This window comes from Scomber scombrus, chromosome 14, assembly GCF_963691925.1.
Source record: "Scomber scombrus chromosome 14, fScoSco1.1, whole genome shotgun sequence".
NCBI classification, from domain to species: domain Eukaryota; kingdom Metazoa; phylum Chordata; class Actinopteri; order Scombriformes; family Scombridae; genus Scomber; species Scomber scombrus.
The window spans coordinates 8,673,985-8,818,163 of NC_084983.1; the positions used below are offsets into that span (position 1 = coordinate 8,673,985).

A 144,179-nucleotide genomic window follows, 5' to 3' on the forward strand; every position below is an offset into this window, starting at 1 on the left:
GATGTGCTGTTGAGTTTGTACTCCTCTTGTAATGTGCTAACATCCCACTTAAAACCCTATCAGATACAAATTAGTATTTAAAGCAGAATATTTTTATGTGTTCAAACATGTCTGGAGGGAACCTTTAAATGCTACTTTTTGTTCACATTTTTTGAACGCCTGCTGAGTCATTGGCAGCTCCTGCACATTCAGTGCTGTGTTCGACCCACATCAAAGACAGACAAGGTTCTAACTAGTGTTGGCTGTCTCTCTTTCTTAGGTCCAGTTGTAGTGATGGCAAATAGCCTCTCTGTCATAATTAACAAGTAGTCATGTGACCTCAGCACTGCTTACATTATACTATGATTTGAATCACACAGGGAGTGCTCAAATCATAGATGGGACTAAGCAGTCCGCCTCCTAGCTAGTTCACTGCCTGTGTGGCCAGTGGAATTAAAATTATATTAAGGAACTATTTTAGTTCCTGCCTACATATTGCACCAGTTTGTGAGTCACAACCAAATATGCACCCCCGGAGAACAGAATCCCTACAGAAAACAAAATAAAACATATATTTCCTTTTTTGTTTTTAATTATGACCGAATACACAAGTCAAAACAGACACCAAGGATACACTATCATTTTCTATAAGTTATAAAAGTTTGGCCCATTAAAGCACAGGACAACTTTAATACAGTTATGATTCACAGTCCTGATAACTGCTTTTAAAAAAACTTATTGCTTCAAGTGTTTATCAGACTGTGCCAGGTACAGGGGCGCATTGATAATGAGTTTTTTTGAAACCACATGTACAAGCTTAAGTCAGCAGAAAAAAAACTTACAGGACTTGGCCTGCAAATTTTATCCCAAGTAACGATAAAGCTTGCCAAGTATTCCCCTTTTTAAAGCTATGCCCTCCTGTGCTTGAGTTTACAAGGGCAGTGCTGGTCAGTCTTGCAATACAATGTACAGTGGTGACTGAGAGGCTACACAAAGAATGCTTGGAGAAAGATTAATGCTTCAAACTTTAAACCCATTTAGAGCAGTGAAGCAGCAGTTTTCCTCCCTTTGCGATATAAACTCACTCTAGGGTGTTTTCTATAGATAAGAGTACATTTTCTGCTTCAGTGCTAGTTGCACTTCAGTTGAACTAGACTAATTTAGGCATATAAGTCTCAAATCAAACAAACAACCTGACAAAATAGCTTTGCTTGTTTACAGTGAAGGTCCAAGACATCATGATTATCCCCTCAGTCTAAGTCTTGGGATACATGTGGTTTTGGTGCAAACTAGTAAAGTCAAATCTTTGTAATATCTGTTATTGTAGCATGTGGAGATTTTTAGGATTGATCTCCTAGACAGTCAAATAGGAGTTATAAATGAATGCGGATTTGTAATTCGAATGGCATTCCACTTATATTTTATTTATTTCATGTTGTCAAGTATTCCTTAAGGATGAGAAATATCCCAGTACGTAAAACGGAAGAAATCCCATTGGTAAGTCTAATTAAAATTTGGAGGCCAGATGTTTTGCCTTCTCTCTTTTCCCCAAAGTATTCTATTGGCAGCATTGAGCCTCTGTATTTTTCAAGAAGCTATTTGGATGCACAATAAAGCAAGAAAAATGTCTTTCATTTTCAGCCAGTGGATATTCTTATATAGATGCCATTTGCCGAATGTTTTTCATTCGAAATGCCCTATAAGACCACAAGGGTATGTAATGTTAAAGGCCTGCTCTCATATTATTTCTTTCTGCTTTATTACCAACGCAGTCATCAATAGTGAAAACACTGTATTTCTGTCTCTCGTGTTGGATGTCTGCCATATTGGCTCATATTGAATAGAGAAAAACAATCATTTTTTTAAATGGTTTGAGTCATTAGCGGCATAAGATGGCTCACCAAGGCTCTTGTTCTTGAGCTATGGGATTTAGAAATAGCTGGTGCTATTGTTTCATCTTGTCACAATCATAAATATTTGCTAATGCTTAACACATTTAAGTTGAGGACTTCTCTTTTACACAGGAAAATCTATGAGCATCTGCTCCTACAGATTTGCCCTATATCCTTGAGTAGGAAGGCTTCTATTTTCTTTAAAAAAAAAAGAAAAGAAAATCCATTACCTACAAATTCCACAGGATGTGGACAAAATAATAGAAATGCCTTACAAAAAACAAATCAATACAGCATCACTATGAACAACGATGTCAACTATTCCCACAGAGAGCAATCAACACCTTTCTCACTCAATCTCAACAACAGTCTAAGCTTTACAAAGATGCTGTTTGTTGCAAGCTAATTGGATTGCATTAGATTGTTACTGTAACCTCGCAAATGATCCTTTCTGTTTTGAGGTGAAGCAAAAAGCTGTAAGGTGTACCATAAATCAACCCTGCACAGTTTGTACCGAATCACAATGTGGAACAAATAGAATAATCGTATTAAGTGCAACATTAGACCACATTGATCTTATTTTCCTGCAGGGATTACAATCAAAATGAATTTTAAATTACACTTGAAAATTCAGCGGGACGTTATGCATGACTTGAATATTACTGATGATTACTGTGGATTTGACCCATGTGGCCTCAGTCGAGCTTGTTTAACAGTCTAACCAGGTCTGATAGGTGAAATGTGTAGGTATACTCGTCTTGAACACTTTATTTTATAAGTCTTAGTATTGAGAAGAAGAAAAAAAGTACAAATAATGATTACTTGTTAAAAACATTTTGCACTGTATCCTGTCTAGACACCAAGTGAAGTAGAACAAGCACTGAATTAGCACAAAGAGAGGCACAGAAAGTGAACATGTATCACCAAGGACAAGATTTTTTCAATTTAAAACAGATTGCAAAAGAATGGGGGTGAAAGTGTGGTTATTCATGTAGATGTGCAGTCACAAGAATGAAATACTTATTTAAGACGCTCTTTAAGTGTTAACATAATTCTAAGATTGCTCCTAGTGGAGTAACAAGAGAGATTAAGAATACATAAAATATTGTCTGTGGGTGTGATGTGGGAGATTTAACCATCTTGGTAGCACTTTATTTAAACCTCCCCCTCTTTAGCTTTTAAAACATACTATAATGTAGTAAGACATTTGCAGTATTTAACTATATCTTCTCCTTTTTGATGCATTCTTAAATGAAGCAAAGCTTACAAGACAGTTCACGCAGCCCAACTCAAGCTGCTGCCTCACTCTCATGCCGTACGCCTCTCAGTTTAACATATATCCAACACCCCTTATAATAATGGAGGCGTATATAAGCTGTCAGTGCTCTGCTCACAGTTTGCTTCATACCTGCTCTCCTTGCATGCTTGCTTCCTGCTATGCCGCTACCGCTGTTCATGTAGCAATTCACAAGCCCTGCCTCCACCCCAACATCCACCTGTAGGCTATGAGTCTATCTTCTTATTGGGAGGAAGTTAGTATCGTCACTATCGTCGCTCCCTGCTGTGTGAGATCAATGTTTCCTTGTAGGGAGCGATGAGGTCAGAGCCTAGACACCAAAACACTAATGCTGAGCATATGTTACATTTAAATCATTATCTACACCATGTGAGTTGTCTGAATGGTGTTTAAACAAGTAGTAGTTTTAAACACAAACAGCTTTAAACTTAGAATTTTGACCACACACACCTGATAAGTAATCTACAGTTAACATTTGATCAGCATTGATCAGTACACTCATCCCTAGAACAGACCTTTTTACATGTGAACAGTTTAACAGTGTTATAAAGCATGTATTAACTGTTTTTTACACATGTGCAGCAGATGTGTTTAAAACTACTGAAGCCATATGATTATACAGTAAATAACAACAAATGTGTTATACAGTGTTATTAAGCATCCAATAACTGTTCTTATACCAGTTGTGAATGCCTCATAAAAGGAGTTATAGTTGTTTAATTTGTTTTAAATCTACAACGACCTTATCTACAACAACCATTCATTGATTGAATAGTGCTTATGAATGCTTTAAACATCTATTTTATGTTACAGGCTCTTGAGCTTTAGCTAAATAATACTAAAAGAGATGTAAATGCAAAGCAAACTAAATGACCCGGCTGCACAAAAGATCCACTCTGTTTTGGTTCTGTGCATATGAATTCAAATATTATTAGTTTTGCTGGCAAGGACTACAGTGTTATCAACAACAAGTAATGCATTCAAATGTGGAAACATATTTTTTTGTTATTATCTCATATGTATTATAAATATGGTGTTCATTAAATCGACTTTAATAATTTGAGAATGATAAAGAAAAAAGTGATTTCCTGCTGTAGCCAGTGCCCAAACTTCTTTAAAGGCCTGAATCTGATTTTGAACATTATTAAACTCATGGAAGCAAAATCATATTGTACCAACATCTAATAATGAAAATAACAATGAAGTTAATACAGGGGCTTTTCATCTGTTCACTGCTGCCTTTCTCCTCGAAAACCCATAATATTTCTAAGACATTTTTGGTGTTAAGTTTTATATGCAATACTCATATTGGATTTGGTGCCAGTGCGTGGGGAAATCTTTCATATTAAATGCATATCATTCATATATTTTTTACCTGAATCTAAAATGAAAAGGCATCCTTCTTTTTGCATCTGAAAATGTAAGTTTAAAAAAAAAGAAGAGTAATCTCAGTTACTTCAAACACTGGAGCTGTTTGGAGCTTTATCTACAACTGAACTGTGAAATGTGATAAACCTAGATAATAAGGGGAGTTAATGGCATCACAGAAAAAAGCCAAGCATGTCGTATGATTAACAGAATCATACGAGGGAGAGGAATGATGCAGCATTCTGTGAAAATTACAGTCAACTCTGTATCTCTACCACGTACTGATCAATCCTGTCTCCCTTGATGCGGCTTAAGCTTTTGCCTTGCCAAATATTAATGTCCGATCATTAAAGCCTATCTATATTACTGTAAATAAACATTAATAGTCCAAAAATGCATTAATCAATCAAGAAAATAGCTGAATCTCAACCTGTTTTTCTACTATATTAAATTATTTCATGAGTGCTACCTGGCTCTCAGTCTATTTTTCTCATCTAGATTGGACTGGTATGAGAAAATAGATATCTTAAGCCAGCTGTGTTGTCTGTTAACCCTATTACATCCACATGTGCCTTTTCTTCTCTAGTCAATAATCTTCTGAGGCTCTGCAGTTTTTACCCAGCTAGAATTTTGCCAAGAGGATGTTACTGTACCTATATTAAGGCTCCTAGCTAAGAGCTTGGAGAACACTATTATTTTCCATAAAATCACATCAACTAGAGGATAAAAACTTGAAACATTTCCACTGCTATTAGACTGAAGCTGTAATCAACTGAATGGTTTGGCACAATACATAGTAAATAAGAAAAATACAAGTTTGGAAAATGAGACAAAATGACTTGATCCACAATTCAATTAGTGGAGACCCTAATTCAAACTGTGGAACTAGATGAATGCTGCCATTTGCTAATCTATAGAATGTATATATGACTTTGTACACAATTTAATCATTTTAAAAAGCAAGACCAAATTGCTAAGTAGCTTAATTTGCTCTCCCTCCACCTTCTCTCTCTCTCTCTCTCTCTCTCTCTCTCTCTCTCTCTCTCTCTCTCTCTCTCTCTCTCTCTCTCTCTCTCTCTCTCTCTCTCTCTCTCTCTCTCTCTCTCTCTCTCTCTCTCTCTCTCTCTCTTTGGGGTTAGCAGCTATGCTGTGCAGCAAATGACTGCAGGAGTGTTTAAAGTCTACTGTTTCACTACCAGAATTGTTATTGTTGCTATTATTGCATGCCTAACTGTCAGGATCTTATGGATATAATCCAAACCCGGTGGCAAACATAAACAATGAGCAAAAGAAAGGAAATGCAAACTACTTTAGCTCCTGGCATTGTTAAACACACTGCAACCCTCCCCACCCCCACCTACTGTATACCAGAAACACTGACTTCCAGCACTGCTGCATAGAACCTGGAATAAAGATAATTATGCACAAGTATAAGACACACAGACATGTTTACATGACAGCAACAGGAGTACTAACCCCTGCAGTACAACATATTCATTATGGAATATTCATTTTAAATATGTATTCATAGAGTTCTTGTTTGAAGTCCAGTTTTGTGAAGATGAAGGAGGTATTTGTAAAGCACCTTGTTTCTCCAAATTCAGATATTGCATTTTCGACAAGAAGGAGGAGTGATGCGGATCCTCCCACCTCTTAATACTGTCTGCTTGCTAGAGAGCCCATTATGTTCACGGTGCAGTATGCTCTCCCTATGAATAAGAGCTTGGAGGGGAAGATGCACATTAAACAAATGTGTGCGTATGCATACAGCGATGTGCCGCGAGGGGAGTTCAAGGCAAACGTCAAAGAATAAATGCACTTTGTGAGTATGGCCTTAACCATGACTTTAACCCCACCCTTCCCTCCTGCTCTTTGTTGCCTCAAATGACTGTCCTTTTTGTTTATTCTCCTCCCCCACCTCCTCCTTTTTTTTTTTTTTTTTTACACTTAAGTACCTATCTTCATGCTAAGCTCTCCACCTGTCTCATCTATAATATTGTTTGGAAAAGATAAACAAGTATGCATGAGCTGAAGTGATAACTAAATTGACAGCTGCTGGTGGAAATAGTGGATGAATTGTTCAGCCTTTGTAACTGCCAATCAGAAACACACACGCACACACACACACGCACACACACACACACACACACACACACACACACACACACACACACACACACACACACACACACACACACACACACATCTACATCTACACACGAAGCAAAATCATGACAGGAATGATGATGAGTTGTTCATGTGGCGCTGACAGCTTTATATACACATCTCTTTTAAATCTCTTCAGATGCCAGCGTGCCATTAGGAAATCAGTTGTCCGTTAACACATTTCAGTTGTTCGATCATGTCAACCCTCAGAGAATTTTCTCCTTGAGCTAGATTTCTTATTGACATGGAAAACATCAGATTAAACAGGTTTTAAAGAGAGATTTGTGATAATATCAGTTGTAAAAATTAAAAAAATCTCTTAAACGTGTCACCAAACAAAATAAAACGCACGTGCATTAGATGTTCAGTGTGGCGTCAAAATCGAGATTAGCATCTTTCTTGTTTAAGACTAAATGTAATTAGTATTTTTGGCAACACTTCTACAATGATGCAGCACTGTGTTCATTAAGACTCTTTACAAAGCTAAAACCTGCTTTGCACCCATTATGCTGTAAATAATCCTCACTTCCCACTCTCCTCACCGAGTGGGGTTTAAAGTTGTGCAAATGAATTAGTGATACCCAAATAAAATCAGCTTCTTTGTAATACCGTGAAAGCATTTGCTCAGCTGAAAAAGCAAAAGTTTAGACAGTAACATTTATTAGGTAAGTTTCATAAACTTGTGCAGAATATGGAGCTAAAGCAGATATTAGCTGTATGTAGAGAAGGAAACTGAGGCCAGCACAAAATAGAGTGGGTTTTTATGATCCAGCTGTTACCGCTGATGAAATCTCAACATGTGCTGATACTGTTATATTGAGGAATGTAGGATGAGGATGATGACACGCACATGTTTTTGAGATCTAAATTTGGCACTGTTTGCGAATCAGTAGTGTTTACAGGTATTCTCTGCTATTTTCAGGTGCACTTTGCTTGTCTGTGAATAAATGCCAGCATTGTATCAATGCTTATGTTTGGAAACCATCAATAGTTCAGCTAGTCTGCTGCATAATATCTTTTTATTTTTTATTTTTTTTAAACATGTGGATAGATTCACAAGTAATCTCAGTAGTGATAGAAAGTGTTTGCTTCATAAACTGCTGACTCCTTTTTTTCTCAGGGCTGAACACTTAAGGAATCATGGAGTTCCCTTTTTCACATCACTGCTCCTTCTATCCCTCAGTTGACCCTCTTTTTTTTAACTGCTCTCGCTCTACAAGTGGATGTGCTACAAATCTGAATGCGGCGTATTCCTCAACCCCCTGTCTGCCCGAGAGGAGGAAAGAAAAAACACGAGGAAGGCAAAAGGATGTTCGTCTCTACCGTAGCTGAAATTTCTCAGCCTCTGTTTTTTGTTGCAGTGACATTTGAAGAGTAAACCCATACACCGAATCACATGACAGAAAACTGCTGCTGCACTGATGCCTGTGGGCTTGAATGTTGCTGTACGTCTGGACACACCCCCTGATGTCACAGTGGGTGATTTCCATTAGCTGTCAAAAACACCTGCTGTGACATCACTGACTGGAATGCGACCAGAGCTACAACATCCTTGAACATTTGTACCTATAGAGAGCAGTGCAGTTTGTTTTTTTACCCAATGTCATTCAGTGTAGATTTACTCCCTTAAGTGTAACGCTGACATCTTTTTGTGCAGATTTTTTTCTTTTACCACATTAATTGTATCTTTAGATTTATCCCACCATCAAGTGTTGTATGTGCTGTGTGTGTGTGTGTGTGTGTGTGTGTGTGTGTGTGTGTGTGTGTGTGTGTGTGTGTGTGTGTGTGTGTGTGTGTGTGTGTGTCTGTCTGTCTGTCTGTTTGCATCTGTTTGCATCTGTGTGTTGTACTGTCTGTGTTTGTCTTTACTCTGAATATAAAAGTGTTTGTGGGAAGAGGGGTGAGAGAAGGTGCTCTAGGTGTGGTCTGTTATAAGAGAACAGATGTAAATGTATACGGATCACATTCACACACTGCTGCTGTGTACCTCAATAGCAAACAAACCATGAGCTTAGAGTTATAACATTGCGTCTGCCTTCAGAGCATTCAAGCTCGCTGAGCTTAAAAGTTTTTCAGCAACCAAACGACAAAAATAAAGATGGATCTGAAAAACACATTGTGTTTTGTTTGAAACACTTGCTTACTTAACTGATGCTTGATGATGAATGTGTTGAGATTTGACTAAATCAGATAGAAGCTTAAATTGTACGATGCTTCAGACAATGTGCTGGACAGATATGGTGGGCAGACTGTTTTTGGGTGGGAATTTGGGAGCGTTTTAAGGCCATTTCTCTGCCTTTCTTCTGATGTGCTGATTACCCTTGCCTTGTCCTCATTCGCCGCTCTCATATTCAAATATGGCCACCAGGAAAAGGTGAGTGGGAATCAAACAGACAGGCGACTAATAAAGACATCAAATGAAGCAGTATTTCAGCCCACACTCTGTCATCCCTGAAATAGACAATGCCACAGTGGAATCGTGGCCCTGGTCTGTCGCTGCTGTTTAGTCTAAGAAATGCATGAGTTTCAATGAATTAATTATACGAACGCTACATGCCTGATAAAGATCCTCTAACTGAAACGGTAATAAGTTGATCAAACAGTTAGTCAGTGTAGGTGTAATGAACTTGTAACACACCCCTAAGCTCCTATTTTGATTTATGTCTTAAATAGTTTAATTTGTAGTTACATATACAATCAAATGGAGCGGCTGAGAAAATATTTGATTAAACAGCAAAACACCATGTAACTGAATTTCTGTTAAATGACAAGACATCTGAATTTGAATAGTTTAATGTCATAAAGCTTCATTTTAAATGTGGCTTTTAAAAATGTCAAATGTAATGACTTGAGTCAAATGGTTGATTGTCATCTTTGTAAAAACTGACATGCAATGTCCAAATTATATGATTTTTTTTCTCTTTTATTAGAATCCATGTAAATGGCAAATTCTGTTCCTGTCTTTCTACCTGCTCTCTTATCAGAGAATTTACGGGCCACCTGTGAAAATATTTAAATGTTATTAGTATGGCTGGTGAAGAGTAGCTTAGCAGTGGCAGTGCGTGGGCGGGAGCTCTAATATGATTGGCTCAGGGACACTGTAAGTCTGAGTGGCAGCCCTTAATGGGAGCCCTGGAGAGGTAACCCAACAGCTGTGTGTTTGCAGCTAATGAGAGATGGGGGAGGAGTAAAGGATCACAGACTGGAAACACTGATAAACTCTTGCTGGAGAATGGCTGGGGAAGATAGGAAATCAAGTTTTCTCCGGAGGACATTGCTCAAGGCTTTCCTTTGTGACAAAAGCCTGGGTTTGACTCATTGCTCCTGGTCCATTGCATATGCTTAAGCAGTTATGATCACTGGCATCAGTGTTTTTGGAAGAAAGAAAGAGAGTAACTGTGGCGTGGGATGGGTTTCGCTCCCTGCTGAGCCATGCTGATTTATAGCCCTGAGCAAAAGCATTGTTGTGTTGTTTTTTTTTCCTATTTTTCTTTTCTTTTTTTTTTAAATTACACTGCTGCAGTTTTAACAGATGATGTCAGACATAACTAGTTTATTCCAATGTACCCCAGCAGCGCAGCCTTTCATCCTGTACAATTAATAGTTATTTTCTTCAGTGGTAAGAAACCAACATTATAATGTGCGTTACTTCAACATCAAGCACTGTTAACATTCGATTCCCCCAATTTCCTCAGCTGATGTAGTTTTACATCCCTTCCTCCTTATAATAACCGCCTGAGGGTGGCGCCAAATGAATAAATAGTGGCCGACCAGCCTCCATTTTTAGGCCACTCATTTTGCTACATGGAATGCATATCAACAAGTACACTGTCAGCCCAGGCTACCTGTTACATCAAATTTAAACAAGTTGCACAATCAGTGCATTTTAATATCAAAAGAAGCGCCGGTGGTTTTTGCAGCAGGAATAATTAAAAAAAAAAGAGTGCAGGACGCGCTCTGTGCATGATGTGCTGATTTAATGAGGTGCATTTCTCTATTTGAGGTGACCCAGTTTGATGAGATCTTTTTAAACTGTAGGAATCACACAATTTCCTGGTAGACAGCCGAGGCATAATGTGATGTTGAGTGTGAAGTTGCTGTGTGCTGCGGTGGATGGGAGCCCCACCTCCTCCCACGCTCTGATGAGAAGAGAGAGAAAGGGAGAGAGAGAGAGAGAGAGAGAGGAGCAACTAACCTACCCACAGTATCTCACCACTTGCTCTCTGGAAATGCTTCAGATGGGCTTCTTGTTTTATCGCATATCTATTCCGTTTTAACGGGGGGAAAAAAAAGACATTGATGTTGCTCTCGTTTAGACATCCAGTGCGTCCTTAGAGTGCGCTTTAGGCTAGTTCTATCAGGGGGGAGCACTGGTGAAACTTGGACCAAAGGGATGCACCAACGAGTGCGAATCTTGGCAGGGATCAGTTGTTGAGGATTGAAAATGGCACACTGTGGGTTATCCCTGGTGGAATGAGCCTCCTCGTTTCTCAGCTCTGTCATAAAATAATCAAAGACAACACCGCTCATAACTTCACACATTTCCACGGACAGACATCTATATTCGCTCTACGAAGAGACTACCGGACGACGGTGGATGCAGTATCCTGAATTTTGATGCGGAAAGTTCCACACGCTATGAATGGATTTTGTGGCCACTGAAGTTATTTTGATGTCAGGCACTGTGACGGAGGTTTGAGGGTTAGACACCTGCCTCTGGGAGCACCGGTGGACACATATCAGCTTGCGGACTGGACTGGCAACGCGACAAGCGCTCATAGAGAAGTCTCTGGCTCAGGTATTGAATTTAATGCAACATTTAACCAAGAAAGTTGGTGTGATTGGATTGCTTTGGAGACGTGTGCTCCGATCGGAATGAAGTTGATTTAGGAAACAGTTCTGACTTGTCTGAAGTGATGTCAAATAACAGGCCGTTGCCCAAATAGACTGTTTATACAACAAGTTGCCCGCGTTGCACTTTACAATAAACGATCCAGCAGCTGCTCGGCGTTACAGGTTGACAGGATAGACTACAGTGATAGAAAGGCAACAGTCTAGATCTGTCACTTCCAATAATGACGCGCTGCATGATTGATAAGACGAAGCCTTTGCAAGTAAAACACATCTGAATAGGCTTGAGGTCTAGCCTCCGTGAGTAATGGTATTAAGTCATTAACTCCACATATCATTGCACTTCAGTTATAATATGAGTGCGCTTCAATGTGATCTGTACTGGCGATCGCCTAATTGCATTTTGTTATAGTTATCATTATAATTCTGTGAAGCAGAAAATGTGATCCATTTGTATCACGGCTCTATCGCCATCTCTTTAGACTGGCTGCAAACATCATACTAATTGCCTTTATTAGTGGCTCTTTATTTGGAGCGATTATTTTTTTTTTTTTTTTTGCGCAAACTGTTCTGACGTACAGCCTGCCATGTTAATAACTAATCGGCAGTTTACATATTGAGAGGTTGGTACATTCAGTTGGAGGAGGAGGAGGAGGAGGAGGAGGAGGGGGATCTTCGGTCAGCTCATCCCCACGGGTAATCTCCCCCTGCTCTCTCCAGCGAGAGTCTTGGGTGTTGTTTCTCGCCACTCCACCGACCACCAGGCACATTCTAGTAGTCTGCTTTACATTGTCATGTCGGTCTAAGTTGCCACACATACTGTAGGCTACAGGGTCGTCAAAACAAACCACGTTAAAACAGGCCTGTAACACAGTTCTACCCTAAATATCTGACCAACTGTCCATAAAACATAAACCTGATGAATGTGATGATCTGTCGATTATGAAGCAGTTGCGCACAGATGGCAGAATTAATCGGCCCTGCTGGTTATTCTTGGGTTAGAGTTAAGGATATGATCAAGTGTCTGTCTGGTTATCTGCCTCTCTGTATTCAGGTGAAAATGATAAAGCAGCATCTGTATTGGCTTCCTAATTTGCTATATCATCATCACTTATCTTGAAATGAGGCACTGTAGATTAACATTTTCACTTTACAAGACTTTCTCTGAATATTTAAGTGCTATATTAGACAATAAAATGCAATGTGTCATGAACTGGAGTTGCTGATGTGATGCTAAATGTTTGGCAGTTGGTAAACAGTTAAAATTATGGAAAGGTTGCAAAGGGGTTTTTTTCTGGCAAAACTGCAGGTATTTGAACTCGAGAGTGAACCTTCATAAAATACTGCCATATACAAACTGTAGAATACCTCTGCAAAGAAATCGAACTAAACTCTGGTTCTAGTAACGCACAACGAACAAACAAGGAATATAAAGTGTGAACTGTCAGTATGTCGATAACACCCTCTAACTTTCTGGCAATGTCTGAATGCAGTCTCTTTGATCTTGGTGTATTTAATGGGATTTCTTTTAGTGCTAGGTGTGACCCTCCATCAGGATTTTTTTTTTTATGTGTGTGTGTGTGTGTGTGTGTGTGTGTGTGTGTGTGTGTGTGTGTGTGTGTGTGTGTGTGTGTGTGTGTGGTTGTGGAGTAGCCCACATGAATAACTGATTCTAATACCAGCGCCCTTAGCAAGTTCAAAACAAAGACCCATGGTTTTCTCACCGCCAATGGCCAATGTGTACTTCAGTTGAAGTGCATAAAGTAACATTTTGCTGTAAATTCTATTGGTAGATCAGCTGTGAGGAGACCCATGGCTGTGATACAACCCATCATAAATCATGCTAGTGAGAGAGTAATGGATTTTACCTGTTACACTAGCTAAAGGCACAGAGTCATCCAATATATCAAATCACATCAGTTGAGAAAATCATTAAATCATCCTTTATCTTTCCACACTCTAGCAAAGAAGGGATGAGCACATCCTAGTGTAGAAAGTTTGATTTGTGCAAAGTAACAGGTGAAAAGTCATGTTCTGGTTGTGCTGCTGGATCCTAATCCTTCCTGGAGTTACTTCAAAGCAAACAATTAATACAGTAGAAAGTTATCAATTTTATTTGTTTACTTTAATGACATTTTCCCAACACAACACTCCTTCCTACCCTTTGACATTAGGTAATTTACAATCATGCCTCAGTTGTTTTAACGCTTGAGTCATTTCTGCTGGACCTGTGGACTCAGCCAACTTAAAGAGCAAATGTCACTCAGTCAGTAGATAGTCTGTCTCTATGGTAACCAGAACAGGCGCACATGCTCCGCAACACAATCATTTGGTTTTTTCTTTTTTTTTTCTCCTTTAATACCCTTTTTAATGTATTAGGCAACACTCATATTTATGCAGCCACATACTTTCTTTGTATTTCTCTACTTCTCCCACTTAAAGCCAAAATCCGATACATCTTCCACAAAAAAAGTGACACACAATATCCTTTCTTTCAATACCACTTAAGATAATGGCTGCAAATGATTTTCTTTTACCAAAAACAGTAGAATGTTCAGATCACACTCAGGAAATACTTTAGGTTATGATGATAGATTGTTGATGTTATTTGATGATAAATGTTGTAAATGGTGAAATGCACCCTAAATTATTGTAATAATAATATAATTTTTTAACAGTTTGAAGCACTGCTTTGGCATTTCTACTCATAATTGTTTATTAATTCAAACTCATTCCTTTTTAAATCTTTATTTCAAACTCATATTGCCTTTAAAAATCATTGACGTCAGTGATTTATATGATATTAAACACTATCTACCAGTCCGAACTACAAATATATATATGTATATATATATAGATTTGATAACCACACAGCTATTAAGATATACAGTTGATGCTTTATGCTTGGCATTAGTGTGCCCAATAACTTTTTCATCTCACAGTACACAGTTTAAAATGCACAAGCTAACCTTGTTTTCTTCCCCCCTTTCTGCCAGCCTATAATACCTAATGACAGTTAGACAACTGCCTGTGGTGCAAAAGCTTTTTGGCAAAACACATGCGGAGTAGTTTTGGTATGACTGTGAGTCAGAACAGGATCCTTCCGTAGGGGCCAAGGTGGTACAGATGTTGTTTTGTTTTTTTTTGCATTTACTGTCTATCACTATGCAGACAAACTCGGGTTGGAAGAGTGGTAATATTGTGATTTTTGTAAGCTGGGCTGGTACCAGTTCTTCACAACAAGTCATTGTCATGACCGAGGTCAGCACCCCTGGCCTCATAAAGTCAGGGAACTGTATCCCTCTTGGGAACAAAACCAACTGTGCACAATGTGACACAGGTATGGACGTTGATAATAGACATGAAGAAGTTGAAATGTGCTCTTGAGCAGTGTGGGCAGTTAGGTGGTGCACTGTGTTAGGGCTCCAGGTGAGACTCTATCACACCTTGCAGATTGACTGATGTTTAGCTGCCAGTGAAGTCTCTCACCTTCTCCTCTGTGAGGAGCAGAGCAGCGGCACTGTCGCCAGGCACTGATCCTTTAGGGAGAGGTGCAGGGATTGAGGATTGTCGTCAGTTGCTAGGAGGAATTTTGGGAGTTCACTGTCATTCAAAATGACATTAGAGGAAATGGGTAGAAACATGAGGTAAGGGAGAGATCAGAACAAAGGGGAAGGGAGCTATGGCAAAATGTCAGGAGACATCCCCCTTTGTCTGCAACCGTTGATGAAATTCTAGTCTTGTCTTTTTTTTTTTATATAGAAGTTGTTGCAACAATTCCAACATTATAATTGTGAATGCACAATCTTTTTTTATCCTATTTTGCATATTTTGTTTTCCAACAAAACACATAAAGTTTTCTTAAATGATTAAAAGGCTATATTTTTATATAAAATATTTGCTAATTTGGAGAACTAGGATTTCACACAACATAATTTGATGCTTATGTTAACATATAGATATACAGTATATTCTGCCTCTTTTGTTTCTCATATGGTCTACAAACATTCTTTTTTGGCCCTTAAGAGAAAGAAAGAAAAAAACTGTCATGTTCATATCAATCACAACATTTCTACATATGAGTGAAACTCCAACATAAGTGACAACAGACTCCCCGGTGACACAGTGGGCAGGATTGAGAAGCACTTTCCTTGCTTTCAGAAGCATTCTTATTTATAAAGGTCATTGGCAGTTGAAGGGGTATGCTTGGGTGAGCTTCTCCTGCAGCTTGTTGGTCTGTGGAGTGATGGCCATGCTGAGCATGAGTCATGAAGCATGGACTCACTAGTCCGGTTTTGTACTTGGACTTGGCACCCCTGATGGTCTTAATAATCTGGGTTTTGGCCAGGCAGTGTTATTTCTGTGTGGCAAGCCTACTTTGTGATGTTCCTCAGGGTCCTAAACTCCCTTGATGTGCAACTTTGCTTTGGCTGCATTCTTTGTTGCAAAGTTAAACATTTTTGCATGATATATAGCAAATAGAAGACCAATCAGGCAGTTACAGACCGTGTTTGAAGGTCCACCTCCATACTGTGGTACAGCTTGCCTTCAGTTTTTCTCTATGCTGGAACCATCTGGACCATTGCATGATCACAGCGTGAGTTTATATTCAGAATGCTGCTTTGCTGGTGGAGTTAAAAGTTTTTTTTCCTCCTGTAGACAGTGGGTGCCTTGTGTCTGGAAAGATATTTCCCCTGAATATTTGTTGCTTTGTAGCTCCTGCTTAAGTGTCTGGCTCAGTGTGTTGAATTGTCTATTTGTGCTATAGGCTTTTTGCAGCATACAGTGCTTAAGGGAATTACTTTATGAGCCCTTTAGGCTGCAGAGAGCCCTAATAGCTATTTTAAAGGACGTAGTGTGTACTGCACTCATACAAGTTGTATCACAGTAGGGGCCCCTCAAACACCAGGCAGGTCTAAGTTGTCCTGTGTTGTAGCTACCACAAATTGTAATGGGTAGTCTGTGCAGCAATGGAAACGTTTCTGCAACAGTCCTCAACACTGTGCTGACACAGTGTTTGGGTATTGACAGGTTGGATGTATTTGACTATCTCCTGTTATTCCAATATATTCCCTATTTATTTACATTCTTGTAGAATTCAGTCATTACAGAAGCCAAGACCTTAACTATGGAAATGACAAAGAAAACTATTTGATTTTAGAGTGACTGACCAGGACTGCAATACAACAGACACATTTGAACACACAAATAGAAAACCTCTTGTTCCTCCATTTGATTTTATGCTGAGTTATGTATTGTGATCTGCCTGAATCAGCTTGTAGTCTTGTGGGTCTACTACACCATCTGGGATGGCAGATGATAACCAAGTTTTTCAGAGGAAAAGCGCTGAGATACAGGAAATGTCACTCCTAGTTGTGTTCAGCAGTTTTAATTTATCCATTTTGCTGTTCAGGTAGTGAACTTTGGTGGAGACACGCAGTAGTCCAAGAAGTCCTACATCCTCTAGCACAAGTTCCCTTTCACCACAACCTTAGCTTGCTTTGAAATGGTGGGTAAAATATCCTGTCACACTTTTGATAAAATATCTTTAAAATAGCTGAAGAATGTTAGATAAAAACACAAAGGCATGGTGTCAATATATGTCTGATAAGAGGTTCTCACTGGTTGATGATGATGATGAAACTATATTGATCCCCACAGGGCAAAAACGCATATTTCATGAACAACATGAATTTTAATGTAAATGTAAACAAAGGGAGAAAAAAAAGAGAACACCAATTCACTGTGGCTGCCAGGCACGGTGCCATCTGGAAGACAGGCATGAGGCCAACTGGAAGACATTAAGTCATGAGTGTCATCAACCATAACAATCATGTCACTATCAAAGCACGCCTGTTCATTCTAGAGGTGACTGCCAGGGGAGGGGGACGGTTATAGTTAAACAAAACATTGTGAAATTAATTATGGTTTTCATTTTTAATGGCTGTTTGTTGAAATAATTTTTGCAAACTTAAACTCAACTTTGGGGCGGCTGTAGCTCAGGAGGTTGAGTTGGTGTCGGTGGTTCGATCTCTGGCTCCTCCAGTCCACATGTAATAAGTGCAAGATGGATAGAGATTGTGAGCAAGATAGTGAACCCCAAAATGATGTTGGTGACTGCGTCATTGGTTTGTGACTGTGTGTGTGTATGAATAGGTCAGTGAGCATTAGAAGCACTGTAAAACGCTTTGGATAAAAAACACTATATTGGTCCTGATGAGCAGATTGGCACTTTGCATGGCAGCCCCTGCCATCAGTGTATGAATGTGTATTAATGCTGGCATGTGTTGTAAAGCAATTTGACTTGTCCGTAGACTAGAAAAAGCACTATATAAATGCAGTCTATTTACCATTCAACATTGAATATTGAAAAATAATGTGTCAAATTGGCTAAAGCACAAATATGACTATTACATTCTCAACCTGTGTGTCATCCATGAGTTTACATCACTGTTATATAAGATATGATTTTATAAGAGGAGTATTATCAGATTCTTTGGATGGAAATGCAATTAGTTTCTTTGAATTGATTTTGATTTGGATTTAAATGTCCTTTTTCAGTAAAAGACTTCATATACGCTCGTGAGTTTAATGTCACCAGGGACGGCAAGATGAATTGATATTTACAATAAGTATATTATAAATGTATCACAAATAGTGATGTTTGGATGGTAAATATCAGGTGTAGGTATATGAAATATGTTTTGGAGTGAATCCTCTGATTATGTTTTTACTCCTGCCTTCCTTTTATTCTTGTACACATGAACACACAGAGAGCACACTCTCCATTCACGCTACATTGACTAGAGGCTCCCCCTGCAAATGTAAAAGGGACACATCGATAACTGAGCAATTAGTGCATCAATAACCTGCACTTCCAATTTTAATGTATTCAAAAGGAATTGGATTTCTCATTGGATTCTGTATATTTGTGTTTTGCTGTCTAGCTTAATGCATATTTGCTTTTCTCCTCTCCGGAACATTGTACCATGTGAGGAGATGCAGATTTACTGATATTAAGATTCAAGCTCCAGAATATCGGCCCACGTTCATGTTTATTTCAATCAATCTGTCTCTCACCCTCTATTTTCCTCACAACCAAACAAACTAAGGATGTACTGATCCCTCTTGTTCTTTCCCCAATTCCATCTATACATCACTTTTTAACCAAAATCATAGATGTTACCACACTAATAATCTTTAAAGGCTTGCACACATTTTAGCTATATGATTCAAGAAGGTTCAGGAAACCGTAGTGTTTTCTCTAGACAGTGACTAAGGAACAGTGTTTAGGTCCAGTCTGGTTACGCAGTCCATTTATTAGTACGGAGTGGTGCATCACTGACACATGCAATATATTCTGTACACAACAGGCTGCACTGAAAGCACGCATAGAAATGAACACTGCAGTATTAGTGAGGAGACACTCCAGATGCACCACACACACAAAAATAGTAAAATGTTGCCACCACTAAGTTGTCCAAAGCACTGGACCTTGATACTTAACCTCAATATCTGCTCACATTTCAATTACCAATAGAACTCTACACGTGCACACACATACACAAATACAGACACGCACACACACACACAGGAAATAATTATAGTCTAAAATCATTGCAGCATGAAAAAAGCCAGAATTCTTTAGCTAGAGGGAATACAGATCAAAGAAGACTTAATAATAATGGGTCGTAATTACAGAGTTGAAAGGTTCAAAATCAAACATAATGATTACAGTGTTTGAGCTAGCCAGTAGCAATGGAGCATGGATGAAACTTTCTGAATTGTGCATTGTTGCAAGCTGCATGAGATGATAATGGACAAATTGTGTAATCTGCATGAGAAGAAATGGCCTCACTGTCTGTCTGACCTTTCTGTATGCAATATTTTGTAGTCATAGGCCTCTCTAGTAACTAAATTGATCTAACAGTTTGGTTCTGAAAAAAGACAATATCTTGGTAGGTTCGTGAGGATTTATGTTTTAGGGCATGTTTTACTGTATACGGAAGGTTATTTTCAAGCTGCGGTGCTTAACCGCTCAATGTCTAGTGGTGTAATTCTGAAATAATGAGTCTCTTCGGCTTGGTGGAATCACTGAGATTTTGTATTACATTTTTATTTGATTACGCAGCTGAAGCAATCCACACTGGGCCCCAAATTTTGTGTGTAAGATCACAAGATATAATTTATTTTTCCTGCATCCTACATGTTCTACATTAAATTTGTAAAAACTGAGAGATTTATTGAAGCTATTCAAGCTCTGGCACTGAAAAGAAACTGTGTTGGGATATAGTTATGATTGCATTTTTTTAATGCCTCTTTTCCCTTTGTTGTTGCTGTCTAATTATTATGTTGTGCTTGCAGGCCTGCGGTAGGTTTTGGTACAACGTATTGACAAAAATAATTCATTTTACAGCCTGTAAGTTATAATAGAAAAATACTATTAAGAGAATTTTTTGTTCTTTTTTTCCTGCTGACTTGATATATCACCCTGGTCTTAATGAGTTCTGTGATTTTACTTTATAATTAAAGTTAACTAATTATTGCCTCTGGAGTTTGATACAGATACCAAATGCGTTACAGCTAATTCTTTAAACATGATTTCCTTTAGGAAACAATATTTTGATTTTCTTCGTTTATGTCATTTTACAGGCAGATCTTCTGATGACCTAATGGAACTTAATTTACAAGTTGTGCTGTTTTGGCTCCTGGTGCTGCACTGTGGCTCCACTGAAGGTAGTATCCTGTACCGGGTCCAGGAGGAGCAGCCTCCCAACACTCTTATTGGTAGCCTGGCAGCAGACCAGGGACTGCCAGACTCGGGTCATCTCTACAAGCTAGAGGTTGGTGCCCCTTATCTTCGTGTCGATGGAAAGACGGGAGATATTTTCACCACAGAGATTCCCATAGACAGAGAGACCCTGAGGGACTGTCGGTCCCTTGCTAAGGGTAAACCCTGCTACCTGGAATTTGAAGTATCAGTGACAGATCTGATACAAAATCAGAGCCCACGACTCATTGAAGGACGCATTGAGGTACAGGACATCAATGACAACACCCCGCAATTTCCTTCTTCTGTGCTCACCATCTCTGTCCCTGAGAACACAATCATGGGGGCACTGTTCTCCATACCTCTAGCTACAGACAGGGACTCAGACAGGAATGGTGTGAGTGATTATGCCCTGACTGCAGGGCCCGACGCAGCAACCCTATTTGGTTTACAAGTGGCTGACGACAGGGGTGGGAAGCTCCCACAACTCATTGTCCTTGGCAACCTAGATCGTGAGTTAAAGGATTCCTATGACCTCACCATCAAAGCAGTGGATGGAGGAAACCCACAGCGCTACAGCAGTGCTTTGCTGAGAGTGGTAGTCACCGATGCCAATGATAACTCACCCAAGTTTGAAAAGTCCACGTATGAGGCAGAAGTGTCTGAAAATAGTCCAGTCGGGCACTCTGTGTTGCAGGTGCGTAAACATCTCTTTAAATTAAATTGCAGTCTGGAGTGTAATGTTAAGTTGCAACCAAAATTGTTAGTGTTGCTTGATGTACTGTTTTTAATTTTATATTCATTAGCAGTGCTCAGCCAATTTATCAAGATGTTTTTTGAAAAATTAATCCATGCATCATGTTTGCACAGTAGTTATTCCTCAGAATAGTCTTCATGTGTACATTCTAATCATAGATATACATTTTTATTCTGGTGTTGAGGTTTAAAATGTTTAAAAGTAGAATTTAACCTCTAATATAGAGCTCCTGGGAAACCAGCCACTCACATATATTGCTCTTTATAATATTTAATATTGCTAAAATTAGTTTGTCTCACTCTATTACTCTAATATGCATGTTAAGTACTAGAAGTAGTAGAGTATTAGCATATTATGCTTGTACAGGTAATTAAGCTGCTTATTGCTGTTGTTGGGCTATTATACTTACAGAAATAGAGTTAGAGATACACAATGCCAATGTAGGAGTAAGATGCTCTGTGTAGGATTTTCTCTGCATCCCACTGTGAAATTGCACTGACTGTCATGAAAGAAATAGCAGGCTTTGTATTTTGCCATACGTTTTCATATGAACCTTTCTCTAGCCCATTCTCAGGAATAAAAAAAGGGAAAAAGATGGTAAATAGACTGCATTTTTCTAGTCTTATCGACCACTCATAGCGCCTTACAATACTTGCCAACATTTACCCACTCACACATGCATTCATACATTTATGGCAGAGGCTGCCATGCAAAAGGTGCCCACCTGCTCATCATACAGCTATTCCTGTCTAAAATGCCCCACGGAAGAGGAAAAAAGGCCAGTGACATAACCATTAAAAAGCAGAGAGGAAGGGCAATAATGAAATATATATGGAGCTGTTCATATGCTGTGCTTTGAAATGATCAGGCATGCATTGATTAATTAATTAATTAATTAATTAATTGACAAATAATTAGTAGAGAAAATCCTACTCTGGCTTTCTTTAAATCCAACCTTAAAGTGTTGCATGTAATTCACGGCTTTAACCATACAACTTCTTTCGATTGTAGGTCAAAGCAAATGACTCTGACATGGGCCCTAATGGAGAAATTGAGTACACCCTTCACCAAGCAGTAGACCCAGTGCCGAAACTCTTACGAATCGATCGGTCCACTGGCATTATCTACGTCAAAGGACCACTTGACAGAGAAGAAATCAGCAGCCTGTCCTTCTATGTGGTGGCAAGGGATAAGGGTCCTCAACCCAAAAGCTCTAATACATTTGTAACCATTGAGGTGACTGACCAAAATGACAATGCTCCAGCAGTGGAGATTCGTGGGATTGGTCTTGTGACTCACAGTGAAGGAGTGGCTAACATTTCAGAGGACATGCCAGTGGGAACAGCCGTTGCTTTGGTGCAAGTGTCGGACAAGGATGAGGGAGAGAATGCCGTGGTCACTTGTGTGGTAGCAGGAGATGTGCCCTTCCAACTTCGCCCTGCCAGCGACTCACCCACTGACAACAAGAGGAAATATTTCCTACAGACCACCACTCCTCTCGACTTTGAAAGGGTTAGGGACTACCGAGTAGAAATTGTGGCTGTGGATTCTGGAAATCCAGCACTCTCCAGTACAAACTCTTTGAAGGTGCAGGTGACTGACGTGAACGATAACTCCCCAATATTTTCCCCAACCTTGTTTGAGGTAGAATTTGCCGAAGAAAACCAACCAGGAGAGAAGGTTTTGTATGTTACAGCTTCGGATGCTGACAGTGGCACCAATGCGGAACTTCTCTATAATATTGTAGGAGACTCATCCATCAAAGGTCTTTTTGAGATTGACCCAAATACGGGAGAAGTCAGAGCCCGAAGCCCACTTGATCGTGAGCATAAGGAACGCTATGAGTTCCGGGTCACCGCAGCAGATAAAGGGTCACCTGTTCACAAAGGAACAGCAACTGTTGTAATAAAAGTCATCGACCGCAATGACAATGACCCCAAGTTCATGCTTAGTGGCTACAGTTTTTCAGTTTTGGAAAACATGCCTCCCCTCAGTCCAGTTGGCATGGTGACAGTCGTGGATATGGACAAAGGGGAGAATGCTCGGGTTCACCTGTCTGTAGAGCCTGACGGAGGAAAGTTTGTTGTTCAAAATGGTACAGGCACCATTCTCTCAAGCATCTCATTTGACAGAGAAAAAGAAAGCAGCTACACTTTCCGACTTAAAGCAGTGGATGGAGGGGAGCCACCCAGGTCTTCATATGTGGGTGTTACCATCAATGTATTGGATGAAAATGACAACGATCCTGTGGTCACCAAGCCGTCCAATTCCTCCTTCAGACGCTTGTCACCTCTAGCTTCCCCAGATAGTCATGTGGAGATAGTCGAAGCTGAAGACCTGGACAGTGGGCCTAATGCAGAGCTGGTCTTCAGTATTGCTGGTGGAAACCCTTACCAGTTATTCCGCATCTCCCCCACCAGTGGAGAGATCACTCTGGCAAAGGAAATGACCCGAAAACATGGTGGACTGCATCGCCTAGTGGTACGAGTGAGTGACAGAGGGAAACCTGCACGTCATGCCACTGCCCTGGTCCACATCTATGTGAATGAAACCATTTCAAATGTCAGCTTAGTGGAAGCCCTAGTTGGACACAGTCTTTACACTCCACTGGACAGGGACATTGCAGGTGATCCTGACAATGGTTTTGCTGCACAGCGCAGTAACATTTTGTTTGGAAGCCTTGCTGGTGTGGCAGGTGTTGTCATGCTGATCTTGGTGGTGGTATTTATTCGACACCGCATCCAGAGAGAAACTAAGAGTGGGTATCAGGCTGGCAAAAAGGAAACAAAGGACTTATATGCACCCAAACAGGCACCAAAGAATGCCAAAGGCAAACGAGGAAGGAAGGGAAAACCTCAGAAATCTCCAAAACCACTCGGGGAAGACGAGGAGGTCAGCCTTCAAAAGAGTCTTAAGTTCAACCTTGATGGAGTCCATGATAGCCCCAGGATACATCTGCCCTTAACCTATTCGCCAGGAAGCCCTGATATAAGCAGGCACTACCGCTCCAACTCCCCCTTACCCTCCATTCAGCTGCAGGCCCAATCCCCCTCAGCCTCACAGAAACACCAGGCTGTCCAGGACCTTCCCGCCGCCAACACCTTCGTAGGAACGGGAGGAGATGACAACTCTACTGGCTCAGACCAGTACTCAGATTACAGCTACAAGACCAGCCAGCCGAAGTACAACAAACAGGTAAAGTACCGCCTTACAAAACATAACTACTGTGTAGATGGTCTGTAAGAGAAGGGGATGGTTGGTATGTTACTTTTGCAGAAAATATGTTTGATTGAGGGTATTGCAGGGCTCAATTTTAGATATCAATTTTAAAGCTTATACATTTTATTATTTCTTGAGTGCAACAGTTCTGGAAATTGTCTAACATTTTGAAAAAACACTCATGTAGAACCAGAAACTAGAAAACCCACGATCTGTGTTGTCAGCTACATTAATATGCCACGATCTACTCAAATGGCTTAAACTATTATTTCAAATTTGAATAATTTGAATTTGTTTTATTGTTGTGCTACCAGTCTAGATTGTAAAGCTGACAAATTATACTTTCCCACAGAATTGTTACTGTCATATGTTTTATTCTCAATTTAGTGCTCACTTGAGATTTCACATAATGTATGAGATGATAGGTGAAGGGCACAAAATGCCTACTGTCATCTGAAAGCATATGACTTGCCTAAATAAATAAAATGGCATTTCCCTAAATTGTATTTGTCACTAAAAATGTCTGTTGGTCATATTGATATACTCTGGCAATAAAGATTTACAACTTTGTAGATTCTAGTTATCAGCACAATATAGTATTATTTGTTTCTCATAATATTAACTGTGGCCACATGCTGTCATGTATTTGCGTTGCTCCCATGCAACTTTCTTTGAAGGATATGATTAGACACACAAAGGAAGCTGCTGCAAAAATGATTAATTCCAGGAATGTTGCACTTCAAGAAAACTTACATGGCCCTTCAAATTATGTTTATTCATTTGCCCGGCAGTTGAGTTGAGCAGGGAAGGGAAGGTCCATTTCTCAGTGACTTACTTCTGCTCTTCTGCGTGACCTCTAGTGCTCTGATCTCTGCAGGTCACTTGCTCTTATCTCCCTGCGACTTATGCTCTTATCTCATCTTATCTGTACAACATTTGGCAAGGCTCAAATCACTATGGAAACAGAAATATTAATAGACTCAGAGGGGGATTATGAACGGAAAATTGTAGAGTCTGGGGATATAAAGCTAGTATGTCTCTAGGTTTCTGTGTCATGTACAACTGTGTGAATGTGTGTCCTGGACTAGACAAGTTTATGTTTGTGTGTGTGTGCACGCAGAGGGAAAAGGACAGACTTGCACTATTTTTAAATAGTGTAAGCCAAATGTCCAGATGCTGGCATCCCATCAGTTCATTAAGACAGCTATACTTGAGATATTGAAATGCATCTCCCTTTTCCAATAATTACTTCACTTAATTATTCTTCAACATGAAGGAAAAAACACATATCACAAATATCAGTAGGAGGTAGGAACTGTTTCACACGGGTCCCCAAACCAAAACACAGCCAACTGAAATGGACATTTTTTCTCAAACAAACACAGTATGTCCTTGACGGGCAACCTAAAATGACTGACATTTCTTGCCACCTCTGAACTCTACTGATTCCTGATACAGTTCTGAATGACACAAATAAGCTCCAACCATGCTGTATGTACTGTATCTAATGCAGTAAAACAAACAGTAAATCTCAAAAGATAGCCATCATTCTGTATTGAGAAAAGCTGCCATTGATGTCTACAATTTATTTCCATCCAAAACAAGATGACTTGGGACTTCAAGATGCTTCCATACATCAGATTGCAGTGGCATTACATACAAAAACAATTTGACATTCTCCAAGACTTTGCAGATAACGTTTGCCACATGTAAATTAGCAAAAATAGAAGTGGAAGATGTGCTGCCGAGTTCTGAACATGTGTAGGTGACACATTTTCTGTGGAGACATCTTCAGAGCCAGTCTCACAGTTGGCTGGTTGCTAGTTTCGGCAGATGCTAGCTGACAGCTCAGGTGATCACAAGCCTTTGTGGGTGGAGTCAGTTTTGAGAATAGTCACCAATGTCTCCTTGATGGACAGCATAAGGGACCAAAATGACTGCAAGCCACAGGGTGTGTCTGGGTATGTGTGTGTAGTGCCAATCTTTGTGTTTGTGTGTAGAGTTGCTGCTTGGTGAAAGAGTGTTAATTGTAACTGCAGCACAGATGTAAGCTCTCAGCACTTGACAGTGTTTGTGGTTTCTCAATACGATAACATAAATGCGTATGAGACATGACTCAGTGATTGACAGGCTTTGTAAAAACATGGACAGATGTTGAAGCTCATGTGACATACCTCAGCAGATGTTGTCTCATGTATAGCATCCCCTCTCACATCAGGAAGAACAGATTGACCAAAATATATAATTAAAGTAACTGCCAAGTGATGTGACAGATGTAGAGTTGTGCCCTTGCTTTAATTAACTGTGCTACACTCAACAATGGCTTTTCATTGAGAATGTGATCAGGTGTCTGATATTATGTCTGAAACTTACTGCATGCATGTTCACAGACAATGATCACATGAAACGGAAGCATTTTTTTTTTGTAAAGCAAGGTTTGTTTGTTTTGTTTTTTACAACTATTTCAGTTAGTGTGCCACTAAATTAGTTTAGCTCAATAACTATCTGCTTTTTTATTGTTTATACATTTATTTTTTGCCCAACTCCTTTGGGCTTTAGCTACAAAAAAACATTTTACTGATGAGCACCAATCTATTTTTAGTTCAAATCTAAGTTGATGCTCAACAACCTAAACTGGCCTCATCTGAAAGCTGTAACATGTATGTGTGGCTGCCCTTGTATGTACATGTCTTTTGGAGCACCAATTCGAGTTTAGTGATAAGGTTAGAATCAGGTTTAGGTTGAGAGTTGAGAGTGTTAAGGTTAGGAAGAAAAGCATTATATCAATGAGGGTCTACAAGTCAACATGGCTGACCCCTCATTGATAAATATATTGCAAAGTATGTATGCATGTGCAGAAGCAATTCATTTGGTACTGTATGTAGTAGATTGGGGATGCATCACATCTTACCACAAATATACCTAGACTAATAATAGACACAAGTTATAGACATACTGTATTGTGTATGTGTAACACTGCCCTTATATTCATTTTATAGACATTTCTACTCCTCTAAGTGCTAGCCTTGAGAAGAACCTAGGGCTGGATAGAAGAATATTTAAATCATGTATCCTCAAAAATGGTTTGTTTAGGGTGCTAAATTTTAAACAGATGTTGAAGATGTGTTAATTTGATCATACCATTGTCTAAGTGTTTGCCAGCTATACGTGCAAAATCATATTTGTTTTCTTTTCTCCACTAGGGGCTAGTACTGCTATCAATTCAGAGGCATTTTGATCTTTTCCCAAGACTCTGTAAAGACATTTCCAGCCCTCTAATTGCTTTAGATTAACCCACTTTGGCACAGAATTCCTGAAATGCAGTTTCTGGGATAAAATATATTACAGCAGACATACTGCCTCTAAACACAGTTCAAGGCAGTTGGGCAAAAAAAAAAAAAAAATCCATTGCCTTATAGGAAATTCTAAATAAATCCTTTTTCTAAAATGCTTGTCCAAAAAAACGAACCAGGAAATTCTAGGAATAGACTTAGACATCCAAAACCCTCAACCACATTTGTAACCAATGGTTGTCATGTACTGTATGTGTCTAAAACCAATGAAATTCAGAATCATGGACAGCACTTTTACTGCCAACTGTTCCTAAGCCTACAAATGGAGTACTGTTGCATCATGAGCGGAGAGAAAGACGATAGCCCATGTGAGGCTGACATAGACTCTGTGGTCAACAGTCTTTAGAATTATACCAAACATGAATTAACTATTTAAATTGCTGCATTGAATTGCTAAATAAATAAAACAACACATAAAAAACCCTGAAAGTAAATAAATAAAGCAGTATTTTATTGTAAGTGGCAGAAGCCCACCAACACAAGACCTGAGCCATTTTCTTTATTCCCACCATTTTTATTTTCTTGCAAGAAAAAGCCTTTTCAAAGTGCAAATGTATCATCAAACAAACCTAAAATGGCTGTATGCTATGCTAGATTTGCACAAACAGGATGAGCTCTCTGCATGATGCTGTAGCTTCCCTGTGCTGAAAGGAGGTCCTTACAATTGCTTTCATACTGTTTGCACATGTTTAGGTAATATTGTAATTAAAGTGGGGACATTGGGAATTTTCCTCAGGGTCTTGGCAAGTTAAACCATTCTCAGTTGTATGTCAGAATTTAGTTATTGAGTGAGGGTAGGCATTTACATACAGGAAGGTGTAGATATTTCAAAGGAATAATTACCAATATCATGTACTATGTACTGTAAATGCATATGTGCAGTATGTAATGCGCAAATTATATATTTTCATACAAACATGCATACACATTTACTTACTCACATTTAGTGTGAGGATTGTTTTAGAAAAGTATTTTTGAGTCTGAGTGATTTGCTCAATTCAGTTCATATGATGTTAAATCACATTTACATTCCAGTGCCTCACCAAGGTGCAGCACTGCTGTTGCACAGTTGTATCCACTAATAACAATGGTAAACTCTTCCATTTCTAAAACAATCTCGAGGTCTGTGCACTTCAACAACTACTATCTTTGTAGTTTCTAGTCCTCCCCCCCTTGTCACCTTTTGGATGTGTGATATTACATGATGGTTGCTGGAGAAACCAGTGAGTCACGCTGGCCATTAGAGCTGATAATTAGTCCTGTTGGGTCTAAAAGTTGACACCTTTTTTTTTTTTTTTTTTTTTTTTTTTACACTGCACTTAATGAGAATCCCACATTTGTGGAAAACACATGGTGAGTGTCATGAAACACTGAGAATTCAAGAAGCAGTCACAGTCACAGCTGCTTGAAAAGCTTTAAATTTATCCTTTATACCACGCAATTGAAATGCTTTATTTATCAGAAGTGGATGAGTGTTTTCTCCTTGAGGTTACACATTCATCTCCATTCCCGTCTACAGTTCCTTAAAGCCAATCTAGTAGATTCTTAGAGCAGGAGAGGGGGTAGAGTGAGTCAGTGTGGGTCTTAATTAACCCTCCTCATTGTTAAGCAGGGCCCACACTTTGTGAACTTTAGGCATCCCTTTGAGCTGGGATTAGCCCAATTTAGCCCAATACTGCTGTTTGAACTCAGCAGAGGTGTATTTTACAGAGGAGGCCTGAGGCAAAATTTGCACTTGTTCTACAAGACTGTGACACATTATTCTATCTTACTTGTACTCAAGACCAGTGAAACCTAGAAATCATTGGAAATATGCCATCTGCATTTAAGTGAATAGGGAAAGAAAGGAATGCAGCTGACGTATTTCCTCTATCTTTTCCCATCTCTGTATCCAATCTGCCTTCCAGTATTTTTCAAATGACACACACACACACACACACATACACAACACACAAACACAGAAAGAGACACACACAAACACCCACACACACACAGCTCTTTGTGCACCACATATTTGCCCTGGCTGATTACCCAGAAAAGGAAGGCTAGAAAGAAAGAGAGGTAAAAAGCATTGTACTGTAGATGCTGGAATAATTTACCCTGCCTGTACTGCATGTTTTGCTTACTGTTTTATATCATAATAGTGTGATTCAATACATTGTGTTGTCACTGCATTGTATTGAAAATACTGTATATTGTTTAGCTTCCATTTCACATCTTCACAACACTATTTACAAATATTTGCCCATATAGCAATATGCTTACTGGGTTGCCAAACCTATTCAGCTGAAGACTAGTGACATCAATATAGTGTTTTTTTCATAATGAGAACATATTACCTCTGAGAAATGATGCTAGTCAAGCTGTATAATTGAACTTTCTCAAAAATACCCACCATTTTCCACTGTATGGATACACCAATATAAACCTACACCATCAATCAAATCAACTAGTGACACTAAACTATACGGTTGCTGTTTTCATTGTGCACTATTATCCATTTCTTTAGGTTGTCCAGCATCATTAAAACATTTCATGTATCAATTTATATGAAAATCTGCATATGATATAGTTATGTTATAAAGTAAGTGTATGCAAGGTTGCACAAGTCCAGCTAAAGGAAAGTCATTAAAAACACCAACCAAAAAGCATGTTGAAAGAAAATATATGTATTTTTATGGCTTAGAGAAGGTGACATTTCTGACATGGAAACAAACACAGAGGCCGTTTTAAAAGCAGAAGCCAGTAATGAATATATGGTACTTTGATCCAGACTTGATGGAGCCAAGGCATGGCTGGATCAAACATAGTCATGCTGTTAAGATGACAAGAGCAGATTCTCAGGAGGCAGCTTTGAGTCAATTTTAATTGGGAATCTTGCACTATTGGAGAAAGCAGATAACATGAGGGTACAAATTATGCACACAGTGGACTTGTTTTTTCACAGTGCTTCATCTATCATCCCCTCCTTTACCATCTTTTCAATGATAAAGTAAATCCTGGGTCCATAGTTTGGCCAAATCATACTGTCACCATTCAGGTAACTGACATAAGAAGCTTAACTCAAATGCAGACACCAGTACAGAACAGAGCAGTTGAAGGGAAGTTTACTAGGTGAAGCAATTTCAGGCTTATAACTCTCAACAAGGAGGTTGGTTAAGGCAAAGGCATGCAGGTAATCGGTAAGTCAGGAAGATTTCAGGCTAGTGCAGGTAACAAGTGAAATGGCTAGTCTGCTCAAGATGAAATGTAAAGTAAGCTGGCTATGACCCCTCTCTCTACAATTACTAGGACTAATTGCTGATGTGGAACAGCTTAGAAGACAAGTGACTGAGTCAGGTAGGAAGGAGTAGATGCTACTTCACAGCAGACTTTGACTTGTCCAAGCAGGAAAAGCACACGTGGAGTTAATAACATTAATGATGACCACATTCCATTTACTTGAGGCAGTATTGTGCTTGCTCACTCACTGACATGGCTTACCGGGACATTTAATGGAATGAAGCCATTGTTAATGTTATTATTTACACATGTGCTTTGCCTGCTTTGATAAGTTTGAATGTCTTCTATGAAATGGGTCTATTAGTGGGCGAGAAAGGAACTGGGGATGGGAGGAATTACTGAAATGGTAAAATTCCTGAACACACTGAGACAAGAAAGAGTGCAGTCTGAGCCTGTGTCTGAAAGTGCCTTTCTGTAGCTGAAAGAGACAGAGACAATGCAGAAGGCAACATGTGTCTGTATTTTTCGCTGAGCTGTGATTGCAGTCAGTGTTCGACATATTATACCAACAATACAAATGCGTGAGTGAGACAGAATTGAACTGTATCTGAGATAAATAAAATAAAAAAACCCAACAACAACATATTTTTATGTGTACGATGTTGCAAGTGAAGGACTGTTACAGGTCATGCAACAGAGGAGTCAAACACAAAGTAGAACATAATGCATTTTTGACTTAGCGAGATTTTGGCAAGGTATAATTTTGAGATAATGCTACAGGGGGAACATATAATAAAGGGTTTGCCTGGATTGTCAGAACAACAATAAGCTTAGTGCCGAATGCCATCCACAGCTCAAGAAAACAGCAAATACAATATGCCCTGCATTACCCTGTCGAGTTACACGGGTCTTCTGGATTTTTAGTGTTTGAGCTGATCCCGTCCAGATTTTCTTTCTCTGCCATTACGAAATGAAGCCAAAGACTCCAGAGCCTTTTCATTATTTTCTGCTGAAGCATTGCCTTTAAATACTGTGTGCTTCTAATTTCATTTTGTTTGGGATGGCTGAACACGAAGACTTAACTGGCAACTTCCCCATGGGACAATAATTAAATTAAAGTATAATAAAATATTCCTAACACATCCTGGAATGATTCAGGCTATTCCACATGTAGAAATTGTCACAGAAAGTTTTATACAAAAAAATATAAATAAATAACCACATTTTGATAAATTGTCAAAACTTTAACATTTTATAGGCAACTGCTTCCCCCGTTCACTCTGACTCGCTGACAGACTGTTGCTAAATTTGGGCATTGTAAACAGACTGCAAGCATTCCTCATGTACCAAGTAGAGAAAAAAAAGTCTGCATGCAAGAGTGTACACTATCAAATATGCTCCTTCTTTGGTTTTGTGTGAAATACACAACTCTGCAACAAAAATGGGATCAATGATGTTTAAAGCAATGAATAAATTCAATCCCTTAAAGATTAATAAATAAGCATGACTTTATTTTTACTGGTCTCGTTATAATTTCACTATATGAGTCAAATGGGCTACTAACTCAAATCCTGAAACACTACCCATTCGTATTTTCTTTGGTGTGTTTGCTCTTTGCTATTAAAAACTGCGCTAGGCAGGTGGATAGAGGCCAAAAATATTCACATAACATCCCCAGACATCCTTTGAAGTATCTTGCCAGGATAGAGAGGGTGTGTGTTACCTTGAGTTACAGTAGATGGAGACGGATGTCAGCTGTGCGATCTGGCTCTGCACAATATAAAAGATGGCACACCTCAATAATCAAGGCTTATGCGGAAATGCTGGATGCACAGACCACCTGCTATACTCAGCACATTTACAGTTTCTTGGCACCCTCCTTGTACCCTTCTAATGCTGCCTTGTTTCATGTTCACTTAAAGACTAGAGCACCTAAATACCTGGATACATTCTAATTATTCAGAGGCCAACCAACTGTCAAAACTTGGAGCGACAGAGATTCTTTCAAGATCCCCTCTAGACATGTTTCAAGACATATAAAAATAATCTGCTTGGAGTAATAATATGTGTTGAATGTGGTTTTTCTGCCCACAAAAAAAGTCTAATTACTGAATTAAAATCATTAAAATGATATCTACTTATTATCCCTCATTGAAAAATCTACAATCAATGAATATGCAAATGTTGCTCATTTCAAAAATGTTAACTGCTGACCAGCCTGACCAAAAACTCCATAAATTCAGATTTTCGATGAGCACAGAGAAACTTTCCCCTTTAAGGAGATGAATATAAAAACAGCCTTCTAGTGGCAAACTCTGTACATACGTCATTCTGCACAGTCAAACATAAACATCAAACTGAAGTAAAAATAAGCAAAAAAACACATTTTTGAACGGTGGGGACTAAGGTCTTGTGAATTCACAAGTCATATACTATTTGTTGCATGTGATGTTCATTGGTATGCTGATTTCTGGTTTCACACCAGCAGACCAATAGAAGTGTGCAGGCTTATTGGCAAGTTCCTGGTAATCGAGGAAAAGAAAATTAGAAATTGACTTAACTGAAAACTGGAGGGCCCATCTGGCAGGAGGCTGCTTATCATGGGGCGTAAGTGAAAGGTGTAAATTGGGCCCATATTGAAAGATGCATCTATTTAATTCACACATGTGAAAAACATACAACCAACAAATTAAATAGATTGAAATGACAGTATTTTAATTCCCTATGACTAGCAGTACCAGAGTCATTCTTTTAGCAGCTGTAACACTCTAAAATCGGTAGCAGTAACCATTTATTTATTTTTATACTCTCCACAAAATAAGTTTAATATATATTGTCATTTTGGGATTATTATACATTTGATAAAAGTTACTTCAGACTTCAAGGTAGAAGCCGCTGCCAGTCTCTCCATATACAATACACAGTATAAAAGGGACGTATTCCTTCAGTGCTGTGGTGTACACAATAAGTGACATAGAAAGCGAAGGAAAAAACACATTTTATACTCAATAAAAGAGGTACAAAAAGTTGAACTGAGGAATTATTCTCACACACACTCTGTAAGCAGATAATACTTGGAGGTTTCCCACTACCGGTAACAGCAGGTATTGATTCAGAATCCTCCCGATAAAAAAGCCTTTAACTAGAGGGATGATCAACATCGTGAGGCCAACAGCGGAGAGGCAAATGACTTCAATTAGTTGGCTTGCCCTAATGAGAAAACCATTCTTTGAACTAGGACATAATAATTGATTTCATTTCCATCTCAATCTTACAGCGTGGTTCCACAGGGCACGTCTGCACCACGTTCTGGCTCCGACGCTGGTGCCGGAGCTGATCACAGCTTTTGTGAAAATTGCCTATATAAACACACTGAAATATAACACACAAAGCATTTAAAGCAATGATGTTATTAAAAATGTAATGTACATTGCATTTAAAAGAAATATTTACCTAGTTACAGAGATCAAGAATTAATAACTCAATTCCAACTAAAAATCCAGTCACTCATAGTAATTTACAACAAAGTACATATTATACAGTGATTGGCTGTCACATTTACGGTACACACTGAAAAAACATTATGGTCATTATATAAAACATCAGAAAACAGCATACACCACTAAATCAGGTTTTTTTCACTCACTTCTGGTATTGTTCCAGGTCAATGTCCTCTTTTTCTGCTTACGACTCAGTAGTTCATAAAACCAAAGTTCAGCACGCATGAAGTGATAACTTTATAATAACAAATGATAACTTTATTTTACCACTCTCTTCACTGCTTGTTATTTCACCAGACATGCCACAGTGGCTTTCAGAAGTGTCCCAGAAGCGTCCCTCCACTCTCCTCCGCTAAAAATATGCACCTTGTCTATTTTTGATAGTAGCTGAAACAAGCTGCACAGAGCAGATTGAGCCGGGCAGGAAGTCAGACTCAGGAACAGCACAGAGCATCTGGTCATTTTTTTTAAATAAAACATCCTGGGCAGACTCCCAATTGTATAACACATCACTACATCAACATTACGTCATAAAACGAGTCTTAGAGGATAATTGACACCATGGAATATCACAAGATTCTATATGACATGGTAGAAGCAAAAAAATCAAGGAAAATGACCAAATCAATGTTGGACAGGCGCAGTAACATGTTGTTTGTTTGATGTTCTTCTTAAACATCCATGGTTGTTACACAGATTATCACATGATCTAACTTTTCTCTTTTAATTTTGCAACTGAATGATGAGTGTTGGCCCTCCGAGATAATGGACTAAGATTATGTACAAGATTCGGGTAGTAAATATTGTTTTAGTATTTAACAAAGGCGTATGGTTGGTAGGGATACAACAAAAACAAATCTCGATCCATCTCTCCAACTAAATTACAGACCCATCTCCAACTTGTCTTTTGTAGCCATCATTTTAGAAAAAGTGGTTGCAAGTGCAATAGATCATGATATCTTTGAGAAGTTAAAGTCTAATGTAGAAGAATGTTCAGTGTCGGTGCTGTTGAATCTCAGTCAACTTTTGATACTGTGGATAATTGTATCTTTGTAGATAGACTTGAGCAGTAGGTATTTCTGAGTCAGCACTTAAGTGGTTCTCTTTCACAGTTTCTGTTGGCAGTCTTACCTCCTTTTCTAAAACTCTCTATTATGGTGTGCCCCAAGGTTCAGTCCTTGATCCAATTTTGTTTTCCTTCTATATCAGCTAATAAGACACTCACACACAGCACACACAGATGATATTGAACTATGCTTCATTTAAACTTCAAACCATAGCTATTCATTATACATCATCAGCTTAAATAGATGCCTTATTTCTGTGTCTGTAATAAAAGGGATAGTCTTGAGTCTCTCATCTCATCAGTTAAATCTTTCATAAGAAATCTATGTGCCACTACGACTCTAGACCAACATGTTAAGCGTCAGATTCATTCTTGTTTTTTACAGCTGAGAAACACTGCAAAGCTCAGGCCCATTGTGTTTCAAGCTGAGATGGAAATGTTAATTCATACTTTTATATCATCCCATCTTTACTTGTAACTCTCTTTTCACCTGCCTCGGCAAAATGTGTTTGGATCATTTATAAGTGGTCCAAAATGCTGCTGCTAAAATCTTGGCCAGGTCCTCCAAAAGGTCTCATATGACACAGTTTATTTTTGGCTCGCCATCAAATCAACATTCAGAACCCAATTCAAAGTACTTGTGATCACCTATTGAGTTCTGCATGGAGTCCAGCAGGTCTCTAAGGTCTTCAGAACAGGGTTTGTTGGCTGTTCCTTTAACTAGACTTAGAACTAAAGGAGACTGTTTGAGTTTGTGGCTCCTTAACTTTCCCATTGGATTTAAGATATGTTGACACTGTGGACAGACCCATTTGTTCAGACTTCCCTTTGTGTATTTTTTTCTTGTTTCTATTTATTCTGTTTTTCATTTTGTTATGTCTGTATGTTTATGTTTTATTTCCTCCGCGAAGCACTTTGTGATGTCTCTGTCTTGAAAGGTGCTATACAAATAAAGTTACCGACTTACTTACTTACTTTCTGCTAGCACATTGTGTTATAAGATTTACACATTGTGCACAAAAATGCACATACAAAGTTGTTCTCTCTTCAACACTGCCTGTGTCCCTGAACACTTTCCTACCATATTAGTGGCGCCGTTATATGTCTGACCTCATAAGTCTGATGGAATATTCAGTCTCAAGAGAACATCACTAACTACTTTGGCTATCTGCTCACCAGTTGTCCCTGGCACCTCATACAAACCCACAAATTATTCCTGTGTGACCAGGTCTTGTCCCACAAATCTAAAACATATAGAAATTTGATTTCTCCCCCCAGTATGTCTTGAGTGCGATCCATTTTAACTGAAAACTGAACCACTAGTAACAAAGCAGTGCCTGTGACAATTGTGTTACCAAGCAAGGTTAAGTATTCAATTTGGCACTGTGGACTGACATAATCATGGCAACGGGTGAGCCAATAGGAAAGAACAGGGTCATCATTTGCAAGTAACTTCACAAGGTGGTCCAAATTCCCTTCATTTGCCTCATATACTTGAATTGCTACTCCCTGCCTAGCCAGATACCATAAAGCACCTGTTATTTCCTCCAGACAGTGCCTCACCTTTTACTGTGTTTTAGCCTATGCACTTGATATTTGTGCATGAACTGGAGTTTGGTCCTGTGCATTGATTGTAACTGCATGATGATGTGCTTTGATGACTAGAGCTACCTGTGGCATTTTCTGAAACCATTTGAACAGAAGGCAGGCACATTCTTTTTTTTCCCAAAGTGGTGTGGTGCATGCTTTGACATGCTCAAAACAAAGAAGTGGAGCATTTCAGTGTTAGACTATACTGAAGCCATGGATACTGACTGTACCAGTTCACCTGAAACCACATCATCTTGTTTGGAGATTGCTGTGTACTTCTTTGAATTTTGAATCAGGCTGGTATGACTTACTCCCCATGTCCATGACACTGCTACACTTACCTGTAACCTTTAAAGAGGAAACAAATCAATTATTTTGCATTCTCTGTTATAATAACTTACTACTAAGTTAACATCAAAATGACTTAACAGAAGGCAGAAGCAGCTGCTCTTCCCTCATCCTGCTCTACAGCATCTTTACTTTTTTTTTTCTTAATTTCCTACATTTAATAAAGGTATGCATTGATGAATAAGATGCATCCAAACATATGATTCAACTTGGGGTCCCATTATTTTTGAGGGCAATAAACATTGAGTGAATAGGATCTTATGAAACCAACTTGTAGTGATGCAAGATTTATTTTTCAAAATAAACTCATGACCAAATATGTTGACTTTCAAATATTATATTTGTTGAACATAATAAAACTAACTTTAATGTTGATGCCTCCCTATAATTCCAAACTATAATTCATAATTAGGACCTGAAGATACACCTGTTTCCTCATTAGCATGCTGTACTTCTCTAGCCTGCTGCTGTGTTTCCTGCATACAAAATAATTATTTAAAGACTATACTATAACTCAAATCATATTTTGATATATCCACTTATTTTATGTTGACTCCTGCTAGAAACCTGAGTGGTAGCCTGCAGATGACAGAAGCCGGCTTAGCTTGCTAGCTAATGCTAGCTTGCTAGATAAAGCTAGGTAATATGGTCACTTTGACATTATTTAAAAGAGTGGAACAGCTGGTGATGTTAGGTAGTTAGCAGGTTTTCATTTTTCAATATGGTTACTGGCTAGTTAATTTTCTACTTTTTATTGAAACTCTGGGTTATGATAAAGCTCTTGATGTCCCTTCTCTGTTTTGTTGGCATCTGGTATGATATCTACAAAGTACAAAATGTGTTGGCATGGACAAAATTCCGTTATGTGTGGTGTGCAGTGCAGGCAGTAGAGGAAAGGGAGTAAGGGAGACTACATTTTTCCAATGCTTGAGGTATGGACTGACAGAACTGATAACACACACTGATCAGCTCTCGCCTCCTCCGTGCCTGGCAGTAAGGACGATACTTGCACATGACGTGAGCCTTCAGATAGGCCCCCTCCCTTTCAGCCAATCAAATGCTAGCATGCCCAAATTGGTTGTCTTGGATACGTAGCCTTTGGGAAGGCACATGAAATTATCTAATATGACTTCACCCCAGATAAGATAATATGAACGAGTTTGCTCAAATATTGGTAGGGACAATTCTCTCCCCTCAAAATATTGATAGGGACATGTCCCTACCATCCATATGCAAACCTACACCCTTGGCATTCAACACATTATTGTTGTTTTTGTCTAATGCTATTTGGAGAGCCCTTTCACCAAGTAACCTGTAAAAGCTGAAATGTGGAACGTTCCACACATTGTTCTCTGCAGTGGCAAGAGATGTTTTCTTAGAAAGACATTACAAAACTTGAAAATGTGGCAATAATGTATGATACCAGTGAGCTTAGACTGCTGATTGTGATGCACAAAAATACTCACATAGTATGAGACTTGTTACTTCCATTTAACATGTTTTGAACACATTTTTACAGACATTGTCCACTTGGATTGGTGCAAAATGATGAATTAACACCTCCAAACCAAGATTTTAACAGTTAATGGAACTGGTCATGAATACTGTTTCATGCTTCATGCCTTAATGTAGCAATTATGCATTTAAAAATCTTAGATACGGTAACTATGTATTGATTTAAGGGCAAAAAGACTTGGCAATTGTAACTGGACTTTCTGTGCAGCTAGCCCTGACTGCCAACTATCAGCCTTCTTGATGTCGTCAAAGTGCCCAGCACTGCTGACTTGCTCATTGATGTAGAGGGAAAATAATTAAAGCGATGCTAGTGATACGTATTAAAAAGTGATGGTCTCTCCTTATCGATCACGTCTGATGAAATGTCTGATGAAAAGCCAGTGGTTCACAATAATCTGTTCTCATTTCTCCTCAGGCTCATATGCTTTCTGCGAGTGGCACATGGTCAGATTCGCTCTTTTATGTAAAAAATAAAATAAAATAAAATGAGTAACTCCTTTAGGTAAAGCTGTGTGGAGGCTCAGCTCCCTGATGGCATTGCCTTTAGCTGAGATATTATATCACCACACATCCCAGCCTCCTTACCTTCTGCCAGGCAGATTAGTGCTTTTATCAATAAGCAGCTTAGCACCAAAGTGTCCCTCAATAATATGCCATGGTATTTTTTCTGCCGCTGCTTTAACTCCTGGGCTTCTCTTTTTTTGTGTCTTTTGCTCTAACACATTCTCATAACCTTGCATTTCCCTGTTTTTACCACCCCAATATTCTCCACTTTCTTTAACACTAAGTCTTAACCTCTGACTTGGAGGAACAGAGACACATTATGTATTCTACTCTACAGGTCACATTAGGAACCTAGACAAGGCCCAGGAGGGCCAGAGAGCAGCATCCCATCAGACATAATACCCCATTAGAAGCCTGCAGTACACCATAAAACCCATTAAGGTCCATTAGGGAAGTGCTTTGGCCCACAGACACCTTTAAGGCCAGTTAGCCACAAAGGTGCTCAGTTACAGATGGTGTAAAACTTATTTGATTTGTCATTGGAATACCATGTTTTATCTTTAGTCAGGTCAATGTGTCAGAGATTGTTACACAAAGCGTTGGTTCATGTAACAAATATTCTTGCTACATGGTTGTGACGGTTAGTTTCATAAATGTAATTGTGATATCTAAGTAGCATTGAAATTGTTCCCAAAATCAGTAATATTTGGTGACAGCTGTTTTAATTATACAGTTATCACGTTCATTTTCCTGGTTAGCAAGCCAGCACATAATGCACTTCTTTTTTCTTTTTACAATAAATATAAAATAGCATAAGTTGTATTGAGCTAAAACAGATCCCATTTCACTCAGTCTTTTGTAACAGCCTGAACATGCTCCTCAGCGAATGGCAGTTCTTTCACCCTCCTTCGATTAGAACAATTGCATACAGCTGTGAGGTTTCAGCATACAGCCTCTCATGTGATTAGAGCGCTGCTTATTACGTTTGATGAGCCTGACCCAAATCTTCCAGAGGCAGACACAGTTTTCATAGCGAGTTTGAAATTCTAAATCCTACATCAAGTCAAAGGTGGATCCCTGACTTGACCATAAATTGCTATTTCTGGTACATTTTTGAATGATAAAGGGCCTAAAAAGATTGTTACATCCTATCTACCATCTGGTATTTCGGGAGGTTTTAATGACATTTAATAAACATCGTCAAAATAGCTATGAATGTGGATACCAAGTTTTAAAGCAATACAGTGTGTCACATCCACATACAGTACTCACATCAAACCAAAACTAACCCTAACCCACACACAGCACTGCCTAATGAATGGCTTTTAATTAGCGTTGTGGTGTTATGATTAATTTTCCATGCTCTGTGCTTTTTTTTTCAACTTAAAGTGGGGAACTAATAGATTTGTTTGTTTTTTTCTAAAGCCTCCCTCGCTATTATGTTTTGTTTTTGTTATTTTAATTGTTGTAATGTAAATGTTAAAAAAAAGTCAATCATGGTTGAACTTATGAAAATAAATACTAATAAATATATACTTTACTCACATGTCCAGTGTACTGTAATGTACTTAATATTGATGTAGTTTTAAATTGGGTTATGCTCCATATGCAGGGGGGACCAAAGTATTTTATTTTATTTTTAAGTTTGCCCATAAAGTGTTATAAAGCACATAAAGCTTTCATAATGTTGTGATTAGTGTAAAATAATGAATACATACTGGTATTTATATCACAATATTTAACATTGCAAATTTAAATTAAAGCCAGAAAAATTGAAATCAACTTCCCAAGAAGAAAAAACACTTATATCACGTTGCTTAAAGTGTTCCACAATGCAAATCCCTCTTTTCAAATTACAAGTGGTTATGCACTCTTTACTCTTCACACTCATAATATCGCTTACAGTGTCATTTGCAGACAAACAGCATGACTTGAGAATCTATTTTAATTGAATAAATATTTAACTTAAAATAAATGATGTCAGTTCGAACTATGTCAGCGGCAAGAATAACATAGGCTGTATCTGCAGCCCTGTCCCTCTTCTTATGTCTTGTAGCTTGTAGTACATAATGAACCAAAGAGCTTACTGATGTTAATGTTAGAGAGCAGCAATGATGTCCTGGCCCAAGTGTGTTAGGCCTTGGTGAAGCAAGTAAAAAGTTAGATTCATGTGTAATGGCTTGATGAAAAGGGTGATGACAAATCTAATCCAAAAAAAAGTATTTTAGGGTTTTCAATACGATTTTTAAAATTCATTGTAAGCTAGTGAAAGCCAAATGAATGGGGCCAAGATTACAGCAATGATGCTGTGCCATTTACATTCATGATTAGAGACCTTGTTGCTCTTTTGCCTTTTTAACTGAACGGAGAATAGACAGAGCAAGAAAAGAAAATTGTCAAAAAAGAAAATAATCTCATTAATTTTGATGTGCTCAAAATTTTAAATGGTTACATCAAAAATTCTCAGCAAGATTTTTACTTTATTACTAGAACACAGAAGACATTTGTGACATTGTGAGGCAATTATGATTATGTCAATGTTTTATTCAACTGGAGAATGTTTTGACAGAGCCAACGCATTGTGACAACTATTATGCAATTAGACTCAGTTAATTTTACAGTAGTTCCAATCTCCTTGAGTGCATTATTATCACTTTTTAACATGGAAGAACTGCCAGAGCAGCTGGGAATGTGGTATAACACTACAGCTGCTCACCTGTGAAAGACTCGATACGTAGATGTCTTAGGATGTTTGACAAGCTGTTTTAACACAAGTCACACGAGAAAATTGGAGATGTGTTGATGGGAAGTAGGAAATATAGCTTACTTACCTTTTTTTTTTTCTTCCTTTCATATAACACATGTAGAAACTGATACATAGTTTAGGAGCAGTAAATGTATACTTTGGAACTATGTATTGACCAACAACAAGGGTGTGGTGACTGGACTAACCATCTGACTAGATTGCTAGTTACGTTTGGCAGGAGGTTTCTTTTCTTAATGTTTTTCTCTTTTTTTAAACTTTTGACTGGAGAATATTTTTTGCATTGGGCTATTGGGGGAAAATTTGAAAACACAGTACCTTCCTCCTAACACGTCTGCAACCTGCATGTTGCATTCAAGTGAGAATATTCCTGTTTGTTCCCCTGTGAGTGTGTTGTGTTTCAATGGCCTGGGGGCAGAAGGCATAATGCACCTGTAGCTCCAGGACTACACACGACACGGCATCCTCTTGTGAGTCTGGGGGTTGACGGCTGTCTGACTTGTCGGCTTCTCCTGGCATTGGCCAACCTGCTCTTCTCTTGATGTTGGCAGTTCAGGTTTCATTGTGTGGGTACAAATGATGGCAAAGTTCCCCCCAAACTGTCAAACAGTCCAAAACAAAAAGTCAAACAATTTATATTTTTAGCATCTTAGCGGGGTATAACTCAACACCTCCACTGCTGATCTCCCCACATCCCTCAGGTGGTTAATAACTAGTCAGGTCTCAGTAATAAACACACAGAGAATGAAATAATATTGATCCTCTCATCTAACTCAGCAAATATCTCAAAATGTCACATATCCCTCTAAATCCTTAATATTCTCTCATGGACATTGACTTTGGGATTGTAACATACACTGCAGCAGCAGGGATTTAAACATTGATTTGGTGTATTTAAGAATGATAAAATACACAGTGAAGTGTGGTTTGGGTGGAAAATAAAAGATGAAATGAGATGAATAAATCATCTATGATAGAAATAAATGTCAATAAATGTATGAATGATGAAAATAGTAACAAATAAAGGAAATAAGCAGATAATACTGCAGCGGGGAAGACAGACAAGGATGAATAGTTGTGCCATCAGAAACCAGCAGAACTAGTAAAAGAAAAGAGCCTCCAAAGTAAGAAATAGTATCCTTATGGAGTCATGACCACTCTTATTATTTGGAAACTGAATAGCTTGTCAGATAACTGCATGAGCAGCAGAAACATCGCACAGTTAGATGCAGTAATTACTGACTTACCTTCACACCACAGACAATTCAGGTTAATTACACCTGGTGAAGGATGCGTAGACACATTACCCACTGGGGACTGAACATGCAAAATGATTGCCAACTACAACACACTTCCTGAGCCAAAGAAAGTGTTTTTTAACCTCCAACTGAGAGATTTTTACTGAAGAAGCACCACCATAATGCTCATTATAGGGCCCAGGTTGGGGTAGACACTAAGCCAATAAAAGTTTGTCAAATTCTGCCCGTGACACATCCAAGAGTGCCATATCAGCATGCTGCCTCTGCTTCATTGCAGGTGGTACACATAGAGAAGAAAGAGGAGCTATGGACTAACTGAGCTCTTAGAAGCTATACTGTGTTAGTGGGATATTCAGTTGTAATCAAAGTTGAGCTTTGTAAAAGAATACAGTTGCATGCGTATGCCTCATTACATATAATTTAGGTTTCCGAAAGAAAATGCTAATATCATTCAGACATGCCTTTGGAAAGATGATTTTACTCCAGGCTATATGTCGCCACTGTTACTGGGACATACATTTGATTAAGCTCAGTGAGCATGTCCACGCAGGCAGACAAAATTGTGTGTGTACAGTGTGCATTGTAGCATGGGTTGCATCCTCATCTCCAGCGATAGGAGAGAGGGCAGGTGCTGGCAGAGGTTGGAGGATAGATGGTGATGGGTGGTTGGCTTAAGAACGGGGAGGATCGGGGGCTGGGTTGTGGGCCAGATCTTGTCCTTGCAGTTATGAAGGAGAAACAAACTGATCTGACAGTGACAAATGAACCATCTCCTCTCTCCCAACTGCCAGTTTTATGCCTCTCAAACTCCTTTCTCACCCTCAGTCTCTTCTCTGTTCCCCCCCCCCCACCATTTTCTTCTTGAGCGCCCTCAACCCTATCTTCCTTATTCTCACCTACAGAGTTCTTTTTCAGCCATGGTTTCCTCTGCCCTACATTTTTTACTTTTCTTTTGTACTCCCCACAATGCTCTTTCACTTCTCTGCCTTCCACTATTACCTCCCCATATTCTCTCTTTCGCTCTGTTGCTTGAGAAGTATTGGAAGTTTTTACATCTGAAGAGGTCCTGCTGCATTCCATTATGTAGTAATTTTTTAGTGGATTATTTAGTCCATTTAATAGATCGACGGATTCTTGCACACAATAATTACCTCCCTGCTTCTGTTTCATGTCACTGATGTGACTAACATGGCATTTAAATACCATAAATTGCCTTCTATGTAACAAAATTTTATTGCTTTTGAGTGGAATTGTCATAGCCGAGTGCCATTAAGCAGGAAACACTGTAGCACGAAGGATGAAGGCATAGCTCAGCAGTGATTATTGTTGAGGTTTAATGACTGTCTTGCTCCTGTAATAGACCTTCTGGGGTGTTGAAATGAGATGCCAAGCAGAGAGGACAATTAATTGCTTGGCTTCCTTTTGTCCCCGCCCCCGTCCCCCTGTGTATTGGACTGAGACCTGATAAGATAAAGGCTTAGGGCCACCCTAATACCTTAAGAGACTTGTCTCACTATCTTGCATTTATTGTGGGTGCATTGTGTGAGTTAAGTTGCCTTGCTGTCTGACATACAGTAGCAGTGTTTTAATGCTCTGCAGGTGTACCTTTCAGTGTTGAAGCCCCAATATACAAACATTAAGAACAATGCATTGGATAGTGAATGCATATTCTTATATGGAGATGTAATTTAGACCATCCAGATTTCTAGAACTATTTTCATATTAAGCTACCGCCACCACCAGCAGGACAATGTATATTTGCATAGTGCTACCACAGTAATACGATTATGGTATGATTCTGTTGTGTAGTATAAATATTCTGTGTTGAATATTGATGTAGGAAGAGGCACCCAGATTGATAGTAGGAGGAATGCACCATGCATGCTTCGTCCATTCTTGTGCTCTCTTTACAAATGCACTTCAGTGACAGGATTTTAATATACGGCAAATCAAATGAAAGGTACAAAACAATTTTTGGGCCAATCAGTCTCCATCTAAAATATTCAAATGCAGCGTCGGTATGCATCATTTCCCTAATTTAAAAAAAAAAATCAGTTGGTGGTATCTGAGATATGGTGTGAAGCTCGGAGGAATGACTGAATGAGTGCTGTAGAGCCCCCCTTGAGCTCATCAGTGTAATTTGAAAATTGCTAAAAAACCCAGCGGTGGCAAGCATAATTCTCTTAAGTTTTGTCGAAAGCTGATCAGTATCAAAACATCAGGTCTCCTACTGTACGATAAGAGACACTATTAATGAGATGTTTCTCTCACAGGCAAGCTTGCATCCGCATCACAGTTGCTCCATAGCTACGACTGGAGTCTGTGTCATTTTAACACAGCAGCTCACCATGGAGGCGCCTTAAATTCAAGCTAAATGTCTGTCTTTGTGTTTCTGCAAAGACATATTTTCATCAGGATTAGCCTCATATAAGCAAGAACAATTTCATACCAAGGAGTTGCTAGAAATGTCACCATACACATAGTTAAATGGTGAAGTAAACATATTCTGTGAGAAAAGCCACAGTACACACACTTGTTTATGAGCATTAAAAATGCATTGGTGTTCTAAATCATTATAATGCAAATTCTTAGTCTGTTAAGCAGCAGTGCACTGCACACATTAGATGAGTGCAAATCCATCAGGCAGAGCTAAAAAATACTGTGTACCGAATGTAATTGGAATAATAAATAGTAGGCTATATTATTCAACATATGGTCAATACCATACAGATTGGAGTCAGAGTAAGAAAAAAAAAAAAAAAAAAGCAAAATGTTCATGTTTGCCACACCATTTCCTTTAGGCAGGCACAATATGCAGTGCCATTAAGAGAACAGCCCGCTACGGGTAATGGAAAGTGTGATGAATAATACAACCCCAAATAAATACTGTCAATCAGTTAGAGGTAAGGATTAATAGCAAACAAGGCCACTCTTAGCACCTTCATACAATTTCAATATTTTGTTGACATATTTATATAATATTTACATATTTCACTCGCATTGATTTCTGTCTCTTCTTCCTTTCTGCTAAGTGTCAGTTCAGACAATGCACTTAGAATGAAGACTAAATGCATTGCAGTGTGGAATTTCAGCCCTCGACATAATGGCTCTCAGAAGCTACAGCGGCTCGCACAAGGAAGGATTGTTTCTGGTTTGCAGTCATATGAAATGTCATCTGGAATTTGACAAGATATGAAGAAGCAATCCCCTTTGAGAGCTCCACTGAACCGCACATTTTCTTATATTGTTCTCTTGTTATAATCAAGCCCTTACGGGTGACCCATGTCATTGTGTGATAAAACTAATTATTTGCCACAAGAATTATTGTGGGCTCTGCTGTCTTGAGGTCAGAATAACTGGCAGCCTTCTTAAACTATTAAACTGATTATATTGTGTCACTGGCCATTTGAAGCTTGTTGTAACAGAGTTGATATCACATCACCAAGCAGATACTATGCTTGTCTTTTATTAGCTCTACATTGACAGGGTAAAATATTAAGGCAAACATTGGTTTGATGCATATTTGTTTAATTCTCTTCTTGTGCTTATTAATGTACTGATCACACAGACCTAACAAGGTTATTATAACACATTTGTAAAATAGCGAAAGGGTAAGATCATTTAAACACTTGATTTGACCTATGATAACATTTTTGCACATACTCTGAATGCTATTACACTTTGTGTAACACATCTACACTCTTTTTCCCCCCCACAGTTATCATGGTTTTGCATGCATCTGACTCATGTTATGGATATGGGTCTTTTTTAAAGTAAACCCTTATAGGCGCTCCAGTGTGAGTGTGGCTCCAAGAAAACTCAAACTAACAAACCTCTTCCATACAGTTAGATAAACTTCCACTATATTCAGTATTTTTGTTAAAGCAGGTTAAAATGGTACAATCTAATTACAGTTAGCTATCAACAAACAAATGTGAAATGCTATTTTTTTCCCCCTTTGAAGTCATGCTCACAGTTGTGCTTTACATTTGAGCGGCATGATCCCTGAGGGAATAAAATATATAGCGGCATGATCAGAACGTTACTCACCTCTTCTCTGATAAATGTGTCAGTAGCATTCTCACAGACCAAAGATCAATAGTTGTCATTGTTCAAACCCTAGCTTTTCTTTGTTTTATCTCTTTTTTTTTGTCTATTTTATATTGTAAGTTATTATCCATGCATTCTCAAACAATCCTGGCTCTCTTTGTACTATACAGCAGCAGATTTGGGAAGAAACAAGCCTGCCAAGGCTCATGTGTGGGGTTCCAGCTGTTGAGAGGTTCGGTGGCACAGCTGGAGTGGGTCTGCATCTAAGGCTTCTTTTGCCTAGCACATTGATATTTCCATGGCTGCACAGTTTGAGCTCCAGGGCATCCTACAGTAGGACGATTGTCCAGCTTCCACTTCAGTTCAAACAATATGCATCCACTGCAGCTGCATTCACTGTTGCATACTGAAAAATAAATGTGTGTGTGTGTTTGTGTGTGTGTGTGTGTGTGTGTGTGTGTGTGTGTGTGTGTGTGTGTGTGTGTGTGTGTGTGTGTTTTCCAGTATAATCATAGAAGTATGCATCTCATATTGTCAAACTGAGATCAGCTTCTTTTCAAGCTTGTTTGCATGTACATTTGTGTCTGTAAAAAGGATTAACACAAAAGCCATACTGTTACAGTTTTTAGCATCGGCACTCCAGCAAAATGTACTCCAAACACAAGCAATCCTACATATCCAAAATTTAAGTTAAATGGAGACTCACCAGCAGGAAGACATTCTACCACAAAACCGGCTGCTTCAATAGCAGTTTTCTGCTTCTTTACTTGTGTGCTGCAAAAAAAAGGTCCCTTTAAGCCCGTGTAATTCATGAGGTGAATTGAGCTGAAACGCTTACCATATTTTAGTGAGTGTTTAAAACCTAATACTGTATAGAGACTCAGTGCAACCCCCCCCCCCCCCCCCCCCCCCAAAAAAAAAAAAAAAAAAACCTACGCAATTAAGGATACATTTGCTAATTACCTTGAACTTGTGACAGCACTTTTAAGTGTTAAGTTATGTTTGACAGATTTCTGTTGACTGACAGCACTTTTAGCACAGGCACATTTGGCCATCAAGTGTCGCATTTAATACAGAATCTGCAAGGGTAAAGATAGCAAATGATGTTATTAGTAAAAACTTATTTTTTTTTCTTTCTCGTTTGCTGCAGAATATTTATGGGAATGTCTTACCTTGAGCTCAGCGTTTCAGGCAGCGCTTAAATTCCCTTTTGCATACCATAGGCTTACAAACTAGGAGTAAGTGCTGCCTGTAAGGCTCACTTTTGAGCAACAAAGTCCCTCTCCACTAAAGAAGCCCCAGAGCTCTCTAAGACAGAGTATCTGCTAAGATGAAGATAGAAACATAGTTCATTTACTTTCTTTGTACCTTTAACTTCAGCAGACCTAATATGTACGTATACTCTATACTCCCTATTGACTAATGTCCTATAAAGGATGCTTCATTGACAAAGTGCTCTGTCATTACTAGAGACATTCCAGGGGCAAGACCACGATACAATTTAATTGCCAAATTTAATTAACTGACCCATTAATCAAAATGAAAAGAAACAGGCATTAGCCTTAAAATGCCATTTCCCCTTTCTGTAGGTGTCACATTAGCATGCAGAAGAGAAAGCAGGATGATATGGCCCCTTGACATCACAGCAGAATTTACCAGTAAACTTCTATATGTACAAGCAGGAGCGATGCCACAGTATACTATTTAAGAAAAGTGAGTAAGGCATCATGTATTAGATTATCTGACATGTCTAGTCTAGAAGAGGCTAACATTTAGATGTTTCTTACCTTGTCAAAACATATTACACTAAACACTTTCCTGGATCATAAATAAAATGCATTTTTAATATCATCCTGGCTTTTTCAAATTTTTAGGTTCAGGATTTGTAGATATTTGGTCAAGTGGAGACCACAGGAGATAACTTTGTGAGTCAAGGTACAGGAAACATAGTGTCAATAATGCAGTATGTGGAGGGAGTGGCAACACAATTTCTGTATTTTTATGGCTTAGAGCATACAGCGCACTTGGGCGCACATAAAAGTGGGTTTGGATTAAGGAGAATCCATTTTCATACATAATAGGTGTGTGTAGGGGTTGTTTAGGGACTGTAACAACTGTGGCCAATCACATCATATCCTTTTTTTAACTCCTTTAAATTCAGTGCTCTTCTGTCATGACGTACTGACAGTTTGGTAATGGAGTGGAGAGTTCGGAGCACCTCTGCCTATTGTTCTCATATAAAACATTCAGAGTTCTATACGCACGTAGGCAGCAGTCAGAATAGGGAAGAAGATGTCTGTCAACTGAATTCACATTTACAGACATACTGACAGGGCAGTCACCATGTGTTTCATGCGTAATGATGCACTTGTACATGGGGGTGATAGTAGCTTCGGAGGTAGAGCAGTCAGCATCTTGCATGGCAGCTTCAGCTCCATGGCCATATGAATGAGTGCATGTGTGGGTGAAGGTAATGCACAGCAAAGCACTTTGAACCATTCTCTGGTTGCAGGAGCTGCATATATACATTCAGCTCATGTGCTGCACCTTATTTATTTGGGGCCACAAAGATAGAACATAGCAGCATATATTGTTTTACATAACAGTATACTGTCGTATACAAGTTTAAATATATATATATAAAAATGTTCAGTTTTATCATTATGAAACGTATCTGATACAAATAAAATAAACAACCACGATTCATGCAATCAAAAAGGTTATGCTAAAGATGCTTTAGTGGATCATTATATTGACATTTTTATTAACTTTTTATTATGTTAATATAATTAATATTGATAAAAAATAATAATGAAAAAAATACATTGAAACATGGCACCAAAATTACAATCCACCTCTGGATGACCTGGTGACACTTCTATATTGTGTCTTTCCTCCTGAAACGACACATAATGGTTCACCAAAATCAAAATGCGCGCAGAAAAGCCAATAACCTCACTGCACCTTTATAAAAATGCCACTTCACCATTGGACCTACACAAAAACATAGCCCCATATCCCCAAAACAGTTGCTGGAAGTTGAGCATTGAGGCAGGCCATGCATAATTTAGGGAAGCAGAAAAGAAAACTGCACCAGGACATCCTTAGCAGAATTGAATATTTGCAGTTTGACATGTAAGACAGCAACCCAGCTCCTCATTTTACCAATTACAGTTCTGTGACCATTCATGTCGGCTGTGTCTGGGCCAAGCTTGAAGGTATCTCCGGTCATCGGAAAGTGTTAAGTATCCCAGCAGGGTTAGTTTCAGCGCTTTGATGATTGCAAAATGTTACTGAAATGTTTCACCACAAAGGAGAAAGCAGAAACAGGTACTGCCATTCTCCCTGTGTGGCTTTTTGGTGCGATGCTGAAATACAAGCGGAGTAATCAGATTTTGAGCTAAAAAGAAAAATAAGAAGTAGAAAAAACTGATAATTGCTGGATTTGCAGAGTTACACGTGTGGGTGATAAACTCAACGTGTAAGAATACGCACTCACCACAGAATAACTGTTATATGACAGGAGCTGCTTATATCCTCTCTCAGCAGTGTTCCTTTGACTTATTTCCAGCTTGTTAACTGGATAGCAGACTCGCTGCATAGATGGATAAGCTCAAATACAATATATCAGAAACCTGAACATTTCAGGGTGTGTTTGTGAAAGCCCCAACCCAAGAATATGTTAAAAAAAGAGTCTATGCATTTAATAGTGTTTCTGTATGTGCTTGATAAGCATATGACTTAAATCAATGTGCTGCAAATGTGTGATAAGGCTTACATTTGATTATAGCCGTCCATAAAGCCCGTTCTTTTGATTTGGTGTTCTCTGTGCATTTAACACTATGCATTTGATCCTAACTCTGTGTAAATTTCTTTAAGTTTATGGATTATTGTCTGTAGCTGAGTACTGGCTGTCTCATATCACGACTTTGCGCTGAGCGAGGACTTGGTTGCATTTCAGACACTACAGTTGTGCTTGTAACTCATGTACATGAGAGAACCTTCCCATGGCATAACATTGCGTCCAACCAAAGATTTAAATGTGAAGCGGGGGGATAATGCCCCTGTACTATATGTACACTGTGTGACACTTCCGATGCCCCAGATTGGATGCAGTAATTGACAAAAGTTTTCCCATGTGAGCTGTGCCCTTGGCTCAGCATTGTAAACTATATATTTTATTCCCTCAGGGAAAAAAGGTTATAATTATTTTTCTGTCTTCGTGTATTTATATGTGGTTAAGTCAAAATGTCAACTTGCTACACAGGGGCACAAGATGTCTGGGAGTGATAATGGGGACCAGATTATTTCATTTGGTTTATGTTTTTGATAAGAATCTATTAGATAAAAGCCCAGAGATAGCTGGAGCTCAGTGTGGTTTTAATACTATCAGGGTATATATTTGATTATAGCCATTTGCAATTTGCTGTATTCTGTGAATTTGTGCATGTATCTCTCCAGCTGGGAGCTTGTTTGTGTCTTTCAGCTTGTCTGCCTCACTGTCGGAAACAGTCATTGACTCAGAAACAATTACCCTTATGACTTGAATATAATTCAATTAATTTCCTTCATTTCACAAGTAATAATGCATAACAGAGTTCGTTTTCTTCATTCGTATGAAAGACATAAGGTATTCACAAGAGAATACAATTGCCGTCGGCTTCTATTTTTCTGCTTTCCTGGAGACACAGTTCCATGAAAGTCCTTAATCTTCTCCACTCATTTGAGATGATTTATGAGTTTGCACTGAAACCTTACTTTGTTTATCAGAATGTCCAGTGAAGAGCAGGACGGCAAAATAAGCAGACTCTGAAGGGAAAATTCAACAAAAAGATTGTGCTGCCTTTGTGATTGCTCAACTTGCGCAAATGAGACAAAAATAAATTGTGTAATTCACAAAGCACCCGCAACGGGTGAAATGCTCCCCAAATAGCGTTTCGGTGCGCCTTTGCTATTTGCACGTATGTAAATCAGTTAATATGCATACATTTGGCACAAAATTGGCCCCTTTCTATGCAAATGAGCCTCATTGCAAAAACAGTCCAATTCACAAAGACCAGAGCTAATAGCCACACGCAGTTAGAGATTAGCATCTTCAGAGAGTTGCTGGTAGCCTAACTGAAACTCACTCACCCACTCACTCTTTCTCTCTCTCACCCTTTCTCTTCAAATCTTCAAGCTTGTGAGGCCTTGAATGATATTGAATTGATATTGAATGATATCAAGGGCGAAAATCTTCAGTCAGACATTGAAGGGGGGATCAAGTGGGTATGGGGGTTTTAGGCTTATCTCGGACTTTCAGCTACTTAAAAATAAAAATGGCCTGACAGCACTGATGGAGCTAAGGATTCATCCAAAAGGGCAGCTTTATTACAAACAATCCCAAGTATAAACCTGAATCTAAGTACAGCAGCTGACCTGTGTTGATGTGAACACAGTACATTGATTAACGTCACATCCTGACCGATCCGGTGTTAATGAAGTTACCGCTGCGGTGTCACGTGCGTAAATTGCACTCAGACTCTTTCTCAGTTTGGAGACACACTTATCGTTTCAGCTGCTGTGTGATGCTACAACCAGCTGTGACACACAGCCATCTGTGAGCATCAGCACTAATGTTTCTGCAAAATCACGAATACATGTAGTAACACCTGAACAACATAATTATAAGATTTAGATATTCATCTAAAATGATTCAGACCTGCCTGAGTCACATAAATAGCTATATTTTGACATTTGATATTTCCAGTGGATGATATTATAGATGTGAAATATTAGAGAAGTAAAAGAAGCTAAATGAAAGAAAGTCTGTGATTGTGTAGGGCTCAGTGTGTGCGGACCTCTGTTAATTAAAGACACACTATTCCAGGCTTTTGTGCTCTCTGCAGTTTTCATGAAAGACCAGTCTGTGTGCAGAAATGTGGAGAAATGCCTGAAACACAGATAAAAAACGCGCCACTCGCACAACCAGACACAAAACAAGAGCGAATCGTACTCCGCTGCAAAACTTTATGGGCATGTTGGCACCACCATATCATTAACACTAAATCTTTTGTGAATCTTGACTTTGAGACCGTGGGGTGAGATAGTGGTTACAAATTATGCACAATTCATGGTGCTATCAACGGTCACAATCCATTCTTTGTGCATTCACCCCTCAATCTTTGTGCGTGCTCGTCTTTTTCCTGCGTCGCCCGCTTGAAAGTGTTATTCTCCTGCCAGTTACAATAGTGATGATAGGAATAGAAAGAGTATGCACCTCACACATTCTGTTTAAATTTGACATGTATTTAATAATATGCCACAACCCCATTGCAGACAACTTGACACCTCTAATCTACGTCTTGATGACATTCGCTGTTATGTCAAGAATCCCATACCAATGGAATATTTAAAAGAGAGAAATTTCAGCCTTCCCTCTTCCAGAATCCAACCGTTTCTTCTTTTCAAGTGGTCCTTTGTGTTACTTTCTGTAGGATAAGATCAGGAGTTAGGTGATGTCAGTATGAAGCCCCCGATTTTTTACTGTTTTGGCAATAAGGGTTTCCTTGTTATAAAGAATCTTGCTAAGGATTCTAGCCTTAATTGTTCCCCTGCCTTGAGCATTACAGGCCTGCTTCCAGTACTTTCTTGGTCTTGGCTTTTTTCTCTGATAATTAAAGGTTTCTCTAATGTTTTCAGAAGTTAGGTCAGGCTTCAAGAGATGTAGAGATCTCACACATTTATATGGATCAAGAAAATATCCTTGAAAGATGATCTGCCACTTTTGGCAATAGAGGAGTTTGTAGCAGTAATATATGCCATGTATAAATATGCTTGACATTTTGAAACACACATGACCAAGTCAGGGCTCATGTGTATGTGATGCTCAATGCGCTGCTGCAGCTGCGGCCACATTTCTTATGAAACTTGTTCATATGCTTTGATTTGCATAAACAAAATGAGTTTTAAGTGAAAGCAGTTCTATTGGGGGAGCAATCTTCTGTCAAAGTTTGAGACAGAAAGTTTTAGTTATTGTACATGTATTTTATATGCAAACAAAATAATAAGTTGTGTGCAAAAGATAATATGATGTTTGCACTTTTATTTGAACAAGTTAAATAACTACAAATAGTGTTATGTGCATGTGGCAACTCAATATGAAATGGGAAAAAAGCAATACTAAATCCTATTTGAAACATGTTTGCGATGGATACACAATACAAGTGTCAACATTGTTGTATAGTGTATAATACAATATATTAATATATAAAACATATTATTTAGAGATCACTGGTGTTGAAAGTAAAGGACTGTTGCCAGCCGGTGAGTGATATTTTACCAATAAGGTTAGCAATCACATAGTTTGCTTTGTGCATGTTAGTTGACTAGCATTTGAGTTGTAAACAAACACAACACATAGAATTAAATAAAGACTTAAGCTATCAAACAACATTGGCTGAAAGCAATGACAATGACATTAGGATCAACAAGCATAGGCAGAGCTCATCTGTTTTTTGTCTATCCTGACTCTGACAGAGAACATTACAAACAACTTTATTGAAGGAAGATTGCTACATGGCTGGCTATTTGTAGGTGAGAAAATAATAAATAATTTAGATTAAACATTTTTGAGCTTAGTTTAAGTATTCAGGCATATGAGCAGCAGATTAGTCTTGATTTTGGTGCAACTACAGAAGGCACTGTGAATAATAAGAACTTTGGATGAAAAGCAAGAAGGGGTTATACCTTCGCCCATTTGTTTTTTAGTTTATTTCAGTGTGTTAGTAATCTATATAATCAAAAGGGAAATTTTCCTATAATCAGTGTTTTTCATGCCCCTTTCATCATCTAATTTAAAGGACTGTTGTGTAGCATTTAGTGGCATCTAGCGTTGAGGTTGCAGATTGCAACCAACTAATAACCCCTCTACTCCCCCTCACCTTCCAAACATGTGAGAACCTACAGTAGCCACCAAAGTTGTGCAACACATTTAATGTCCTCTTTAGAGCCAGTGTTTGGTTTGTCCATTCTGGGCTACTGTAGAAACATGGCAGGCTCCATCGAAGGGGACCTACTTGCTCTGTAGATATAAAGGGCTCATCTTAAGGCAATGAAAACACAACAATTATTATTTTAGACGATTACACAATATTATATTATATTCCATTACGGCTAATATTTCTACCAATATATCCCCCTACATCTTACACACTGGTCCTTTAACCCTTATGCCTCACTTTAAAATGCTATTTTCTTGTACTGTTAGGCACCTCAAAGCTCCCCGTCAAAAACTGCTATAAAAATATTATATATTAATAGTAGAGTTTTTTTTAACCAACAGCAGCAGTGATCATAACTGTCAAATATTTGTTCATTTTCTGAATTTTAACTCTTAAATGTAAGAATTGCTAACTTTCTTGGAAACATGTAAGAAAGTAATGTATTGAGACATTGTGTGTGATAGCAGTGAGTGGTAACTTAACAGCAACCCACCATACTGTACAGAAGGTGTTAAAGTGTGCACAACATATACATACAGTGTAGAAAACAGCTAGAGAAGAGAGAAAATGTGAGGAGGATTAGGTTTTGTGTTTACTTTTTTCTGTATGCGTCTCTGCAGAAAAAAAGACACCACAATGAGTGGGTTGGGGTGAAGGTGAAAAAAAGTCTAGTAAGAGATTGGAGGTAGCTGCTCACCTGGGGATTGGGTCAGGTGCCGAGAGCAGAGACAGAGGGCAGGGAGAAGTATGTGGGCTTGCAGAGTAGGAGGATGTGTGAATGTTACTGTATCGTTTAAAATGGAGGGGGTTGCTAGGATACGAGGGAAGAGATCAGATGCTCTTGGAAAGCACACACAATTTGTCGACTGGATTTTGCATCAAGAAAATTAGAGCCAATGATTATTACTTGTCTAAGAGAAAACTACCAGACGTTAGCAATTTTGAGATCACAAAGCCTAGTGCAAAATCAGCAGTTTATCACACAAAAACATGTACTGTATATTGCAAAGTCTTGCAAATTTCACCATAGCCCAACTTTGCACACAGGAAAAAAAAAATCTGGTGTTGAGTACAACTTTTAGGCTACAACACAGTGGCGTAGAGAGTTAGTGCCCCATTGCAAGATGGTCAAAGCAGGCCTGCCCCTCACAATGCATCATAATGTTCCGCTTGCTATTCAGTCTGTGGCCTGCCTTCCTCCTGCCTCTCCTCATCCCATCTCCCTTCGGTATGAATTGTTCCATTACAATAGCAGCCTCATTCTCGTGTAAGGTTTAGTCAGAATAATTTCGAAAGAATTTCATAAATGTACATTATCATTAATGGCCCACAGTTACAGTCATAGGGCCTGTGTTTCAGATGTCTCTGTGCTTTTACAACTTAAGCACCTTGGACAGCACCTGAGGGCTCCACTCAGGTGGTGCTGAAGGAAAGCAGCGTCCTAACACAAGTCTTCTAGTTTTTGTTAATCAGAACAATTAGACCCAATACTGGATCCTGAGAGACGTTGTTTGGAAGTCTCTTTTCTCTCTGAGTGTGCTGCCTTTCTCATTACACATTCTGATTAAAGCTTAGATTAGCCAGCAGTGGCCCTGTGTGCTCTTCACCAGCAGCTCGCTCAAACTCACAATATCACAATCAGATGTAACATAATGTAATGTCAGTAGCAAATGAAGGAAGTGAAAGCGCACAGCTTTAAAACAACCAGTAGCAGCAAAATGCATTGCACATTAGATGCTTAAATGGAATGATTACTATGAAACAGACCACCATGCTATATTTGACAAAATCTGGTTTTGGCGCACTGTAACAGATGAAAATATAATCAGTGACACTTTGACACATATAAAAAAACATAAGCGGTCAGCGACAGTGCACCTTGACACATATGAAATGATAATTGGTTGTTGACAGCGCACCTTGACACAGATGAAAACAACATCTGTGACAGCGCACCTGCACACTGACCACATTATTTGTCTGCACATAGGCCTTATAAACACAAAACACAAGACTGTAAGTTGATTTTTAGTCAAATAAATAATAAATAAGTTCTACTCACATCTTTGGTGCTTTGGGCTTTTCACTGCGCAGAGTTGTCTATTAAACTCTTTAGATCCAGCTTGCAGATATACAGGTCTGTTTGGAAAAGGATCTGCAAATGCTACAATCACTGGAATTGTTAAGAGAAGCAGTAAAACGGTACAGATTCCCCAAAGCCTGCAGTGATGAACATCTCGGTTGGAGCTTGGATTGTTTTCACGTTTGAGATACATTTTCTTAAACACCCACGGAATGACTGAAGTTGCGTTGTAAGGTGTCCTTGAGTGCTTTGAAAGGCGCCTTTATATAAAATGCATTATTATTATTATTATTATTATTATTATTATTATTATTATTAGTATTATTATTATTATTATTATTATTATTATTATTATTATTATGTCAACTTTTTACAATTTGCTCAAAAGGTTCATCGCCTGTTGCAGTGCACAGTGCTTCTAGGTGTAGAAGTTTGAATGTTTCCACTGTTGTCTTTAAACATTTGAATCTCTGTCAACTGGGAGATCACTATGTAAAGACAGGCATTGAACAGTCCCACAAAAAGTTTTATCAAAATGCCTTTCACCGTCCTCCGCCCAATATTCTTGAAGGTTTTGTTTTCTCCTTTTTTCTTTGACAGGGCATGCACAATCTGTTTGGCGTCCTTGAACTGGTTTCGGCAGGCTTGCAGGTCTGTAATGGTTCTGTCCAGTAACGTAACAGCTGTGGTCAGGTCTGCGTCTTCATTTTGGAGAAGTTTGGAGGCTGTGTTCGTGCAATCCAAAATCTTGACAACAAGGCTTGTTAGTGAAATGTCAATGCCTTCCGCCCATCAGTGTAGCGGTACGTCATTTATGTACTTGACTTGACTCTTACCATACCCTACCTATCCTTACCTCTTGTATCTTTGTAGAATAATTATGGATTAAGGATTAGGTTGTGAGAAGCACACTTTACATATACAGCCATCAGCTCCTTGGCAGCAATTCTTGATTGTACTCCTGTGTATATGCCGCCCATGTTAGTGGCACTGTTGTACTCCTGCACTCCGCACTTTGATAGATCTAATCCATTGTCTTCTATAGAGCCAATTATATCCTTGGCAAGTTTATTGGATGATGAATCTGACACCTCAGTGGAATCCAACAGATGACTCCTTGAGTTTTACATCACTTGCTACACTGTGGGCATCTCTCCCAATGGTCACATATCAGAAGATCTGACTCATTTGATCTACTGTAGCTTTATCTATCTAGGTAGTGTCTTTAATAACAGAAAAAATGGGATTGCTTATCCAGAATTTCTTCTTTATTTTTCAATGAGCAAAATAGGTGACCAATTAAATCTTTGAAGACGGGGTCATATTCTGCCATCAATTCAATAATAGAGGAAATTAACACTTTTCATTCGGCCTAATATTTCCCAGTGTCCTCTGAATGGCATGTTGTTCATAGCTAAAGTAAGTGTGAGATTAATCAGACGGTCCATTACCTGCCTCCAAAAGTTTACTTCTGGAAGAATATCTTTCTCCATACCCTTGTCAATAGTTCCATGGAAGCCCCACTGGTCTTATACCATACATGCAGTATGTACAGAAGAAGTGTCATGCTGCTGGATTTTTGTGGATAAATTGTGCCAGCTGTTTGTTTTCCACATAGTCTTCCCATCTAGCACTGAGCAATCTTCAGAGAACCAACAGGTCTCACCATAGGCCACATCTTGTTTGGTAAAGAAGCATAACTATGTCCGTGGTATCTCCACAATGGTTTTGCTGGTGTTGGAGGCTGTGGAAAAGCAGCAGTTGCCCTGTGTTGGGTCCTGTGGGAAAGGTTCCAGGGATAGATGACATTTGCATTTACCTTCTGGGGAAAATGTCCCCTGTCTGTTGGACACTCATGCAGAGATGCAGTGGTGCCAGTTGTAGAAATTGGCTTCAGCTCCAGCTTGTTCTCTTGCACCTTGTTCTCACCATCTGCAGTGCTGTTGGGTGGCACGGTGTCGATATTAGCAGGTGTCTCATTTGGCTCTTGCTCAGTGGAACAACTAGTTCTTGCTATCTCATCTTTCTTTTCAAAGACACCAACTATTTTGAGAAGTTCTTACCTGCTTCTTTCAATTTTCGCCTCTGAAACATTCTTTTGAATTTGTGCTCCTTTGCTCGTTTCTTACTTACTCACTGTTTTAACTCTTTTGGGTGGATTTTGCTACACAGCAGTATACATGTCCATAATTCCTATATCCGAGAATACACTTGGCACATTTTTGAACATCAAATTACTCATTAATACCTATTCAAATTAAATTTAGAAATGTTTGTTTTTATCTTATCGTATTGTTATTTATTTAGTGAATAAATGACATTAAGTATGTTATACCATGGAGCAGATGACCTGGCTCATTGAATACTATAATTACTTACTTAATTACACTTAACATTAAAATGTATTGGCCGCGTTTCTACCATAGACTCAGTTCTCAAGATCCTCGAGATCTTAGGATACAGGCAAGATAAAGAGAGGCCCCAAACTGTTATTGGCCCCAATGCAGCTGCATGTATGGTAGTTATACCCCTGCTGTAACACCCGTGGATAAAGGCTAAGGATGTTGAACGTGAGGGTAAAATTCAAACTGTGAATTGATGGGTGTGTGAAACAAATATGTAGCTTTTTCCCTCTCTCTTAACAGGCGAGTCTGACACAGCAGAACATACTGCATCATGTCAAAAGGAGAAATCACTACACACAACCTTATCAGCTCTGTGTATGCATAATTTAGAGGGGAGATGTTCAGTAATTGGCAAGGTTTAAATATCTTGAGCTATGGTAATTGAATAGTCTCCCCACTAATGGAAATGTGTCAGACATGCTCTTACACCCAGCAGACCGCAGACAGTGAGTGACGGAGCACCGGGGCAAGAGAGTGAGACATAGAAAGAAGAAGAAAGGAAATTCTGCCTTATTATTTGCTTGGCTGTAGAGAAGAAGATGTCATGATGAGAGAAAGAGTGTTGTTGCCATTGAGCTGCTTGGAATTATTCCATCTCTTTCTTCTAATATTTATCTTATGATAAACCCACTGTTAGCTCCCGGGCTATCCAAGTCCTGTTGGTTTTGTTCTCATCATAACCCTCCTGGCTATTTAGTTAGGTCTGACTGCAGTCTGAGGGAAGCTGATCTATTCTTTCCAGTGGGAGTTACTTGAATGAAAAATCACTTTTAAACATACATGGCTAATGTGACACTCATTTTGGCATAGCTAGAGTGATTACGTTTCAATCGATATCTGAGGCTGTGTGTTGGTAACTGCTACACTGACAAGCTTGATCACAGTGGGACTGATGCCTTCCTTCTCTTCATCATCGACATAGAGTCCAATTTACCACTTCACAAATATGTTCAATGCACGAAACTACTTTGCATGTATGTAAAAAACAAAAAAGCAAAACCCTAAATGTAATTATTGTTACATTGTAGTAATCATTAGGTTCCACCAGCCATAATAATCATATCTAGTCAAAGACAGTACATGTGAGTGCTATTAGTCTCATTGTCTATGAGCAATTTATTTATTTATGCTCTTATTTATCGAGCATAGCATAGGCAAAGATTATTTTTCCAGTGTTATCACAGGAAAAATCGAATCTTTTAAATTTTCTGTGTGGTGAAGAAATAATCACAAGATCAAGTCACAATGCTTCTTTAAAAAAAAAAAAAAAAAGGTTTATATCATGTGAGCAACTACTTTAACACCTCAGGGAAATAGTGATAAGTGATAGGCCGTTTTGAATTCCATTATGACCATGATAACATAGGAAAAGAGGTATCCTAATGTGTTTGTTTGAGGGTTGTTAGTTCCAGCTTGTAATATTAACAGTGCCTGAAAGGTGTACCTAGACACTCTCTTTCCAGAATATGATTTCTGACATTTCAACAATGTCAGAAATGCTATTGTAAAGGTGAACAACCTTAATCTGCTGAATTTCGAGATAGACCGATGATATGTTATGCTCTCGAGTCAAAACAGCAACACTTTACAATGACTGCTGATCTATGAGAGGTCTATTAGAGAATAGATTATACAACAAAATGGGATTACAATGAGAGGGATGTGTACATATATGCATCTGTTTTCTTGTAGATCAAAACCACTCTGTGGCACAAACTGGGGTTTTTGTGGGTGTGCTCAGAGCTTCTCTGCAGTTATTTTGCACAGCCCTTAGTAATTGCTAAGTTCAATACATCTTGTTCTTTATAAATCAAGTTAACACATTGATCAGCCAGGAAGCTGTCCTACAACAACACTGAGTGGGCCAGTAGAAAATAGCGTCATCAGTCTTTTGAAGTTTGCTGCACTTGCTTGTTTTATAGTTAATGCAAATACCATTTTTGTCCCCTTGGAATTAGTTTGCACTGGTAGATCTTATTGGTTAAGTCCAGCATAACACACTGTAGATACTTGTATGCATGAATCTAGCAAAATGCAGACTGAAGGAACCAAAATAGCAAGTTGTACTATGCTACAGATTTACTCATGAATACAATGGATGGACTGGCATTCTGCAGACCCATTGCAATTTCAAAAAAGATTGAAAAGATATATTTGCAGAAGAGATATGCTAACAAAACCCCTGTAGTTTTTGCTTATGAATATCATAAGTAGACAAAGTATGAACCAAAGACAAAGGAGTTCTAACTAGAAGTCTTTGTTGAAGAATTTGTCTTTGCTGAGGTGTAATGCAAAATGTCAGCAATATCTCCTGTCAGACAGCGGGAGTTGCTTCAAAATCAATGTCGTGAAGAACGTTCAAACTATTTCTGTTGTGATTGACTGGCACGTCAGCAGCTGAGCAACCATCAACAGCTGCCGAAATAACCCCACATGGGGTTATAGCTGTTTGTTTTATGGTTTGATTTTTGTGGGTCATGATACAGAAGGAACATTACTTAGAAAGGAATATTTAACAATCTGCCAAAACTGAATATCCGGGGACGTGTGCTATTGAAACCAGGACATATTCATCTATTTCAAAGATTCCTCTGGACACCTACTGTGTCACTGAAACTGGAGACACAGGCTACATTTCTAGTTAACTGTCGAACACTTCCATCTGTGACAGGTTGTGCCTTGATTTCTTGTCATTTAAGCCAATCAAAGAAGTGGGCATTCCTTATTTGATCACAAGGACAATGAAGTTTAGTCACTGAGGAAGAAAATGCCCAGATCCTGCTATACCCAGGACATAATTTAATTTAGCTGCATTAGCGCTGCTAGATATACTGTTTCATTCACTCTTTGAACCCTCAATTACATCACCCTGCAGGATACGAGGCCCCTGCCATGGTGCACTATGCAAGTAATGAAATCCTATATGTGCTTAAGAACAAGCTAGAATTTGACTTGTGGTGTCTAAATCATCACCACCAACAACAAAATATATACTACAGTATATCAGAGGGTTGCTCTATCGTAATATTCAGACCATTTATCAGGCAGTGGACAAATAATTGTGCTTCACACTATTAAACTAAGAAATGGGAAAGTCATTGTAGATAGAGAGCAAGAGAGAGATGGATTTGATGGGGGTTGGGAATAACAGTCTGACACGAATGAAATTAATCCTCAATATCCACTGCTCCCAATGCACCTCCACAATTGCAGGCTCAGGCTGTCTAGTCCATTCATGAATCACTGGGCCTAGGAGACATGCAGGAGAAAACCTCCAGCTCTCATAAATAAAGCAGGAACCTACTACTGTAGTGCCAATGAGTCATCCAGGTCTGTTCTCATTCAGTTTTGGAAAGGGAAAAAGCATGACAAACCATCTCCAACACTCGTGAAAAACCTGCCATGACTGTATTTACTCTAAAACTTAACCTTTCTGCCACTGCTTTTATCAGCCCGAGAGCAGCGTTAGCCGTTAGCCAACGTCACAATGAGAAAACACACTTTGGGTATGAGAGAAACACTATAAAAAATTAGATAAAGAACACACATTTAATTTCCTCTTATTGATTCAGGGTGGTCATCTGGATTTTGGCTTCAGCGATCGATCTAAGATAGATGATAGAAGGTGGTTATCAGGTGCAGATGACTTTTTATTTGAACATATATACCAGATTTCTGCTCAACTCACCGGAGACGCTTCACATCAAAATGTCACTAAAATGCCACCAGGGAAATAGATCTATTTTTTCCCTCATATGCCTCTAATGTTTGAAGGGAGGAGAAAAAAAAAAAAAAGCTGAATTCCTAGAGTGGTTGTTCAAATAACATGGTTATCAAGCCAGGCCTATCTGATGATCCACAGTGTTTGAATTCCAATGGCAGTAAATCAGTTTTGATTTAAAATAAGAAACTTGTAGTTTTATGGTCAATGTAGCTGAAGTATCATGTCGTGTCCCATTATGGCAGCCTTTTGCAATTTATAACAGCAGGATTTGAAAACTCTTCAGTCTTCACACTTGACATCAAGAAAACTATAGATAGATTGTTCAGGTGTTCAGAATAAACAACAAGACTATTTCTGAAATAACAGCCTTAGATTGTTATTTAGAAACATGTAGAGATGCTGAGCAAGACTACAAAAGCTAACTTTATGTATAATTAGAATTGTCATTATTTTATGTCAAATTGAGTTTTATGCATTCAGTTATTATTTTTCTATTTAATTTGGTGTTTATAGTTCATAGTTTTAACCCTTACATACTGTTCATATTTGGACTCATAATTAGCCTCTACACCAATTCACATTCATAAATTCCCCATCAGTCATTAATACATGTTTGATTAATAATATGAAAAAGACATTCACAATCACTATTTTATGATCCAGGAGAACATTTTATAGAATATGATGAATACAATATCATGTCTGAATGTTGATTTTTGATTTTTTTTAATCAACACAGGTAAATTTGTACATGTGCATATATTCAAAAACAAATTTGTTTCAGCTGCACAGACATTTAAAAAAATGTTGCACGTTATTTCTTTATTTTTGTATAAAATATGTAAAAATGGGTCAAATTTGACCCTGAACAGTATGTAAGGGTTAAGCATTTTCTACAATAATCAATTAAGACAATCAATAGTTAACAGGTTGCATGCTATGAAGGCTGTGGACAGCATGCCAATAATCTCATCATTCCCATGTTCATGAGACATTAAGCTTGTTAGGTTCTGACATCTCCATTGACTCTGCAATGTTAAACTTACTGTATCTATAAATGTTTTTTGTAGCTGTGCCGTGTGCTCGGTGACAAAGTGAAACCTCTCAGGGTTTCTGGCTCAATTTTCTCTGTTCAGGGGATCAATATGTGGAACTCCTTATCCCACAGACCTCAAAATGGCTCATACCCGGGACCATTTTAAAGCTAATTTGAAACAGTTTCTGAAGCGTGATCAGGCACCTTTCCTTAGAATTGCATACACTTTTAGTGTCATTCCATTGTTTTTTTTGTATTTATATTTATAGCTTCTGCTCTTTACCATTCTGTATGCATTTTTCATTGCACTGTACAGTATATGCATTTATGCATTTTTTTGTTTTAGTAACGTCCATCTAGGGACAAGAGTCATAAACTGTAGCCTAGTGTCTGACATTACTCTGTTCAGTGAATTTCCTATGCAGTGTGTCTGTCGCATGAAAAAATAAATTAAAAAATGATATGTCACCTCAATGTATGATGTTTTCCCAATCCAATTGAATTATTTAATTCCCCCTTCACAAGTTAATAAAAACCTTTATGATAGGACCTCATAGAGCTGAAGCTGGTAGGGGCTACACTCCACACAGTATATGTTATATGTATGGAAACATTTGGAAAGGCGTGTCCTGAGGGGTGAAAGTTCTCAGGCACTAAGTTGAGTTCAGGCATAGAGCAGTTTTAAATTCATATAATACTTAATTCAATACATTATACACATTTCCTCCTGGACAACTTTCCGGGCTCACAAATCTTTCCTTGTGTCTTGTATTCTAGCCAGTTAATTATATTTTTAAAAATGCTCAAAGCTATGCATTATTTCCTTTTTATGTTTTGTCCAAGTCCTATCAATTAATGTGCACAATGATCTGGTGGGCAGACAGTTAGGAGCCCCATGACGATCTTTCTTCTAGTTAGGATTGTGGGGACAATAAAATGAAAATAAAAGTCCGATCAATGGAACTCCAGGGTTGATGAAACACTACCTAATCCTTAAAAATCACTTACATATCCATTAATTATATTCATTACAGCTTTTGAGAGTGTTTCCTCTCCAGGAAGACAGAAATATTAATAAACAGTTCTACACTTTGAGAAAATCTTCTGCAGGGATGAATATCAATATGAAATATTATTTTCTGCCAACTTTTATTAAACTGCAGGTTATTTGTCTTTTCTACACACTTTCTGTCTCGTTTGTATAATTAACAAAAAAGCCCATTGTGACACATTGGCCCAAATGAAAGGTCACAGGTTTCATATTACCGTACTTACTTATCCAACATATTGTAGGTTATTGGTATCAGCAAAAGCAATATGCCTATGACTAAAGGAGCAGGATCCACGCTCCCGCTGCTATTGAATTCCTGTAATCTTGTGAAGTTAATTCCTTTCAGGTAGCACAGAAAATGTCTACCAGATGGTGATCAGTATTGACATTTAAGGTTGTTGTTGAATGTTATGAAGGAACAAATATGGCATGCTGGCTTTTAGGGAAGCCTATCGATTTGTGTGACATACAATATATTTCACGACAGGCTTTGCATTCTGTCTTTTTCAAACACAAAGTCTGAGAGTTAGAATTAAGATCGTGTTTTCATTTAAAAGATAAAATGAAAGGTCAAATGACTGGGCAAGTTTCTGGAAAATTCAGGAGTCATCGTTGACTTCCCCTCAGTTATTCCCTTGGTCTCACAAACCGCTGCTATTATTTAGAGTTACTGAAGTGTGGCCCCGTGTCTGTTAGTGACAAAGGCTGGTTTGTGACTCTATAGTGTAGAAGCCATGAGCCTTTCAATGTGCTGATGGACAGGGTCAAATACCATGATCTGTATTTATCAGCGGGATGCTGCTCCTGTGCTGTAAATGTGATTTTAAAGCCTCTTTATCCTCTTTTTGAGGATTTGCAGTATAGCAGATCACATGTTAGTCTCCCTGCACTTAAGCTACACTATCAGCAGCCCAGTAGGCTATCCATAACACACACAGCCTTCTTTTCATTTATTTATTTTTTTTTGTATTTATCAGGGTGCTACACTCATTGGATATCATTCAAAATCATGAAGCAATCTGCTAAGTGCCTTAACGTTGAGACTTTTCCTTTACTACTTAAAGCCAGTGAAAGTATTATGGAAAAATAGCAGTGTTGGATCTGTTTAGCTTCATAACGGTACGGGGTAGTTTGTATTGGAATAAGTTAAATATTGAGCTTTAAAATGCAAAGCTTTTATTTCCAGACATTTTCAGGCTTATTTATGTTTGTTATAGTTCCCGGTGAAGTAGATGAATACTGGAGGGAACCACATGTTTATTCACTTGATGTTGAAAGCATGACAGCTTGTCGATAGTATTAGGGGGGAGATATACGACGGCTAATACTTCCCTTTGTGGTCGAGGTTCATTACAGTAAAGTCCAAGATGTCTGTTTACTAATTTATGGAAAGACTACAGCTCATACCTCTAAAAATCAAATTTTAATCAATATCCTGCTGAAAGCACTGTAAAATCAAATGGAGATCATATGCAGAATTGTATTGTATGGATAAAGGCCTCTTATGGTAATTACGGAGCACTTTATGCTGAATGTATACTAATGAATGTCCATTTTATTAGACAATGATCCAATAAGCCACCTGCTCTTATCATTCAGTGTGTATTCATTGATGATGGTACGACTGGTCCAAAAAAAAAAGAAAAAACATATTTGAATTATAAAGGTTAGATTTGAATGCCTTTGATGCTGATCTGGGGCTTCATTTTATTTCCATGAACTGATGGTACAAAAGCAGCTGCTGGATATCCACAGTTATAAATACCTGCTGATGTCAGAAGAATATGGAAATCGTATGAAATAAAATAAAAAAATGTTGATCAGTGCTCTGGAGTTATTATTGTTGCATCTCCCTAGCCTATAAAGCGCCACAGCAGTGTCAGCTTATTGTAGAGATGGCTTTCTAACATGACATTATACAAGCTTACAAAAAGCAAAGGTAATATGTAAGTGAATCTATTTTGGCAGCATGTTCTGTAACCACCCAAACAGACTTCATAGGGAATAAAGAAAGTGGGGAAGCTAGAGGGGGAGGCAGCCACTGAAGAATCATGGGATGTCAGAACCGTGTCTGTCTAAGCTTCAGGAATCCAGGAAGCTAATGCTGTTTGATGTATTAACCATGATGGAGGGGGCAGTGTCTGCGTGTTCATGTGCAGTCCTGTAAGGATTTGGGTACATTGTGTCTGTGCGTGCATGGGGGTGTATGCGTGTGTGAGTCCGCCTGCATTACTGTGAATGCGGGCGTGTATGTATGTGTGTGTTTGTGTGTGTGTGTGTGTGTGTGTGTGTGTGTGTGTGTGTGTGTGTGTGTGTGTGTGTGTGTGTGTGTGTGTGTGTGTGTGTGCTCATTGACAAGTGGAATAGGAAGGAGAATTGATGTTGTTTGATGTATTAATCAGGCATATGTGGGATTGAGAGCCTCTGTGATGGGTTGCTTGGGCACTGATTCTATCTTCAATCAGAGGCTCATTTGGGTCCCTTTGTGTAAATGCTTAACATTGTTTAGCGGGAAAATAAGCAGTCTGTTTATGAAACAGTTGCATTTATTTGTGCGTGTGAGACAGTGAGGAGGAGAGTTTGGGGGGGGGGGGGGGGACAAGAGTGTCTCATAGAGTTCTCATCTTGTTCATACATAAAGCAAATTAGAAGCATTGTTACCGTGAACCCACCTTTTGATGTGATATTTATCAAGTGACTCTTAGAGGCCGAGCGCGAACAGGAAATGTGTTTTCAAACAGAAGCTCTGTGTATGAGTTAATCAATAATTCAGAGGAAAAAGGTATGACACTGATCTATATGCTATCATGATTTATCAGCTTCCTGTCAGCCCCCATGATATATCATAGATTCCAGCTGAAGGCAGGTGAATAACTGCATCCATTAAGACTGTCCATTTTAAAACTACACAGTTAATTAGTTGTGCTTATTTTGTGCTCATTCAACCATCCATATTCAGGTGCGAGTCGGTGCTCTGAAAGTTATTAAGGTACGGCAAATTATTTGCCATTTTCCAATTCACTTCGCCCACCTTAGCTATTGAAATCTTGTCCAAAAGGCACTCCTACTGTCTAAAATTTAATCCATGTTGCCTTTGGATTACAAATGTATTTCGTTTGACACTTTAAATCACTGCAGAGCTCTAGTTCTGTTGCCAGGCAACTCTGTTAAGGTGCACACAAAGGATCATTATAGATTTCTTGGGTGCAACTGTTAACTTGTACTTCTTTAAAAGGATATTGTAGCATTCTATATCCTGATAAGGTGTCTGTTGTATTTTCCTATGCTTCCTATATCTCTATTCCTCATGTTTTCTATTCAATATGAATAAGTGCATTTTTTGCATTCAACTAAATAGGCTTCCTTGCAAAATCATCCCTGTAAATTCACCAACTCAGGACTCAAGCTCTTCCGCAGCACTGAAAAAAAGAATCAAGTTGAGTGCCTCTTCTTATGCGTCTATCAGACATATGTTACTAACAGGAGATGACAGCATGGCCCACAGTATTTAAATGGTTCATGGTGCCTGTACTCTGATGGCTACGATATGACGTGATGAGCCATAAATATGTCAGATATGACTCAAATGAGCTCTGAAAGGATATGGCAATCGAGTATTCATACTAGATATTCTGCTTTGGGGCTCTGTCTAAAGCCCATTGTGGAACACTCTGACGAAATTTCATCAGAAGATTAATCAAATCTGTCATCAATATCATACCATATCTATATCAACTATGTCTTGTGTATCCCCCCACAGTATTACCCAAGCTGCAGAGGGACTGTGATGAGCACAAATCTGCTCATATTTTTTTTTGAGATTTCAAAATGAGAATTCCCTACGTTGTTACACTCTAGGCAGTTTGCTTAGATATCTTAATATCTATCTTTTTAGTGATACACATGGCACTAATAACTGTGTAAACTTTATTGAGCATCTTTGGCGATATGCGCTGCTGTATGTGTAAATTGAAAATTTGTGAGCAGCCATTCCCCTCTGACTTGAAATGACAGTCTGGCTTCATCGACAGGGCATCTTTTTTTTTTCCTGGATGGAAGTTGTAAGTCATCTTTTGTTTGAAGCCTGCAGGAAGATCATTGCTCAGTTGCAGACGGTTGCTGCAGAAAAGCAGAATGGTGGGATGCAAAAGGGTGAATGATTGGAGGTAGGCTCAGGGAATGAGAAATGCAGCAGGATTACATTTGCATGTCTGGCAAATGGGTGATGAAACACAGCGCAGGACTTTATACTGGAGTTTGTTTGCGCTATGATTGAGATGCAGTAGGTGGATTACAGAGCTCTCCTCACAAAAAAACACCCAAACTCCTAAAGGCCTCAACACACGGAGCCACTCACTCAAACAGAGTAATCTCTTCATCTGATGATTTTTGATATGTTGTTTTTCTGCCTCGTTTCACTGCACCGGGGCTCTTCTCAATTCCCGGGTCTGCAGAAAGATCAATATTGAGAACACATCCTGCTTCGGCAGTGGCTGGACGCTTGCAGCCAGAGATGAAAAAGGTCACTGAATCTAATTAAGCATGATTTTTAAGTTCCTTGATAAGATGGAGGAGCATGAGGGCTCCCCATCCAGTTGCATCAAAAGGATTACTTTGAGTGGAAGAATGAGATGCAGACACACTTCCGAAATCGTCCAGCTCTCGGAATCTATTGCCAATTGGGACATCTTGGATGCAGGGTAACAAATCAAGACAAGCGAGACCATAAGAGATGCTATTAATAGCAAAGGCATATATGTGCATGCACACGCACGGCGGAGCACCCAATCGCACGCTCTCACGCACAGACAATATTAGAGCATGGCCAGAAAAGAAAAAAAAAAGTTTTAAGTATGGTTGAAGGCTTTTTCATCCCTCTACCCAATCCAATTATGTTCCAGTTCAAACAAATGGAACTGTATGCATGCTTCTCAGTCATATGCTGTAGCAATAGAGATATTAACTCTGAAGATGGGAACTATGAGAGGCAATAAGGTACCCAGCAGGGAGTGGATATTGAGGATTAATTTCTCTCATGTCTGATTCTTTACTTCCCCCCATCAGCCCATCTTCTTCTCTGTCTATCTTTCCCTTCTGGCGTTATTAACTTCTGATATGTCTTTCACAGTGGCAGTTTGGAAGATGCTTATTTTACAGTATCTTATAGGGAACGGAAGAACATGTGGGGGAAAAAAGCTAAATGGCAATCCATAATCTGCAATGAGTGCATACTCCAAGAAGTAGCAGAACATTTAAGTAGGTACTTGAAGTAAACCTTGTTCAATTGAGCTTACCACTCCTTGCTGACATGAATACACTGACAAAGTGTATACAGGCCCACAGACAGCTATTAGGATATGGTGACTGTGCAACATCTGCTCTGGGCTTAAAAACAGTAAATATTGATTGCTTTCACTGAACTTAAAGCCACTGTGTGCAAGTTTAAACAATACAGAATGTAAACTGCAGGTATCAGCTATAATCCATGTCAGACAAGATAGGGAATTGTGACCAAAGAAAGCCCCTACTTTTAAGTAAAAATGTATATATTTATGTAGTATGCATCCAAACAGTCCAAATGGGTTATTTATTTCAGTGTTCTTATCATCAGCATGGTAGGAAATTGTTCCATTGACTTTACTCCTATTCATGTCTTTCTGTTGAGGTATTGCCTTTAAATTCTGTCTGCCTTTAATTCAGTTTTGTTTAGGACCACAGCGTTCGGAGATTGAATTGGAACCTTGCCCTTGGGACATTATTTAGATAAAAAATATAGCTGCAATTGACCATCTGAGGGCTGTGAACCCATAGGCCAAACACACACAGATATCACAATTTGCAAAGCTGCCAAAGCGCCTGCTCAGCAACATTATAGAGCATGACCAGATGTGATCCGACAAACTTTGGGGCCAATTCCAGACATTTATGTAAAATTTGATTTCTCTCTGTTTTTTTGGCATAGAAAATTAGGGATTTTACTTTGAGCTGCAATTCCAGACGCTGGCTAAAGTTAGCAGTGTTTGATCATTTGGGTTTGACCAAAAAGAATTCTACCTGCAGTACGAGTAATTGAGGCCAGATAAGAATAAATTACATATCATAGTCGTGATAAGGGCTGGTTTCTATCAAAGCCCATGAAATCAGCTGCTCTCACACTCCACCAGTGCAACACTTCACAGTGTATCACCAAAGGAACTTCACAGAAGAGGGGGGTGATGTTCTTGCTTGTGAAGCGCAGACTCGCGAGGTGAAAATATGCAACCTAAAATATCCGGCTGAGGTCACTCGGTGTCAGTTTTTAAGTTGAAGTCCAATTTCTGGAAGAATTTAAATCACTGTCACCATGTTTTCCATGTGCGGTGATGTGAATCTACCATCACATAATGTAACAGACGTAACTATTATTCTTGTTTAGTGTTTCTACTGCGTAGGTTGTTGGCAGTTTCTTTTACTTACTTGGTCATCCATGAAGGTCATGTACTGTTGTAGTGCAGTATACTGTATATGTATAGCAAAGTGAAACAAGCAACCATAACAACGAAGCCAACAAAGGAAATGGAAAAAGAAATGTCTGCACAGAACTCCAGTCCGTGGAGAAAAATTAGTTTGTCTACAATACATAGATTGGGCTTCTAATCATACTGTAGGTTCTTTCTTCTTAGAGCCTTTTCTGCTTCTTACCCTCCCTGCATCCTGCTGGCCTGCCTCCAAGGTACAATGTAGCCGGTCTAATTCACTGCAGTTTTCTTATAAATGCTACTGTTACAAATATACTGTGTCCTTCAAAGTAGTGTTAATGTCTGGGTCTGAGAGGAAAATGAAAAGGACAGAGCTCTATAGAGTTAGACACTCACCGTCTATAATTCAACATAACTCAAAAGAGAAACTAATTCACCTTGAACCTGCACTTGAACCCTTTGCACCGGTGAAGCAAAAATGATAACACAGTGCTGTATACTGTATATTTAACAATATCTCATGACTGGCAATGGTATATTTTGATTACACCCCAGCTAATGGTCGCTGTTAGCTGACAACCTCCTTCACTGTCATAATATCACAATGTAGCACTGCCAGTCTTGAGATATTACTTTTATAAAACAGTAATCAAATAATACAATATAGAAATTAGAGACACAATCTAATAAAAAACTGTTTTATTAAATAACAATTACATTACAAGAGTCATTTAGTAGTTCCCAGCTGCCTGCGGTTGCTATGCAACATTAGTAAATTGCTAAACTAACCACAGTTTATTTATTCATATTAATTGGAACATTCCCGTTAATTGTACACTTATGGAAAAAATTGTCCAATATCACTGGGGTCATGTGGGGTCTTGTAAGGAGATGCATTGCTTGGTGTGGCGAGGATGCTGCTCCATCGTCTCTGGTGCCTGAGCTTTGGTCACCATGGTGCTGCACAGACAGTGGTTGGGGGAGTTCTGTGTCATATCTGCTTGCTTGCAGAGTTTTGGCAACATTATAATGGTAGCCACTAAGTAATGATTAAAAAGTAGAACAGTAAAAAGACATTAAACATCGTAGCTGTAGCATATGCTCATGATCTCACAGCTATCAACCGATCAAGATTGCAAGATTCCAAGTTTTTAACTACCCGTTTTATAATGAACATTAAAAACACAAGGACAGTTGTATAAGTTTTATATGGCATATGGCATAGTGTTGTGACTCATCAAATAGTTATGATTTTATTTTTATTTTTTGAAAAATGCAACAATATTTCAACAAATGCCAGAAAGACACTTAAAACAATTTAACGCCTGATGGAGATGGGATAAACATGGTCAGATATAACAGTCATTCAGTATTTAAAACCCAGTGTTGATGTAATAAAACCAAAGCATTAATAAAAAGAATAATGCAAGAGTCAAAAGGTCAGACATTAAAAGAAATATTTTCAATTTGAGCAAGGTGGCCAGAAGAGTAGCCATCATCAAAGCTCCTCTTCTGTCACGTAAGGGTTAGAGTTTTTTTCTTTGCAGTTATTTATTTTTCCTGCTTCAGATCACCATCTTTTCTTCCAAACAGCCTTGGCAGCTTGTACTTTTTCTCTCTTTCAGTTCTTCTTCTGCTACATGGTGGCAGAGAATAGCTTCAGCGGTTCCTCTCCTCTCAAACTTTATTTTCCTCTGACTCTCTTTGCTTTGTATTTCTCTACATTGTGTCCTCCGTTTCTCCTGTCTTCTTACTTTTTGTTTCTCTGTTCAGAACATTGATTCTTTCCCAGAGTGTCTAGTAGCACATCGCTTGCAAACCCCCAACTAAGTCTTGTTCACTCTGTACTATTTGGCCCTTTGAGCTCATATTAGCATATTTAGTCCCTACAGTTTAAGACAATGACAGTGTCTCGGAGAAAAAAAAGACCAAAAAAAAGACATCACCATCTAAACCCTAAACCAATCAAAAATGTTAATCCTGTGCCCTTCCCAGTTAAGTTTTAGCACTGATCCTTTCCCTTGCTCCCCAAAAGCGCCCCCACACCCCCCACTCCTGAAATCTCTCTTGCCACCAAAGAATATTTCATTTATGTTTCCTCAGTTCATCATCTTATTTCATTATGTCAGAAAAATACCAATCACCAAAATGATATTGTGTATTATTAATCAGCGTTCACACAGTACGCAAGTATTTTAACTTTAACTTGAGCACAGGCTCAAAGAAACAACTGTTGCCGATGAATCAATTACAATTCATCTTTGGCACACACAGAATGACTATTGGATCATCAGATAATGAGTCAAAGCTTTGTATATACAGTGTTAAATATAACAGTCTGCCATACAGTTGCTATACTTAGAATCTACGTATTTAGTTGTATTCTCTTCTCTGATATCTCTATCATGTGTTATTAATATTCACACACAGCCTCTTGCCTTTATTAAGCTAATTGTGGCTTGGAAACCGGAGTCAAGATTCCATATTTTGACTATATTAATGCGGTTTATGTCTATGTTCATGTACATGCAGCCCCTTATTAACTGATGCCATCAAAACAGCACACAACATATTTAACACATGCAGTTCCCTTAACAACTGCAATCCTCTTTGTGTGTCAGTGCAAACAATACCAAATCACTTGTAAAATTAGCAAATAATCAGGTTTGGGAAGGTTGCTTTGGAAATATTACTAGTTACCCTGTTTAAATGTAATAAGTAATGTAACTTATTAAATTGATTACTTTTGTAATTGTCTAACCAATGTTTTCAGCTGTTAGGGTAAGTGTACCCATTAAGCACCAACATCTAAGTTCAGGTGTTTTTCATGGATACTGACATGATTTATAAGGGAGATCATTTATTAAGAAGCAAGATTTATCTCTCATTTGAAAATGTATTAATTAGTTCATGAAGATTTTGGAATATAAAATAAAGATATTTTAAGAAAAAAGTCAAAAGTCTGGCATGGGCTTAATTTGTACTGTGACACCATTTAAGCCCATGTTGTTTCAGTAAAGCCCACGTCATGATTTATTTACAAAATATTAAAAACTATATAGTTTTCAAAGAATTAAAAACAGCAATGTATGTATTCAATAACATGCTAAATATTAAAACATACTTTTAAAAAACCCTCCTGAGCAAAATCTTAAAGGTATAACTTCAGATGGAACCCCCTTGTATTCAGCAACATTTTCATCAGTAACTGTAATTTAATTACACATTTTTTCTCAGTAACTGTAACGGTTTACAGTTACCCTTTATATTGTAATTAAACTATATAATGCTGTTACATGTAACTAGTTACTCCCCAACACTGCAAAAGGAAGAAGACTTTGTCCACATAAGAACTACATTTTTTCAAGAAGACATGTACAGAGAAAATGTCTTTTTGCACTTTGTTTTTGACATTGTGTGCTTTCAGCGCTTTCATCAGACAACAAATACGCCTAATTTCGTTCAAACCAGGTCAGTGAAGGTGGGAGGTTTATGTGTGCTAGCTGTGGCAGTGACACAGGATCATTGCTGGATGATGCCCTGCAGCTGACAGCAGTGAACCGACCAGAATCCGTTTCATACACTCACTTGAAATGTGTTCTATAGTGAGAAGTGCTCTTGTAATGGGGGGAAAAAAAGACATCCATAGCTCATTGTGGGACAGAGAGGCTGACGGAGAGCTTTTTGTCGAAGGGTGATGCATTCACACCAGCACTCCCACATCCTGTCATATGGAATGGCGTGAACAGTCAGATTTGTCATTAGATGTGGCAGCTATATTCACACTTGGTGGATCCTACTGCAGTAATACTTGGTTTTACTGTGACAACATTATGGTATTTCAAGGCCAGTGCTCCCATTGAAATGAAATTCTCTGTGTAGGAGAAGAAAAAAAATTACTCAAGAATAGGCGGTGGCACAGACAGTGAAGAATGTGAATTCAGTCTTGCCTATCAAGACCATTAAGGTCTATGTGATTGTTTTTTAATGCATTCACTTCAGCCTTTTTTTCTCTCCATTTACAGTACAGTACGTGAACAAAGGGACTTTTGGTCTTTATCCACCCCCCTCCTCCCCTGTCTGATCACTTCATCCACCACCCAAATCCATGCTGACTCCTCTGCACTCTTCCCCCCTCCCCGCCTCTCACTTATGTTCTTCCCTCCCCCTCTCCAGCGTGTCCCCTAGTTTTCTGGTAGCTGTGTCTCTTTGATAATCCAAGACTCTTTGAAGACTCCAATTCCACGCTGCTTGCCTTGGAGCTATTGCACCTACAAAAACAACTGTGTGTGTGTGGGTGTGTGTGTATGTGTGTGTGTGTGTGTGTGTGTGTGTGTGTGTGTGTGTGTGTGTGTGCGTGCGTGCGTGCGTGCGTGCGTGCGTGCGTGCGTGCGTGCATATGTGTGTGTGTGTGTGTGAGAGAGTGCATGCAGAGAAAAAGAGAGAGAGAGAAGAGAGCAGTAGATGGGATGAGAATGGAAGACATAATGGGAGAATGGAAAATAAAACAGTTCCATATGCATTTCCTTTTCAACTGCTTCAGTCTGTATGGTTTTACGCTTGCTGCATACACTGAGAGGTGCACTTCTTCATTGTCATATTTGTTGGTGCAGCTCATTTTTTCTGCGCCTTCAGAGGCAGCAGCTCATTGATTCCTGCATACACGCCCAAAATGCCAGAGCCAGGATGTACTCACAAACGCTGGAACTAAATGGAAATTCTAGGTATCACACTCGGGGAAACTCTCCCAGGCTATATCAAAGAGTTTACATGCACATTCTGCAACAGTTCCTAACATTCACAATAAGAGAATATGATGTATACACCACAGGGTTTCATATAAACAAGTAAAACAGCTTGAACACTAACAAAAAAAATTAGCTAAAGTGGCTTGACCTGTTAGATCTTAACAAAAAATGATTTTCTCTGCTAGCTGTCAGATGCTGCAGAGAGGTAATTAGAGAAAATTAGTTGGCTATACTTAAAATGCCACGGTGATCAAAATTAATCATTGCTAAAACATTTTTCTTCTATCCACTTCCCCTCCGCTTTTATATGACCACCTCTTTCCCCCCCTTACCTTTCAGCAAGTTTGCCTACTCCCTCCTTCTCCATTGTTTTAGTCTCAATCTTCAGTCCGTCTCCTTCCATCTTAGTCTCTAGCCCTCCCTTTTTGTCTCTGTCGCTCTGCCTCTCTTTGGCAGAGGAGCTTGCCATTGGGATTTAGAAGAAATTGAATTGAATTATGAAGGAATTTCGCTGCAGTACGATTGGCATCATTTCCTCCACACAATAGAACATCATTCTCATATCTCTCAGTGTGGGGGAATGAAAATAGGCCGTGCACCATTCTTTCTCTCATCCTTTTAAATTGAATTTTTCATATCACAGGGGCACTGAGACATCAGCCGTTTCCTTTAACATGGGCAGAAAACCCATTTCATAATATCTGAGAGACACAGAACTGTGATTCAATAGGAAAAGTCTGGCTTCCAGCTCCAGTACACATACAATATACCCCAACTCAGGATTTATAAACAAGGCCACATAGGTTTCCTGCAGCTTGAAAAGTTGAGAGTTTTCCAGACGAGTATACTATAGCTGTTTCACAAGCGGTTAAAAGCACTTCATTGAAAAGTAAATGAAATCCAGCATCGTGCTCATACCCTCGTTCTTTTCTTTTCACCTGTTAGTGTTTATGTTTGTGTGTATGTGTGTGTATGTGTGTGTGTGTGTGTGTGTGTGTGTGTGTGTGTGTGTGTGTGTGTGTGTGTGTGTGTGTGTGTGTGTGTGTGTGTGTGTGTGTGTGTGTGTGAAACGTATAGACTGCATTATTCACTTTCTGAAGCCTCCCATTTCACCATTTACCTTTTTAAAGGAAAAGATAGCGCTCTGTAACTCTTTGCAGAAGCTGTATTTTCCACTAAAAAATACCACCCATGTTGCTATACAACAGAGCAATGACTGCTTTTGGTTATTATTCCCATTCATACATCTGCTTCAAAGTTATGAAAGGCAGATGGTGGTTGTGCTTTGCTCCTCCGACCAGAATTCTGGGTGTTCAGCATGTTTCCCTGACCTCGGTGACTCAGCTTGAACAATACCTCTGTGTAATAAAACATTTAAATAAAAACATTTGGCAACAAACTAACTGTGACAAATACATTTCTATCCAATGGACAAAGAAAGCAACACAATATTTTTATTCAAATACAGTGTTTGGTGCCTTCTCTGTTGAAAAATCTTTCAGCTTTTCAAAAAAGTAGGTAGATAGATAGATAGATAAATAGATAGATAGATAGATAGATAGATAGATAGATAGATAGATAGATAGATAGATAGATAGATAGATAGATAGATAGATAGATAGATAGATAGATAGATAGATAGATAGATAGATACATGAAAATATAGAGCAGAATTAAATTAGTGTTACAACCAATAGCATCTCATCTATCTAGCACATGATGCTATGATAACTGGATTGATTAAAAAGGATTATTTTTTATGATTAATTCATCAAAATTATGCACTATTTGACTTTGATCTTGAAATGTTTTAGCAATCAACCAGACTAGCATAAATGAAGATGCAATCAGAATGGCGTAAATGGGGTATCAACCATTTTAGATTAAAAATCAGAGGTTAATGCCTTAAGGATTAGATGCTTCCTCAAGCTTTCAATCTCAGGTTAGATATTAATGAATGTACTTTCATTAATATGAATATCAAATGGGGATACTTAGAAGATGCACCTTAGTACCATTCTAAAATAATAATCACAATAATAATATCATCTTCTGTTATATTATTAAATATTCTTTATGATTATTTTTATGTTGTGTTATGCCACAATATCTAGTCCAACCATACAATCAACCAGTCAACTGTTGCGTGCTGAGAACTGCAGTACACCAGGGAATTATTTCTACAAGGTAGTTAAAGTACAGACAATGCAGCTTGATCACCAAATGTTCACATATAGATCTGTCAAAACACAAAGGGAAATTGAAAGCATGAGAGAGAGATTCAAACAGTAAATCTAACTCGTCTGCAACTCTGCTGAAAGTCTGCTCAAAAAGTTGTGAAGTGGATGGAAAAGCTTTCCCATCTGCATAAGTACCAGCAGGCCTGTGCACTGACAATCAGTGAAGCTTGGCTGGATGACAGGGCACCTTACGGCAGAGTGGTGTCAGGTAGCTCGAGGGCATTCACACTGAGAACTCTGTTCTATGGGAAAGCACAACAGCAGTGGGTTCTGCTGTCCCATCAGGGATCACTGGTGCAAATCAGTAATGGCAAAAAGCTATCCTTGTTGCTTGGGCAAAGCTATTTGCCCCAAGAATCCCTTTTTATTCCTTCATTCAAGCTGCAGGCAAATCCTTTTTTTTTTTTTAAATCCGATCTTTAGGGCAGTCTGTCCAGGCTGTTATTTGACAGTGATTAGATATAACTGTTAATGATAACCCATCTGCATCAGCTGCTGTGAAAATGACATAGGCACAGGTGCATTCACAAAGTGGTGGTGCTTTTTTCCAATACTAACACAAAACAGTAAGCTGCAGGCTCAGTGAATAATGGAGATATATCCTCTCACACCATAGCAATATCCAGTCTCAGCACAGAAGTCCTCCATCAAACCAGACAGCATTAGTGACAGAGGTGTTTCATATAGATATATATATATAGCTCTTGGGATGTGACGTCACTGTTATATGTCAAACTGAAAGTGATGTAAAGGACAGTTTGAAAACTACATCAGATATGATCCACCTATTGAGGTTTGAATCTGATAATTGATAAATGAAATATTTATTGTGTATCATAAATCTAATATGTGCTGCCAGTCTCATTATAGCCTAAAATGCTAAATTCAGACTAGCAGGCTTCTCTTACCATAAAAATAGAGCCTCAAGCTCATGATTTAACTCACTTAGATCATCACTTATGATCTGCGTCAGACTGTTTTCACTCCACATCAGTTTAACCACGACCAGTTGTTGTTTCAAGCTAAGTCATGTCACATTGCGTTGTGGTACTGTGGTATCCCATTGTTTTAATATATGATGTGTAGTCACCAGCAGACACAACACTACAGTTGGCATGTTTGCATGTGTAAATTAATTATACAAGGACAGGGAGAGGAGGTGTAGTGCTTCTGAATTCACAGGTTTTTTGGTGTTTTTTTCTGTATTCCATCAATAGTTTTTTTAAGAATACCTTCAACCGACATAACAACTTGAAATGGTAAATGGCCTGAATTTATATACCTTTGTAGTCTTCCAACCACTCAAAGTGCTTTTAAACTACATACCACCATTCACCCATTCACACACACACACTCACACACACACACACTCACACACTGATGGCAAAGCCTTCAGGAGCAATTTGGGGTTCAGTATCTTACCCAAGGACACTTCGACATGCAGACTGGAGGAGCCGGAGATTGAACCACTGATCTTATGTTTAGTGGGTGACACGCTGTACCTCTTGAGCCACAGCCATAAGAACATCTAACGCTTGTAATGTATCTTTACTTATTGCACTGCATGCCTAAATTTTGGTTTTTCAGAAAGAAAAAAAAGAATTTGATTTCATTTTTGTTTTGTGACTAATTTGACATTTTAGCACCTAAAAAAACACATCTTTAAAGGTTCCCCTTAGCTGGATAACAGTTTTTAAGGTATTATACTGTATGTTGTAATGTCCAAAACAAGAAGGTGATATCAAACTTTGCCTTTGTTATTAGGCCTACACCATATTTCCCAGAAATTGCCAAAACTTTTTATTTTATTTTATATAAAATAATGCAATTTTATTTTGTCTGTGAAGAAAGTAATCTCCCATCTTTATTCTGTGAGCTACAATTTCAGTATTGAGAGGCAACAATGTGCAAACCATTCCTATAAATGTTATTCATAACAAATGGCTTATTTGTTCATTCAAAGTTGACTAGTTCAGGTACTGAGCCATGTTTGAAAGTACAAATTATGTACGTGTGAGGTTGCAGATGGGAAAGTAAAGGCACAGGCTGTCATACTACGTAGGTGTACAGACTGCTCATTTGATTTTTTCAAGCGTAGTATGTTTAAGGCAATAAAGCAACACAATATCATGTAGGGGTTGAGCTAGTTCTTGTGTAGATACATGTTAGATCTATGACATTGAAAGGCTTAATGCTAAAAGGTGGATACAGCAGTGATTCACTTATTTATTTTAACTATTTTTGTTAACTGAACACAGTAGAAGACATCTGGTTAAAAGGGAAATCAACTAAATTTACAGTACATAATAAACTGTGACCACTTTTAATCTTGCACTTGACCATGTGATACCTTTTCATACCATGCATTCAGTAATGAATCAAAGAAATCACTACATAGTTAATTTACTGCCAGCATCTGTTTTGACTTTTCAGCATATCAGTGTATCAACAGAAACATTCAGGGGCAACTGTGTGTGGCTTGAGATTATTCTGAGGCAGTAGGTTGTAGATAATATTTCTGGCAGCCTGACAGAAAAAAAGGGGGCTCCAAATGCTTGGGGAGCTCCAGGTACAGTATGATGATTGCTGTTTATTATGCCGTTAAAATGTGTCTTGGTCCCCTCGTAAAGGCAGAATCCTGCAGAATCTTTCCATCTGCTTTGGGATTGTACTATTACACGTATAAATGAGGCCATTTTAGCCCAATCTAAATGGGGTTATGAATTCAGATGTCATCATAAATGTCCCCTCTTTCATTCTTAGCCCTGTAGCTTCTTACTCCTACCCACAATGCCCAAACAATCCCCCTCTCCCGCCTCCAGTCTCCCAGAATCTAATCCTTCTGCCTGTCCCCTCCAGCCAAAGCGCCGTCCGTGTCTGCCTGACCAACTCCCCACTCCTGCTCAGCCTCTCCTTCCCATCCTTCCGTCTTGCCGCATCCCTGCAGCCCCCAAGGCCTGGCAAAGGATTTGTGCTACGACTAAAAGGAGAATCTATTTCCCATCTCTGTAGCCGTAGCTAGTTATCATAACCAGGAAACATGCTGACTCTCTGGAGTGATGCCTTGAGGAGAAGTTTAAGCAAGAATCCATATTTGAACAACTACTGTAAACGCCGCCTCACATTTTAAATACTCGCTGTGACGTCCAACATTTTAAGGACACACAATTGAAATATGTAATTAATCTAATCCAAACACATGAGGCGAAAGTGGGTTTATTTAAATATCACAATAACATATATAGCTGAAGAATAACTGAGGAATTTCTGTTAAGTTTGGTTTCTTATCACAGTGCATTCTTTCTGTGATAGATAACATATTTCCAGCTGAACACACACACTTTTTGAGTTGGAAAATGTCACTGTGCAAAGCTGCACCAATCAAAAAGCATGTTTAATAGGAAGAAACAACAACATGTTCTTACCCCTTTCTTATATTTGCACTATAGGCAAACAAATCACTATCAATGACAAATACAGTGTTTTGTGCCTCCCAAATCTTTCAGTTTTGTTTGACAATTTAGTGTAATTTCCACTGAGTGTTACCGGTAGCTCATAGGGCTGAGATAAATATTTGGTATATAGGTGTTATTGCACTGTTGAGAGAGAGAGAAAAAAATGATGCATCCCAGAACTCAATCATAATTTAGATGAAAGACTAAGAGATGCAGCTGTGCAGTGAGAAAAAAAACATGTCTGGTTGAAATGATGGGAGATGAGCAGGTTTCTAGAAACATTTTGAAGCCCAATAACAGTATTAAGAACACAGTGTTGATAGCACTTACCTAAGCTCTAAAAGCATTTCTCAGTGGCTGCTGTGTATGTACTAAAAGGATGATGGTTCGAATGATTTCTAGCATGGATTTGTTTGCCAGAAAAGTGGTTGAATGGTAGAAAGCACAGACCCGTGGTATTGATCCAGGATGACTCGGGCAGCGGAGGCAGGCCTGTTCTGCTGTATCAGTGCTTTCCTGACTTTTACGAGGGGTGCTCATGTGTGGGGGTGGGAGGGGAAGAGGATGATTGCATGTGCACTGTAAGGAGTCATCTTTCTGGTGTGGATCGGTGGTAAGTCGCCATTAGTAAACTGATCTTTGGGAGAGGAAATTTAATGGTCTCCTAACTGTATTTACAAGCCATTCAATTTGATAAAGGGTGTGATCCTGAATGATTTATAATATGCCATTGTGCTCCTCTTCAAGCTATCAAATTCAAGATTTCATCTATATTTTCATTCATTCATTTACTCTTTTTATTCTTTCATCAGATCTTATCAATATATAACAGTGAAAGCAGATCTAATGGTGTATTCTAATGCTGGCAAAGTAGTGAATGTCACAAACTATTTTTCCAATGCTCAGTTTTGATCTTTTTCTTTTTTCTTTTTTAGCCTTATTTAGATCTTCTAGGGATTCCTTTTCAGTTAAATTGCAGAAATATTGTCTAGCTTTCCGCTCGGTTAAACATCAAAAGCTGTGGAAAGGGGAAATATTAAAATATGGAGATATGAAGTAGCTCGCTGGGGCTACTGATTAGTGTACCAATCATTGTCATCAGAATTCATCTGGCAGTGGCTGATTTATAAAATGAAACTGTTGCCTGACTAATAATAATAATAGCAACAATGATTCTACTTTTCATGTTTTCAATCCCTGTCGCACCCTATGACAATTGTTTTCTGCATAGTATGTACATATTGTCTCCACAGGAAGTACTTTAACTGTATACAAAGTCTATATGTCTACATGCAATAGCATTTTCGGAGTGTAATTGCATAAATCCCGAACAATAATGCAGAAGGAACATAAACATTATTGGTATTTCGTACATACTGAACACCGCTCCATCTGATAGCATAAAAGTCCTCATTCTGTACCCTGTATGTATCTGCTATTTCATCATCATAGATAAGCTGTGTAGAGCTTTATCATCATAAACATTATCAACATGTCAGGATTTGTGTCATTTTTTAATCTAACGTTCTTGAACATACAGTACATCTGCTCATTTATTATATACTGCATACAAATATACAGAACAGTATCATAATGAATATTTAAACACACGGCCCTAATTTAGATATTTAAATTCTGATTTTAATAGTGTGTGTGTGTTTTTTTAGTCTCATTTTATCAAATTTATGCTGCTTCTAATATGCACACTCTTATTATCGAAGTCTGTGACCTCACTCTATTCATAGATTTCTACCTTATATAATCTTCAGAATAATAATAGTGCAAAAGACTATTTAATATTTAAGCCTGTTTAATATTTAATTCTATTTTCTGACTTTTGAAGAGTGAATTTATAAGGCCGGCAAAATTCAGACAGTTGTCTTAAATGGAGTTTTGAGCTGGAACTGCTCACACGCAACCTACTTGGTGTCTCTGTGGATGCAAAAAACAACAACAACAAAAAAAGAAAAAAGAAACTCATTTGCTGCCTCTCTGTTTTTTTAGCATCCCCATCGGCGAGTGACCTTCTCCACCACCAACCCTGTGCAAGACCTGCAGGATGCCTCTCAGCACAGCTACTATGACAGCGGCTTGGAGGAATCAGAGACCCCCAGCAGCAAGTCATCTTCTGGTCCTCGCATCGGACCCCTGACCCTGCCTGAGGACCACTATGAGAGAACCACTCCAGATGGCAGCATTGGAGAGACTGAACACCCTGAAAATGGTATGACAGTCCCTCTCCATTCTGTTCTGTATGAATATGTATTTAAATGTAAATGGATCTACTATTAGGCTTTTTGTGTGTGTGTGTGTGTGTGTGTGTGTGTGTGTGTGTGTGTGTGTGTGTGTGTGTGTGTGTGTGTGTGTGTGTGTGTGTGTTGGCAATGGAGACATTTAGGGAGATTAGTTTGTGCTCTGTGGCCATTTTAGAGAGGAAATGTTGTGGCACCCGTGACGTTGAGTTGCTGTGTTTGTCGATGACTGTTTAAAATGTTATTGGTTTTTAAGCAGATCTGTGAGTGTGTTTGTGAGTGTGTGTGTGTGTGTGTGTGTGTGTGTGTGTGTGTGTGTGTGTGTGTGTGTGTGTGCGTGTGTGTGCGTGCGGGTGCATGTGTTTCTCAGCCGGTGTTAGAGTGTCTCCATCCTCCTCATCAGCAGGTCCGCTGTCAGACATCCTTAATGACCCTCCCTCACAAGTGTGCTAATTAAAAAAGCCCAACTAATGGAGCATTTGCCCTCTAAATAAATGTGAACCATGACATCTATGCAGACAACACAGTGTTTACTCTAAGCATTTCCTCTACTCTAGTTTGAATGTAGTTAAACTGCAGCTTAGGTGTGCAGGAGCCATATTTTTTCGAGGCACAGTAATCAATCCAGAGGCTGAACACTGATGATCTCAGCATTGGACCATATTGGAGAAAAAAAAAAAAAGAGTCGTAGCCAAAGCTGTAACTGCCATTCTATGAACTGAGTATCATAATAACAATTTTGCTGCCTTAAGCTGTCAAACATAATCCATTACCTGTCTTGTAACACGCTATGATAAGTGATTCACATGGTGCATTTCCACTTACAGTATTTTGCATTGCACTGCTCTCTGGATTAGACACTTTTATATAGTGATATTTCTCTGCTCACACGTAAAACTTTATTTCAAAAGCAAGCATAGTTCTGCTGATTAGCATAACATGGATTTTAGGGGATATTAATAAAGCTTTTAGTGACTTATACAAAACGGTGGATATGTATCAGCAAGGGCTTGATAGAGCTGCTGATCAACATTCACATTTGCTTTGTCACGCTGTCAGTGAAAAAGACACAAATGTACACGTTGTCAATGGGCCTGCACATCACAGATATCTTTCTTTTTTTAAGTTAGGGGGGAGAAAAAAAGTACTATTTCAATATCAGGTGTCCCAAGTTGCAAAGCGTTGCAGGATCAAAGGCTAAAATGTGTCACCCTCACACCAAAATAGCACATGACAAAGTTATATCAGTAGTATCATTTTGCATTGTGACAATGATGACATTTTACAATTCCAGACAGTGGATTTCAATAGGTAACTTAATCATCTCCATTGTAAATGTGTGAAATGAGTGAAATAATTTAAGGATAGGAAGGGATGATAATGTTGCAGCATCCTCTGGCCCTACAGAGGTCAAAGATTATGTAATATCCCATTTTAATGGATAGATTTAGTCATCACATACACATGCTTGATCTTTAAGGCCCATGAGCCAACAGCTGATTATTTCCATCTGCTCTCTGCACTTAAATTGTGTAATATATGCATTCTCCCTTTTTTTCCCTCTATTGTTGTGGCTGTTTATTTTGTTGTTGTTTTTTTTATTTTCCCCATCTGCAGAACACAGGTTTTTCTCAAGCAGGGTGCTTTTTGTTGTCAGCAGCAGGAGAGCAAGATTGTGAGTGGAGATGGAGCAGTTAAAGAATGAAAAGATGGCACAAGATGGGGGAGATGTTAGATTGTGACATGGAGCGGGGACTAAGAGTCTCTGACAAGGAGGCAAAGCCCATAGGATGAACACATAGGAGAGGGAGATGCGAAGATGAACTGCTAACCAAGGATAGACCTAATTAAAATGTGATTCCCACTTCAGGGAGATAACAGAGAGCCCAGATAAAATGAAAGATTAGACAGGAAAATCAAACGAGACAGAGGAATTCCTCCCCAGCTCCACCTGAATAGTGACGTGAAGTCTTTTTTCAAGCATTTGAGTGACAGAGTGACAGGTTGTACTGGTGCGGAGCTTTATTCAATGCAGTAGAGATGACTGACGGGCAAAAAATAGGAAGGTGAGCATGATGTGTCACTCCATTTAAGTAGGATAAAAAGCAATATATGAACCCCCAACTCTCAGCCTTTGCATCTCTGGGCCCCCAGAAATATCGACATGGATGTGCATTTTTGTTGTATGAGTTGAACTTTGACAGTGTCCAATCTACATTTTGAGAGTGTGCCGATGCCCTACAGTGGAGATTGATGTAGTTCATGATCCATTTGGGATCCACTTTTGGCTGTTGGTGGAAATGATGTGAACAGTCAGACTCAAACTCTATTAGACTGGGATCAGGTCAGCTTCCACAGTCTGAGCTCTCAGCGGCTAAAGTTTTTTATCCTTAAAAGCAGCTGAAGATTTCCTGAAGTGCACCTAAATACAAGTCGGTTCACTGATATAGGGTCTGTCGACTGGCCAGTATTAAGGAAATTAAGAGTTTATGGTAACTAGCAAAGACACATTTACAGTTATTTTTATATAAGTTGGCAAATTTTGAATCAAATTTTATGTTTGTTGGCAAATTTTGAATCAAATTTTATGTTTGTTGTCAAATATAATTAATAAGAGTGTTCTTGGACTGGTTGTAGAGACGAAAGTCTTTCTGTGAGTCAGTGAAGTAGACATCAGCCTATTCCCTTATGGTGCTAGGCTTTGATATTAAGAGTAGATTCAAACGACAGTAATAAAATTCCTGATATAAGGCATGCATGCTGCCTGATCTGCAGCAATTAATTTCTAGAGTTCCTCTTTTCCTATGCCTGAGCAGCTGCTTCCTCCTCCTACTTTTTTCTAATTCTTGTCTTCAGGCTGTGTTAGCGTGCACTCCATTTCAGTTTTCCCATGTGTATCTTTCACTCTTATGTTCGCGCATGTGTCGCTTGCACGTTGCTCAGCTGTTGGATAGTCTCATCAGAAACTGTTTATCCCTCGGATGTGCGTGCGTGAGTGTGTCCGTGAGTGTGTCCGTGTGTGTGTGTGTGTGTGCACCTGCATGCATGTATTTGCATTGTTTTTTTTTTGTTTTTTTTTAACATCACACACCCAAATCACTAAATCATTTTGATTACAGTGCTGTTTTACTTTAATAGACTCTCATCATAATCACTGAGCTCTGTAATTCTTTTTAAATTGATTGCTTTAGAAAGCATGAAAATTGCTTATCGTGTATGTATGTATGGTTCCTGTTAAGATGCATGATTTGTCAGATTCAGATTTAGATTTTATTCACTCTAGACCACACATTGTAGTATGGAGCACAAACATAAAACAAAACAGCAGCACAATGGTAAACAACAAGAATAGATCTTTAGCTCTGACTAAGTCATTTAAAGAGAAGCAGATCATTACTCAAAAATGCACCTAGTTTACATCCTATCCTGGGTTTATCTGTCTCTTATAATAATATAAATTTAACCACAGACAGATGGTTTACAAAGTATTTTGGCAGGCACTTCTTTCTATTCTCAACAATGCATGAATTTTTATATTCAAACAAAACATGATTTTTGTCCCCCAGACATTTGTCAGTACATAAATTACCAAAAATAAATAAATAAATATTTCCATCCACTCAGACACTGCTGATCAGATTTTAATTAAAGATCAAAATGATTTATAGTATTGTATTTGTTATTGATCAGTTCACAGGGAGAACGCATTGCTTTGGTGATTTGTTGTTTACATTACACGCTGTCTGACATTTCAAGTCCTCTGAAAAATGACACGAGTACCAAAAAAAAGTTATTTTTATATCAGTAACACAAGATGACATAAGTAAACATTATTTATCTTTAATCCTTGAATTCACTTGGTTTGATTTTGTTCCACCTTGTTTCTCGGTTGCTTTCAGCTCTTACATTTGATACCAAAGAAAACCGATGACAGCCCTCGCTGGTTAGCATATTTTGAGTCCTTGCACACACTAGAAGTCACATAACATAAAGTGTTTAACCTCGTGTCACTCGGAACACTCAGGCATGACTTATTTGGGTCCCTTGATAGGCTTCTGCTCTCTTCTTGGGACACAAGTTTGATCAGCAATCCCGTCATGTCCAGTCCAACCAAGACAATAATCACTCTTCTGGGGATCAGTTGTTAGACGTTTTTGGCTGTGATATGAGGGCTAACACCGACAGGACACAGGTGGATTGAAGACAGGTACCGGGGGGCACAGACACGCACACACACACTTTCACACACAAACTCAATTGACCACAGATGGAGGAATTTTGATGTGGCCGGTTGCCCAGCGTGAGGTCTCGCTGTGTCTTCCTCTGTGTGGACTCACTGCCATATGGGCTATTGAGAGGGGTGAGATAAAATGGAATAAATGGCATTTGCATGATAATGAGGTTCTTTAGTAATGCTGTCTGATTTCCCTGCCTTAGATCTCTCAGATGATGCATGTAGTGTCATATATTTGTTCTTTTTGAACTCCTGTCAGGGATTTCTTTCTTCTGCTTTCATTCATTATGCTTCAGCATCACGGGTTCCATGTGAATACTTGTTTTGGGTGTGCACTAATAATAAAATAATGTGCACAGCATGAGGAACATTTTTAAAGAAAGAGATATCTGGAGGAAGACGAGCAGTTTGAGAGGCAGAACGTCAGTGTAATGGGGCTTGTTTGTCGTATGAGTGCCAGCTTGGGTCCCTGCACAGGTGCCAGTATAACATGCTGATGCAGGGGTGTGGGTTTCCTCAAACAGATGTCATTGTGCCTTGTCAGAGTTCCTGCCTGTTTTTTACTATTAAGTGGAATAGACCAGTGGTTCTCAACCTTTTTTGGGTACTGGGCCTTTGCATATTTTAAAACCTGCATTATTTCTCCACTAGCTCCAAAAAGAAGTCCAATTCTATAGTAGTCTATAAGAAAATGACCCTACTTCTCACTGGATTTATTACCTCAATAAACACTTTCCTAATGAGTTTATGGTCTCAATCACTAGTTTCAAGTCTTTGTCAATACATCATTATGTTCATTTTATAAATCACGGTTCCATTTAATTTAGATTTGAGTACAAAGCAGGGTATGGTGTTCCATTTTTTTCTAGTAAGTATATTTTGTTTTAATGGTTCTAAACCCATTTTTTTGCTAACGGTCAAAATGCCAAACTCAAAGCTTCAAACCAACGGGTGACATCACGGTGGCCACTTCCATTATTTGTATGCAGTTTATGTAAGAAACGATTGGTTTCTGTCATGGGTTCATGTGTTTGGACTCTTTGTGTTCAGCCCTTTGGTTTTGCTCATTTATTTTGGGGTTTTGTAAGGGTGATTTCCAGGTTTTGACTATCAGTTTGCTCCGTGTTTTTACTTGTGTGCTCCTCATCCACACCAGTCCTGCATTTTCTTCATTAGCCCTGCCATGCTCCTTGTGTCTTCCCTAGCCAATCAGCTCCCAGCCTGCCCTTGCATTGTGCCACCTGTTCCCCATTGATTGATTAGTCTGGTTTATATTGAAGTCTTGGATTTTCTGTTCAGTCTCTGTTGGATTCTTTGTCTAGTTCTCATTAGTCCTTCTAGTTTTGTGTTCGCCTGAAAAACAACCAGACCATTTTTCTGCAGCCCTGTTTGTGGTCTTGTGCATTTGGGTTAATTTGCCCTGCTTTCCATGACAGTTTCTGTCCACTGAAACACTAGAGCACACCAGATCAGATCAAAATGAGTCTTCAGCTACTAAAATATGACCAATTATACTCATCACAGATGGAATTAGAAATAAAGGCCTGCGTCTAGTACAAGCCTTTTTCAAATAAAGGCTTGTTAGCTTCTGCAGTTAAATAGGTAAATAAAAGTCCAGATCACTGTTTATGGAAATACAGAACATCTGTAAAGGCCAAAGGGTCTTTTTAAAATATGCATTTTATTAATTCACGGACAGCCTGCCATTACACATTGGACCAGTAGTCGCCTGCAGACCCCTGGTTGAGAAACAATAGAGCACTATGTGGACTGCCAGCCTCTACCAGCAGTGTGGCCTACACCGGCCACTGCTGGAGCTGCCACCACCCGGGAAGGGACAGGTCATGAAACTGGCAGTTTTGTGGAGGCTTTTGTGGAAAAAAAAGTCCTTACAAGTGGTCCCCTGAGGCAAGTTGTCATGAGTAATATGCCTATAATCCCGCGCTCATTCTAGCACACGCATTGTGCTCTGCTCACATCAGCTGCTGCTGTTTGTTACCCCCCAATTGTTTGTAATTTTATTCCAGAGCAAATAGGTCACTGGAAGATCCTAACTGGAGCAGAATTAAACTCTCTAACCTGGATTGGGCTTTGACACTATGGACAATGGCTTACTATCACCCTTTTACCAATAACTTTATGGGACAATGCATCTGAATTCAGAATGGAACTGATGATGTGTCAAGTCGTCATAGTTCTGAACATGTCTAGATTTTCCTTGCCCAATTTGAATCTGAAAATGTGCTTTCGCTTGTTTGATCACTAACAATGCGATCCGCATGCTCTTCCCAAACTTTGGCCCCGCGCATAACAGTGTATGTCAAATGACTGCAGACAGGCCAAACCTTTGAATAGGGTGGCTGTCTGAGAGAAAAGAGACGGCATCACAGCTCAGACCATTAACTGTAGCAAAGTCTGGAATTGGCTTATTGTGTCTTAGTGTGAACTGACATATTGTTGTGTGGTAAAGATTGCAGCCACAAGTGAAATCTAGATTGAACCAGAATAGAAGCCCCATTATCCCAATAAATCTACCCCTTGCATTCAATTTCATACTACCTTCTTTTACACATAAAAGCGATTTCTCTGCAGTTTCATCATTGTGTCCAGCTGACTGGAAGACTATGATGATAACATCACTTGCTTTTGTTAGAACCTGAAATGTATTTCAGGTTTAGTTTGTACAGTCTGAATACTGTAGCTTTTATGTTGGAAATTATATTTTTTCTGTATTCCTTTTTTAGTATCAGTCTTTGTATCTATTCTATGAAAATGCTGAGAAATGATTGAAAATGTTATATGAATAATAAAACATGTTTATTTGAATGTTTAAATTATAAAGAAGAAGAAAGCAAAAAACATAAGTGATTTAGCAGAAGTTTTCTGGAACATTTTTCTAGGGACATATCTTGTCATTTTAATCAAGATCTACACAAGCTACTCGGCTCTTATCCACATGTATATAACATGGATGAAAACCCAGATGAGTGTTCTGAATTATGAGCAGAAAGAAAAGTACATGCATATAAGCACACATTAGGTTCCATAAATAGTGCTTTTAACACCATGCTGCCACCGAAAATGTCCGGTTTTAGCACTAAGCCTGTAAAGTGAATGAGTGAGCCAGTATGCCTAAGCCAGTATCCCTAAGCTTTAGATGTGCTCATGTATTACTCTAACAAAAGTGGATGGCTCTCTGTACTTAGGCAAAAAATGGGATAGCACGCTTGCTGCTCTTGCCACACCAGTGAGTCTGGGCAACAGCCTGCTGAAGCAGCAGGTTTGGAGGTGGTAATGTATGTGTAAACGTGGGTTTGAAAGAACAAGTTTATAAAGACACATGGAGAAAGATTTCTTAATTAGCCTGGTGTCGCTCCTGGCTATAGGAGATGTTCCTTTTAGCTTGAGTGTCCACTGGCAGGTACATGAGATCCTAAGTTGGAACTTTAAGGATAATTATGGAGGCAGACATAGAAAGTGGTGGTAGTGCTCCATTGCTCTCACAGGGTCTTACCTAGTCTCACCCCAGATGTGATTCGTAGAGCAGGTAGAGCACTGTGCATCAGGGAGGGAATGCTGGCAAGGGGCCAGATCCACTTCAACCTCAGTTGGTCGGGCAGCTCAAGCCGGCATCAGAGAAAGGCCCTGGGGGTCATCTCTCCATCATAGTGTGATGGGGACCGAGAGCCGCTGAACCTCCCTCTAACTAGTGTTCTGCCCTTCAATGATGGATGGCACTTGAGGGACTGGAATAGTACTGTATGGGTCTGACATGCATTTCCTTATTTCCAGTGAGTCACAGAGGAATGGAGACGCTATTGCTTTAAGGCTTTCTCACAGTCAGTTGAGGATATCTCTGAATTCACTGCAGTTCAAGGACCCTACAAACTCAATGAGGACTACATCCAGTGAAAATGAAAAAGCCCTCTAAACACTAAATGGAAGAAAACGGTACATTTCATTACAAATGGACATATCCGCCTTGTGAATGGATCAATTCTTAATTTGCAGTTCTGTTTTAACATGGTATATCATGCAGTCAATATTCTAAATGCCTTTAAGCTAAATATAAATGACTTGAATGTGTATTGCTTATCCTCGTGGACAAGTATATTACATTGGTATCCATTTAAGGTGCCATAACTTTACTTTACTGCCCTATTACAAAAAAAACATATTTTTACAGGGGTTTCATATGGTTTTTGATCACTTCAGTGATCACTTCACCAGTACTAAAGATTTCTGGCTTTCCAAACACATTTTAAAACTCACTTCCTGGCTCGAGCCCTCCCCAAAGAGCCCTTGTTCTCAACCCAGAAGTGGAGTAATTCTGACAGAATTTTGCATGATGAAGCTTGTTTTCACCCTGCCTTTCTGCTGGATATCTGCTTTAATTAGAGAGTGTACTTCACTCCATTGTAAAATTGTGACTAATTCATGCTGGTTCCAATCTGAAGCACATAGGCCTTTTTTTCAAGTCACTGGTCACCACTTTCCCATTGGGTAACTTCCTCCTAAGATGGGCCTGTTTTTGAAGGTCCCAACAGTTGTCACTCATCTTGATGAGCTGTCTACTTTGAAACTGTATCTACCCTGGAGTTGAGGTACCCATCATACACACAGCCACTACAGGCACTGCAAAACAAAACAGATGGTGGGTGAAGCCACTTTAATAAAAACATTTTTTTTTAAACAACAACATTGATGTTTACTCTCATTGTGGCTTCCACACACTTGATAGCCCCAGTCTACTTCATCACTAGCCACATTCACATGACACAAAAGCAATATACCCAACATTAAAAGTGAAAAACATCATTGATAAGCCTCCACATTTCAGCCAACCGCTAAGATTTAGCCGTGCACACCCAGGGTCACAGACAAATCCAGACTCCTGCACTGACCTATTTTTTTTCATCAGTTCATTAAAGTTTCATTTTATTATCTCATAATGTATGTAGTGTAGTGTCCTGTCCATTTATATTATTCTAATGTGATAAAACATTTATATTGCTATTTTAATGCCCTTTTAATACTCAAGAGAGTACTAACGTGCAGATGTGGTCTTCATTCAATTAACTAAAATACTCGGCCTCCCAGAAATTCCCAAGTGTTCTTGCCTCTCCCCCACATTTACTCCCATATCTCACTTAATAGTAGGTCACCTTTGTTGTTGTGGTGATGATGATTTCTGTTAGAGGGTTTCAACATCAAAGGACGTGAATGTTGACACTTGTTCTCCATGCCAGAGCTTATAAAAGTCAATCACGAACAAGCAGCTGAATGCTATGGATTGGTAAGGAAGTACAGGGTAGGGGGGGGGGGAATCATGCTCGTCTCATAAGCAGACATGATGACCCCCTGCTGCCTCTTGTGTTTTGCGTTTCACTTCAAGTCCACATTTAAAGACTGAAATTTGCAGTTTCCCTTAATAATTATATATTCAATCATGCTCTTGATTCCATGTGATGTATTTTTTCCCGTTCTTTTAATCAAAGCCTTGTCAAAAAAGCTGAGGCCTGGCAGCACAGCATTGCGAGATTGCTGCTATTCTCTCCTGTTGCATCTCTGCTGCACAAAAAGGCAATTTTCATATTTCATCATGTTATAAATTTGAATTGTCCTGCTCCAAACACATAGCTGTATTGTTCAAAGCATTGTGGGAACAGAGCTTTCCATCTCACTGCGTTAGTGTGCTGACTTTCCCGGTAAATTGTCAGTCACGCAGCAACTCTCTAGCTACAGTAAGCGGTCAAATAAAGCTCTGCCTCTCCAGGGTCATCATTTAGCCGCTACATGGGCTGCTTATATGATTCTGAAGATCGGATTTTGTGAGATTATGTTGATGTTTGTCCATACTCGGACTGAAAATGATTCATCTCCTGTGGCTGCATTATTTAAATCTGTGTGTATTCATTTATATCGCGGTTAAATCTTTATATCACTCATGCTTGTGCGTGTTGCCTAGGATGCATCCAGACTGCAAAGTTCTCAGATCACATTCTTAGCATGACCTCATGGTTTCTGGTTTAAGGATATGATGAAATGATCAAAATTGACCTGGAATAACTCTGGCCATAGACAAGGCATGACATGGCAAAAAGTTGAGAATACATAACTACTGCGAGGCAAAACTTTTATCGCTCTCCGTGGTTTGACGTTTCTATTTTCTATTCCGCCTTGTATGCAGGTGTAGGCATAATTAGCAGCTAATGTTAGCCCCAAGTTAATGACGTCTCCCACTGTAGACCGTGGAGATCAAAGGTAGAATTAGCAGAGAGATAACATCTTGATCGAAAGGGGAGGAAAAACAACAAATGGATCATGGAAGACATCCGTTTTACATGTCAATAAGATCAATCGGTGAAAGATAGTGAGCATGAAAGTGGTGCATAGGAATTAATTCCAGGGGAAAATCCTGAGAGGAAAAATAATTCCTTCTTTGATGATTAGAGCTGTAGATCACATATAGAGAAGACTTTGATTTTCTTACTGATGAAAATAAAAGTTGTACCCATTTTATTTGGTGTGATTTGAACATAGGCTTATAACTGTTCCTAACCATCAAAACAATCTAGAGCCATTTAAATCCAGTCACAATATTCAGTATACTTAAAGGACATTTTTACCACCCCCTTGGTGTAATTATGAAAGGAAAAAAAAATGTCCTACTGAATTCAAGAAAGTGAGTCTTGTAATGGGTTAAATGGAGGCTCTTAGAGACAGGTTAGTATGTGGGCGACAAACAAAGATAAAAGCCAGACTGTAATGTTTTGCGCTGAATGCCATGAACATTAACAGTGAGGCTTGAATGATAGGTTTCCTTTTTCTGCCGCTGCAAGACGAAACATCTTGTACGTGCTCGGATGAGGCCACAGAGCGCTGCCACTGTGGTAGAAAGAGCCACAGAGTGCAAATTTGAAAGCCTTAAAGGAGGAAGAAAGCTTCAAAGGCAGCGACCAAGAAAGAGACATTCAGACAAGAGACAAGAAAAAAGGAGAAAAAAAACGTTTGGGTGAGAGACAGGAATAGACAAGTGACTCTTCAAGCAAATGTCACACAGCAATCAGAGAAGGGTCGGGTGATAAAACAGTCTGTCTAATTATCATGACAATATTTCCCATTAAATCAGTCATAAACGTCTCAAAACGTATTTTTGGTGGTTAGTTTTTTCTCGACTCTATTGTCACTTCCAACCTCAGTGCTATCACCAATTATGAAATGCCAAATAAAATCCCACATGTTTTTCTAATAGCTAATCTGCACCAGAAATACAGGTCTGCACGCGCTCACAGCGGCACCGAGAACAATCAGGTTGCTCAGCGGTGAGAAGCGGAAAATGTTTTCAACAAACTTTGATTCAAACTGTTAAGAGCCGAGTTCTTCTTCTTGCTTGACCTGTGCAGAATTTGTTATGAAGTTACAGTAGTCTTTGTGGGTGGGTGGGAGGGTGGTTGTTGGGGGGGGATAAAGAAAAAAAATCACCAGCCTATTGAACATCCAGTCACAACCCTGCACCACAGGGATTTAGTCTACGTTTCTTTGAGCTTTTCTAATTAAATTACACAGAAAACTGAATGGGAAATGCAAGGTTTCCTATTTCAGGAGTGAGAAAAAGAAGAAGAAGAAGAAGCAGAGTGGGTCGAAATGTAATTATGCAGGCAGGTTATCACAAGGCCAGTATAAATATATATTATGATTACAAAAAAACCTCTTTAAAACACCAATGACTATAGCTACTTCTATTAGTCATTGGGAATGAAAGTCATAGTAATTTGTAAAATAACACTATGAAAAAAAAAGGTTGAGTAATGACACCCATGCATATCATTATATTATTTTAATTTACATCATGCTGGCCCCTGTGTTTACAGCCAATACAAATTTAAATGAACAGCATTAATAGAATACCTATAAATGGCCTAAAGACTAATTTCTAAATTTAGAGGAAGGCAGTGATGTCTAACTAATGCCTTTCAAACTCAACATGCACATACAACTCTGAGCCCCTTAAGTCCTCTCTGCATGAATATGAGATTGAATACAGCATATAGAGTAATGCTGTGTATTATCCAAGCTGACTGCCCAAATGAAAGATTAAGGTAAAATGATGTAGGCATCATTTCTTCTCACGGCAAAGTTAAGTTGAATTACTTTCCATGACCAAGACATACTGTTCTGTACGATGTTTTAATGTATAATACAAATGGATGGATAGGTTGTCTGCAGACCTACTGTATCATTTATTTGTTATTTGTACGGTTACTTTGCAGTCACAAACACATAACTGGTACTATTTGAAGTAAGTCAATCGAGGTACAGTCTTGAAAGTGCTGATGATAATCATAAACCTAAATCACTAGGTTCATGATAAATAATTTGTTTTCTTTGGGGGTTTTTTGTTTGTTTGGGTTTCTTTTTTTTTTCTTTGCATTGGCAGCCGCTACGGATCAATATTCTGTTGTCAAGGTTCAGAATGCAATTTCCTGTCAGTAATTGGCCCGCGAGCCATACAGATTGTTGTGGGCAGAGGCATGAAGCTGTTCTCCACACAACCATTTCACCAACACCTCTGCTCGCAAAGAGAGAAACGATTATATTACTTACCAAAGCAACTGAATCATCATTTATCACTGTTTCCTCGCGGTCCCCCGCCAATGTTTTGAATTTTTTTTATCTGAAGATGCTTTTTTGTATGTCACAGTTTGACAAAGCCTTAGTGTTGGTTGACATATCACACTGCATATCAACTTCTCAATTGGAGGAACTGGTGCATAGCGTGATCTGTCAGCAGGTGCTAAGGCTTTGTCAAATGCAGTGATACAAAAGGCAGTCTTCAAATAAAAGGAACTCCGAGACAAAATGGAAGACGGTGAGAGAGCTGACAGGAGGTGTACCATCACCCACTGAACCATCCACAGCCCGCTTTTTCCTGACGTGCCGCTGGCCGACATGTCCACTCATCAGACTTTGTCAGCAAGAGGCTCGCCTGCTCAGGAAACCAAACATTTCAGACCTTACATCTGCGGAAGACTTTGACACATGCGCCTTTAACTTCAATAGCAATTCTTATCCGGGGGATCACCTTGCTTCGACAGTTCGACTGAGAAATTGATTAGCTTGTTTCAACAAAACATTGAACTGTTTAACACTTAGAGACCAAACAGAGAGGGAGAGGTTTCTCCAAGGCGGTGTTAAGTGGTTTGTTCACAGGTTATCTTGTTTTCATAAGACAAAAAAACAGCTGTAAGTTAAGAGGGATATGTGTTGATGTGCATTTATAACAAAATGTCAGTGGTTCTGTGCTGTGTGTGTGTATTTTAGTGTATGTGTGTGTGTGAACATTTGTACACAAAGCCTGTAGACACATACCAATTATCTATAGCATAACATAGCAGTATTGTAACTGCAGCTTTATCTCACATTTTACTTTCTGTACAGATAAGGTGACAAAGCCTTCCAGCCTACACATACTAATTTTGCTTTGAGATGTGCGAGTGCACGTCTAAAGTTACAAACTCCAAAACATTGTTCTTTTGTATTCCATTACAATAAGTAAGGAGAATGTGTGTGTCGACACTATGTTTGTGTGCTTGTCGCAAGTTTCCTTCTCTTTTAAATGCACCCCTCTGGAGAAAAGGGGAAGAAGAGAAAAAAAAGTGTTTTTGGTTGCCTCCGCTTACTGTGAGAAACAGTTCTGAGCACTTGAATAACAAGACTTGACATGTCATAGCTAAAGAAATACAAAATCCTGGTTTCTTGTTTTTTTCCTCACAGAGTGTGACAACTACAATATACATTCACACCCAGTTATTACACTGATAGCCAGCACCAGACACTAATGTCTGCTCTGATGTGGAATATTTCTTTTTGCTCCTTTTTGTTTCTTAGAACTTTTTTTTTTTTTTTTTTTTTTTTTTTTTTTAAAGTCATTTGCCATATAAACTATTTGCAGGGGCTACAAATACACCATTAATATCACTCATACACTCCCAAACGATAGTAGCTGCCCCCCCCCAGTTATCCCTCCATGAGCTGTGGGTCTCTCATATTTGTTCGCCATCGATCATAGCGGTGTGGCACACACGCTGGAAAGCAGCCGGTGGGGAGAGGCAGCATTTGCAATCAAACAGAGAGGAGCTGTGTGAAATCTCAGGAAGAGGCAGCTTCCCCCATGCCTGTGGGCAGGGGATCAGACGATGAGGAAGCCTGCCTCAGACACTCAACACCTCCCACTGGCACCCTGATGCAAGCAGCATGCAAACCCACCCCTCACATGTATCTGTCAGCCAGGGGGTTAAGCTCTGTGTGTACCCCCACTCTGTAACTGCACTGTGGAGTGCATGTTATGCTACTGCAGTTGGAGGTGCTTTTAGCAGCTTTGCTAAGGTTGACTATGAGTAGCTGATGTGTTACTGAGGGCGGCGGAAGGTGGAAATTGTTTTCTCTTTTTTTCCCACAATATTGCTTTAAGCAGGCTGACCCAATATAAAAAAGGAGAAAGCTACAGGTGCAATCTATCTCCAAGTGTAGAGGACAAGAATTCTGGTGTGCAGAGAGGAAAAAAATGTCATTGAGTCACTACTCTTCAAAACCAAATCACAAGCTCAGTAAATCCAGTCAGCCTGTTCCAGCCAATAGCATAACTGCTGTGGTTTGCCCCTCTGTTCTCCATTGTCCACCTTGGCTCTCCATCCATGACATACAAGACTATAAACTCTAAAGGGTTTGTTCCAGCCTGTGAGCAGATTTATTTCAGGTATAAGAACAGGAGAAAACAGGTTTGAGTGGGTGAGAAAATACCAATTTTTCCCGCTGTGCCTTTGGCTGCCTCCTTCACCCCATGGTTGACTAATTTGCTTCATCATGTCCACCAAATATTCAAACAATGATCATTTCAGCAACGTGTGGGAGTGTGTTTTGATGTGCAGAGCAGACAGTATTCTGCCACGCTGTAAGAGGGTACTACAGCTACAGATGGCTAATGGCCACAGCAAAAGGCAGACACAAAAGTATAATTATCAGTATTGATTTTTTTTCCGCAGAGATGGATTTGAGTGTGACAGAAAGGTCAGTACAAGCAAATGTAAAAACTTGTGCTTTTACAAATGATACACCCTATCATGCCATTTTGTGATAACTACATGATGGCCAATTTATTATCATTGCATGTTGAAAACCTGTTGCGAGTCGACATGAAAATAATATGAACTATAGTACACTAATGACAGCGTGTAGCTACAATTACTCCGACACGATGGGTTGCAGTTCCTGAATTCAGACCTCCCATTTGTTAAATTGTCTGTTAAGAACAGATGATATGTCAAAGCCACCTTATAAATAAAACCATATAAAATGCAGATGAAACGTTGACAGACAAGGTAGTAGCCTACAAAAATAGCTGGCATTTGAGCATCAGTGTTCTCCTTTGATGACGTGCGATATGTGCTTTGGCACCTTTGGAAGAAAATGGCAGACTTTGGCAAGCCAGGCAGTGTATTTAGCTGTCATTGCTCATTTTATGGACCTTGATGATGATGAGCACGGATTCAAAATGGGCTTTAATTCCTGTCACTGGTGCATGGCATCATTTTGCATTACATGTTTTCTTTTAGTTGGCATTTCATTAAATAAGTCCAAATTATATTTTCTAAAAACACAGTCGAGCAAAAGTCAATTATCGACCTGACAGTCAGTGAAGATGTGGCAATTGGGTTAACCATTTGTCTTTATCTCTTCTTTTGTGCGACTGAATGAGTAAAAAGAGAAAACATACAAATATGGAACCTTTATGTACCTTTGTTTGGCCTTAAAATTGTATTCATAGCAAGCTCTTTCACATCCACACATGCAATGGCAATTTCTAATTCATAAAGATAGTAGCGAGAACGATTGTGGCATGGGAAGTGTTTTAGAAAACTTGTGTAAATGTACCTTTTTTCCCGTACACTGATCTTTAGTCGCCGAGCTGCGCAGAATTTTACACGAAGCCGCTTGGTGTGGCGTAAACCTCCTGGAAGCTGTGGAGAGGTTTTAATCAAGTGTGAAATCCTTTTGGAGTAGATGCCTACACAACTGGGCTTGTGCTTAGAAGCGTACTCCTCAACACCCCCCCCCCCCCCCAAACTCTCTTCCCATGAACATCTTTTGTAGCAAGAGTCCATTTCACTGCAGTGATGCATACAGACAACGCTCTTAGCAAGCTGAGAAAATGAAACTCTGATCATCATGCATGAGGCAGTACACACACACGCACACTCTTGCCTCGGTAGACTCTTTTCTTAAAGCTCCAAACTCTGTTTCTTCTCTTTTAATCAGGCATAAAAGTGTACTTTATTCATTTGAAAAGAATCCTAGTTCATTGACATAGGCCTAGTAAACAGACAGAAGAATTTGCCACTTAGGCATAATGATATAATTAAGCATGGATAAGGCAGAACATTGCTCAATTGTGAAGTAAATGTATTTCAAAGCCTAAACATCTAGCAATTTAGGATTACAGGAACAATGAGATTAAGGGCAACAATAGATGGAGCTATGCATTCTCTTTTGTCCAATAATTATTATTTACCAAACAATGGCATAATTGTATATGGATTACCCATGAGAAATTGATGTTTTTGACATAAATATAGAACGTGAAATGAGAATAAATACCCGCCATTCATTTTCATTACGCAGTTTAAAATTTTAAGTCATGCCTGGTCAACACACAAGCTGCCTCTCCTTGGCTTTTGATGGATTGGAGCTTTGGTGGACCAGATGCACTTTTTCCAGCCTTAGAAGTCTGACATTTTGTGGGATAATTATCTTGCCATTGTTCATGAGTACAATACTGATGGTGCATCTCATAGGCTTACTGTCAAACTTGCATTTTCTCTAACTCTCACCACTGCTTCTAATACGTCATCTCTTGCGGTTGCATCATTCACATGCAGCAACATCCGTTGTGTGCGAAACGCTGAGCTCTTTACTGTGAATACATTTTCTCTCTTTTACACACTATCCCGTAGCCACAAAACAAGACAGGGCAACAGTGATGGACATGCTCTTTCATGGTGTGGACAACACTGTGGCGTTACATAATGCATTTATCACAGCAATCAAAACTTAACATGTGGCTGACATCACAGACTCACAGATCTTAATTGTCTGTTTCTTTCTCCACAGACATTGATTTGGCTGCCCTAGTCTGAGTCTGAAGGGATAACAAAGATCCATTGAAGGGTATTTCCATTTAATCTCAGCTGTAAGTTTAGCTTGTCAACAGGTGAGCTGTTTAACAAGCCTATTGGCTGCCAGCTGCACATTTCTGGTAAACAAATACATGGGTTCTTCCGTGGATTTTGACTTGCCTAGAACATTGCATTGTTCTGTGAAGCGTTCCTTTTTATGTGACACTCTCGAGTGATGGCTGAAGCAAGCGTATTTTGGAGCTATCACAGTTTGCACATTAAAATGAGGTCACTGGGTCATGGACCCATTTATTTAATTAGGAGCACTGAATAAAAAATGGATGATAATCAAGGGCAGGGAACTCATTTCAGCACTGTCAATCAATAACTCGTTCAACAATGTTTTTGCCCAAAGGAATCCATTTCCTCCATTTGTTACCAGACACTGTACTCTGTCTATTTTTTCTTCTTTTTTTGTGTAAATTGTTCATGCTTGTCTTGTTTATGTTGACACAAATGTGGGGGTATTTACAGCAATACATTTCTGTTTAAATGTAAACAATACAGTGATATATTTCAGACATGCCAGACAAACTGCTTCTGGATACTTCTAAATGACACAGACACAGCACACCATCTCCTGAATGCATCACATCAGCTAGTGGACTACACACAGAGTAGCGCTCATTACACAGTGCATAGCAACAGCTACATAGCAACTGCTGCTGACTGCTTAGCAACAGCTGCAAAGACCTCAAGGAAGGAGGGGGGGGCGGCAGGTTTCATGGGGTGTTTCAGATGACACCATTTCTGTTCACAAATGCTTTTTATGACATTTTTTATGTATTTCTTTTATTTTTTATGAATGTTGTTCAGAATGTTTATCACTACGAAGCTCACTCATGATGCTGTTTTCTCTCTGCTGCCCACAGACATCCGTTCTCTCCCTGATGTGGCAATGACCGGAAATTGTACAACCGAGTGCAGCGAATTGGGCCACTCAGACGCCTGCTGGATGCCCGGGCATCCCTCCCCTGTACGCAAGACCAGGAACCCCCCGAAACTCTCCACCTTCGTGCCTTACCAGGAGAGAGGGAGTCTGGGACGCCTGGCCAACGGGAGCGCCAGGCTGGGTGGCGAGGAGCACCGGTCGCGCCTTCCACCCTCCCGCAGTGCCTATTCCAACAGTGGTCATGATGCCAATCAGGACTGCCCCTTAGAGGAGATGCCCCTGAGCGTTGCCTCTGAGTATCCATCCACCTCCCCTTCTGGCCACACTCCCAAAAGGGAAATTTATCTGTGAGGAATATCATCAACCGATCGGTGCACAAAATGAAGAAAAAATACACCCACTACGGAAGGAGAAACATGCTAAACATGCTAAAGCCAATGCCCGTTTTTGTAGGTAACAATAGGCTGTGACTCATTCAATCACTGGCATGAACACTTGTTTTTTTTGTCATTTCCTCCTTAAATTATTAATTTATTAGCATATTTATTAAGAATTTCACAAAGTTAATTGATGCACTCACTCATTTATTTATACAAAATCTTGAAGGATACAAAAGGAAGTGCAGATGGTAATTGCTACTTTAGTAGTAACTAATTATTGTTGTAGTTAGCCAAGTCCCATTCTGTGAAGTGATCTCTTGAATTTGAAAGTTGTGATCAGTGCTCTTGTGCCATTATTAGACAATTTAATAGACAGCTGTTGAAAGCCCTATCAGAAGGCGTAACACTTTTGACTAACAATCAAATGAAATGGTCTCTCTTAATGTACAGTGCTGTAAATACATTTGAATGGTGTGTTCTACATATATTTTTCGTCTGGCATAAGCTGAACAAAAAACAAAAAAACAAAAAAAAAAAACTTGCCTCAGAATTTTAGCATATTTAAGCTTTTCTTTGCTGCTGCTGTTAAAACTTGATTGAAATCATCTCCAGGAGTAGAGTTTGAAATTGTGGTAAGCATTTATCCGCTTCACACAATCACACATACACATACACATACACACACCTTCGACCCATAATCATAGTAGAATGGCCTTTACCTCTGCTCCCCGTAGAGCTCTGCCACTGGTGGAGAAAGCTGTGTGGCAACATTTAAACTGACATTATGTTCCACTGACTCTCAGCACTGTGACCTATCGTTCATCATGATTTGGCCACAGTACACCCTCCCCACCCCCTCCGTAGTCACAATGACCAAATGCAGACTGCTCACTCGATACATTCTGATTGGCTTTCTCATTCAAAAGCTTGCCACTCGCTCGGTTTGGCGAAATCATACCGGCGTGTCAGTTTTAAAAAGCTCTTCTCTTATCGTGACAATCAGATGGGGCTCTAAATGCAACTCATAATCCTTTCCCCTCACGACCCATAAGAACTCCTGTAGATTTAATGAATGCATGAGGAGTTATTTACATGAGCGTTCAGGAAAGAAGGCACTTGAGTCTTGAGAGCCACACGAGAGATCCAGTACTTACAGAAGTTAATATTACGCTGTGGTTAAACTAGACCGGTGCTCTACATTCCGAGCACTTTCCTTTCTTTCCCAAAGTATCCCGCTGTATTCTCACTCGATACGTACTTCTTCAGAGGTGAATTTGGTATTCAGCGCACCCGCTGAATGGAAAGAATCCACAGTCAGTGTGGTCCTGGAGGTGTAATGAATAGATTTCAGATTAAATATTTGATTTTATGCCAATAATTATGTCCACAAATACAGGGAAAAGTTGAGCTTAAATGTAGGATTAGACGGTGGGAGTGAGGCTCGATTTACTGCAACTCTTAATTATGATTTTCCTTGTATTGAGGACAACATGCTTAATAAGTTATTAGGTATTTTTCCTCCTTTGGCTATTGAGCAAAGAACAAAAATAGGGCATGCCTGTGGGCTTCATTTATCTTTACAAAGATTTTCCAAGTGAATCTGAAGGATATGTCTGAAGGACACTATGTATTAGTCAGTAATTGGATGTTAATGATGACTACATAGCCTGCCTTACAACATTGTAGAGCTTGCCGGTGTCTTTGATTTAAACATTGATTTGATTAGATTTGTAGATACCTTTCACCTCTGCAGAGTATTTCCATAGTGAGATTGTGTCTCTGAGTAAGGGTGGAAGAGCCTAGAATGGACATTTCCTAATTAGGGTGAGTAATGAGTCCTGAGCTAGGGCATGTGTGAGCACACCCCCCAGGACAAGACACCCACCAGATAATGCAAATCCACCCGCAGAGCTACAATCAGTTAAAAGGGGTATTTTTATCAGCACTTACCTCATCACGCTGCCATTGAAAACTGTGTTTAGAATAATTAAAGTGAAAACATATGGAAATTACCGGACATGGCCATGATTAAATAAGGTGGGCGATTATCCTGCCTTGAGGGGTAGACAGCACATTATGCCGTTTTCAAAGCCATTTAGTGACTGAAATAAAATTCAAACAACAGCCATGATACACTGTGATAAACCCCCACGGCTCCCCCCCATGCGCCCCCTCTCAGAGCTGTGCCTTCACGAATTGAAGGCAGCGGGTAAGATCACTGACCTGGAATTGATGACAAGTGAGAAAGATAGCAATGAGTGATAAAGCCAATGTCACATAGCCTCAGTCACAACTTTATCTATTTAAATGCTTTGGCTCAGTTCAGATTCACAACTGCTTTGCATCAGGATTTATCTCTGGGGGTTAAATCCTAACCTGATTCCAGCTTAAGTACACTTATCGCTTTAGTGAGTCTGGAATGTATCTTCAGATTTTGTCTCTTTGATCACCAATACATGAAATAATTGCGGCTAACTCTTAACAGATAAGTCGTGATCATCAGCAGTTGCTCTGAATGGAATGACAGGAGTTTGATTAAAGTCCTCTACAAAATAACAACAACAAGCTCTGCCCCCCCCCCCCCCCCCCCCCTCTCTCTTGATGAGTTGGACTCTTTCACTCCAGCTGATAATGACCTGCTACTCACCCCTGGAACAATATATCACCAGGTTCGACCTTTCTTTTGAACTCATGCTGAATGAACTGTGTTCTCTCTCAAACCCAGAATGGTTCTCCGTGATGAAAGTGAGAAGACATCATGAAGCACCTAAATACACGCAAAAGTATGTTGGATAATGTTTAATTTGTACTGTAACATTGATTTAATGTTGAATTCACTTGAGTATCTTTTGCCTCTCTGTAGTGTGTATTGTATGGTGATCATTTCTCTGGACAGATGGACAAATTACTTTATTGAAATTGGCAAGGGGGGATTTTTTTTTCTTACTGATCAAAGACTCTTATCAAACTGGTTGTGTGAAAAAATAAAGAAATGTTGGTGGTGTAGTGTACATAGATCTCCACAACCCCGTGTCTGCTGTCAAGCAGGCGGTGATTTTAGCATGAATTCCAAAGATAATTGGTAGAAACAGTTTACTCGCTTTATTTTATTTTACTTTCTGAAATGTCAGTGCTGATTCATATTCAAAAGGCCCTCTCCCAAACAGACTGAAATAAACTGCGCATTTCATCTTTTTCACAGTTCATCTAGAACAAAGACAATTGCCTTGAAAATATGTCTTTGCGAGAGAGAATCTAGTCGTTATCCTAATTGTTGGTATATTTATATAGGATAAAATGCTTGTGATGCCATGTTTTTGTACAGTTTTATGTACATACAAGTGAAGCTTTCTAAAAGTTCTGAGAAAAGCCGATGGCATATAAAAATTGTAACATGTTTTCTTGAGATGTGCACATCTTGCCTTGGTTGGATTGACCTTTGCTGAGTCAGTGTGAATGTGGCCGTTCTATGCCTGCACTGTAGTCATTCACCGGCTCCCACCTCCTGAGGACTTAATCAGTTTTTATGTTTATTGTGAACAGTGGATTGTCTTATCTTACCAGTTTGTTAAACTCCTGTGTTCTGCTTTGTTCTGTTTTCGCATGTTGACAAAATTCTCTTGTAATACTGTAGGTCCTCATGAACTTTGTAATAAAATCACTTCAGGGAAAAAATGAATGCTGTCAGTGTTGTCTTTGTTTTCTATTATTATTCATCGCTTTTGAGTGTTAAACAAGCGTTTGGTTGTTACATTTTTATAAGCGGTTCTGCAGCCTTGGAGCTACATTGTGTAAAATGTGTCTCACTCTAGGACCGTGGCTCATTAAGAAGAACTAGTATTCTTGTCATGTGGGGACCAGCGCCTCATTTCTAAGTCAGGAAGCCCCAGAATGTTGAGAGGGATAAATTCCAGTGCTTGAAGTAGGAGAGTCCCAGGACCTGTGTTCACTACTTCAACTAAGTAAAACAAAGTGGCTCAAGTACACAGTCCTCATCACGCGCTCCGCATAATACAGAACATTTCTTTAAAGCATTGATGAGCTGGCCATGGCTACACATTTAGGCCAAAGCTTACTAGACCGCTGTCTTGTGATGTTAATTTTGAGATGTCTCTGTGCCCTTGCTTTAAGTCAGAGAGATTTTTTTTTTTTTTTTTTTTTCGCGGACAATGAGCTACGGTTGAAAGCATTCAGTGAAAGGCGAACTCTTCTGCCTGGATGTTCACACTCAACGCATTTCTACTGTGTTTGATCATTAGCACATTAGTTGTGAACTTAATTGACTTAATCATTGTTGCACAGATACCATATTATTTAATCATGTGTGAACTACAGTAATGTAAGATGAGTGATTAAGCAATTTCAGGCCTGTTTCACAAGCAGTATCCAAGACTTCAGTCACTTTGGTAATGTAGTTCTAGTGTATATTCTTCTCAAGATGTGAGAGAATATAGGACTACATGCCACTGTGTCTTTTACTCTTGGTTGCTTGTAGTGTCTGTGCTTAAAGGATTTTTAAGACGGCACTCATTTTAATTCAGTTGGGGTATAGAGAACGGCAAGACAAATCTTGCCCTCGGTAATCACCAAAATGGTAGACAGTGCAAATATTTATTACACATCAAACAATGTATCAGACAAGATCAAGACACAGCGATGGATAATATTTTGAGTATTGTGACTGTACATCTCTGGCCACTTCCAAAATGCAGGAAGATAATGACAAGAGGCCATTTTAAATAAGGAAGCTAACAAGACTTGGGCTCTACAGTCAAGGCTCTGTAATGCTCATTGTAAACATAAATACATTTGTTTTTTTATCTTTAGCATGCATGGTGAAATAAATGTAGTAACTGGCCTGAGGGTGGTCATTGGCATTCTATATACAGTACCATGGCTTTATCATGTTGAAGCATGACAGTGTTAAGAGATATGCATTTCAGTATTTCATAGTTGGTTTGTGTGAAAATGGTGAAAGCAGAGAGATCATCATGTTAAGTCACTTGTGAGATTTATATATCTAGTGTTAGTTGAGCAAAGATGTAATAATGAGCTAGAGAGATGTAACAAACAAAGTCCTCATTTTTTCTGAACATTTAGGCATGAACTATTAATAATATATACAGCACTCACAGGTCATTTTCTGTGTTGTAAACATCAGGGTTTTCATCATTTTTACCAGTGTTACCATCTGTGGTATGGTTACAATCTAACAGGCTAATTAGCACAAAAAGTAGAAGTGAGACTAGTGGGAATATCATTAACTTTGGGGGAATTTGCTCATAGGCCAAAGTATTGGACAAATAAAAATGTTGACCGATGATGGTGCTAGATCAGAAGTCATCACCAATTTTTTTTTTTTTTTGTTCCATTTAAATTTCATGATAATCCATTCACTAGACATTTTACTCTGAATCAAAAGTGTCAACCTGCTGGTGGAACTAAAGGAAAGGTCAGGAGATCACAAGAATAATTAGGATACACAATCAGGACCCCAAGAATGTCAGTACAAAATTTCACGGTAATCCACTTAATACTCGTTGAGGTATTTCAGCCTCAACCGAAGTGTTGCACTGACCACCCATCAAAGCTAAAAACAGATAATTCAACAGTGCAGGATTTTCAGCACTAAGGCTTTTCAAATTGCATTTCACAGCCTTGTAACGACGAACCTGCTGTACGTGTATGATATTTACCTCCGAGATCAAGCATCATGTACTTTGTGACTGCTGAACATCTGCACTGGCCAACAGAACTGTCTGCATGAACTCTTCTGGAAAAAGATAAAGGCGACACTCTCCCTTATATAAGCCTGCTAATCTACACTCATTAAATACATTGTCCTCAGTCATAGCTGCCTTGTCCTCAGTCATAGCTGCCAGCTAGCATTATGGAAAAGATTAGTCAATGTATGGCTTTGTATATCTGTGTAGTAAATATTTGTATGCTTGCTTTTCATGCACTGTCTTGGTGCACACAGAAAAGTGTAGAGTGTTCTATAGAATTGTACATAAAAAGGGCTTTTTGCAGTTAATTGGATGTTGCTGATGTTATAGATTACTTTATTTATAAAATAAATATATAATCACTACATCACATTCAGTTCAACATTGCATTCAGTCCTTTATAAATGTGAGGATATAGTCCAGTACACATAAACAACATATTCATCACATTGTACAGTAAGTATAATACTTCAGGAGTAGTGAAAGGCTGTCTGAGAAGAAATGAGGCAGCAGACTGTAGATATCACCATTTGCCACCGTGAGTTCTCCCCTTTCTTGTCTTTGAGCTCAAGGTTGGCTTTGTATTCAGCATTTGCCTGATGTGACTGTTGGCTAAGTGTGTAAAATGTCACAATATTTACTATCACAGTATACACACAACCTCAAACAGGACTTTAAAAGCTTGAATACCCATCTGCACAGTTCCCTTGAGGATGCTATATTCTCGGATATGGGTATCTTGCATGGCCTCTTGCTCCTGCCAGACCTAGTAGTGCTAAGCACCAGCTGAGGCTGAGGAATGTGCATCCTTGAAAACAATGAGCACTGGAAAATGGGGGCAACAGGCAGATTAAGGGAATACAGCTCAGCACCCATAGGTCATTTGAACCTGAGTTCAAAATAAACCTTAAGAGAAAACCAGCCAGCATGTAGAGGCAGGGTGCCAACCATGATCTCCTCCACACTCTCTCCACACAGACCTGTGAATAACCTTTGCCACACCAATGGGCAAGTGTTTTGACAGGCTCTCTGACAGCATTAACAGATAAAAAGCTGCCGCGCACCTGTTTGTTGGACATAACATGCTACGGCAAGAGCGGGGCATAATTGTGATGCATGTTTTCCACCCAGTGAGATGGAGGATGAAAAGAATCCAAGTGGACCATCCCAGGCCTGAGAGAACTCCTAATGCTTTAAGGTATGAAAGATGGGTTCTGTCTTGGCATGGTAAAGCTCTGGTTCAATGTGAGTATGTGACTTGGACAAACAGAGAGAGTAAATGTCTCTGAACCTGATTTTAAGGCAAACAGCAGCCACGCCTTAATAGACAACGGCTTGAGAGGGATTATGTTCCCTGGTGACTGCCTCTAGGACCACTGCACAGGGAGGCATCTCCTAACACCAACAGAGCCATTTTTCAATCCAATGTAAAATATTTGGGCATAGAGTATTTGCAGTGATGGCTTCATTACAATTATTGAGTCACCTGCTGCATAAGTTGCATTCCGTACAGAAAGGCTAATTTAATGCAAAAAGGCAACACAACTATGACACAACATAAAACTTAAATCCAGTTTTTGTGCAGTAATTAGTTTCACTCTCACTTTAACCAGTAGGTTGGATGCGCAAGAGCTTAAAAAGACACAATTGTCCTATCAGGTTCTCTTCCAGTGCTTTCCTTCCAAACAGAACTTGCATGAGTAACTTTACTGAGTTTATCAGCCCTGATGCCTTGCTAAACTCGCTGCTAATTTTAGCCTGCCGTGCTTGGCAGGGAGTGAGAGGAAGCCAATATCATCAATAGCGTGTAACCTTAAAGGTGGACAAGGGGCAGAGCTTGCTGTGCAAACGGTACTACATCATCTACTGCAGTGATAGAAACAGAAAAGAAAAGGAAGTTCAAGGTTTTAATGTTAAATGCATTTAACTATAGCAGATGCAGCGACTGGTAGACTAGGGATAATGCTGTTTGCTATCATATATGGTTATAACACTGCGGAAAGCCAGAGTTACAACTTAACATTTCTATGACCAAGTTTTTGAGGTTTTTGGTTGAGGGGTGCATTTTTACCATTCAGATATTTTGGGATCGGAGTATGCTTGTTCAATTGTTACTTTGGCATTACAACACATCTATTCTCCTATTGAATTTTAACCTAGGGTAAAGGGCTCAGTTTTCTAATTTATTGGTCTATTAGACGTGCTCGGCATTTCACTTCACTGTTGTAGTGAAAGATGACATAACTGGCACCTTCAGGACCTATTTGCTGCTGGAAATTTCTCCTGTGGCAGGCACTGGGCTCCTCAGCATTGCCATGTAGTACTGACTTTCTATATATCAATTATTAATGTGTCTATGTTCTACTGGAGACCCTCTTACTTGAGGGATGTGCTGTCTTAGTATTATGGTTATTATCTGCTTTTTGACTCATGGAAGTGTTTAGCTATTCAGGGGAGTCACTTAGAATTTGGTGAGGGAGACCCGAGACTATGTGGTAATTGACAGTGCAATAAAGATGAGACCGGGAGAATGATAAATTGAATATGTTAAATTGAGTCAATAACTGCATAGATATCTCATGTGCCACCTGACGTGTAATTGAGTTGTACAGATCATATTCTTTTTTTTACAGTGAAAGCACTATAGGCTGGTATCAACTTTTAACATGAGGTTGCTTTAAAATGACCAAACTGAGACATCTTAATACATTTATAAAGATAAGTATCAACAGAATACTGAACAAAAATAAAAACTGGCCCATGCAATGAGTTTAAGACAATTTGATGCTGGTACAACCAAATATCAGAATGGAAACCAACTTTGTTATATTTGAGTTATTCCTTCCTCAGTGACAAATAAAAACCTCTAATAACTAATTTGGCAATGACCAGAACATAGATAAGGATACAGCAAGTGGCTTACAGCTATATATAAGACAATTATTACTTCCTCTTATAGTATATTACATGCATAGCAAAAATAACACAAATTGCAGCCAGCTGTGATAGCATGACAGCACATGGCATGACAATATTTCATAATAATAAAGCGTCTGCCTTTGGAGAATGTCCTCCTCTGATAAAGACAAGCACTTGTTTGCTCAAACAGCTTTTAGCAACCAGTGCCAAATCAGGGACAAGCATGAAGCTTGTAGCACATTGACAAGTGAGGATATGGATGTCAGGGAGGTGGGTGAACAACTAAAGGATTTGACTTTACAACCGCAGATTGAGACTGATCTCCTACAGTACTCAGTCAGGGTTTGGTTACAATTAGGCATGATCACAATGATTCCTAAACTTAATCTAAGGTTTTAGTTGCCTAACCTCAATGCTAATGTGTTACGAACAAGCTCTTGATTCTTAAACCTTAACCACAGCAGACTAGAAGACTCTCACATATTTAGAATGGACTGGTACTGATGATGTATTGAGTTGCTGAGGTATGAAAACTTACTTGTGAGTCTATATATAGCTCAATATTGCCTTTCCCAATACTGGCTACTGTTGATCCCAGCTTGTTTAAACCCCGAGAGTCTTTCCCAGATGAACTCAACAGTTCTATAAACAGGCATAATCATGGATCATACAAGGTCATCATGTTCCTACAGTAAAGAATCCTTCCCTGAATCATTGGGGATTTTGAGATATTCCCTTTAGCAAGTTTTTGCTTTATTACATCCATTACTGGCCGTTAGGCTAATGCAACACATCGGCTACGCTCTCTCCCTCTCTCTCTCTCTCCCTCCCTCTCTCTCCCTTCCTGCTGGGCCTAGTGTGTCCTACTTGGAACACATAACACACATGGATACAGACCATTGGCAAAAAGAAAAAAAGAGAGTAATTTTCTCATAAATGATATTTGAAAATAACCAAACCTGAACGCGACCCGAGGCTGAAGTGCACTAAAAAACCCCTAACCTGATAGTTTGCATAACTGTACTGCAGGGGTTATGGTAATCCATTGTGGGCATGTGTAGTTGAAGTAGTGCAAATGGACACATTCTGGCTTCCAAAGAAATTGCACTGATATTTATCTGTAAGATAAACAGGGCAAAACAGTAACCTATTTCTTTGTTCAAACATTTAGACAGAAAGCTTTCAAAGCTCCCTCCCTGCAGAGTAACTTTCAAACCGGGCGCACTATTGTACTTCTGAAGTGGCTAACACAAGCCTAATCTGAGGTTTGGAGAAAAATTGTTCTTCTAGTTGTAAAGGCCTTACTCCACAGGTTTGCGTGCATTTTTCAGCTCTGCAACATTTCCACGACTATCTATTACCGTATAGATATTCATTATAGAGCCTGCAGGAAGCACTGCAGGGAAACACTGCTCTCCTGTAGCCTTTTCCTCAAGATGAAAACACTACTCGGCTACCGCTGCTGTTGCCTTGGAAACCTGGTCACTCTCACTCTTTTACCCACACTCTTCACCACTCGCTTCATTAAGTGCGTTGCTGCTGGCAATTAGAATAAAACCAGCGGCAGGGCTGGCTGTCTTGAAATGCAGTCTCCAATTAAATACTTTCAAATAGCAATGTTTCTTAAAGCTACATCTGCTCTCTATATAATACACCAAGCACCTGGGAGCTATGCTTCTAAAAGCCTGCACTAAGGTTGCTATACTGATGAATGACTTCAAAAACCCATGTCTTTTAGTAGCGTGAATACAAATGTAACATGGATCAGACACAGCCTTGTTGCAAGGATGCTTTTTCAAGCCTGCCCTGCCGTCAAATAAGCAAAAACAATTCTCCAAATATTGACACGGTTAGTTCACTAGAGGGAAAAAAGGCCTGTGTGATCAATCCAAATCTGCATCCTTCTGTGTGCGCTACTGTTTCAAGTACTTGAGAGCAAGGCGTTATTTTTTTGCTCATCTATTCAAGGCCATTTCTATATAAATGATTGATAACAGAAATATAGGTGGAACGAATTATGGTTACAAGTCTTTAAGTCTGATAACACTCAGCAATTTATGTCACTTCCCATAATTTTTTACTTTGATTAACTGAGGATGTTATTACTGCATTAAAATTGATGGAGTAAATTTAAGTGAATTATTACGGGACGTTTGCTTTAAGTGAATAACTCCTCTGTAGAAGAGCACTTGGTATGTTTCATGTATAACATCATCATTAATTTAATCCCGTCAGTTGCTCTCACACATACTAAAAACAGAGAGAGAGTGAGAGAGAGAGAAAAAACATAAACTGTGTCTGTATCAGACTGCAATGAAATCATCTCTCCCAACTCATCTGAGTCTGTGAAGATTTGCGTCACTCATTTAACTCTTATTACCTCCCACCTGAGCACACTTTCAGTCATTACGGAATTAGCCACAAGCTATCCATTTGCATTGACAGACCTTTTGTGATGGAGCGAAAAGCCGTCAAACAGACTCGGGGCAAAATGCGGCTGCTGTTTTCAGAGCAATTTAAAAGCAGCGTGCAGACCTAAATGTTGCAATCAACCATAAAATTTCACTGTATCGGATCTTCCATCTTATAGACACTGTGTTAATCTTTTGGTTAATTTGTTTGAAGAACGTTATAGATGAATTAAGTTAATCTATCATAACACAGAAGAGGTTTACTTTCAGCTACAATTGTAAACCCTCTAACAGTCAACAACATTTAGTCGTCACTCTCAGTCCGACTATGAAAATATCAGAAATTAATTTCAGAGTCAATATCCTCACTTCAATAAATCATTGTCTAAATAGTGCCAACTGCTGAGAGTATTTCAGCATTAATTCAAACGATGAAGCAAACTGCCACTGAGATCAAGGACTTATTATGATGCCATCGCACTGAGTGAGAGTGAGATTTAATTTTAGTTTGTTGTAATGATTTGTTTTACAAGGGGAGGACATACTGGCTGTGAGGTTGAGCAGAGGGTTCACTTTAATCAAGGATAACAGTATATAAAAAGACACCTCTTCAGTGCACAGTGGCTACATTTAATTATGTCAAAAGTAATTGGTCAGATAACATGTCAGACTTGTGCTATTACCTCACCGTAAAACTCAACGTCTTGTTTTCTTTCCAGACATGTTGTTTTTCAAAGTTACTTGCAGGTTGTACATAATATTTGGGCAGACTGCAAATATTGAATATTTTCTCTCTGCAAAATGCTCCTATTAAAATTAAACATGATCAAAGAAACCACATATTAAGGTGATAACTCCCCGTGTTGCTGTAGCTTTCTGATTGCCAAGATAGGATCATCACTCTCTCAGTTTAAAATCAAATGTGTGAATGTATGAAAGCTTGTGGCTTGTTTTCACAGCATCAGTTCATAGTGATATATATCTTACACTGACAGGATACAATTTGCCACATAAATATTAGGGAACTATATTATGTTACAATTAGTAAGTTAAGACATCAACAGTTTATATCAAGGTATTATGCACATATATCATTTGTCAGAACTCCACTAAAAACCACTTAGCTGCTCATTTACTATTTTTCTGACAGTAGTTAGCTCAATTTCTCGCTGCAATTTTCATCTCCGTAAATTAATAAAACTACTTTTCTTTCCTTTTGACTTGAGGTCATCGTTGTCCACAGGTACCAGTGAGCCCCGGCACCTATTCCTCACACACCTGCTAGCATTCAGGGTCGGGGCTGATGAGTTAATGCGGCTCAGGTGTTGTAATTGAAGATTGCCACCAGCTGGTTGCTTGGCAGGGCAGAGCAGTGCCAAGTTGGCTGTCGGGCTGAACAGGTGAGCGGTGCTTCAATGCTGCTGGCCTCTGTTCACAACAACCCCCTTGTTCATGGAGAGGTACTTGTGTCTCCAGGCACCACATGCACATAATGGCTCTAACAGTAGAATAAAAGGAAACGAACTAGTGCTTCATTGAATATTAATTTGAATCTGAAGACACTCTTAAATTAAAAACCAACTAACCTCATTAGCATGATCTCATTGAGCATTTGAAGTAGAAAGAGAATGGAGCCAAAATATCAAACAGTATTTTGTTGTTCAAATACTTCCTGGGCTGACTGTAGTACCAAATATTCATTTAGTTTAATGCAAACCACCCACACACTGAAAGGCTTGTGGGCCAGTAGTGATCTGTATTGGAATAAATCAGCCACAAACTCTACACAAGCTCTCTGTTAGCCAGGGAGAGCTCACTTACTTCCCCTATGTAGCCTTAAAGGAGACATTTAATGCTTTCCATTTGCATCTCTAAACCTGATAAACATGACATTTAAGTGGTAATCTAATAAACCGCCACTACAGGTCCAAATGGAATTAACACAGTTTGCATTTGCCTAAGATATATTCAGCATATACAGCATATAGACATCTTCAGATGCCCGTACTTACATTAGCAGTTTTTCCATTCTCTCATACTCATTTCCATTAGCAGTCTAAGCTGCACATTTACAATAGCTATTCTCTGCAATAACTAATAAGGGCTCTCGACATCAGAGGTCATGGTGTGTTTTTTGCCCACTCGAATTTCAGTGAGACGTACTTTTAGAACTCGAGCCAGATCTACTGCGAACATTCATCATTCAATTCATATGTTTTATTAAACCCTGACATTTTTCTTTAATGCGAATAAAATAATCCTAAAACAATACCAGACATATCAACTTTAATCACATGCTTTGATTGTGTAACTGGGCTAATCTAGAGTAGGCAGGCACAAATACCCATTTCCTTCATCGTTTTGGTCGCTGCTGCTGCCAGAAGGACATAGAATATGTAAGCAAAGAGAGACACAAAAACATTATGTCTTGCTCAGTGAAATGCTGAAGGGACCGATGTTCAGATTATCTCGTTGAGGGACAGTTTTTGTGTTACCACGAGCATTCCCTGCAGCTCTCGAGAAATTCAAAATCGATCATTGCCTTTACACACTGTGGCACCTGGGTGGGGATGGGTGCAAGCCAGCACCTTGTGCCTCTGAAACAACTACAATGGCACTGCCCCATGAGAAGCAGCACTGCTCTCTAGAGAGACAAGTCAATAAACAGTTACTTGGGCCAGCAGGTTGCTTGTCAGGTGCAATTACAGGGGAAAAAAACATTTTTGAGACTGATGTTACCCAATACAAACCAGGTGGAGATCGGAATGGAAAGAAAACTTTAATGATCAAAGGAGAGATTGGAAGAGGTATATGTGGCACTAAATACGCTGAGTAATGCATGCTGCTGTTAAGAACCACAAAAAGGGCTAGAATAGACTCTTCGAGAACACAGGAGGTAAATGAAGACAAGGGTAGACAGTGGCCATGAAATATGTATGTTTGTTCCGAAGTAGAAGAAGTAACACGGTATAAAATAAAGACTATAAATAGGTAAATAAATAAATATTATCCCTATAATATGCTAAAGAACCCAAAGAATTATTTCTCATTGCTCAAAAAAAAGAAAGAAGAAGAAAACCACAAATAGGTCACAGTATCAGAGTGTGTTCATTCATTAAGATTCAAGATTTACCGGCAAGTGGAATTGCATGACATATCCAAAGTCATCTGCAAGAACAGAAGAAATCTCACAGCAAATGAAATGTTAAACAAGAGTCGTGTGTAGAACACTGTAATGCCCTCAGGCATTATAGTCTGTTGTTGGAAGATAGTCTTGGCATATTATATTTTACAGGGTGTGATTTGTAATGAAATATTAAGTCTAATTAGCAGAATCTTTCTTGGTGAGTAATTTAATAGCATTAGAGTAACGTACAGTGACTTCACATGCTGGTTTTAGGGAAGATCTAATGTAAATCTCATATTTACTGTGGAAAAAGTACAGTCGTAGCATTAGCTTAGAAGTCATTCTGCTCACTGCCAGACACCATCATGGCTGCTGCAATGTAAAAAGGGTTTCCAGGTATTTGACAGAGAAAGCTGTTTCAACACTTGAAGTGTTTCATTATATTTAATCAAAAAGAGAAAGCTTGTTAGGGAGTTGCTCTGAGAATATTAGCTTTCCTTCCATTAGTCCTTGTAATAGTTCTCTAAGTGCAGAGTTCACAGCCCAGTCATCTGACACTTAAAACTAATCACCTGCCTCATACAATCTGTCAACCTTTTACAGAGGCCTTTAGGTGATAGAATAATTGGTTGTGGTTCACTTTCTTCTTGGAAGTCTTGTTGTAGTTCCTTTTTGTTCTATGTGTCTTCCAGTCTCTGAGGGTATTTTGGTTTTGGCGACGGATGAATCTTGTGCAAAACAGAAACACTCAGTGACATTTTGCAGGCAATGAGTTAACTTTGTTGAATGGTGAGAGCCAACTGTCACTTGGGCAGATTCAAATAATTGATTGGCTCATTATCCCAACTCCGTATTTTCTCCGCAGGACACTTCACGTTATTCGGATCTAGCAACCTATTATTTCACCGGGCATTTCATAGCGGAATTAATTTGTGAGCGCTTACCAATCTGATAACTGACGTACTCAGTGATGGGTTTGAAAAAGGCTGCCAAAATGTTGATGTTAGACTAGATACTGGTTATTTTGAGCTGGATAAAATTTCCAGGAACCTCTGGGTTGATCAGTTTCTCAACATTTTATCAACCACAATACAACATTTATTGACTAGCATTATCTGTGCTGAAATGATCCTCCTCTTTCAGTGGGGGATCAATATTAGATAGCAGCAAAGTGCATATTATCAATTCATTCAGAACTTTTCACATGCCATTTGTTTACTTTTATACTTATTTTATTACAGTATTGCCCTAAAAAGCAGTCAGTACAGAAACATATTGATATCCATATTGTGTAGGAAATCATTACACATATTATACTGTAACATATATTCCTATCTTACAAACCTATCCAACCTTTTATGTTTGGTAGCAACACAATAACCAACCCCTAACCCCAGAAGCCATTTAGTTCAAACTGGACAACACAGCCTCATACTGACTAAGAAATGTATCAACAGCTTGTCCACAAACTGTTCACCTAGTTGGACACAGAGGTTTCACTGTATGGTATGGTCCTCTGATATTGCCTGTCCAGCCAATAGCCTCTTAAATTTCTCTGACTGGTTGCTAAGAGTTTTAAGTTCAAAGACTTACTGCATTGCGTCACACACTAGGGAAGAGGCACTGCAAGCACATTGTGTTATAAGATTTACACAATGTGCACCACTATTCATATACAGAGTCAATGGCTGTTCTATCTTCAACAATGTCTGTGCCCCTGAACACTTCCCTACAATATTAGCAACACCATCATACGCCTGACCTCGTTAGCCTGAAATTGGAATATTCAATCTTAGGAGCACATCAATAGCTACTTTGGCTATCTGCTCACCAGTTGTCCCTGGCACCTCATACAATCCCACAAATTCTTCCTGTGGCACCAGGTCTTGGCCCACAAATCTAAAACATATGGAAATTTGCTCTTTTCAGAGTATATCCTGAGTGCCAGAGTATATCCTGAGTGCTATCTGTTATAATTGAACACTGAACCACTGGTAAGAACCTGATTGTTGCTTCAATGCCTCTGCCAATTGTGTTACCGGGCAAGGTTAAGGTTATTCATTTTGGCACTGTGGACTGACGTAATCACAGCAACAGGTGAGCCAAGAGGAAAGAACAGGGTCATCAATTGCAAGTAATGTCCCAAAGTGGTCCAAATTCCCCTCATTTGCCTCATATCTTCAAAATGCGACTCTGCCTAGCCAGATACCTTAAAGAACTCATTTTCTTCAGACAGTGCCTCGCCTCTTCCTGCATTTTAGCCCATGCATTTGATATTGTGTGTGAGCTGGAGTTTGTTCCTGTGAATTGAGTTTAACTGCATGATGATGTGCTTTGCTGGCTTGGTGGCGACTAAAGCTACGTATGGCATTCTTCCAATTATTGAAACCCTTTGTGCACAAGACAGGGTCATTTTTATTTCCAAAGTTATCTTTTTTATGGTGTATGCTTTGGCGCACTCAAAACAAAGAACCTTTTTCAGTGTTAGACTACAATGAAGCAGTCCAGCTACATCCCACTTAACTTTCCCTTCAATGTCTTTACTTATTTTTGAGTTTCCTATGTGTAATAAAATGATGCACTGATGGTAATTTAAAATTTTGAGTGATTAAGATCTTATGAAACCAACTTGTTCTGATGTAATATGTTTTTCTCTCTTCCTATTTCTTTTTTAAACTCATAAACAAATGTGTTGACTTTCAAAGATTATATTTGCTGAACATCATAATATTTTGATGCTAATGCCTCCCTATAATTCCAAACTATAATTCATAGTTAGCCCCTCACCTGAAGCCCTGAAATACCGGTTTCCTCATCAGCATGCTTTGCTTCTCCAGCCTGCTGGAGTGTTTCCTGCATACAAAATAATTCATTAATTGTGATAATTTCATGGGATTTCTATACTAAAATTCAAATCATATTTTAATATATCCATCCATTTTATGTGTATTCCTGCTAGAAACCTGAGCGCTAGGCTACAGATGATGGAAGCCAGGGCTGGAGCTAAACATGCTAAACACTTTCATTATATTTAAAATATAATGAAAGGTAACATGTTTAGCTGATATTAGTTGAAATTATTTTTTACTGGGCTGGTGTTGTTAGGTAATTAGCAGTTTTCATTTTGAATCAGTGTGGCTACTGACTAGTTAGTTTTCTACCTTTTACTTACACTCTCCACTTTCTTGGTGGCATCTGGTATGATATCTACAAAGTACAAAATGTGTTGGCATGGACGACATTTTGTTATGTGTGGTGTGCAGTGCAGGCAATAGAGGAAAGGGAGTAAGGGAGACTAAATGTTTGCCCATGCTTGAGGTATGGACTGACAGGACTGATAACACACACTGATCAGCTCTCGCCACCTCCGTGCCTGGCAGTAAGGACGACATTTGCAGGTATCATGAGACTTCTGATAGCTCTTCTCCCTTTCAGCCAATCAAATGCTAGCATGCCTAAATTGATCTTCTTGAAGATGTAGCCTCTGGTAGGGCACATGGAATTATCTGATATGACTTCACCATAAAAATAATACCAACAAGTTAGCTGAGATATTGATAATTGACAATTCTGTCCTCCCAAAATATGGATAGGGACATGTCCATACTGTGTATATGCAAACATAAGCCCTTGACACACACACATACACACACACCTACCATACAGGAATTACCAGCTGATTGTTATCTTCACGAACAACCCACCCTCCTCCCCTAGAGTGACAGAATGTAACCTTTAGGAGGAACTGACCCATTACCTCAGGGACAGTCAGTGTAGACAGCAAATTCGCAGCGACCAAGTCTTTTAAGAGGCAGCCGAAAGGGCACCGGCTTGTTGAGGGGATACGCACACAGCTCACGGATGTCAAACCCTTGGAGCTTTGCCTATTCACCGCTTGATAATTGGTCATCTATCTACTCTCCTGTGATCACCAGTTTAGTTCCAGCTCTGTGGGTCAGTCATTTATTTCTGGTCTCATTGCTGCTTGTTTGTTTCCAGTTGTGTAGTCAGCTGTTTACTTCTGGTCCTATGATCAGGAATTTATTTCTGGTGCTACAGTCAGTGGTTTACGACTGGTTTCAAGGACATTGCAGTATATGAGTGGTGCAGCAGCCATTTTCTGTTTGATTTTATTAATTAACTGCGGACTTATTTAATGCAGTGGAAACAATGCGTTTGGTCATAAATCCTATATCCATAAATCAAGTTTTATGTATTTAGACGATTTTAGTATGTGGGAAACCATATATGAAATGTCTATGTCCTAGAAAAGTCCCAGAAATGTATTATGTCCTCTTTCAATTGTGTGAGCTTTTCCGAGTACCTGAGTAGTTGAGACTGTGAAATGCTAATAGAAAAGTAGAGAGAAGTTTGGCTGCAGTGTGTGAGCAGTGTTTGTGAAATGAGGTTGAGTGGGACACCCCTATGCACAATATTGAATGGAGCCTTGGGAGCAGAGTGGGATCATGGCAGGATGAGTCAGCTCTATAAATGCAGAGGGAGAGAGGTAAGTAGTAGCTTACATATTGATGGGGTTGATATCTCTGGTGAAAAAGATATGAGATCTATATGACAGCAATACCTTGAAGCCCTTTGAGAATCTGTCAAGAATACAAACTGCTAGTTGATCAGTGATGGAGGTATCTCCCAATTTGCAGTCTCCAAGAAAATACGTCTTGGATGAATGTTGCTGCTGCATGAGAAAAAAAAGTATTGATCAGCTGTTAGCTTTATTAAGATGTGGTCATGAGGTGCTTAGATATTAGTCTCGTTTAGTGTGCAAGTTTATTTAACCAACTGCGTTTAAATCACTATGGGAAAGATTTCAATGTTTCATTTACAGATAATGATTGGTTCAACTTATAAGAATTCCAAAATGGTGTCAAGGGAGATGAGAACTAGATCCATTCATTTTACAGCCATTAACCACTATCTGACTCCCTCAAAACTATTAAGACTCACTTTGAGAGAAAATCCCAAAGGAGGGAAGCACTTTCTCTCTGTGATAGACCACTGATAATGGTTTTGGTTAACAATTTGGGATTGTGCTTAAAGGACTTTAAGTGTAAAATGTCCATTCCCATTCCGTTTCCAAGTGTAAAGAAACATCTCAATGCATTGCTTTCACACGAGACAGCACAGGCACTACTTATGGTCAGCTATGAATTTGCTTAAAGTGCCTGTAATCAGTATTTTTTGTAAAAGCAATGGTTACAACACGAGGTGAGCATATATGAAAATGCTGCCTGAAATTAAAAGCCAGGGCTTCATCCTGCTCTGTATGCTCAATTTGCAAAGTTACCTCTCGGTAGTTATATCATTATATTGATATTTATCCAACGAGTTAGTGCAGATCATAATGACAGACACACCATATGTTTATGTACGTGTATGTGTATGTGTATGTGTGTATACTCAACTGGTTAATATACTGCTGAAAATACTAATACTAAGAATGATGCACAATTAGACTACCGAGTGCCTCCTACAATACTGTACAAATGGAGATTACAACCATGTCTTTTCAATTACGAAATAATGTGATTAATTACATTTTTTTTGTTATTTTCAATAATATCCATATATTGGACAACATATTAAATGGAAAAGAGTGGTAGTTAAGTTTATTGAACAGTGACTTTAGTTGTACTTATTTGTGTTCATTTGTGTTTATTTGAGAGTTTTTGCCAAGGGGTTAAAATGATTTAAAACAACTGTCCTGCATTTCTACACCAGATTAAGTCAAGTCTACATTAAATTGAGGGTGCTATGAAAACCAAGAATGCATCAAGAACAGTATATATAATTGGGTGGATCAATACAGGAATAGCTATTTCATATTTGAATTATATTTATAAAAACATTACATAGCTTAAAATATTAGTAGGTTGCAGACTACTAGGCCATCTTCAAACTCAAATAAGAACAAACAATTTATTTAAATAAAATACCCTTTTAACATGTGCCAATACAGATAATTAAACCTGGTTAAATAATGTTAAACTTGATGGTTGCTATTCTCAATACTCAAAGCTCATCTTCAAAGTTTAGCAATTGTAACAATGTACAAACAGCTTGAATGAATGAAATGGAATCACAACTAACCTAAAAACCTATTATTGGGAATCGCAAGAAAGTTTCAGAGCGAGAAAAAACGGTGTCCCCGTAACCATAGTAACTCCCACTCCTGCCTGCATGCGCAGACAAGAGGAAGAACACTGTGCTCCTGCTAGAAGAGCAACTGACTGAGATTACTGTGAGTAGCATGCATGCAAATAAATTACAATTTAATAGATTTTGTGAATTTTTTGCTTTCCCCCTGATGGTCTGAATAACTTGCTGCTTGCACAGTACTGCTGTTGTGTTGTGCTGCTCTGTCTTGTCTGTCCGTGTGTGGTCAGTGTTTTATTTTTGTCCTGCAATGTTATCAGTTATGAATTTGTTTTTCACTGCGTGAGAAAATGGATGTGTGGTGTGAGAGCATGTGAAAAGTGTCAGTTGTTGTTAGTCTCACGGTCAATGCATGAGACTTGGCAGCCCTGAACCCCTGGGCCTGTAGACTAGGGGGTGGGGCGTGAGTGGGCGCAACATGAGCCTCCAGAAACCAACAATGGGATGAAGATTTGATTGAGGATTTATGGATTTTAGGAAAGACATCACTATCTGATCTAGGTCAAGGTTCTTTGTTAAGGATTATTGCTACCAGTTATTAGGGATGGGCAATATGACATGAATATCATATTAGCATGGCGTTCACTTGCAGTCAGCTGTCAGTTTAACATGATGTGCAGCTGGTAAGCTTCCTATCAGGTCATTAAAACTACTGTAGTTTTCACAATCACACTACCAGGCATCAAATCTGTGTTCAGACCCACCCTACTCTGCCTCTGATTGGCTAGTACTTGCATACTTACTTCCATAATAACTCTGCTCAGACAGATGGAAGGCTAGCAGCCAAACCTGATACAAGTGCAGCTACTCGCAATTTTTTGGACATTTACCATTGAAAACAAAATTGAAGCTAGGTTACCCTAGCTTAGTTAACATGAGCTGCCAGCATTGTGGTGTTTGTGTGTAATCTTCAAGTAATTCATATTTTGTGTGCATCCCAGATCAATGTGGTAATCATTGTGAAGCTTTCACCAGCCTCCAGAATGTGCAAGCCAGCAGATTGTCTCGGGGCACCATCAAATACACCAGACAGGAGAGAGTGGTACGGCCTTGAAGCAGCTACATAGTAGTTAATGAGTCATGCTGTTGGTGTGTCATATGCTAGTTAAGTGGCTCCTGCATTGGTGTGTTTATAAGGTGTACAGCACAGGGAATGTCACAGTGGGACTCTTAATAAAGAGGTTCAGTGATTGTTGCTGATTGACCATCAGTAAACAGTATTCAATGGCTGTGCCCAGTGAGGAAACAGTCTATCCTCCAGTTGATAGACCAGTTTCTGACCTATGTTAAATATTGTGCTGGTTATATTCTGTTTTGTTTTGTTTTCCTACCTGTGCACCACTATTTTGCGGTTTTATAGAAAAGCATTCCTTTCGTAATTCATACATTCAAATACATGTTGATAGCGTCCTGCATAACCCAGATAAGATTAAAATGTAACCTCTCTTAACACTCCCCGTTTAGCATGACATGCCAGCTGTGCGAAAGTGGTGGTGTAATGTTGCTTGAGAACTCCAACCCCAGAGGGTGGATCATAAACATAAATTTCCCTTAATATTTGCTGCAGGTGCGTGGTTATGTGGAAATTGTGTTTAGCCATGTTGTAAATCAAATAGAAGTAAAGCAAAACCTTCTTCATCACACAACTAATTGTCTTCACGCTTTTTTTCATCACCAAAGGAGATACTCACATTGGACCTTGCAAGCAACCACCCTGCTGAACGAAGGTCAAGACATACAAGCACTGGATGGTACGGTAATTGTGCACCAGCTGGGCAGTGAAGTTTTTATGGATTGAGTGCTATGTTGCAGGGTTATTGCATGTGAAAAGCAATGGAAACATTTGTGGTGTTGGTTGTCAATTTGAGAGGCTTGAATGAAGATATGTTTTTATGTGAGTACTGCATGTCCTATTGGATTTTTAAAAAATGATTGTTTCCATAATTGAACATTAAAAGTTTTTTTTTTTTTTGTATGTTCAGCCAACAAAAGACACTTCAACATGCTGCTGGAAGGAGCTGGAATCAAATCGTGAACCTTCAAAATACCCGATGACTGCAACACCTACTGTTGATGATGTTGCATGGTGTTAACAAAAAAGTAATAATAATGTTAATAAATTATAAAATGTTAATAAAATGTTACATGCTTATTTTGCAATTACTACACTTTGGGCCAAAGTATGAGCTCTTAAAATGCAAAGGTATGCTTTTTTTTGTTTTGTTTTTTTGAACATGCCTTTAATCAATACTAGTCAATGTAGAGTTAAATGAGAAATGTCAGACACTGAAACCTTATCAGGTTTGGGTGTTGCATCTTCCTTATATGTCATCTACTACTTAAAAAGGCAGCTTTAATGAGACAATAGCCACTGAGCCATTCCATACTTTTGTTTGTTGGTAGTCAGTTGTGTTTGTGACTTAAGGAGTATCTACTTACATCTGAGGTGGCATGCTGTGCTCCCTATAGGACGTCCTAGCCTTTTCAGCAACAACGTTGGAGGGCAGATAAAGCTAAGCATCACAATTATGATTCACAACATATGAAATATTGAATGAAACATGCTTCAGGCAAGCATTTCATTTAACATGTCGCATAATAGTTTAGCACTGACAGTAATGTAATCAAATTGTGTTGCCACTGCTAACACAATAATACATTAAAGTTAGAGAAGAGATGATATTAGAAAAACTAATTAATACTAAATTTGCTAAAGTTGCAATACAGTTACAATAAGTATTCAAATACAATAAAAGGTATGTCAGAAAAAGTCAGTGGCTGCTGGCTAACTGGAAAGCTTAGCTTAACAATGGTAATACCAAGACAAGAGGAGGAGAAGAGCCATGAGCTAAAGGGGGCTTGGCGTCCAGTGGGCATGTTGTAAGGTGGGCACAGCATGAGGTGCTACAAGCCACAGCAGGACCTTATTGGCTTTTCGACTAGCCCCGAATCTTCCTGGCAGAAGAAAAAAAAATCTATAATAATCAGGAAATGTAATTGATATAACTCCGCCCACCCCCTGCTACTTGTCTGTGGATTGGTAACAAGTCCTTATACCAACCGTGATATCTGCTGCTGGTGCATTCATACATTTTTGCCAGAGAATTTGGCTGGTACATGTCAACAAGTTAATTAGCATGAGATAGGAGCGTTACCTGGTTATATCATGTATGTAAGTGTTTAAATATATTACATTACGCAACCTTTGTTTGACAGTTGGTCAACGGTCATCATGTCCAGGGCATTCAATATCTATATATTGTATTCAGTTATGCATTTTATGCATCAACTCAGGTAACAATTCATAATACTTGGGTGTTACAATATTAAAAATATGGGTGTCAGTGGGTGTCTGTCATCATTTAAATGTTTTGATTGGTAATTGATAGTTGGTAATGGTAAACATAATGTTTTATGTGTGTTTGTTCTGTAATTGAGCACTACAAAATATATTGCAAAATAAGTATCATTCTAGTAATAGAATTGTTGTCAAGAGCAGGGTCTAAATCTTTAGAAAGTAGTAAGTAGGTAATACATTTCATTATTAATGTTAGTATCTATTTTAACTTCTCAGGTCAGCCAGAAACACAAGAGGACAGGCATCCAACACAGCAAACGGGCAGAAAAAATGTAACAGTGAATACAGAGAAACCAGCAACACGAGAGGATGGGCAGCCAACACAGCATATGGGACAGCCATGTACAGTTGAAAGAGCTGGAGGATTACACCCTGACGATTTAGGTGGCAATGGTACAGGGCCAAAACAGGTTAAAATACTTCAGTATTTTAACAAATGTTTTTCAGATCCAAAACTGATTTGGCATATTATTGTTTTGACTAATGAGACATTATTTATCCTGCTTTTAGACCACTGAATTACCAGCTGACAGGATTTTACTCATGTCAAGTTTCTATGGGCTTAAGAGGGTTTTGGCTTCATATAATGCATCCAGATAATTTGAGTACCTGCTTGAATTTCCCAAGTCCCATGTGAAACACCGCTGTAGATAGTACACTCACTAAATGTACCCACTAGCCTACATAAAATAAAACATATTTTTGTCTAAATTGGTTTTGATGGGTAATCTATGGAAGCAATTATTTCTGCTTAAATTCATCTTATGCTTGTTAAAAAACTTGTTTAAAAAAAAATACTTTCAGCCAACCTGCATTATTGTGGCAATGTATGCACCCCTTGCATAATGCAGACTTCCCACAGTGCCTCCCCAGTGATTCAACTGCAGTTCAGTGTACAAATATGTAGTTTACCTAACTTTGTTATGTTAACTAGGCTATATTGTATTTATATTTCAGTTAACTTAATCATAATTCAGCTCTGTTTAAAACTGAATTCATAGCACATATTTAGAAATTATTTTTACTGTTATTAAACTTTAACTTTATTTTAGATTAAGTTTGAAGGGCTCCTCTCTACAAGTTATTGGTTGATTAGAGGAAACTTAACTAATTCCAGTACTTCAAAGTTTCAGTGCCACAGATAAGGTAATAAAACAACCTATTATAGCAAAATAACAGGTCCTGTCCAATATAAAAAAGATTTTTGCCATTAAAACAGCACTAGCTTGTGGGTAAAACATCTCCCATCTAGAATGTGCACAAATAAGTACTCTCTACTCATCACTAGGACTGTCACAATAACCACAATATTCCAATACCTCACTATAGACAAAGCAACCACTGTGGGTGGCAAGCAACCGCCAATACCGCACTATCGTCAGTGAGTTGACCAGCGGTCGGTGCTGATGATTGGTAGTTAAAATCTGTATGAATATTTTGTCTCAGTTATGTGTTTAAACTCTCCTGGGTCACTGCAGGCTGCCATTTAACCTGTGAGATAAAGCAGTTTTCCACCAATCTAAAGGCACGTCCAACCAGAATCTATTCATAAATCCCAGGTTTAAGGGGACTTGGCTGTTGGCCAACATTGTTTCCTGCCACAACGCAATTCAAAGTGTTGGTCACGTACTGCTGATCCATTCAGCCAACACATAATCACACTAACATAACTTGTTTAAAACAACCAAAGCTGAAGATATAAAGTAAATTAATGCACAACCAAACAAGACAGGACAATCCTGCTGTAGTAAAACAGACTATCAATAAAGACCCTAAACCCCAAGGTTTGTAGGAAAAAACAGTAATGACTAATGTTAACGTACAACCTTGTGGAAAAGTTCATAAATTTGCTCAACAAAGAATGTGACATAAAAAATGTGAGTGAACATATTTACATTGTAATAGTGCAACAGAACTCAAAAGAAAACTATAGGATAATGCCCTACCAATGTATCATTGGCAGCTTTCACAGAACTCCTGTCTCAGTGTAGTGCTGACACAGTTTTACAGAGAAGCCTATTCCTCAGTCCGTGAACCGTTGCAGAGCAGCGCTCACTACTGATATTCATGAGAACCTTCTGAATGACTTCGAAGGTATATTGCAGCTCCTTTGGGTAGTCAATGTTCAGTGCAAATAGCAGAACCATTAGCATAGCGACTGCATGAGAGTAGTCCTTGAAGCCAGGCAGAATGATCTCATCCTCCAGCACCACTGAGACATCAAGAAGATCCTATACTTGTTTTATCAGGAGGATGCCGACATTGATTTCCCTTACCATGCTGCCCTTTGTGTCTGTGGTCTTCCCAAAGACAGAGAAAAATATAACTTTAAAATCATTTTTAATTGTCTATGCGTAAACAAAAGCATGATTTGGTCCCATTGGCATGGTTTATATGAAAGTAAATTGTGGGATTAGTGGGTTTGTGCATTTGGTTGAGAGTGGTGCTAGAGGAAATTTTATAAGATAACCAAAATTGATAGTGTGAATAAAATGGGGACAGGGTTTTCCAAAAGCATTGGCAACCAGCCATACAGCTGGGCATTAAAACATTTACAGCTTGACCACAGCACAGTTAAAAGGCACATTGCGTGTTTTGGCTGTTTTGCATGCTTATGTGGAGAAATATTAGAGAAACATATTTTGAAGTGGTTGTTTAGCACTTACATGTTTCAACAGAATAATGATAAAAATGTATATCGGGGCAGGGCTTAACATGATCTTCTTAGCCGAACTGTTGCTGTCAGGCAATCTTGAGAGTGTGTGTATGTGTGTGCTTGTTATGCAGTTAGATGTAAGGGGCACTGGAGTTGTTTGGCAGACTTTTTCTCTGTCATATTCCTCTTGCATAATAGTATATTGTATAAGGAAGTAAAGGTCATTCAAAATAATAGTTACACATTGGCACATATGCTGTCCAACACACACACACACACACACACACACACACACACACACACACACACACACACACACACACACACACACACACACACACACACACACACACACACACACAGTGAGTGTTACGCCCATCTGAAAATAATTCTCAATTTATAAAAGATGATTTTGGTCGACAGAAGTATGCTGATTCAACCCTGACTGCATATATAAATGCATTTATTATTCAATAATATTACAGAGTAGATTTGTATAAAAAAAATCAAAAAGAGCGCTAAACTCCACTCAAAGGACTCTGTCTTCTTTCTTCATGAAACAACCTGCCTAGCTGCTCCTTTCCCGATTGAGTTTCATTGATTCAATTTAGCATCAAATATCAAGCTTACCTCTGCAGTTCTGTGGAACTTTGAAGGATCTTTATGGAGGAAATATGGCAGGCCCCTCAGAATAAGATGTCCTAATGTGGCCATGAGGACGACTTGCTTTAATAACAAAGGTCTCACCAGCATTTAACAATCTATGGATCACCTAAATTCATGTTCAACAAGCAACAGTCTGTTCACTCTCACAAAACATATATGAATGAGAGACTGAGCGTTAGACAATAAGAGAAACAAAAACTGTGCAAGAAAGAGAATATATAGTATACTTCTATACCTAGCAGTACAATCACAATGGCTAATTGTGAACTAGAACTGTTACTAATGCTGATACTAGTGCTACTTCATGTTAACAACTGTAGTTGTTTAAGTTGAAAGTGTACAATCGTCATTGATTTTGCCCTAAAATGTTATTCATTCTTGTGGAGAAGTAAAGCAAATAACATCTCACATGCTGGGATTTCTAGTGTAATGATATCAGCTGTGGCACTGGCCCAATTAGACACTCACTCTTACAGTATTAAAGTTTAGAGTCTGTATGTATCATTGACCGATACTTTGCTGCACCCCTAAGCTAAAATACTTACATCATCATCAAGCATCCTTAGGACATTTTTCAGCTTTGGACAGCTGCCAGTCCTGGACCTGTAGAGCTGCAGTAATCGAGGCAAATGCTGTTCTAGCCCAGGAAAAAAGGACCCTCTCAGGTCAGCTGAAGTGATTCGAGTGTATTCAGCTTCAATCTATAGGAAATAATAAAGAAAACAGAAGAGACAAACTTTTTTTCAGATCGATCCATGCAGAAAGGTGAGCCACCTTGCAGCCGTAGGAAATAATGGTGTTTTGTTTGGCTCATCTCACAGCCAAACTGCAGTTCTCCTTTGCTACAACAGATGCCTGAACATTTTTGTTGCTATTGAATGGGATTTAAAAATGTGTTATTTACATATTTATATACCATACTTTAAATAACTTACGTATGGTCATAATGTTGTCCATTAAAGGCCACTGAAGGAGAAAGTCATGACTTAGACTGGTCAATGAGATAAACCTTGCTATACAGGATTAATTTTACCCACTTCAGTGCATTCATAGTCTGTATCAGCAGATGTTAAATACTGAATAACCGATTGGACTGTGGGCAAAAAAAGGACATTACCGCCATTAGATGTCAGTCTTCACAGGAATTTGGGATTGGTTGCTCTTCAACACATAGGCCTAACTACTAATTCTGCACATATTGAAGAAAAAAAAAACGTTCTATTTAACTGAGCACAATTTATGACTGCTTCATATATTCAAATATCGAGGCACAAGGAAGGGTACATGAAAGCAACAGTCTCTCATCTATACTTGAGACCAGGCATGCAAATAGGGTCAGAAAGGTGACAGGGCAGACAGGTGTTCTGGGGGAATAATCATGGAATTATTCCCATATTTCTCCACCCATGCATTATTTTAATATACTGAAGAGCTGTAAGAAGGACAGAAGGCTGTTATACCTGTTAATTTGACCAACAAGCCATGAACCCCATATAGGTCTTGCAAACCAACCCCCGACTCAAATTCAGGATCAGAGTTGCAATTTTCGCTTAAAGGTGTCTAAGCCAGAACCCCTGACTTGAGACCCTTACCTGATGCTCCATGAACAAAGCTGGTCACTTGGTCTTCACCTCCACTACAGGTTGCTCATCTTCAACAACTTGGGGAGAAAGTGCTGACCGTCATTTCGTGACTTTCTTCATCTCACCTTTGATCTTCTTCATCTCTCCAACAATGTTTTGGGCTCTTCTTTCAGAGAGGTGAGAAGGAAAATTGACTTTTTGTAGCTTTCTTGAGGTCCTGTTTTGGGTCCTAAGGAATGGTGATTACTATGGAGTTCAGAGCATCAGCCACATGGACCTTGTTCCTGTAGTTTCCCATTCTGAATTATAAGCTGAATTGCAGCACCAACCTTTGGCAGACCCATGCTACCTCAGGCAAGGATTAACTGTATTAAGCTGCAATTCTACATCATTGGAAAATCTAAGAATCTCAAATGGGTCAGGCTAAGGCCTATGGCAGGTAGAAATGTCCTCACAAAAAGACGATGGGGACGAGGACAAACTTGCCATGTGCAGCATTGAGTCAGTGTGATATGACTCTGGGGCCTGCTTGACAGTTACCTTGAACTGTTGCAGATTGGTCAAGAAGATCAGTCAAGCTCATCAAGTTGCAGAGGGCACTGTCAAACTCTTGATCTTCATATTGGACCACCAAGCCACCTTCCAAACCAAGCTTACATTTCAAGAATGGATAAAACTAATCAAGAGTCTCTGACAAACTACCAATCTGGATTTGTCATCATTGTTGAGAAATTAATAAATTAATTAAGGGGTAAATTAAATTAACAAGTTATTGCCAGCAGAATTAATGAATTGATGAATGAATGTTATCAAAAACATGTCAAAAGCGCATTGTAGGGTAATTAATTCAAACAAAAGCCAATACAATTTTTATTTTGGATAGCTCTTTGTATCAGACAGAGGCACGGCAGATGGTTTTCCTATTGTTTCCGTGGTGATGAAGGGCCAATGATGAGGCAAACTTCCCAGAAAGCGCAGAGCAATGCAGAGCAGATTCTGTGATCCTCAGGTCACCAGGGTGACAGCCAGATGAGAGCTTCTGCAGCAGGTTCAGTGAGGCACTTTGGTTCACTGCTTCCCAGGAGGGTGAATCCTGTGTCAGACTCAGCTGAGGCCACACAGCAGGAATACAGTATGTGTTCCATCCTTGTTGGGTTCAGTGGCAGGCTGCAGAGTTTGGAAACTCTATCTAACCATAAAGTCTTGAAACTTTCAAAAAAAGTTTAACTACACAAAATTGGGGATTAGAAAAGTACATTATTATTCACATGACGAACAAGATGCAATGGATAATGGTACGTTGTATATGGCTTTAGGTATCTTTTTCAGTCTGTCTCCTTATTTGAGTTTCTTTTCTGGTGCTTTCTGCCCTCAGAGGAAAAATGAAAAAAACTCCCAAAAACGCTATGAACGAGCCATGACCGACGTCTGGTAAGGTTGAGAGAAACAATGAAAAGAAGAAGCAAGAGAGGACAAGACAGACAAACAGTTGTAAACTCTACAGTCTAGGGACATGTTTTGGAAGAAAAAGGATCCTTGGAGGGAACACATTGATTACTAATTAATTTCTTACAAAGAGATTTTGTGTGAAGAGAAAACTGTCCTTCAGCTTAAAGGGGTATCATTTTTCCTCTCATATATTTGAAACCTACGTGCTTGCACATTGGATACTCATTCATTTCCGCCATCAAAACACCATGAAAACCAGTGGGAAAACCTAAAAATTGCAATATTGATTAACCATATAAACACAGAATAACATCAATACCTTCATTTTCTAATCTGTAGTCAAGATACATATTTTACACATTCTTAGAGGCATCAGATACTTACTGTGAATTAAAAAAACAGGAAAGGAGGAGAGGGAGCGACTCAAAGGAACACGGCTTATCTCCCTAGATTTAAAAACCTAGCATGAGCATGCTAATTGTCAAAACATCAATATTATTACTAGAAGCTAGGTTAGCTACTTATCATAACTAATGGGCAAACATATATTTTACATTGTGCTAAACCTTACAGCAGTCAAAATATAAAAACAGAATAAAAAAGTAAGTAGCAATTAAACACTGGTGCCATATACATGTAGGTTTGAGAATTCCCAGCTGCCTGCAGATATCCATCTTGTCCAAAACAGCGCTTGTCTTAACACTACTATTAAACTTTAAATTTCAAATGGAATATAATGTTTGCAGTAATCATACAATTCAGTAAAATGAAATGAAATGCAGACAGTACTATTCCAGGCAGAACAGCAGAGACCACCCAAAAAGAATTCTGCTCCACGCAAGCACACACTCTGACCACAGCCCTAGATGTTCTGGACTTAGCCACAGACCTTGTCAACTCTTAGAAATGCCCCTGTGTAGAATGGGTCTTGTTGATGAGAATTTGCTTGTAAGACCTCAAAATTGTGCCTTTCCCAGCTGAAGCTCTGAACAGGACAAAAAGGCAGTCATTGTGCTGAGACATCTGAAAGTAGTAGACAGCATCATTTTCAAAGCCAAATTGCCCGATTTGTATTGACATTTCCCTTTGCCATGGAGAGCCATGTAATGACCAAATGGGCACAGGCAGGAAAATACTTGCTTCTGCCCACTGTCACTTTACAAGGTCATGAGCTTGATCTGCTCTGGTATGAAATTATGGCCCTCGGTATTATGAAAATTTAATTGACAGGAAATGTATCTGCTAATGAAACAGACAAAAGAACTAATCACTTGTTATCTGAAATATTGCCCATAGTGATTTAAAAGATAGACCGTCCATCTCTCTCTTTCTCTGCTTCATCTCAGCTGTAACAGAGTCTCTTACTCAGTTGAGTGATCTCACTTTCAAAACCGTTTTTTTCAAACACACCTAATTAGACTTCACAACCTCTCACTGTCAATCTTGTCTAATTGAAGGTCTCTCATTCTTCTCCTTACCTTGCATGTCTAGTACTCATCAAAAAAAGGTCTCGGTCTCTCTCCTTTCTTTCTACACCCAACTAAATAAACTCATTTCCTCTTTTTACCTGCATGTACGCTCTTAGTAAATGAGAAAATCTGTTATTGAATATCACTGTCTCCCTCGACTGCTCCTTCAACACACCTCTCACCTTGGTTCCCATCCAATCGAGGCTTTTTTGCTTGTTTACTTCTTTCCTGCAACTCTAAAGCTGTTTTTGGAATTGAGCCTATTCCTTTAGATGTTCAAGATCTGCCTCGCTCAACATCCCGTTGCCTCTCAGGAGGCCTGTCTTTTGTTGGCCTAGACATATGGGACGCAGATCTGTTCAATGAGGGAAGCTAGAGAAAAACATCTAATCTTCTCCATAGTTTTTCCACCGCTGTATAGCTTGCACAACAACAGAGTGAAGGTAAAACTTATTTTTCTTTCATATTACACAATATATGCTTCTTTAAAATAAGTGTCTTGAGAGGACATGGCATTGGTGTTATTTATGGTCATAGTTTCTCATGAAAATTGTTGCCCCAAATGGCAAACTAGCCAGAGTCTAACCCCTGTAACGTTGCTTTCAAACACATATACACTTTATGACGACTCTGAGTTGATAAGGCTTCTTTACTCTTACTGTACATATTGTGCACACATAAGTACATCATTAGGATGACTGCAGCTGTTTTGTACAACGGGCAGTATGAATTTGTTTTGTGTGTGTGTGTGTGCATGTATATGGGTGACAGCCTGTGTATGCACCATATGTATGCCTTATGTTATTTCCTTCTGGACAATAAAGTTATGTTATGTTATATTATGTTATGTTATGTTATGTGAAGTTATGTGAAGTTATCTGATCTTATCTTATCTTTGCTTGCCAACCAAATATAACTTTTAGTAGTAACATTTTTCATATTCTTTATTTTTCATATCTGTAGACTTCTATTCATTAGAAGGTTATGGAATCTTTTTTAACCACACAACTACAACAAGACAGGATGAGAGTTAATGTTTTTACAATTACTGCACTTTCTTCTTGGTTCTATTACCAGAGGACATTTTTCCCTTAGATAGGAAAATGCATTTGTCAAATATTAATGTGCACAAATTGACACTGCATGTGAATTACATACTTAAAGAGTTGCTACTGCACCACCTTTGCTCTACATTTGCATTTATAGCTTTCATGTATGTTGCAACATGCACATCTTCTGAAAGCATACACGTGATTCAAACTACATAAGGTCACAGGAGCTTTGATATTGGATACATATGTCAGTGATGTTTTAATTTGACTGTTTTTGATGTCTTATTTTTTAATGAAACAGTTTTATTAAAGAAGTTATATTTCAGTACTTTGCATGAGCCTCACATTCAATATAAATCTTTCACAGAGGCTGTCTGAACACATTTTCAGTTGTCAGTCTGGCTGAGGCGCACATCAATCCATTGAGGTGTGTGCTTCATGCTATGGAGGTGTAGGGTGCCAGGATGCAATGTTAGGCTGCAGCACCTGCTCATGTCCTCTAGCCTGGCTGTTTATCTCCTACTGAGCAGCAAGTATCTCAGAAAATGGATGCAGTCTATCATGCCAGCCAAGTGCAGAATTTTAGCTTTACAATTCCTCCCAAAGAATTTATTGAAGATTGAAGATGGCTTGATTTTGTGCTGCTTAATGAGCCTGACTTAAATTTCTGCTTATGTATTTGTGCTGCCTATTTCCCCAAGGATAACTTGGTGTGATAGAACTTTCTTAAAAACATTTGGAGTCGTTATGGTATGTCTGAGGACAAAAACGGAGTTACAGCTCTGAATGTTGAACAGTTGGGGACAGTGCTTGCCAAATGCTGAATAGCAGCAGCTAATCAGTTTTGGGAAATCAGGACTCAGTTGATTACAAGTATCTCTGGAAATGTAGACCAGAGTTGTTCAAGTTGTGTGTGCCTGGCAACGGTGCAGTCCAATAATGATAACTCATTATACAGTGTTTAAGGGAATCTTAAAAACATTGATGAAATGTGAGTTAAAGAGATTTCATTACAATACCTGCTATTGTTTACTAGGATTACTGCTGCCTGTTTGGATTCACTTGTCTTCTTATCCAGCCTGAAAGTTTGCGAAATGAACAAAATGCCTTTAAATGCACACACATGCTCTTTACACAGAAAGCAAGAGAAAGACAGATACAACGTGTAATCTGGTGTTTAAGACGTTGCAGTATAAAAAACAACCAAAAAAAATAACCTTGCTGTTTTGACAGTACCAGAGGAGGTCAGCCGAATGTTAGCTTTGATCTGTAAACACTGGCATAGTACTATTCTTTAGTCATGATTATAGAATGGAACGGTTTCTGCCTACATTGTGTTTTATTTCATTTTCACCTGAGAATGACATTTCTTAGTCTAGAGTCATAAGGTGCATCCTTAAGCTTTAATGCCTCTTTATTGGCTCACCTCTCTCAGCATTTCTGGATCTAATTAAGATGATATATTGTATTAAACAAAGACAGACACAGTCATGCACACCGACATAGTATAGTTCCTGGAATTCCTGGAGAAGTGAAGGGTAAATCTTATCAAGAAAGAATCCCAGTTTTTCACATATTAAAACATATACTACAATAGATTATATTCAGTGTACTACACAGGCTCTGAGTGATGTTTCTGTCTGACTTAAATTCTAAATATTAAGTGATAAAATAGTCTGACAGTAGGGAATTTAGGTTTTTAAATTTAAATTCTTTCATGAGTAGAAAACAAACGCAGCCTACTACAGGTTATCTTTCATAGTCATTTGATCTTATCTCAAACCTGTGCTTACATTGATTCCACAGTAAATCAGATCTTTTTATGTGCATGACACACAGCCAGGGGAAACATTTCTTATTGAATATAAATGTTGTCACTTTTACTATAATTTGCATTATCACCTCTTAGTAAAAAGGAGTTTAATATCATGAGCAATAGCAGGGGTTTAGGACTGCCAGTATTGCTCATTTTAAAGCTTTGATTACTTGAATCATTGTTGTATTACTGTATGTTATCTGTGATGGAGAGAGAAAATCAAAGCTCACATTATAATGCCAGCCTTTTCTTTGTTAACATAATTAGTGACTTAGAAAGTTCACAAATGTTTAACAATGCGGTGAATTGGAAAAATTGAAATTTAAAAACGTCAATTTGGGAGCTGCCAATATGACATTTTTCACTTTCATAACGAGGTGTTCTTTCACACTTGGCTAAACCTGTATTTCCCCTTCCCTACTCTTATGAGAGGGAGGCCACTTTTGCTCTCTTTGGCCATCACAGTAACAGTCAAGAAGATTTGACAAGCATGGCAGGTTTCTCCAACTCAGCCTAGAAATGGAAGGCGAGAAAGCTGCAACTTCTGAAGCCAATTAGTTAAGTTTTGCCTGTTTTCTTTCATTCTCCTCTCACAAGAAAGGATTGAATGAAAACTTCCTACGGTCGTCTTATCATATGGTAATAATGTACCATGGCCCGCATGTTTTTATGTGCCAAGTCATCTTCACATCATTTATTCTCTTTATTTTGCAGTGCATTCTAATCTCCCTCCGTGAAAAAAAAAAGGTACTTAGAGGATCCTTTTGCAGAATAGCTGGTTTCTGTGCTGCTGAAGTGTGCCAACGGGGAACATTTACTCAGAGATTCTTTGCAGTGTTTAGATAAGACTTTGGATGCTGGTGACAAATCAAATGCATGTCTGTGGGAGTGTGAGAGGACAGCAATACAGCCAATCATGCAAAGCTGCTGCCTCTCTGCCAAAATGAGATTCATATCATGAGTGAATAGCTGTTTTCTGAAAAAAGAAGCACTGAATAGTACAAAAATATCCACTAAAGTGTTAAAGAACATATATTCCTGCCAAAAAAAACATGTGATTACAATAAAACAGAGAAAAGAAATAAGAGAAAGAAAAATATGTTCAGCTTTCTCTGGGAAAACCGACACCTACTCCTGCAGCACTCACTGTTTAATTTAACAGAAAGTTAAAACAAGTTAAAAATGTTCAACTTTGGAAAGAACATTTTTGGTGTAGTAAGTAACTTGCAACTTTTGCTGATTGAATACACCTCACAGCAGTACTTATGCACGGAATGTTTGTTTTAATTATTTATTTTTCATTTTTACATGTGTTTTGGTGAACAAACATGATGTTTGAAGCTTAATAATGAAATGCACCCGCTCAACGTCTGTGACTGCGTCAGAGGACTAAAGTGAAAATGGCCCCTTTCCCATTCTTGCATGTTGGCTTGTTGTTGAAGTAGCCAGAGGGGATGCAGTGAAAGAACGGAGGAGGCAGAGCAGGTTGCATATCATCTGTCTGTGTCTTCCAGCATTGTAACAAACAGTCTCTCATGGTTCAGTGAGAGTAGTTAAGAAAATTATAGCTGTGCCTCAAACAAATTACTTATGTCAAAGTGCTCCCAAGATAAAATTGTATTCTAAAGGTGGAAAATTGTGTTCTGATTACTGCAAAGTACATGATGATCATAAGAACAGAAATACTCAAAGAAAATAGATTTGTGAGCATTTTGTTGATACATCGTGTTAGCTGAGTGGCACATTCTTAGGTAAATTATGCTTTGTGGATAATGTATTGTATAATGTATGTATTTTGATTTACATTCAGTTAGTGCATTCTATTCATTTGAGACATGTACCTTAAGCAGATCTGACTATTGTGTGGCTGTTAGGGTGTTGGCATGAATCTGAAAATCACAAGGAAAGGACTGAAGCTTTGGATGATGTTGTTAAAGATAGTACTCTAACATAATGCTTTTGCCTTCAACTTAGATATATATATTTATCTACAGAACAAGAAGAGCTGGCCGGTCCCAGAGGGACTGACCTCACTGCAAAAAAGGAAAAAAAAAAGAATAAAAAAAAAAGATGCACAACAGAAAACAAAAATCAATAGCACATACAAGAGTAAATAAACAGAACAAAATCACAACCTAAACCACATGACAAGTGTGTTGCAATATTTGCAGCAGTTATGATGTCACAAAAAAATCTCCTCATGCTTTTTTTTTCAAATCTTTTTTTTATTGCAAATTAATCTGCAAAAGAGTGTCTTTAGATCAGACACTCCAATTATAAATAAAAGGTGGGTTCAATTGTTTCGACATAAGTGAGCTGACATACATCAGCCATAATGGTACATACCTGTACTCCCTGTTCATGTTTTGATCTGTTACACTCACACTCATTACACTTGAAGTACATGATGGCCAGCTATTCACATAAGATCATTTTACCTCTATTACGTTGTTATTTGGACCACCAATGTCTTATCATTTATCTTTTCTGCCATTCTGTGATTGTTCACTATTATATTTTAATAATTTTGCAGTTTTTCTGATCATGTTGAAGTCATCTCACATATTCACCACTAAAAATAAAAAGGTACTAACTTACCTTATTGGTGTTAAATAACCTAATTTCTACAAAAGTGGAAATACTAAATTGAACAAAATAACACATTTCGATAAAATTAACACTGAAAGTTCACAACACTGAGAAGGTGCTATTTCGTGTTGTTCCACACCATTTTAGTAAACATGTACACAATTGGTCGGAACATTATAATCATGTTCACAACTACAAATGGGGGAACAAGAAGTCTAGATGTCGATTAGCCCTGTAACTGGAGCCATGCTGCTCCTAACAGCCCATTTCAACTTTTTTATATTGTCATAGATTTAGGTCTGATTACCTTCTAGTGGGCTGCAGGATATATGTCAGTTGCACTGGGATAAATCTGTTTAGTATGTGTAGTTATCCTACACAACCCCTAAACCTTAAATAAGAAAAGATTAAATTACATCTGAACTATTAGACAAAATAATTTGAATGATGCAAAACTCCTGTAGATGAGAAAGTCCAGCCGCATGTACCTGAGTTAACTGACAGTGTGAAATGTTTGGGTAGTTTAATTGTCAGGCTAAGATCGTGACGTCTGTTCCCTCATAAAGATGTCTGGGAAACTTTGCTCAAAATGATTGATGCATGGTGGCATTAATAAAGTTTCAGTACATCCTCGTTTCGATCAGACTGTCACACAACTTGTCACTTTAACGTTTGATTCCACCAACTGCCGTGTCACAGCTTTAATCCTGTAAGTCCTTCTGAGGTGATCACTGAAGTCTTCACACTTTAGCCCAGTTCAACATGGTCTATGGAAAATGAATACTGAAAGACAGCATGAAATCGCATTGGATCTGATAACTTAATATTCAAAATAGTTACTTTCTTTTTTACTGCTGATCGAGGTTATATAATCTTTAAAATGACGTTAGTTTGTAAACCCTTAGTGACATGCTTGATGGAATAATAGCGCATTGTATCCCAAGTAATGCATTGAAGTGATTCGCCTCAGTAGGTAAGGACGTTGCTTCTTCAAATGAGAATTGTGGATTTAATTATTTTAAACATAAACTCTCGAGAAGGACCAGGAACGGAAGGAAATCAAAGTCTAGTACTGCTCTCCACCAAACAAGCATACAGTAAACACATTAAATTTGTCAACTGGTAAACTGGTTGAATGAATGCATGGATAAATGAGAATGGAGAATGATTATTTCATCTTTATTCAGAACAGATTTTGTGTCGTGAATTAAATTATGTAAATAGTAACAATATTCTGTGTCTGTTGCTGCCGATTTATTTCTGCATTTAAACCCTACAATTATGGTTTATTTGTTTGAAAGAGCTACAGTCATTTTTCATGACATCATCCAGCCTTGCTTTATGATCCATTCATAAGGTTCAATTCATCAGACAGTGATGCACTGACTGTATTGAGTACTGTCAGCTTAATGTGTAAAATCTTATGTGAAAAATTGTTTTTAAAAAAACTTTCTGTACTGTGTATTTTACATTTAGGGGAGTGCACGTTTTAATCTCAGTGGAAAATACAGCCTGTTTGTGGCATTTCCAAAAGGGTCAGTTATTTTGCTATAGACTGACAGCCAGTAACTATTCTGACACAGTCACTAACCTTTTGGCGAACATGTAGACCCAAATCATGTTTTTGACCTTTCCTTCACTTCACACATTCTGACAGTCAGAGCCTCACACTGTCAATATTGAGTTTAATTCAAATAGTTTTGCATCTAATTTTGCAAATTAAGCCACAAAAAGCCTCTCTTCTATTTGTATTAATTTAGTAAAGCTGCATTTTATTTCAGATTTTCTATTCTTTTTGTGCTTTAATCTTTGATACTATTCATTGTGCATCAGCTGCCCTTCTAGTTTGATTGCACTGTCTTCACTGTGATCACTCATTTGAAGACAAAAGCAGTGAAAATGTGAAAGCTGTTACTGAAATAATACGCTGTAGTCAGCCAGCAAACACCTTTGAAAAAAAAAATAGACACCTCTTCTTTTCTGTCAGACGGACCTGTGAGATAATTGTTGAACCTCATCACGGAGAACATTTGTTTACACAAATAAATGCTTCCAAACATACTCGGCACACAGGCAGCCTCGAGGCGGAGTTGTGGCATTGTGTCTGAGATGAAAGGGGCAAACTCTTTCGCCTCGAGAGATTCAAACTTGGCCCTCAGTGGGCTGTTCCACTGTAATTAATTCAGCTCTATGTGTCAGTATTTTGGAAAACTCTCCGCATCAACTGCAAATGGATTTGTAAAACTTTCAAAACTCTATTTATGTGCATCAAGGCTCATAAACCTCTCACTAAATTTGTAGTTTTTCTGTTGCACTCTGGCTCTCCCAGTGAATGCCGTTTTGTTTGAATTGCCTTTTATTGCGGTATGCATATTCATGAATGCCTGGTTTGTGTCCTTCCAGTTTCACATTCGGACCACTGAAATACCCCGTTACATCACACCAAAAAGGCAAGTCGCTTTGCCTTTCATCCTCCAGGTCCATAACAACATTTCTTTTGCTGGCCATGAAACTGGTAATTTTCTCACATATCTTGTAGAATCTGGGCTCTGCTTCTCATAGCAAATAAAACATCTCCATGCTTGCCTTTACATGTGTCTTACACACCTCTTGAATTACCAATCTCCAGCAACAACTATCTTTTTTACTGTTACTGAGATAGTTCGCTTATAGCTCAATTCTTACTCAGTGATCTCCTGCTGTACCAATGCACAATAAGAGTGTAAGGGATGGGGAAAACAATGGTGTGGTTGTGGGAGGTTAGGGTGGGGGGTCATATTAACTTTTTGCACATGTTACGGCCTGGCAAAACCCTGTGTATTTGAGGACATGTTGCTTCCTGAACTCTCTCCAGGCCAATAGTGAAGTTAACAGAGACAAGCACTGCCGGGAATTTCGCCATACCAAATTGGAAAGCATAAAAATGGGGGAAGGGAAAATTAATAAAGTATGTCGGATGGTGTGACAGCTCTGTCTGTTTAGTGTGCACTGTGCAGTTATGTGATATGTGTGGCAACTGGGAGAAGTATTCCAAACTAGTTAGGCCAGAATGAACTGACAATACAGATTCATGCACTGCGCGTGCCAAATCCACATTTGTGATGGGCTAGCTTCCACCTGTGCCTCCACTTTCACATGCTTTGAATAATGGTCAGCCATGACTGAAAGAGATGATAATAATTATGCTTTTGAACTCTAGAGTAAGTGAAAATAAAATGCTGTTTCAATTTGAATGTCAAGGTAATAATAACAACATTTTTTTTAAATAGTCCAGGAATGAGAGTGTACTGAATCTGAATATTTTAGATGATCATTTTTTGAATAAAAATAAAGCTGTCACTATGTAAATGCTATAGTCTGATGTGAGTGAGATGCTTGGTAAATCTAATACAAATGTGTACGTCTTGTTGGCAGGCAAGCAGCCTCCTCTAATAGTCCTGTAGTGTTGATTCTGGCACAGCAGCAGTACAAACATGTTGCTGTGGAAGAGGCTACTTCCACTGTAATGTATTTACTGTCTAATTTGTGTCTCAGTGAGAGAC

General features: G+C 38.8%; 1 protein-coding gene across 1 annotated transcript; it reads left to right on the top strand.

Annotated features, from left to right (window-relative positions):
• Positions 1-20,216: 20,216 nt before the first annotated feature.
• Positions 20,217-103,616, top strand: pcdh1a (protocadherin 1a). The gene is made up of 4 exons (XM_062433435.1): positions 20,217-21,020; positions 22,092-24,275; positions 84,657-84,876; positions 103,246-103,616. The coding sequence occupies exons 1-4, from the start codon at positions 20,226-20,228 to the stop codon at positions 103,614-103,616; spliced, it is 3,570 nt and encodes a 1,189-aa protein (XP_062289419.1). The 5' UTR covers positions 20,217-20,225.
• The last annotated feature ends 40,563 nt before the right edge of the window (positions 103,617-144,179 follow it).

Coding starts and splice junctions, on each gene's coding strand:
- pcdh1a (XM_062433435.1), top strand. CDS start 20,226: ATGGAACTTAATTTACAAGTTGTGCTGTTTTGGCTCCTGGTGCTGCAC. Junction 24,276..84,656: donor AGCCGAAGTACAACAAACAG/GTAAAGTACCGC, acceptor CTGTTTTTTTAG/CATCCCCATCGGCGAGTGAC. Junction 84,877..103,245: donor GACTGAACACCCTGAAAATG/GTATGACAGTCC, acceptor TGCTGCCCACAG/ACATCCGTTCTCTCCCTGAT.